Source organism: Pseudophryne corroboree, unplaced genomic scaffold, assembly GCF_028390025.1.
Source record: "Pseudophryne corroboree isolate aPseCor3 unplaced genomic scaffold, aPseCor3.hap2 scaffold_1667, whole genome shotgun sequence".
Lineage (NCBI taxonomy): Eukaryota > Metazoa > Chordata > Amphibia > Anura > Myobatrachidae > Pseudophryne > Pseudophryne corroboree.
The window spans coordinates 1-106,366 of NW_026968303.1; the positions used below are offsets into that span (position 1 = coordinate 1).

Consider the following 106,366-nt stretch of genomic DNA (forward strand, 5'->3'; position numbering starts at 1 on the left):
AAAATTCAGGACTATTACGTGTAGATGAAGCACTAAAAGGAGGCTTTAAAATTTTCATTCTAGTGTCTTTCGTTTGGGAGAAAAATGCAAAAGTACAATGCAGCTTTTCCTTGCCGATATCTCTCTTTTGCAAAGAGATAGGCATTGGAAAATTCAGGGCTATAACGTGTAGATGAAGCACTAACAGGAGGCTTTACAATGTTCATTCTAGTGTCTTTCGTTTGGGAGAAAAATGCAAAGGTACAATGCAGCTTTTCCTTGCCAATATCTCTCTTTTGCAAAGAGCTAGGCATTGGAAAATGCAGGGCTATAACGTGTAGATGAAGCACTAACAGGAGGCTTTACAATTTTCATTCTAGTGTCTTTCGTTTGGGAGAAAAATGCAAAGGTACAATGCAGCTTTTCCTTGCCGATATCTCTCTTTTGCAAAGAGATAGGCATTGGAAAATGCAGGGCTATAACGTGTAGATGAAGCACTAACAGGAGGCTTTAAAATTTTCATTCTAGTGTCTTTCGTTTGGGAGAAAAATGCAAAGGTACAATACAGCATTTCCTTGCCGATATCTCTCTTTTGCACAGAGATAGGCATTGGAAAATTCAGGGCTATAACGTGTAGATGAAGCACTAACAGGAGGCTTTAAAATTTTCATTCTAGTGTCTTTCGTTTGGGAGAAAAATGCAAAGGTACAATACAGCATTTCCTTGCCGATATCTCTCTTTTCAAAGAGATAGGCATTGGAAAATTCAGGACTATTACGTGTAGATGAAGCACTAAAAGGAGGCTTTAAAATTTTCATTCCAGTGTCTTTCGTTTGGGAGAAAAATGCAAAAGTACAATGCAGCTTTTCCTTGCCGATATCTCTCTTTTGCAAAGAGATAGGCATTGGAAAATTCAGGGCTATAACGTGTAGATGAAGCACTAATAGGAGGCTTTAAAATTTTCAATCTAGTGTCCTTCGTTTGGGAGAAAAATGCAAAGGTACAATACAGCTTTTCCTTGCCAATATCTCTCTTTTGCAAAGAGCTAGGCATTGGAAAATGCAGGGCTATAACGTGTAGATGAAGCACTAACAGGAGGCTTTACAATTTTCATTCTAGTGTCTTTCGTTTGGGAGAAAAATGCAAAGGTACAATGCAGCTTTTCCTTGCCGATATCTCTCTTTTGCAAAGAGATAGGCATTGGAAAATGCAGGGCTATAACGTGTAGATGAAGCACTAACAGGAGGCTTTAAAATTTTCATTCTAGTGTCTTTCGTTTGGGAGAAAAATGCAAAGGTACAATACAGCATTTCCTTGCCGATATCTCTCTTTTGCACAGAGATAGGCATTGGAAAATTCAGGGCTATAACGTGTAGATGAAGCACTAACAGGAGGCTTTAAAATTTTCATTCTAGTGTCTTTCGTTTGGGAGAAAAATGCAAAGGTACAATACAGTTTTTCCTTGCCGATATCTCTCTTTTGCAAAGAGATAGGCATTGGAAAATTCAGGGCTATAACGTGTAGATGAAGCACTAACAGGAGGCTTTACAATTTTTATTCTAGTGTCTTTCGTTTGGGAGAAAAATGCAAAGGTACAATACAGCTTTTCCTTGCCGATATCTCTCTTTTGCAAAGAGATAGGCATTGGAAAATGCAGGGCTATAACGTGTAGATGAAGCACTAACAGGAGGCTTTAAAATTTTCATTCTAGTGTCTTTCGTTTGGGAGAAAAATGCAAAGGTACAATACAGCATTTCCTTGCCGATATCTCTCTTTTCAAAGAGATAGGCATTGGAAAATTCAGGACTATTACGTGTAGATGAAGCACTAAAAGGAGGCTTTAAAATTTTCATTCTAGTGTCTTTCGTTTGGGAGAAAAATGCAAAAGTACAATGCAGCTTTTCCTTGCCGATATCTCTCTTTTGCAAAGAGATAGGCATTGGAAAATTCAGGGCTATAACGTGTAGATGAAGCACTAATAGGAGGCTTTAAAATTTTCAATCTAGTGTCCTTCGTTTGGGAGAAAAATGCAAAGGTACAATACAGCTTTTCCTTGCCAATATCTCTCTTTTGCAAAGAGCTAGGCATTGGAAAATGCAGGGCTATAACGTGTAGATGAAGCACTAACAGGAGGCTTTACAATTTTCATTCTAGTGTCTTTCGTTTGGGAGAAAAATGCAAAGGTACAATGCAGCTTTTCCTTGCCGATATCTCTCTTTTGCAAAGAGATAGGCATTGTAAAATGCAGGGCTATAACGTGTAGATGAAGCACTAACAGGAGGCTTTAAAATTTTCATTCTAGTGTCTTTCGTTTGGGAGAAAAATGCAAAGGTACAATACAGCATTTCCTTGCCGATATCTCTCTTTTGCACAGAGATAGGCATTGGAAAATTCAGGGCTATAACGTGTAGATGAAGCACTAACAGGAGGCTTTAAAATTTTCATTCTAGTGTCCTTCGTTTGGGAGAAAAATGCAAAGGTACAATACAGCTAATCCTTGCCGATATCTCTCTTTTGCAAAGAGATAGGCATTGGAAAATTCAGGGCTATAACGTGTAGATGAAGCACTAATAGGAGGCTTTAAAATTTTCAATCTAGTGTCCTTCGTTTGGGAGAAAAATGCAAAGGTACAATGCAGCTTTTCCTTGCCAATATCTCTCTTTTGCAAAGAGCTAGGCATTGGAAAATGCAGGGCTATAACGTGTAGATGAAGCACTAACAGGAGGCTTTACAATTTTCATTCTAGTGTCTTTCGTTTGGGAGAAAAATGCAAAGGTACAATACAGCTAATCCTTGCCGATATCTCTCTTTTACAAAGAGATAGGCATTGGAAAATTCAGGGCTATAACGTGTAGATGAAGCACTAATAGGAGGCTTTAAAATTTTCAATCTAGTGTCCTTCGTTTGGGAGAAAAATGCAAAGGTACAATGCAGCTTTTCCTTGCCAATATCTCTCTTTTGCAAAGAGCTAGGCATTTGGAAAATGCAGGGCTATAACGTGTAGATGAAGCACTAACAGGAGGCTTTACAATTTTCATTCTAGTGTCTTTCGTTTGGGAGAAAAATGCAAAGGTACAATACAGTTTTTCCTTGCCGATATCTCTCTTTTGCAAAGAGATAGGCATTGGAAAATTCAGGGCTATAACGTGTAGATGAAGCACTAATAGGAGGCTTTAAAATTTTCAATCTAGTGTCCTTCGTTTGGGAGAAAAATGCAAAGGTACAATACAGCTTTTCCTTGCCGATATCTCTCTTTTGCAAAGAGCTAGGCATTGGAAAATTCAGGCCTATAACGTGTAGATGAAGCACTAACAGGAGGCTTTAAAATTTTCATTCTAGTGTCTTTCGTTTGGGAGAAAAATGCAAAGGTACAATACAGTTTTTCCTTGCCGATATCTCTCTTTTGCAAAGAGATAGGCATTGGAAAATTCAGGGCTATAACGTGTAGATGAAGCACTAACAGGAGGCTTTACAATTTTCATTCTAGTGTCTTTCGTTTGGGAGAAAAATGCAAAGGTACAATACAGCTTTTCCTTGCCGATATCTCTCTTTTGCAAAGAGATAGGCATTGGAAAATGCAGGGCTATAACGTGTAGATGAAGCACTAACAGGAGGCTTTAAAATTTTCATTCTAGTGTCTTTCGTTTGGGAGAAAAATGCAAAGGTACAATACAGCTTTTCCTTGCCGATATCTCTCTTTTGCAAAGAGATAGGCATTGGAAAATTCAGGGCTATAACGTGTAGATGAAGCACTAATAGGAGGCTTTAAAATTTTCAATCTAGTGTCCTTCGTTTGGGAGAAAAATGCAAAGGTACAATACAGCTTTTCCTTGCCAATATCTCTCTTTTGCAAAGAGCTAGGCATTGGAAAATGCAGGGCTATAACGTGTAGATGAAGCACTAACAGGAGGCTTTAAAATTTTCATTCTAGTGTCTTTCGTTTGGGAGAAAAATGCAAAGGTACAATACAGCATTTCCTTGCCGATATCTCTCTTTTGCACAGAGATAGGCATTGGAAAATTCAGGGCTATAACGTGTAGATGAAGCACTAACAGGAGGCTTTAAAATTTTCATTCTAGTGTCTTTCGTTTGGGAGAAAAATGCAAAGGTACAATACAGCTTTTCCTTGCCGATATCTCTCTTTTGCAAAGAGATAGGCATTGGAAAATTCAGGGCTATAACGTGTAGATGAAGCACTAACAGGAGGCTTTAAAATTTTCATTCTAGTGTCCTTCGTTTGGGAGAAAAATGCAAAGGTACAATACAGCTTTTCCTTGCCAATATCTCTCTTTTGCAAAGAGCTAGGCATTGGAAAATTCAGGCCTATAACGTGTAGATGAAGCACTAACAGGAGGCTTTAAAATTTTCATTCTAGTGTCTTTCGTTTGGGAGAAAAATGCAAAGGTACAATACAGTTTTTCCTTGCCGATATCTCTCTTTTGCAAAGAGATAGGCATTGGAAAATTCAGGGCTATAACGTGTAGATGAAGCACTAACAGGAGGCTTTACAATTTTCATTCTAGTGTCTTTCGTTTGGGAGAAAAATGCAAAGGTACAATACAGCTTTTCCTTGCCGATATCTCTCTTTTGCAAAGAGATAGGCATTGGAAAATGCAGGGCTATAACGTGTAGATGAAGCACTAACAGGAGGCTTTAAAATTTTCATTCTAGTGTCTTTCGTTTGGGAGAAAAATGCAAAGGTACAATACAGCATTTCCTTGCCGATATCTCTCTTTTGCAAAGAGATAGGCATTGGAAAATTCAGGACTATTACGTGTAGATGAAGCACTAAAAGGAGGCTTTAAAATTTTCATTCTAGTGTCTTTCGTTTGGGAGAAAAATGCAAAAGTACAATGCAGCTTTTCCTTGCCGATATCTCTCTTTTGCAAAGAGATAGGCATTGGAAAATTCAGGGCTATAACGTGTAGATAAAGCACTAATAGGAGGCTTTAAAATTTTCAATCTAGTGTCCTTCGTTTGGGAGAAAAATGCAAAGGTACAATACAGCTTTTCCTTGCCAATATCTCTCTTTTGCAAAGAGCTAGGCATTGGAAAATTCAGGGCTATAACGTGTAGATGAAGCACTAATAGGAGGCTTTAAAATTTTCAATCTAGTGTCCTTCGTTTGGGAGAAAAATGCAAAGGTACAATACAGCTTTTCCTTGCCAATATCTCTCTTTTGCAAAGAGCTAGGCATTGGAAAATGCAGGGCTATAACGTGTAGATGAAGCACTAACAGGAGGCTTTACAATTTTCATTCTAGTGTCTTTCGTTTGGGAGAAAAATGCAAAGGTACAATGCAGCTTTTCCTTGCCGATATCTCTCTTTTGCAAAGAGATAGGCATTGGAAAATGCAGGGCTATAACGTGTAGATGAAGCACTAACAGGAGGCTTTAAAATTTTCATTCTAGTGTCTTTCGTTTGGGAGAAAAATGCAAAGGTACAATACAGCTTTTCCTTGCCGATATCTCTCTTTTGCAAAGAGATAGGCATTGGAAAATTCAGGGCTATAACGTGTAGATGAAGCACTAACAGGAGGCTTTAAAATTTTCATTCTAGTGTCCTTCGTTTGGGAGAAAAATGCAAAAGTACAATGCAGCTTTTCCTTGCCGATATCTCTCTTTTGCAAAGAGATAGGCATTGGAAAATTCAGGGCTATAACGTGTAGATGAAGCACTAATAGGAGGCTTTAAAATTTTCAATCTAGTGTCCTTCGTTTGGGAGAAAAATGCAAAGGTACAATACAGCTTTTCCTTGCCAATATCTCTCTTTTGCAAAGAGCTAGGCATTGGAAAATGCAGGGCTATAACGTGTAGATGAAGCACTAACAGGAGGCTTTACAATTTTCATTCTAGTGTCTTTCGTTTGGGAGAAAAATGCAAAGGTACAATGCAGCATTTCCTTGCCGATATCTCTCTTTTGCAAAGAGATAGGCATTGGAAAATGCAGGGCTATAACGTGGAGATGAAGCACTAACAGGAGGCTTTAAAATTTTCATTCTAGTGTCTTTCGTTTGGGAGAAAAATGCAAAGGTACAATACAGCATTTCCTTGCCGATATCTCTCTTTTGCACAGAGATAGGCATTGGAAAATTCAGGGCTATAACGTGTAGATGAAGCACTAACAGGAGGCTTTAAAATTTTCATTCTAGTGTCTTTCGTTTGGGAGAAAAATGCAAAGGTACAATACAGCTTTTCCTTGCCGATATCTCTCTTTTGCAAAGAGATAGGCATTGGAAAATTCAGGGCTATAACGTGTAGATGAAGCACTAACAGGAGGCTTTAAAATTTTCATTCTAGTGTCCTTCGTTTGGGAGAAAAATGCAAAGGTACAATACAGCTTTTCCTTGCCGATATCTCTCTTTTGCAAAGAGCTAGGCATTGGAAAATTCAGGGCTATAACGTGTAGATGAAGCACTAACAGGAGGCTTTAAAATTTTCATTCTAGTGTCTTTCGTTTGGGAGAAAAATGCAAAGGTACAATACAGTTTTTACTTGCCGATATCTCTCTTTTGCAAAGAGATAGGCATTGGAAAATTCAGGGCTATAACGTGTAGATGAAGCACTAACAGGAGGCTTTACAATTTTCATTCTAGTGTCTTTCGTTTGGGAGAAAAATGCAAAGGTACAATACAGCTTTTCCTTGCCGATATCTCTCTTTTGCAAAGAGATAGGCATTGGAAAATGCAGGGCTATAACGTGTAGATGAAGCACTAAAAGGAGGCTTTAAAATTTTCATTCTAGTGTCTTTCGTTTGGGAGAAAAATGCAAAAGTACAATGCAGCTTTTCCTTGCCGATATCTCTCTTTTGCAAAGAGATAGGCATTGGAAAATTCAGGGCTATAACGTGTAGATGAAGCACTAATAGGAGGCTTTAAAATTTTCAATCTAGTGTCCTTCGTTTGGGAGAAAAATGCAAAGGTACAATACAGCTTTTCCTTGCCAATATCTCTCTTTTGCAAAGAGCTAGGCATTGGAAAATGCAGGGCTATAACGTGTAGATGAGGGACTAACAGGAGGCTTTACAATTTTCATTCTAGTGTCTTTCGTTTGGGAGAAAAATGCAAAGGTACAATGCAGCTTTTCCTTGCCGATATCTCTCTTTTGCAAAGAGATAGGCATTGGAAAATGCAGGGCTATAACGTGTAGATGAAGCACTAACAGGAGGCTTTAAAATTTTCATTCTAGTGTCTTTCGTTTGGGAGAAAAATGCAAAGGTACAATACAGCTTTTCCTTGCCGATATCTCTCTTTTGCAAAGAGATAGGCATTGGAAAATTCAGGGCTATAACGTGTAGATGAAGCACTAACAGGAGGCTTTAAAATTTTCATTCTAGTGTCCTTCGTTTGGGAGAAAAATGCAAAGGTACAATACAGCTTTTCCTTGCCGATATCTCTCTTTTGCAAAGAGATAGGCATTGGAAAATTCAGGGCTATAACGTGTAGATGAAGCACTAATAGGAGGCTTTAAAATTTTCAATCTAGTGTCCTTCGTTTGGGAGAAAAATGCAAAGGTACAATACAGCTTTTCCTTGCCAATATCTCTCTTTTGCAAAGAGCTAGGCATTGGAAAATTCAGGGCTATAACGTGTAGATGAAGCACTAACAGGAGGCTTTACAATTTTCATTCTAGTGTCTTTCGTTTGGGAGAAAAATGCAAAGGTACAATGCAGCTTTTCCTTGCCGATATCTCTCTTTTGTAAAGAGATAGGCATTGGCAAATGCAGGGCTATAACGTGTAGATGAAGCACTAACAGGAGGCTTTAACATTTTCATTCTAGTGTCTTTCGTTTGGGAGAAAAATGCAAAGGTACAATACAGCTTTTCCTTGCCGATATCTCTCTTTTGCAAAGAGATAGGCATTGGAAAATTCAGGGCTATAACGTGTAGATGAAGCACTAACAGGAGGCTTTAAAATTTTCATTCTAGTGTCCTTCGTTTGGTAGAAAAATGCAAAGGTACAATACAGCTTTTCCTTGCCGATATCTCTCTTTTGCAAAGAGATAGGCATTGGAAAATTCAGGGCTATAACGTGTAGATGAAGCACTAATAGGAAGCTTTAAAATTTTCAATCTAGTGTCCTTCGTTTGGGAGAAAAATGCAAAGGTACAATACAGTTTTTCCTTGCCGATATCTCTCTTTTGCAAAGAGATAGGCATTGGAAAATTCAGGGCTATAACGTGTAGATGAAGCACTAACAGGAGGCTTTACAATTTTCATTCTAGTGTCTTTCGTTTGGGAGAAAAATGCAAAGGTACAATACAGCTTTTCCTTGCCGATATCTCTCTTTTGCAAAGAGATAGGCATTGGAAAATGCAGGGCTATAACGTGTAGATGAAGCACTAACAGGAGGCTTTAAAATTTTCATTCTAGTGTCTTTCGTTTGGGAGAAAAATGCAAAGGTACAATACAGCATTTCCTTGCCGATATCTCTCTTTTGCAAAGAGATAGGCATTGGAAAATTCAGGACTATTACGTGTAGATGAAGCACTAAAAGGAGGCTTTAAAATTTTCATTCTAGTGTCTTTCGTTTGGGAGAAAAATGCAAAAGTACATTGCAGCTTTTCCTTGCCGATATCTCTCTTTTGCAAAGAGATAGGCATTGGAAAATGCAGGGCTATAACGTGTAGATGAAGCACTAACAGGAGGCTTTACAATTTTCATTCTAGTGTCTTTCGTTTGGGAGAAAAATGCAAAGGTACAATACAGCTTTTCCTTGCCGATATCTCTCTTTTGCAAAGAGATAGGCATTGGAAAATGCAGGGCTATAACGTGTAGATGAAGCACTAACAGGAGGCTTTGAAATTTTCATTCTAGTGTCTTTCGTTTGGGAGAAAAATGCAAAGGTACAATACAGCATTTCCTTGCCGATATCTCTCTTTTGCAAAGAGATAGGCATTGGAAAATTCAGGACTATTACGTGTAGATGAAGCACTAAAAGGAGGCTTTAAAATTTTCATTCTAGTGTCTTTCGTTTGGGAGAAAAATGCAAAAGTACAATGCAGCTTTTCCTTGCCGATATCTCTCTTTTGCAAAGAGATAGGCATTGGAAAATTCAGGGCTATAACGTGTAGATGAAGCACTAATAGGAGGCTTTAAAATTTTCAATCTAGTGTCCTTCGTTTGGGAGAAAAATGCAAAGGTACAATACAGCTTTTCCTTGCCAATATCTCTCTTTTACAAAGAGCTAGGCATTGGAAAATGCAGGGCTATAACGTGTAGATGAAGCACTAACAGGAGGCTTTACAATTTTCATTCTAGTGTCTTTCGTTTGGGAGAAAAATGCAAAGGTACAATGCAGCATTTCCTTGCCGATATCTCTCTTTTGCAAAGAGATAGGCATTGGAAAATGCAGGGCTATAACGTGGAGATGAAGCACTAACAGGAGGCTTTAAAATTTTCATTCTAGTGTCTTTCGTTTGGGAGAAAAATGCAAAGGTACAATACAGCATTTCCTTGCCGATATCTCTCTTTTGCACAGAGATAGGCATTGGAAAATTCAGGGCTATAACGTGTAGATGAAGCACTAACAGGAGGCTTTAAAATTTTCATTCTAGTGTCTTTCGTTTGGGAGAAAAATGCAAAGGTACAATACAGCTTTTCCTTGCCGATATCTCTCTTTTGCAAAGAGATAGGCATTGGAAAATTCAGGGCTATAACGTGTAGATGAAGCACTAACAGGAGGCTTTAAAATTTTCATTCTAGTGTCCTTCGTTTGGGAGAAAAATGCAAAGGTACAATACAGCTTTTCCTTGCCGATATCTCTCTTTTGCAAAGAGCTAGGCATTGGAAAATTCAGGGCTATAACGTGTAGATGAAGCACTAACAGGAGGCTTTAAAATTTTCATTCTAGTGTCTTTCGTTTGGGAGAAAAATGCAAAGGTACAATACAGTTTTTACTTGCCGATATCTCTCTTTTGCAAAGAGATAGGCATTGGAAAATTCAGGGCTATAACGTGTAGATGAAGCACTAACAGGAGGCTTTACAATTTTCATTCTAGTGTCTTTCGTTTGGGAGAAAAATGCAAAGGTACAATACAGCTTTTCCTTGCCGATATCTCTCTTTTGCAAAGAGATAGGCATTGGAAAATGCAGGGCTATAACGTGTAGATGAAGCACTAAAAGGAGGCTTTAAAATTTTCATTCTAGTGTCTTTCGTTTGGGAGAAAAATGCAAAAGTACAATGCAGCTTTTCCTTGCCGATATCTCTCTTTTGCAAAGAGATAGGCATTGGAAAATTCAGGGCTATAACGTGTAGATGAAGCACTAATAGGAGGCTTTAAAATTTTCAATCTAGTGTCCTTCGTTTGGGAGAAAAATGCAAAGGTACAATACAGCTTTTCCTTGCCAATATCTCTCTTTTGCAAAGAGCTAGGCATTGGAAAATGCAGGGCTATAACGTGTAGATGAAGCACTAACAGGAGGCTTTACAATTTTCATTCTAGTGTCTTTCGTTTGGGAGAAAAATGCAAAGGTACAATGCAGCTTTTCCTTGCCGATATCTCTCTTTTGCAAAGAGATAGGCATTGGAAAATGCAGGGCTATAACGTGTAGATGAAGCACTAACAGGAGGCTTTAAAATTTTCATTCTAGTGTCTTTCGTTTGGGAGAAAAATGCAAAGGTACAATACAGCTTTTCCTTGCCGATATCTCTCTTTTGCAAAGAGATAGGCATTGGAAAATTCAGGGCTATAACGTGTAGATGAAGCACTAACAGGAGGCTTTAAAATTTTCATTCTAGTGTCCTTCGTTTGGGAGAAAAATGCAAAGGTACAATACAGCTTTTCCTTGCCGATATCTCTCTTTTGCAAAGAGATAGGCATTGGAAAATTCAGGGCTATAACGTGTAGATGAAGCACTAATAGGAGGCTTTAAAATTTTCAATCTAGTGTCCTTCGTTTGGGAGAAAAATGCAAAGGTACAATACAGCTTTTCCTTGCCAATATCTCTCTTTTGCAAAGAGCTAGGCATTGGAAAATTCAGGGCTATAACGTGTAGATGAAGCACTAACAGGAGGCTTTAAAATTTTCATTCTAGTGTCTTTCGTTTGGGAGAAAAATGCAAAGGTACAATACAGTTTTTCCTTGCCGATATCTCTCTTTTGCAAAGAGATAGGCATTGGAAAATTCAGGGCTATAACGTGTAGATGAAGCACTAACAGGAGGCTTTAAAATTTTCATTCTAGTGTCTTTCGTTTGGGAGAAAAATGCAAAGGTACAATACAGCATTTCCTTGCCGATATCTCTCTTTTGCAAAGAGCTAGGCATTGGAAAATGCAGGGCTATAACGTGTAGATGAAGCACTAACAGGAGGCTTTACAATTTTCATTCTAGTGTCTTTCGTTTGGGAGAAAAATGCAAAGGTACAATGCAGCTTTTCCTTGCCGATATCTCTCTTTTGCAAAGAGATAGGCATTGGAAAATGCAGGGCTATAACGTGTAGATGAAGCACTAACAGGAGGCTTTACAATTTTCATTCTAGTGTCTTTCGTTTGGGAGAAAAATGCAAAGGTACAATACAGCTTTTCCTTGCCGATATCTCTCTTTTGCAAAGAGATAGGCATTGGAAAATTCAGGGCTATAACGTGTAGATGAAGCACTAACAGGAGGCTTTAAAATTTTCATTCTAGTGTCTTTCGTTTGGGAGAAAAATGCAAAGGTACAATACAGCTTTTCCTTGCCGATATCTCTCTTTTGCAAAGAGATAGGCATTGGAAAATGCAGGGCTATAACGTGTAGATGAAGCACTAACAGGAGGCTTTAAAATTTTCATTCTAGTGTCTTTCGTTTGGGAGAAAAATGCAAAGGTACAATACAGCATTTCCTTGCCGATATCTCTCTTTTCCAAAGAGATAGGCATTGGAAAATTCAGGACTATTACGTGTAGATGAAGCACTAAAAGGAGGCTTTAAAATTTTCATTCTAGTGTCTTTCGTTTGGGAGAAAAATGCAAAAGTACAATGCAGCTTTTCCTTGCCGATATCTCTCTTTTGCAAAGAGATAGGCATTGGAAAATTCAGGGCTATAACGTGTAGATGAAGCACTAACAGGAGGCTTTACAATTTTCATTCTAGTGTCTTTCGTTTGGGAGAAAAATGCAAAGGTACAATACAGCTTTTCCTTGCCGATATCTCTCTTTTGCAAAGAGATAGGCATTGGAAAATGCAGGGCTATAACGTGTAGATGAAGCACTAAAAGGAGGCTTTAAAATTTTCATTCTAGTGTCTTTCGTTTGGGAGAAAAATGCAAAAGTACAATGCAGCTTTTCCTTGCCGATATCTCTCTTTTGCAAAGAGATAGGCATTGGAAAATTCAGGGCTATAACGTGTAGATGAAGCACTAATAGGAGGCTTTAAAATTTTCAATCTAGTGTCCTTCGTTTGGGAGAAAAATGCAAAGGTACAATACAGCTTTTCCTTGCCAATATCTCTCTTTTGCAAAGAGCTAGGCATTGGAAAATGCAGGGCTATAACGTGTAGATGAAGCACTAACAGGAGGCTTTACAATTTTCATTCTAGTGTCTTTCGTTTGGGAGAAAAATGCAAAGGTACAATGCAGCTTTTCCTTGCCGATATCTCTCTTTTGCAAAGAGATAGGCATTGGAAAATGCAGGGCTATAACGTGTAGATGAAGCACTAACAGGAGGCTTTAAAATTTTCATTCTAGTGTCTTTCGTTTGGGAGAAAAATGCAAAGGTACAATACAGCTTTTCCTTGCCGATATCTCTCTTTTGCAAAGAGATAGGCATTGGAAAATTCAGGGCTATAACGTGTAGATGAAGCACTAACAGGAGGCTTTAAAATTTTCATTCTAGTGTCCTTCGTTTGGGAGAAAAATGCAAAGGTACAATACAGCTTTTCCTTGCCGATATCTCTCTTTTGCAAAGAGATAGGCATTGGAAAATTCAGGGCTATAACGTGTAGATGAAGCACTAATAGGAGGCTTTAAAATTTTCAATCTAGTGTCCTTCGTTTGGGAGAAAAATGCAAAGGTACAATACAGCTTTTCCTTGCCAATATCTCTCTTTTGCAAAGAGCTAGGCATTGGAAAATTCAGGGCTATAACGTGTAGATGAAGCACTAACAGGAGGCTTTAAAATTTTCATTCTAGTGTCTTTCGTTTGGGAGAAAAATGCAAAGGTACAATACAGTTTTTCCTTGCCGATATCTCTCTTTTGCAAAGAGATAGGCATTGGAAAATTCAGGGCTATAACGTGTAGATGAAGCACTAACAGGAGGCTTTAAAATTTTCATTCTAGTGTCTTTCGTTTGGGAGAAAAATGCAAAGGTACAATACAGCATTTCCTTGCCGATATCTCTCTTTTGCAAAGAGCTAGGCATTGGAAAATGCAGGGCTATAACGTGTAGATGAAGCACTAACAGGAGGCTTTACAATTTTCATTCTAGTGTCTTTCGTTTGGGAGAAAAATGCAAAGGTACAATGCAGCTTTTCCTTGCCGATATCTCTCTTTTGCAAAGAGATAGGCATTGGAAAATGCAGGGCTATAACGTGTAGATGAAGCACTAACAGGAGGCTTTAAAATTTTCATTCTAGTGTCTTTCGTTTGGGAGAAAAATGCAAAGGTACAATACAGCTTTTCCTTGCCAATATCTCTCTTTTGCAAAGAGCTAGGCATTGGAAAATGCAGGGCTATAACGTGTAGATGAAGCACTAACAGGAGGCTTTACAATTTTCATTCTAGTGTCTTTCGTTTGGGAGAAAAATGCAAAGGTACAATGCAGCATTTCCTTGCCGATATCTCTCTTTTGCAAAGAGATAGGCATTGGAAAATGCAGGGCTATAACGTGTAGATGAAGCACTAACAGGAGGCTTTAAAATTTTCATTCTAGTGTCTTTCGTTTGGGAGAAAAATGCAAAGGTACAATACAGCATTTCCTTGCCGATATCTCTCTTTTGCACAGAGATAGGCATTGGAAAATTCAGGGCTATAACGTGTAGATGAAGCACTAACAGGAGGCTTTAAAATTTTCATTCTAGTGTCTTTCGTTTGGGAGAAAAATGCAAAGGTACAATACAGCTTTTCCTTGCCGATATCTCTCTTTTGCAAAGAGATAGGCATTGGAAAATGCAGGGCTATAACGTGTAGATGAAGCACTAACAGGAGGCTTTAAAATTTTCATTCTAGTGTCTTTCGTTTGGGAGAAAAATGCAAAGGTACAATACAGCATTTCCTTGCCGATATCTCTCTTTTGCAAAGAGATAGGCATTGGAAAATTCAGGACTATTACGTGTAGATGAAGCACTAAAAGGAGGCTTTAAAATTTTCATTCTAGTGTCTTTCGTTTGGGAGAAAAATGCAAAAGTACAATGCAGCTTTTCCTTGCCGATATCTCTCTTTTGCAAAGAGATAGGCATTGGAAAATTCAGGGCTATAACGTGTAGATGAAGCACTAATAGGAGGCTTTAAAATTTTCAATCTAGTGTCCTTCGTTTGGGAGAAAAATGCAAAGGTACAATACAGCTTTTCCTTGCCAATATCTCTCTTTTGCAAAGAGCTAGGCATTGGAAAATGCAGGGCTATAACGTGTAGATGAAGCACTAACAGGAGGCTTTACAATTGTCATTCTAGTGTCTTTCGTTTGGGAGAAAAATGCAAAGGTACAATGCAGCATTTCCTTGCCGATATCTCTCTTTTGCAAAGAGATAGGCATTGGAAAATGCAGGGCTATAACGTGTAGATGAAGCACTAACAGGAGGCTTTAAAATTTTCATTCTAGTGTCTTTCGTTTGGGAGAAAAATGCAAAGGTACAATACAGCATTTCCTTGCCGATATCTCTCTTTTGCACAGAGATAGGCATTGGAAAATTCAGGGCTATAACGTGTAGATGAAGCACTAACAGGAGGCTTTAAAATTTTCATTCTAGTGTCAATAATGTGGAGAGTTTTTGTAAGATGTTTCTTCCATCAACCAATGAAGAAACACATTGGTACTTTCCCATGATGAGTGAGTGCTTCAGGATCTCTTGCACTTACATGTGCAGCAGAGTACTGTAATGGAAGCATGCTGGGTCCATAACCCAAAGGTAGGCAGATTGAAACTATCCTCTGCTATATGCATTTTTTTTTGTTAATTAAAGTAATCCAAAACTGGGATTGATATTTTTGCTCTTTTATTTTTACTTAAAGTACAATAACTTTTACCATTTTAATTTGTTTTAATAGTATATTGACAGTATTGTTTTCTTTCAAAAATCCAATTAATTTTCTTTACCCGATTATTAAAATGGTAATTGACAAAAACAAACTACATTGTCACCAGAAGAGCAATACAAAATGTACAAGTGATATATTAAAATCATCTTTCCAGCTTGAATTTCAATTATGCATTGGGGCAACGATTTTGTGAGAAACATCTTCACCCTTAAATAAAGATTTTCTTAATTCCTTACCTGTGTGCTAATTAGATATCACCTTGTTTTCACATTAAACAGACTTCCACATGAGAAAACAGCAAAGATGCAGTGGCGTTAATGTTTCCTGGTGTCAACCTGTATTATTTCCGTAGATATTGAAATGAGGATGCATCTTGCTGCCTTTCCAATGAAGCAAGTTTAATTTAGTAATAGGTGAAAAAACATCCCTACAAAGATGTTAATCAGATACTTGGCTTTGTGGACACTTTTCAATAAAGCCAGAAAATGAAGAGCTGTTTAATCACTCAATTGGATTTTTCTGCCAGCATTTTTCTTTTTCTCTGCAACCCACTGCTAAATTGTGCTTCCTAGCTGTTTTTTTATAAAATCACTTAATCAAATCTAACTCTGATTACATCAGAGAAGGCCAGGTACCCTACACCATAAGAGGGGGTTTGCAATTTTGACTTGTCTACTTAAATATCACCAAAATCTGATTACAAGGTCAATTACGTCCCTGGGTGGGATTGAACCACCAACCTTTTGATTAATAGCTGAACACACTAACCGATTGCGCCACAGAGACACTTTGCAAAAAGTACATACTGACAAAGACTAATAAGCATTCATCTAGAACGTTTCCTAGAAAAACTTTAAAAAGTCAATAATCTGGAGAGTTTTTGTAAGATGTTTCTTCCAGCAACCAATGAAGAAACACATTGGTACTTTCGCATGATGAGTGAGTGCTTCAGGATCTCTTGCACTTACATGTGCAGCAGAGTACTGCAATGGAAGCATGCTGGGCCCATAACCCAGAGGTAGGCAGATTGAAACTATCCTTTGCTATATGCATTTTTTTTTGTTCATTAAAGTAATCCAAAACTGGGATTGATATTTTAGCTTTTATTTTTACTTAAAGTACAATAACTTTTACCATTTTAATTTGTTTTAATAGTATATTGACAGTAATGTTTTCTTTCAAAAATCCACTTAATTTTCTTTACCCTATTATTAAAATGGTAATTGACAAAAACAAACTACATTGTCACCAGAAGAGCAATACAAAATGTACAAGTGATATATTAAAATCATCTTTCCAGCTTGAATTTCAATGATGCATTGGGGCAACGATTTTGTGAGAAACATCTTCACCCTTAAATAAAGATTTTCTTAATTCCTTACCTGTGTGCTAATTAGATATCACCTTGTTTTCACATTAAACAGACTATTACATGCGAAAGCAGCAAGGATGCAGTGGCGTTAATGTTTCCTGGTGTCAACCTGTATTATTTCTGTAGACATTGAAATGAAGATGCATCTTGCTGCCATTCCAATGAAGCAAGTTTAATATAGTAATAGGTGAAAAACCATCCCTACAAAGGTGTTAATCAGAGACTTGGCTTAGTGGACACTTTTCAGAGAACAAATTTGTTAGCATAAAAATAAAGCCAGAAAATGAAGAGCTGTTTAATCACTCAATTGGATTTTTCTGCCAGCATATTTCTTTTTCTCTGCAACCCACTGCTAAATTGTGCTTCTTAGCTGTTTTTATAAAATCACTTAATCAAATCTAACTCTGATTACATCAGAGAAGGCCAGGTACCCTACACCATAACAGGGGGTTTGAAATTTTGACTTGTCTACTTAAAGATCACCAAAATCTGATAACAAGGTCCATTAAGTCCCTGGGTGGGATTGAACCACCAACCTTTTGGTTAATAGCCTTACACACTAACTTATTGCGCCACAGCGACACTTTGCAAAAGTACTTACTGACAAAGGCTAATAAGCATTCATCTAGAACGATTCCTAGAAACATTTTAAAAAGTCAATAATGTGGAGAGTTTTTGTAAGATGTTTCTTCCATCAACCAATGAAGAAACACATTGGTACTTTCCCATGATGAGTGAGTGCTTCAGGATCTCTTGCACTTACATGTGCAGCAGAGTACTGTAATGGAAGCATGCTGGGTCCATAACCCAGAGGTAGGCAGATTGAAACTATCCTCTGCTATATGCATTTTTTTTGTTAATTAAGGTAATCCAAAACTGGGATTGATATTTTTGCTCTTTTATTTTTACTTAAAGTACAATAACTTTTACCATTTTAATTTGTTTTAATAGTATATTGACAGTATTGTTTTCTTTCAAAAATCCAATTAATTTTCTTTACCCGATTATTAAAATGGTAATTGACAAAAACAAACTACATTGTCACCAGAAGAGCAATACAAAATGTACAAGTGATATATTAAAATCATCTTTCCAGCTTGAATTTCAATGATGCATTGGGGCAACGATTTTGTGAGAAACATCTTCACCCTTAAATAAAGATTTTCTTAATTCCTTACCTGTGTGCTAATTAGATATCACCTTGTTTTCACATTAAACAGACTATTACATGCGAAAGCAGCAAGGATGCAGTGGCGTTAATGTTTCCTGGTGTCAACCTGTATTATTACAGTAGACATTGAAATGAAGATGCATCTTGCTGCCTTTCCAATGAAGCAAGTTTAATATAGTAATAGGTGAAAAACCATCCCTACAAAGGTGTTAATCAGAGACTTGGCTTTGTGGACACTTTTCAGAGAACAAATTTGTTAGCATAAAAATAAAGCCAGAAAATGAAGAGCTGTTTAATCACTCAATTGGATTTTTTTGCCAGCATATTTCTTTTTCTCTGCAACCCACTGCTAAATTGTGCTTCCTAGCTGTTTTTATAAAATCACTGAATCAAATCTAACTCTGATTACATCAGAGAAGGCCAGGTACCCTACACCATAACAGGGGGTTTGAAATTTTGACTTGTCTACTTAAAGATCACCAAAATCTGATGACAAGGTCAATTAAGTCCCTGGGTGGGATTGAACCACCAACCTTTTGGTTAATAGCCTTACACACTAACTGATTGCGCCACAGCGACACTTTGCAAAAGTACATACTGAGAAAGGCTAATAAGCATTCATCTAGAACGATTCCTAGAAACATTTTAAAAAGTCAATAATGTGGAGAGTTTTTGTATGATGTTTCTTCCATCAACCAATGAAGAAACACATTGGTACTTTCCCATGATGAGTGAGTGCTTCAGGATCTCTTGCACTTACATGTGCAGCAGAGTACTGTAATGGAAGCATGCTGGGTCCATAACCCAGAGGTAGGCAGATTGAAACTATCCTCTGCTATATGCATTTTTTTTTGTTAAAGTAATCCAAAACTGGGATTGATATTTTTGCTCTTTTATTTTTACTTAAAGTACAATAACTTTTACCATTTTAATTTGTTTTAATAGTATATTGACAGTATTGTTTTCTTTCAAAAATCCAATTAATTTTCTTTACCCGATTATTAAAATGGTAATTGACAAAAGCAAACTACATTGTCACCAGAAGAGCAATACAAAATGTACAAGTGATATATTAAAATCATCTTTCCAGCTTGAATTTCAATGATGCATTGGGGCAACGATTTTGTGAGAAACATCTTCACCCTTAAATAAAGATTTTCTTAATTCCTTACCTGTGTGCTAATTAGATATCACCTTGTTTTCACATTAAACAGACTTCCACATGAGAAAGCAGCAAGGATGCAGTGGCATTAATGTTTCCTGGTGTCAACCTGTATTATTTCAGTAGATATTGAAATGAGGATGCATCTTGCTGCCTTTCCAATGAAGCAAGTTTAATTTAGTAATAGGTGAAAAACCATCCCTACAAATATGTTAATCAGATACTTGGCTTTGTGGACACTTTTCAGAGAACAAATTAGTTAGCATAAAAATAAAGCAAGAAAATGAAGAGCTGTTTAATCACTCAATTGGATTTTTCTGCCAGCATATTTCTTTTTCTCTGCAACCCACTGCTAAATTGTGCTTCCTAGCTGTTTTTATAAAATCACTGAATCAAATCTAACACTGATTACATCAGAGAAGGCCAGGTACCCTACACCATAACAGGGGGTTTGAAATTTTGACTTGTCTACTTAAAGATCACCAAAATCTGATAACAAAGTCAATTAAGTCCCTGGGTGGGATTGAACCACCAACCTTTTGGTTAATAGCCTTACACACTAACTGATTGCGCCACAGCGACACTTTGCAAAAGTACATACTGACAAAGGCTAATAAGCACTCATCTAGAACGATTCCTAGAAACATTTTAAAAAGTAAATAATGTGGAGAGTTTTTGTATGATGTTTCTTCCATCAACCAATGAAGAAACACATTGGTACTTTCCCATGATGAGTGAGTGCTTCAGGATCTCTTGCACTTACATGTGCAGCAGAGTACTGTAATGGAAGCATGCTGGGTCCATAACCCAGAGGTAGGCAGATTGAAACTATCCTCTGCTATATGCATTTTTTTTTGTTAATTAAAGTAATCCAAAACTGGGATTGATATTTTTGCTCTTTTATTTTTACTTAAAGTACAATAACTTTTACCATTTTAATTTGTTTTAATAGTATATTGACAGTATTGTTTTCTTTCAAAAATCCAATTAATTTTCTTTACCCGATTATTAAAATGGTAATTGACAAAAGCAAACTACATTGTCACCAGAAGAGCAATACAAAATGTACAAGTGATATATTAAAATCATCTTTCCAGCTTGAATTTCAATGATGCATTGGGGCAACGATTTTGTGAGAAACATCTTCACCCTTAAATAAAGATTTTCTTAATTCCTTACCTGTGTGCTAATTAGATATCACCTTGTTTTCACATTAAACAGACTTCCACATGAGAAAGCAGCAAGGATGCAGTGGCGTTAATGTTTCCTGGTGTCAACCTGTATTATTTCAGTAGACATTGAAATGAGGATGCATCTTGCTGCCTTTCCAATGAAGCAAGTTTAATTTAGTAATAGGTGAAAAACCATCCCTACAAAGATGTTAATCAGATACTTGGCTTTGTGGACACTTTTCAGAGAACAAATTAGTTAGCATAAAAATAAAGCCAGAAAATGAAGAGCTGTTTAATCACTCAATTGGATTTTTCTGCCAGCATATTTCTTTTTCTCTGCAACCCACTGCTAAATTGTGCTTCCTAGCTGTTTTTATAAAATCACTGAATCAAATCTAACTCTGATTACATCAGAGAAGGCCAGGAACCCTACACCATAACAGGGGGTTTGAAATTTTGACTTGTCTACTTAAAGATCACCAAAATCTGATAACAAGGTCAATTAAGTCTCTTGGTGGGATTGAACCACCAACCTTTTGGTTAATAGCCTTACACACTAACTGATTGCGCCACAGCGACACTTTGCAAAAGTACATACTGACAAAGGCTAATAAGCATTCATCTAGAACGATTCCTAGAAACATTTTAAAAAGTCAATAATGTGGAGAGTTTTTGTTAGATGTTTCTTCCATCAACCAATGAAGAAACACATTGGTACTTTCCCATGATGAGTGAGTGCTTCAGGATCTCTTGCACTTACATGTGCAGCAGAGTACTGTAATGGAAGCATGCTGGGTCCATAACCCAGAGGTAGGCAGATTGAAACTATCCTCTGCTATATGCATTTTTTTTGTTAATTAAAGTAATCCAAAACTGGGATTGATATTTTTGCTCTTTTATTTTTACTTAAAGTACAATAACTTTTACCATTTTAATTTGTTTTAATAGTATATTGACAGTATTGTTTTCTTTCAAAAATCCAATTAATTTTCTTTACCCGATTATTAAAATGGTAATTGACAAAAACAAACTACATTGTCACCAGAAGAGCAATACAAAATGTACAAGTGATATATTAAAATCATCTTTCCAGCTTGAATTTCAATGATGCATTGGGGCAACGATTTTGTGAGAAACATCTTCACCCTTAAATAAAGATTTTCTTAATTCCTTACCTGTGTGCTAATTAGATATCACCTTGTTTTCACATTAAACTGACTTCCACATGAGAAAACAGCAAAGATGCAGTGGCGTTAATGTTTCCTGGTGTCAACCTGTATTATTTCAGTAGATATTGAAATGAGGATGCATCTTGCTGCCTTTCCAATGAAGCAAGTTTAATTTAGTAATAGGTGAAAAAACATCCCTACAAAGATGTTAATCAGATACTTGGCTTTGTGGACACTTTTCAGAGAACAAATTTGTTATCATAAAAATAAAGCCAGAAAATGAAGAGCTGTTTAATCACTCAATTGGGTTTTTCTGCCAGCATTTTTCTTTTTCTCTGCAACCCACTGCTAAATTGTGCTTCCTAGCTGTTTTTTTATAAAATCACTTAATCAAATCTAACTCTGATTACATCAGAGAAGGCCAGGTACCCTACACCATAAGAGGGGGTTTGCAATTTTGACTTGTCTACTTAAATATCACCAAAATCTGATTACAAGGTCAATTACGTCCCTGGGTGGGATTGAACCACCAACCTTTTGATTAATAGCTGAACACACTAACCTATTGCGCCACAGAGACACTTTGCAAAAAGTACATACTGACAAAGACTAATAAGCATTCATCTAGAACGTTTCCTAGAAAAACTTTAAAAAGTCAATAATCTGGAGAGTTTTTGTAAGATGTTTCTTCCAGCAACCAATGAAGAAACACATTGGTACTTTCGCATGATGAGTGAGTGCTTCAGGATCTCTTGCACTTACATGTGCAGCAGAGTACTGCAATGGAAGCATGCTGGGCCCATAACCCAGAGGTAGGCAGATTGAAACTATCCTTTGCTATATGCATTTTTTTTTGTTCATTAAAGTAATCCAAAACTGGGATTGATATTTTAGCTTTTATTTTTACTTAAAGTACAATAACTTTTACCATTTTAATTTGTTTTAATAGTATATTGACAGTAATGTTTTCTTTCAAAAATCCACTTAATTTTCTTTACCCTATTATTAAAATGGTAATTGACAAAAACAAACTACATTGTCACCAGAAGAGCAATACAAAATGTACAAGTGATATATTAAAATCATCTTTCCAGCTTGAATTTCAATGATGCATTGGGGCAACGATTTTGTGAGAAACATCTTCACCCTTAAATAAAGATTTTCTTAATTCCTTACCTGTGTGCTAATTAGATATCACCTTGTTTTCACATTAAACAGACTTCCACATGAGAAAGCAGCAAGGATGCAGTGGCGTTAATGTTTCCTGGTGTCAACCTGTATTATTTCAGTAGATATTGAAATGAGGATGCATCTTGCTGCCTTTCCAATGAAGCAAGTTTAATTTAGTAATAGGTGAAAAACCATCCCTACAAAGGTGTTAATCAGAGACTTGGCTTTGTGGACACTTTTCAGAGAACAAATTTGTTAGCATAAAAATAAAGCCAGAAAATGAAGAGCTGTTTAATCACTCAATTGGATTTTTTTTCCAGCATATTTCTTTTTCTCTGCAACCCACTGCTAAATTGTGCTTCCTAGCTGTTTTTATAAAATCACTTAATCAAATCTAACTCTGATTACATCAGAGAAGGCCAGGTACCCTACACCATAACAGGGGGTTTGAAATTTTGACTTGTCTACTTAAAGATCACCAAAATCTGATAACAAGGTCCATTAAGTCCCTGGGTGGGATTGAACCACCAACCTTTTGGTTAATAGCCTTACACACTAACTGATTGCGCCACAGCGACACTTTGCAAAAGTACTTACTGACAAAGGCTAATAAGCATTCATCTAGAACGATTCCTAGAAACATTTTAAAAAGTCAATAATGTGGAGAGTTTTTGTAAGATGTTTCTTCCATCAACCAATGAAGAAACACATTGGTACTTTCCCATGATGAGTGAGTGCTTCAGGATCTCTTGCACTTACATGTGCAGCAGAGTACTGTAATGGAAGCATGCTGGGTCCATAACCCAGAGGTAGGCAGATTGAAACTATCCTCTGCTATATGCATTTTTTTTTGTTAATTAAAGTAATCCAAAACTGGGATTGATATTTTTGCTCTTTTATTTTTACTTAAAGTACAATAACTTTTACCATTTTAATTTGTTTTAATAGTATATTGACAGTATTGTTTTCTTTCAAAAATCCAATTAATTTTCTTTACCCGATTATTAAAATGGTAATTGACAAAAGCAAACTACATTGTCACCAGAAGAGCAATACAAAATGTACAAGTGATATATTAAAATCATCTTTCCAGCTTGAATTTCAATGATGCATTGGGGCAACAATTTTGTGAGAAACATCTTCACCCTTAAATAAAGATTTTCTTAATTCCTTACCTGTGTGCTAATTAGATATCACCTTGTTTTCACATTAAACAGACTTCCACATGAGAAAGCAGCAAGGATGCAGTGGTGTTAATGTTTCCTGGTGTCAACCTGTATTATTTCAGTAGACATTGAAATGAGGATGCATCTTGCTGCCTTTCCAATGAAGCAAGTTTAATTTAGTAATAGGTGAAAAACCATCCCTACAAAGATGTTAATCAGATACTTGGCTTTGTGGACACTTTTCAGAGAACAAATTAGTTAGCATAAAAATAAAGCCAGAAAATGAAGAGCTGTTTAATCACTCAATTGGATTTTTCTGCCAGCATATTTCTTTTTCTCTGCAACCCACTGCTAAATTGTGCTTCCTAGCTGTTTTTATAAAATCACTGAATCAAATCTAACTCTGATTACATCAGAGAAGGCCAGGAACCCTACACCATAACAGGGGGTTTGAAATTTTGACTTGTCTACTTAAAGATCACCAAAATTTGATAACAAGGTCAATTAAGTCTCTTGGTGGGATTGAACCACCAACCTTTTGGTTAATAGTCTTACACACTAACTGATTGCGCCACAGCGACACTTTGCAAAAGTACATACTGACAAAGGCTAATAAGCATTCATCTAGAACGATTCCTAGAAACATTTTAAAAAGTCAATAATGTGGAGAGTTTTTGTTAGATGTTTCTTCCATCAACCAATGAAGAAACACATTGGTACTTTCCCATGATGAGTGAGTGCTTCAGGATCTCTTGCACTTACATGTGCAGCAGAGTACTGTAATGGAAGCATGCTGGGTCCATAACCCAGAGGTAGGCAGATTGAAACTATCCTCTGCTATATGCATTTTTTTTTGTTAATTAAAGTAATCCAAAACTGGGATTGATATTTTTGCTCTTTTATTTTTACTTAAAGTACAATAACTTTTACCATTTTAATTTGTTTTAATAGTATATTGACAGTATTGTTTTCTTTCAAAAATCCAATTAATTTTCTTTACCCGATTATTAAAATGGTAATTGACAAAAACAAACTACATTGTCACCAGAAGAGCAATACAAAATGTACAAGTGATATATTAAAATCATCTTTCCAGCTTGAATTTCAATGATGCATTGGGGCAACGATTTTGTGAGAAACATCTTCACCCTTAAATAAAGATTTTCTTAATTCCTTACCTGTGTGCTAATTAGATATCACCTTGTTTTCACATTAAACTGACTTCCACATGAGAAAACAGCAAAGATGCAGTGGCGTTAATGTTTCCTGGTGTCAACCTGTATTATTTCAGTAGATATTGAAATGAGGATGCATCTTGCTGCCTTTCCAATGAAGCAAGTTTAATTTAGTAATAGGTGAAAAAACATCCCTACAAAGATGTTAATCAGATACTTGGCTTTGTGGACACTTTTCAGAGAACAAATTTGTTATCATAAAAATAAAGCCAGAAAATGAAGAGCTGTTTAATCACTCAATTGGGTTTTTCTGCCAGCATTTTTCTTTTTCTCTGCAACCCACTGCTAAATTGTGCTTCCTAGCTGTTTTTTTATAAAATCACTTAATCAAATCTAACTCTGATTACATCAGAGAAGGCCAGGTACCCTACACCATAAGAGGGGGTTTGCAATTTTGACTTGTCTACTTAAATATCACCAAAATCTGATTACAAGGTCAATTACGTCCCTGGGTGGGATTGAACCACCAACCTTTTGATTAATAGCTGAACACACTAACCTATTGCGCCACAGAGACACTTTGCAAAAAGTACATACTGACAAAGACTAATAAGCATTCATCTAGAACGTTTCCTAGAAAAACTTTAAAAAGTCAATAATCTGGAGAGTTTTTGTAAGATGTTTCTTCCAGCAACCAATGAAGAAACACATTGGTACTTTCGCATGATGAGTGAGTGCTTCAGGATCTCTTGCACTTACATGTGCAGCAGAGTACTGCAATGGAAGCATGCTGGGCCCATAACCCAGAGGTAGGCAGATTGAAACTATCCTTTGCTATATGCATTTTTTTTTGTTCATTAAAGTAATCCAAAACTGGGATTGATATTTTAGCTTTTATTTTTACTTAAAGTACAATAACTTTTACCATTTTAATTTGTTTTTTTAGTATATTGACAGTATTGTTTTCTTTCAAAAATCCACTTAATTTTCTTTACCCTATTATTAAAATGGTAATTGACAAAAACAAACTACATTGTCACCAGAAGAGCAATACAAAATGTACAAGTGATATATTAAAATCATCTTTCCAGCTTGAATTTCAATGATGCATTGGGGCAACGATTTTGTGAGAAACATCTTCACCCTTAAATAAAGATTTTCTTAATTCCTTACCTGTGTGCTAATTAGATATCACCTTGTTTTCACATTAAACAGACTTCCACATGAGAAAGCAGCAAGGATGCAGTGGCGTTAGTTTCCTGGTGTCAACCTGTATTATTTCAGTAGATATTGAAATGAGGATGCATCTTGCTGCCTTTCCAATGAAGCAAGTTTAATTTAGTAATAGGTGAAAAACCATCCCTACAAAGGTGTTAATCAGAGACTTGGCTTTGTGGACACTTTTCAGAGAACAAATTTGTTAGCATAAAAATAAAGCCAGAAAATGAAGAGCTGTTTAATCACTCAATTGGATTTTTTTTCCAGCATATTTCTTTTTCTCTGCAACCCACTGCTAAATTGTGCTTCCTAGCTGTTTTTATAAAATCACTTAATCAAATCTAACTCTGATTACATCAGAGAAGGCCAGGTACCCTACACCATAACAGGGGGTTTGAAATTTTGACTTGTCTACTTAAAGATCACCAAAATCTGATAACAAGGTCCATTAAGTCCCTGGGTGGGATTGAACCACCAACCTTTTGGTTAATAGCCTTACACACTAACTGATTGCGCCACAGCGACACTTTGCAAAAGTACTTACTGACAAAGGCTAATAAGCATTCATCTAGAACGATTCCTAGAAACATTTTAAAAAGTCAATAATGTGGAGAGTTTTTGTAAGATGTTTCTTCCATCAACCAATGAAGAAACACATTGGTACTTTCCCATGATGAGTGAGTGCTTCAGGATCTCTTGCACTTACATGTGCAGCAGAGTACTGTAATGGAAGCATGCTGGGTCCATAACCCAGAGGTAGGCAGATTGAAACTATCCTCTGCTATATGCATTTTTTTTTGTTAATTAAAGTAATCCAAAACTGGGATTGATATTTTTGCTCTTTTATTTTTACTTAAAGTACAATAACTTTTACCATTTTAATTTGTTTTAATAGTATATTGACAGTATTGTTTTCTTTCAAAAATCCAATTAATTTTCTTTACCCGATTATTAAAATGGTAATTGACAAAAACAAACTACATTGTCACCAGAAGAGCAATACAAAATGTACAAGTGATATATTAAAATCATCTTTCCAGCTTGAATTTCAATGATGCATTGGGGCAACGATTTTGTGAGAAACATCTTCACCCTTAAATAAAGATTTTCTTAATTCCTTACCTGTGTGCTAATTAGATATCACCTTGTTTTCACATTAAACAGACTATTACATGCGAAAGCAGCAAGGATGCAGTGGCGTTAATGTTTCCTGGTGTCAACCTGTATTATTTCAGTAGACATTGAAATGAAGATGCATCTTGCTGCCTTTCCAATGAAGCAAGTTTAATTTAGTAATAGGTGAAAAACCATCCCTACAAAGGTGTTAATCAGAGACTTGGCTTAGTGGACACTTTTCAGAGAACAAATTTGTTAGCATAAAAATAAAGCCAGAAAATGAAGAGCTGTTTAATCACTCAATTGGATTTTTTTACCAGCATATTTCTTTTTCTCTGCAACCCACTGCTAAATTGTGCTTCCTAGCTGTTTTTATAAAATCACTGAATCAAATCTAACTCTGATTACATCAGAGAAGGCCAGGTACCCTACACCATAACAGGGGGTTTGAAATTTTGACTTGTCTACTTAAAGATCACCAAAATCTGATAACAAGGTCAATTAAGTCCCTGGGTGGGATTGAACCACCAACCTTTTGGTTAATAGCCTTACACACTAACTGATTGCGCCACAGCGACACTTTGCAGAAGTACTTACTGACAAAGGCTAATAAGCATTCATCTAGAACGATTCCTAGAAACATTTTAAAAAGTCAATAATGTGGAGAGTTTTTGTAAGATGTTTCTTCCATCAACCAATGAAGAAACACATTGGTACTTTCCCATGATGAGTGAGTGCTTCAGGATCTCTTGCACTTACATGTGCAGCAGAGTACTGTAATGGAAGCATGCTGGGTCCATAACCCAAAGGTAGGCAGATTGAAACTATCCTCTGCTATATGCATTTTTTTTTGTTAATTAAAGTAATCCAAAACTGGGATTGATATTTTTGCTCTTTTATTTTTACTTAAAGTACAATAACTTTTACCATTTTAATTTGTTTTAATAGTATATTGACAGTATTGTTTTCTTTCAAAAATCCAATTAATTTTCTTTACCCGATTATTAAAATGGTAATTGACAAAAACAAACTACATTGTCACCAGAAGAGCAATACAAAATGTACAAGTGATATATTAAAATCATCTTTCCAGCTTGAATTTCAATGATGCATTGGGGCAACGATTTTGTGAGAAACATCTTCACCCTTAAATAAAGATTTTCTTAATTCCTTACCTGTGTGCTAATTAGATATCACCTTGTTTTCACATTAAACAGACTATTACATGCGAAAGCAGCAAGGATGCAGTGGCGTTAATGTTTCCTGGTGTCAACCTGTATTATTACAGTAGACATTGAAATGAAGATGCATCTTGCTGCCTTTCCAATGAAGCAAGTTTAATATAGTAATAGGTGAAAAACCATCCCTACAAAGGTGTTAATCAGAGACTTGGCTTTGTGGACACTTTTCAGAGAACAAATTTGTTAGCATAAAAATAAAGCCAGAAAATGAAGAGCTGTTTAATCACTCAATTTGATTTTTTTGCCAGCATATTTCTTTTTCTCTGCAACCCACTGCTAAATTGTGCTTCCTAGCTGTTTTTATAAAATCACTGAATCAAATCTAACTCTGATTACATCAGAGAAGGCCAGGTACCCTACACCATAACAGGGGGTTTGAAATTTTGACTTGTCTACTTAAAGATCACCAAAATCTGATAACAAGGTCAATTAAGTCCCTGGGTGGGATTGAACCACCAACCTTTTGGTTAATAGCCTTACACACTAACTGATTGCGCCACAGCGACACTTTGCAGAAGTACTTACTGACAAAGGCTAATAAGCATTCATCTAGAATGATTCCTAGAAACATTTTAAAAAGTCAATACTGTGGAGAGTTTTTGTAAGATGTTTCTTCCATCAACCAATGAAGAAACACATTGGTACTTTCCCATGATGAGTGAGTGCTTCAGGATCTCTTGCACTTACATGTGCAGCAGAGTACTGTAATGGAAGCATGCTGGGTCCATAACCCAAAGGTAGGCAGATTGAAACTATCCTCTGCTATATGCATTTTTTTTTGTTAATTAAAGTAATCCAAAACTGGGATTGATATTTTTGCTCTTTTATTTTTACTTAAAGTACAATAACTTTTACCATTTTAATTTGTTTTAATAGTATATTGACAGTATTGTTTTCTTTCAAAAATCCAATTAATTTTCTTTACCCGATTATTAAAATGGTAATTGACAAAAACAAACTACATTGTCACCAGAAGAGCAATACAAAATGTACAAGTGATATATTAAAATAATCTTTCCAGCTTGAATTTCAATGATGCATTGGGGCAACGATTTTGTGAGAAACATCTTCACCCTTAAATAAAGATTTTCTTAATTCCTTACCTGTGTGCTAATTAGATATCACCTTGTTTTCACATTAAACAGACTATTACATGCGAAAGCAGCAAGGATGCAGTGGCGTTAATGTTTCCTGGTGTCAACCTGTATTATTACAGTAGACATTGAAATGAAGATGCATCTTGCTGCCTTTCCAATGAAGCAAGTTTAATTTAGTAATAGGTGAAAAACCATCCCTACAAAGGTGTTAATCAGAGACTTGGCTTTGTGGACACTTTTCAGAGAACAAATTTGTTAGCATAAAAATAAAGCCAGAAAATGAAGAGCTGTTTAATCACTCAATTGGATTTTTTTGCCAGCATATTTCTTTTTCTCTGCAACCCACTGCTAAATTGTGCTTCCTAGCTGTTTTTATAAAATCACTTAATCAAATCTAACTCTGATTACATCAGAGAAGGCCAGGTACCCTACACCATAACAGGGGGTTTGAAATTTTGACTTGTCTACTTAAAGATCACCAAAATCTGATAACAAGGTCCATTAACTCCCTGGGTGGGATTGAACCACCAACCTTTTGGTTAATAGCCTTACACACTAACTGATTGCGCCACAGCGACACTTTGCAAAAGTACTTACTGACAAAGGCTAATAAGCATTCATCTAGAACGATTCCTAGAAACATTTTAAAAAGTCAATAATGTGGAGAGTTTTTGTAAGATGTTTCTTCCATCAACCAATGAAGAAACACATTGGTACTTTCCCATGATGAGTGAGTGCTTCAGGATCTCTTGCACTTACATGTGCAGCAGAGTACTGTAATGGAAGCATGCTGGGTCCATAACCCAGAGGTAGGCAGATTGAAACTATCCTCTGCTATATGCATTTTTTTTTGTTAATTAAAGTAATCCAAAACTGGGATTGATATTTTTGCTCTTTTATTTTTACTTAAAGTACAATAACTTTTACCATTTTAATTTGTTTTAATAGTATATTGACAGTATTGTTTTCTTTCAAAAATCCAATTAATTTTCTTTACCCGATTATTAAAATGGTAATTGACAAAAGCAAACTACATTGTCACCAGAAGAGCAATACAAAATGTACAAGTGATATATTAAAATCATCTTTCCAGCTTGAATTTCAATGATGCATTGGGGCAACGATTTTGTGAGAAACATCTTCACCCTTAAATAAAGATTTTCTTAATTCCTTACCTGTGTGCTAATTAGATATCACCTTGTTTTCACATTAAACAGACTTCTACATGAGAAAGCAGCAAGGATGCAGTGGCGTTAATGTTTCCTGGTGTCAACCTGTATTATTTCAGTAGATATTGAAATGAGGATGCATCTTGCTGCCTTTCCAATGAAGCAAGTTTAATTTAGTAATAGGTGAAAAACCATCCCTACAAAGATGTTAATCAGATACTTGGCTTTGTGGACACTTTTCAGAGAACAAATTTGTTAGCATAAAAATAAAGCCAGAAAATGAAGAGCTGTTTAATCACTCAATTGGATTTTTTTGCCAGCATATTTCTTTTTCTCTGCAACCCACTGCTAAATTGTGCTTCCTAGCTGTTTTTATAAAATCACTGAATCAAATCTAACTCTGATTACATCAGAGAAGGCCAGGTACCCTACACCATAACAGGGGTTTTCGAAATTTTGACTTGTCTACTTAAAGATCAACAAAATCTGATAACAAGGTCAATTACATCCCTGGGTGGGATTGAACCACCAACCTTTTGGTTAATAGCCGTACACACTAACTGATTGCGCCACAGTGACACTTTGCAAAAGTACATACTGACAAAGGCTAATAAGCATTCATCTAGAACGTTTCCTATAAAAACTTTAAATAGTCAATAATCTGGAGAGTTTTTGTAAGATGTTTCTTCCATCAACCAATGAAGAAACACATTGGTACTTTCCCATGATAAGTGAGTGCTTCAGGACCTCTTGCACTTACATGTGCAGCAGAGTACTGTAATGGAAGCATGCTGGGTCCATAACCCAGAGGTAGGCAGATTGAAACTATCCTCTGCTATATGCATTTTTTTTTGTTAATTAAAGTAATCCAAAACTGGGATTGATATTTTTGCTCTTTTATTTTTACTTAAAGTACAATAACTTTTACCATTTTAATTTGCTTTAATAGTATATTGACAGTATTGTTTTCTTTCAAAAATCCAATTAATTTTCTTTACCCGATTATTAAAATGGTAATTGACAAAAGCAAACTACATTGTCACCAGAAGAGCAATACAAAATGTACAAGTGATATATTAAAATCATCTTTCCAGCTTGAATTTCAATGATGCATTGGGGCAACGATTTTGTGAGAAACATCTTCACCCTTAAATAAAGATTTTCTTAATTCCTTACCTGTGTGCTAATTAGATATCACCTTGTTTTCACATTAAACAGACTTCCACATGAGAAAGCAGCAAGGATGCAGTGGCGTTAATGTTTCCTGGTGTCAACCTGTATTATTTCTGTAGATATTGAAATGAGGATGCATCTTGCTGCCTTTCCAATGAAGCAAGTTTAAGTTAGTAATAGGTGAAAAACCATCCCTACAAAGGTGTTAATCAGAGACTTGGCTTTGTGGACACTTTTCAGAGAACAAATTTGTTAGCATAAAAATAAAGCCAGAAAATGAAGAGCTGTTTAATCACTCAATTGGATTTTTTTGCCAGCATATTTCTTTTTCTCTGCAACCCACTGCTAAATTGTGCTTCCTAGCTGTTTTTATAAAATCACTGAATCAAATCTAACTCTGATTACATCAGAGAAGGCCAGGTACCCTACACCATAAGAGGGGGTTTGAAATTTTGACTTGTCTACATAAAGATCACCAAAATCTGATAACAAGGTCAATTACGTCCCTAGGTGGGATTGAACCACCAACCTTTTGGTTAATAGCCTTACACACTAACTGATTGCACCACAGCGACACTTTGCAAAAGCATGTACTGAAAAACGCTAATAAGCATTCATCTAGAACGTTTCCTAGAAACATTTTAAAAAGTCAATAAAGTGGAGAGTTTTTGTAAGATGTTTCTTCCATCAACCAATGAAGAAACACATTGGTACTTTCCCATGATGAGTGAGTGCTTCAGGATCTCTTGCACTTACATGTGCAGCAGAGTACTGTAATGGAAGCATGCTGGGTCCATAACCCAGAGGTAGGCAGATTGAAACTATCCTCTGCTATATGCATTTTTTTTTGTTAATTAAAGTAATCCAAAACTGGGATTGAAATTTTTGCTCTTTTATTTTTACTTAAAGTACAATAACTTTTACCATTTTAATTTGTTTTACTAGTATATTGACAGTATTGTTTTCTTTCAAAAATCCACTTAATTTTCTTTACCCGATTATTAAAATGGTAATTGACAAAAACAAACTACATTGTCACCAGAAGAGCAATACAAAATGTACAAGTGATATATTTAAATCATCTTTCCAGCTTGAATTTCAATGATGCATTGGGGCAACGATTTTGTGAGAAACATCTTCACCCTTAAATAAAGATTTTCTTAATTCCTTACCTGTGTGCTAATTAGATATCACCTTGTTTTCACATTAAACAGACTTCCACATGAGAAAGCAGCAAGGATGCAGTGGCGTTAATGTTTCCTGGTGTCAACCTGTATTATTTCTGTAGATATTGAAATGAGGATGCATCTTGCTGCCTTTCCAATGAAGCGAGTTTAATTTAGTAATAGGTGAAAAACCATCCAAGAGCTGTTTAATCACTCAATTGGATTTTTTTGCCAGCATATTTCTTTTTCTCTGCAACCCACTGCTAAATTGTGCTTCCTAGCTGTTTTTATAAAATCACTGAATCAAATCTAACTCTGATTACATCAGAGAAGGCCAGGTACCCTACACCATAACAGGGGTTTTCGAAATTTTGACTTGTCTACTTAAAGATCAACAAAATCTGATAACAAGGTCAATTACGTCCCTGGGTGGGATTGAACCACCAACCTTTTGGTTAATAGCCGTACACACTAACTGATTGCGCCACAGCGACACTTTGCAAAATTACATACTGACAAAGGCTAATAAGCATTCATCTAGAACGTTTCCTATAAAAGCTTTAAAAAGTCAATAATCTGGAGAGTTTTTGTAAGATGTTTCTTCCAGCAACCAATGAAGAAACACATTGGCACTTTCGCATGATGAGTGAGTGCTTCAGGATCTCTTGCACTTACATGTGCAGCAGAGTACTGCAATGGAAGCATGCTGGGCCCATAACCCAGAGGTAGGCAGATTGAAACTATCCTTTGCTATATGCATTTTTTTTTTGTTCATTAAAGTAATCCAAAACTGGGATTGATATTTTAGCTTTTATTTTTACTTAAAGTACAATAACTTTTACCATTTTAATTTGTTTTAATAGTATATTGACAGTATTGTTTTCTTTCAAAAATCCACTTAATTTTCTTTACCCTATTATTAAAATGGTAATTGACAAAAACAAACTACATTGTCACCAGAAGAGCAATACAAAATGTACAAGTGATATATTAAAATCATCTTTCCAGCTTGAATTTCAATGATGCATTGGGGCAACGATTTTGTGAGAAACATCTTCACCCTTAAATAAAGATTTTCTTAATTCCTTACCTGTGTGCTAATTAGATATCACCTTGTTTTCACATTAAACAGACTTCCACATGAGAAAGCAGCAAGGATGCAGTGGCGTTAATGTTTCCTGGTGTCAACCTGTATTATTTCAGTAGATATTGAAATGAGGATGCATCTTGCTGCCTTTCCAATGAAGCAAGTTTAATTTAGTAATAGGTGAAAAACCATCCCTACAAATATGTTAATCAGATACTTGGCTTTGTGGACACTTTTCAGAGAACAAATTAGTTAGCTTAAAAATAAAGCCAGAAAATGAAGAGCTGTTTAATCACTCAATTGGATTTTTCTGCCAGCATATTTCTTTTTCTCTGCAACCCATTGCTAAATTGTGCTTCCTAGCTGTTTTTTTATAAAATCACTGATTCAAATCTAACTCTGATTACATCAGAGTAGGCCAGGTACCCTACACCATAAGAAGGGGGTTTGAAATTTTGACTTGTCTACTTAAAGATCACCAAAATCTGATAACAAGGTCAATTACATCCCCGGGTGGGATTGAACCACCAACCCTTTGATTAATAACCAAACACACTAACCGATTGCGCCACAGAGACACTTTGCAAACACACATACTGACAAAGGCTAATAAGCATTCATCTAGAACGTTTCCTAGAAAAACTTTAAAAAGTCAATAATCTGGAGAGTTTTTGTAAGATGTTTCTTCCATCAACCAACGAAGAAACACATTGGTACTTTCCCATGATGAGTGAGTGCTTCAGGATCTCTTGCACTTACATGTGCAGCAGAGTACTGCAATGGAAACATGCTGGGCCCATAACCCAGAGGTAGGCAGATTGAAACTATCCTCTGCTATATGCATTTTTTTTGTTAATTAAAGTAATCCAAAACTGGGATTGATATTTTTGCTCTTTTATTTTTACTTAAAGTACAATAACTTTTACCATTTTAATTTGTTTTAATAGTATATTGACAGTATTGTTTTCTTTCAAAAATCCACTTAATTTTCTTTACCCTATTATTAAAATGGTAATTGACAAAAACAAACTACATTGTCACCAGAAGAGCAATACAAAATGTACAAGTGATATATTAAAATCATCTTTCCAGCTTGAATTTCAATGATGCATTGGGGCAACGATTTTGTGAGAAACACCTTCACCCTTAAATAAATATTTTTTTAATTCCTTACCTGTGTGCTAATTAGATATCACCTTGTTTTCACATTAAACAGACTTCCACATGCGAAAGCAGCAAGGATGCAGTGGCGTTAATGTTTCCTGGTGTCAACCTGTATTATTTCAGTAGACATTGAAATGAGGATGCATCTTGCTGCCTTTCCAATGAAGCAAGTTTAATTTAGTAATAGGTGAAAAACCATCCCTACAAAGGTGTTAATCAGAGACTTGGCTTTGTGGACACTTTTCAGAGAACAAATTTGTTAGCATAAAAATAAAGCCAGAAAATGAAGAGCTGTTTAATCACTCAATTGGATTTTTTTGCCAGCATATTTCTTTTTCTCTGCAACCCACTGCTAAATTGTGCTTCCTAGCTGTTTTTATAAAATCACTGAATCAAATCTAACTCTGATTACATCAGAGAAGGCCAGGTACCCTACACCATAACAGGGGGTTTGAAATTTTGACTTGTCTACTTAAAGATCACCGAAATCTGATAACAAGGTCAATTACGTCCCTGGGTGGGATTGAACAACCAACCTTTTGGTTAATAACCATACACACTAACTGATTGCGCCACAGCGACACTTTGCAAAAGTACATACTGACAAAGGCTAATAAGCATTCATCTAGAACGTTTCCTAGAAACATTTTAAAAAGTCAATAATGTGGAGAGTTTTTGTAAGATGTTTCTTCCATCAACCAATGAAGAAACACATTGGTACTTTCCCATGATAAGTGAGTGCTTCAGGACCTCTTGCACTTACATGTGCAGCAGAGTACTGTAATGGAAGCATGCTGGGTCCATAACCCAGAGGTAGGCAGATTGAAACTATCCTCTGCTATATGCATTTTTTTTTGTTAATTAAAGTAATCCAAAACTGGGATTGATATTTTTGCTCTTTTATTTTTACTTAAAGTACAATAACTTTTACCATTTTAATTTGTTTTAATAGTATATTGACAGTATTGTTTTCTTTCAAAAATCCAATTAATTTTCTTTACCCGATTATTAAAATGGTAATTGACAAAAGCAAACTACATTGTCACCAGAAGAGCAATACAAAATGTACAAGTGATATATTAAAATCATCTTTCCAGCTTGAATTTCAATGATGCATTGGGGCAACGATTTTGTGAGAAACATCTTCACCCTTAAATAAAGATTTTCTTAATTCCTTACCTGTGTGCTAATTAGATATCACCTTGTTTTCACATTAAACAGATTTCCACATGAGAAAGCAGCAAGGATGCAGTGGCGTTAATGTTTCCTGGTGTCAACCTGTATTATTTCAGTAGACATTGAAATGAAGATGCATCTTGCTGCCTTTCCAATGAAGCAAGTTTAATTTAGTAATAGGTGAAAAACCATCCCTACAAAGGTGTTAATCAGAGACTTGGCTTTGTGGACACTTTTCAGAGAACAAATTTGTTAGCATAAAAATAAAGCCAGAAAATGAAGAGCTGTTTAATCACTCAATTGGATTTTTTTACCAGCATATTTCTTTTTCTCTGCAACCCACTGCTAAATTGTGCTTCCTAGCTGTTTTTATAAAATCACTTAATCAAATCTAACTCTGATTACATCAGAGAAGGCCAGGTACCCTACACCATAACAGGGGGTTTGAAATTTTGACTTGTCTACTTAAAGATCACCAAAATCTGATAACAAGGTCAATTAAGTCCCTGGGTGGGATTGAACCACCAACCTTTTGGTTAACAGCCTTACACACTAACTGTTTGCGCCACAGCGACACTTTGCAGAAGTACTTACTGACAAAGGCTAATAAGCATTCATCTAGAACGATTCCTAGAAACATTTTAAAAAGTCAATAATGTGGAGAGTTTTTGTAAGATGTTTCTTCCATCAACCAATGAAGAAACACATTGGTACTTTCCCATGATGAGTGAGTGCTTCAGGACCTCTTGCACTTACATGTGCAGCAGAGTACTGTAATGGAAGCATGCTGGGTCCATAACCCAGAGGTAGGCAGATTGAAACTATCCTCTGCTATATGCATTTTTTTTTGTTAATTAAAGTAATCCAAAACTGGGATTGATATTTTTGCTCTTTTATTTTTACTTAAAGTACAATAACTTTTACCATTTTAATTTGTTTTAATAGTATATTGACAGTATTGTTTTCTTTCAAAAATCCAATTAATTTTCTTTACCCGATTATTAAAATGGTAATTGACAAAAACAAACTACATTGTCACCAGAAGAGCAATACAAAATGTACAAGTGATATATTAAAATCATCTTTCCAGCTTGAATTTCAATGATGCATTGGGGCAACGATTTTGTGAGAAACATCTTCACCCTTAAATAAAGATTTTCTTAATTCCTTACCTGTGTGCTAATTAGATATCACCTTTTTTTCACATTAAACAGACTATTACATGCGAAAGCAGCAAGGATGCAGTGGCATTAATGTTTCCTGGTGTCAACCTGTATTATTACAGTAGACATTGAAATGAAGATGCATCTTGCTGCCTTTCCAATGAAGCAAGTTTAATATAGTAATAGGTGAAAAACCATCCCTACAAAGGTGTTAATCAGAGACTTGGCTTTGTGGACACTTTTCAGAGAACAAATTTGTTAGCATAAAAATAAAACCAGAAAATGAAGAGCTGTTTAATCACTCAATTAGATTTTTTTGCCAGCATATTTCTTTTTCTCTGCAACCCACTGCTAAATTGTGCTTCCTAGCTGTTTTTATAAAATCACTTAATCAAATCTAACTCTGATTACATCAGAGAAGGCCAGGTACCCTACACCATAACAGGGGGTTTGAAATGTTGACTTGTCTACTTAAAGATCACCAAAATCTGATAACAAGGTCCATTAAGTCCCTGGGTGGGATTGAACCACCAACCTTTTGGTTAATAGCCTTACACACTAACTGATTGCGCCACAGCGACACTTTGCAAAAGTCCTTACTGACAAAGGCTAATAAGCATTCATCTAGAACGATTCCTAGAAACATTTTAAAAAGTCAATAATGTGGAGAGTTTTTGTAAGATGTTTCTTCCATCAACCAATGAAGAAACACACTGGTACTTTCCCATGATGAGTGAGTGCTTCGGGATCTCTGGCACTTACATGTGCAGCAGAGTACTGTAATGGAAGCATGCTGGGTCCATAACCCAGAGGTAGGCAGATTGAAACTATCCTCTGCTATATGCATTTTTTTTGTTCATTAAAGTAATCCAAAACTGGGATTGATATTTTTGCTCTTTTATTTTTACTTAAAGTACAATAACTTTTACCATTTTAATTTGTTTTAATAGTATATTGACAGTATTGTTTTCTTTCAAAAATCCAATTAATTTTCTTTACCCGATTATTAAAATGGTAATTGACAAAAGCAAACTACATTGTCACCAGAAGAGCAATACAAAATGTACAAGTGATATATTAAAATCATCTTTCCAGCTTGAATTTCAATGATGCATTGGGGCAACGATTTTGTGAGAAACATCTTCACCCTTAAATAAAGATTTTCTTAATTCCTTACCTGTGTGCTAATTAGATATCACCTTGTTTTCACATTAAACAGACTTCTACATGAGAAAGCAGCAAGGATGCAGTGGCGTTAATGTTTCCTGGTGTCAACCTGTATTATTTCAGTAGATATTGAAATGAGGATGCATCTTGCTGCCTTTCCAATGAAGCAAGTTTAATTTAGTAATAGGTGAAAAACCATCCCTACAAAGATGTTAATCAGATACTTGGCTTTGTGGACACTTTTCAGAGAACAAATTTGTTAGCATAAAAATAAAGCCAGAAAATGAAGAGCTGTTTAATCACTCAATTGGATTTTTTTGCCAGCATATTTCTTTTTCTCTGCAACCCACTGCTAAATTGTGCTTCCTAGCTGTTTTTATAAAATCACTGAATCAAATCTAACTCTGATTACATCAGAGAAGGCCAGGTACCCTACACCATAACAGGGGTTTTCAAAATTTGGACTTGTCTACTTAAAGATCAACAAAATCTGATAACAAGGTCAATTACGTCCCTGGGTGGGATTGAACCACCAACCTTTTGGTTAATAGCCGTACACACTAACTGATTGCGCCACAGCGACACTTTGCAAAAGAACATACTGACAAAGGCTAATAAGCATTCATCTAGAACGTTTCCTATAAAAACTTTAAATAGTCAATAATCTGGAGAGTTTTTGTGAGATGTTTCTTCCATCAACCAATGAAGAAACACATTGGTACTTTCCCATGATAAGTGAGTGCTTCAGGACCTCTTGCACTTACATGTGCAGCAGAGTACTGTAATGGAAGCATGCTGGGTCCATAACCCAGAGGTAGGCAGATTGAAACTATCCTCTGCTATATGCATTTTTTTTTGTTAATTAAAGTAATCCAAAACTGGGATTGATATTTTTGCTCTTTTATTTTTACTTAAAGTACAATAACTTTTACCATTTTAATTTGCTTTAATAGTATATTGACAGTATTGTTTTCTTTCAAAAATCCAATTAATTTTCTTTACCCGATTATTAAAATGGTAATTGACAAAAGCAAACTACATTGTCACCAGAAGAGCAATACAAAATGTACAAGTGATATATTAAAATCATCTTTCCAGCTTGAATTTCAATGATGCATTGGGGCAACGATTTTGTGAGAAACATCTTCACCCTTAAATAAAGATTTTCTTAATTCCTTACCTGTGTGCTAATTAGATATCACCTTGTTTTCACATTAAACAGATTTCCACATGAGAAAGCAGCAAGGATGCAGTGGCGTTAATGTTTCCTGGTGTCAACCTGTATTATTTCAGTAGACATTGAAATGAAGATGCATCTTGCTGCCTTTCCAATGAAGCAAGTTTAATTTAGTAATAGGTGAAAAACCATCCCTACAAAGGTGTTAATCAGAGACTTGGCTTTGTGGACACTTTTCAGAGAACAAATTTGTTAGCATAAAAATAAAGCCAGAAAATGAAGAGCTGTTTAATCACTCAATTGGATTTTTTTACCAGCATATTTCTTTTTCTCTGCAACCCACTGCTAAATTGTGCTTCCTAGCTGTTTTTATAAAATCACTGAATCAAATCTAACTCTGATTACATCAGAGAAGGCCAGGTACCCTACACCATAACAGGGGGTTTGAAATTTTGACTTGTCTACTTAAAGATCACCAAAATCTGATAACAAGGTCAATTAAGTCCCTGGGTGGGATTGAACCACCAACCTTTTGGTTAATAGCCTTACACACTAACTGATTGCGCCACAGCGACACTTTGCAGAAGTACTTACTGACAAAGGCTAATAAGCATTCATCTAGAACGATTCCTAGAAACATTTTAAAAAGTCAATAATGTGGAGAGTTTTTGTAAGATGTTTCTTCCATCAACCAATGAAGAAACACATTGGTACTTTCCCATGATGAGTGAGTGCTTCAGGATCTCTTGCACTTACATGTGCAGCAGAGTACTGTAATGGAAGCATGCTGGGTCCATAACCCAGAGGTAGGCAGATTGAAACTATCCTCTGCTATATGCATTTTTTTTTGTTAATTAAAGTAATCCAAAACTGGGATTGATATTTTTGCTCTTTTATTTTTACTTAAAGTACAATAACTTTTACCATTTTAATTTGTTTTAATAGTATATTGACAGTATTGTTTTCTTTCAAAAATCCAATTAATTTTCTTTACCCGATTATTAAAATGGTAATTGACAAAAACAAACTACATTGTCACCAGAAGAGCAATACAAAATGTACAAGTGATATATTAAAATCATCTTTCCAGCTTGAATTTCAATGATGCATTGGGGCAACGATTTTGTGAGAAACATCTTCACCCTTAAATAAAGATTTTCTTAATTCCTTACCTGTGTGCTAATTAGATATCACCTTGTTTTCACATTAAACAGACTATTACATGCGAAAGCAGCAAGGATGCAGTGGCGTTAATGTTTCCTGGTGTCAACCTGTATTATTACAGTAGACATTGAAATGAAGATGCATCTTGCTGCCTTTCCAATGAAGCAAGTTTAATATAGTAATAGGTGAAAAACCATCCCTACAAAGGTGTTAATCAGAGACTTGGCTTTGTGGACACTTTTCAGAGAACAAATTTGTTAGCATAAAAATAAAGCCAGAAAATGAAGAGCTGTTTAATCACTCAATTGGATTTTGTTGCCAGCATATTTCTTTTTCTCTGCAACCCACTGCTAAATTGTGCTTCCTAGCTGTTTTTATAAAATCACTTAATCAAATCTAACTCTGATTACATCAGAGAAGGCCAGGTACCCTACACCATAACAGGGGGTTTGAAATGTTGACTTGTCTACTTAAAGATCACCAAAATCTGATAACAAGGTCCATTAAGTCCCTGGGTGGGATTGAACCACCAACCTTTTGGTTAATAGCCTTACACACTAACTGATTGCGCCACAGCGACACTTTGCAAAAGTCCTTACTGACAAAGGCTAATAAGCATTCATCTAGAACGATTCCTAGAAACATTTTAAAAAGTCAATAATGTGGAGAGTTTTTGTAAGATGTTTCTTCCATCAACCAATGAAGAAACACACTGGTACTTTCCCATGATGAGTGAGTGCTTCGGGATCTCTGGCACTTACATGTGCAGCAGAGTACTGTAATGGAAGCATGCTGGGTCCATAACCCAGAGGTAGGCAGATTGAAACTATCCTCTGCTATATGCATTTTTTTTTGTTCATTAAAGTAATCCAAAACTGGGATTGATATTTTTGCTCTTTTATTTTTACTTAAAGTACAATAACTTTTACCATTTTAATTTGTTTTAATAGTATATTGACAGTATTGTTTTCTTTCAAAAATCCAATTAATTTTCTTTACCCGATTATTAAAATGGTAATTGACAAAAGCAAACTACATTGTCACCAGAAGAGCAATACAAAATGTACAAGTGATATATTAAAATCATCTTTCCAGCTTGAATTTCAATGATGCATTGGGGCAACGATTTTGTGAGAAACATCTTCACCCTTAAATAAAGATTTTCTTAATTCCTTACCTGTGTGCTAATTAGATATCACCTTGTTTTCACATTAAACAGACTTCTACATGAGAAAGCAGCAAGGATGCAGTGGCGTTAATGTTTCCTGGTGTCAACCTGTATTATTTCAGTAGATATTGAAATGAGGATGCATCTTGCTGCCTTTCCAATGAAGCAAGTTTAATTTAGTAATAGGTGAAAAACCATCCCTACAAAGATGTTAATCAGATACTTGGCTTTGTGGACACTTTTCAGAGAACAAATTTGTTAGCATAAAAATAAAGCCAGAAAATGAAGAGCTGTTTAATCACTCAATTGGATTTTTTTGCCAGCATATTTCTTTTTCTCTGCAACCCACTGCTAAATTGTGCTTCCTAGCTGTTTTTATAAAATCACTGAATCAAATCTAACTCTGATTACATCAGAGAAGGCCAGGTACCCTACACCATAACAGGGGTTTTCGAAATTTTGACTTGTCTACTTAAAGATCAACAAAATCTGATAACAAGGTCAATTACGTCCCTGGGTGGGATTGAACCACCAACCTTTTGGTTAATAGCCGTACACACTAACTGATTGCGCCACAGCGACACTTTGCAAAAGAACATACTGACAAAGGCTAATAAGCATTCATCTAGAACGTTTCCTATAAAAACTTTAAATAGTCAATAATCTGGAGAGTTTTTGTAAGATGTTTCTTCCATCAACCAATGAAGAAACACATTGGTACTTTCCCATGATAAGTGAGTGCTTCAGGACCTCTTGCACTTACATGTGCAGCAGAGTACTGTAATGGAAGCATGCTGGGTCCATAACCCAGAGGTAGGCAGATTGAAACTATCCTCTGCTATATGCATTTTTTTTTTGTTAATTAAAGTAATCCAAAACTGGGATTGATATTTTTGCTCTTTTATTTTTACTTAAAGTACAATAACTTTTACCATTTTAATTTGCTTTAATAGTATATTGACAGTATTGTTTTCTTTCAAAAATCCAATTAATTTTCTTTACCCGATTATTAAAATGGTAATTGACAAAAACAAACTACATTGTCACCAGAAGAGCAATACAAAATGTACAAGTGATATATTAAAATCACCTTTCCAGCTTGAATTTCAATGATGCATTGGGGCAACGATTTTGTGAGAAACATCTTCACCCTTAAATAAAGATTTTCTTAATTCCTTACCTGTGTGCTAATTAGATATCACCTTGTTTTCACATTAAACAAACTTCCACATGAGAAAGCAGCAAGGATGCAGTGGCGTTAATGTTTCCTGGTGTCAACCTGTATTATTTCTGTAGATATTGAAATGAGGATGCATCTTGCTGCCTTTCCAATGAAGCAAGTTTAATTTAGTAATAGGTGAAAAACCATCCCTACAAAGGTGTTAATCAGAGACTTGGCTTTGTGGACACTTTTCAGAGAACAAATTTGTTAGCGTAAAAATAAAGCCAGAAAATGAAGAGCTGTTTAATCACTCAATTGGATTTTTTTGCCAGCATATTTCTTTTTCTCTGCAACCCACTGCTAAATTGTGCTTCCTAGCTGTTTTTATAAAATCACTGAATCAAATCTAACTCTGATTACATCAGAGAAGGCCAGGTACCCTACACCATAAGAGGGGGTTTGAAATTTTGACTTGTCTACATAAAGATCACCAAAATCTGATAACAAGGTCAATTACGTCCCTCGGTGGGATTGAACCACCAACCTTTTGGTTAATAGCCTTACACACTAACTGATTGCGCCACAGCGACACTTTGCAAAAGCATATACTGAAAAACGCTAATAAGCATTCATCTAGAACGTTTCCTAGAAACATTTTAAAAAGTCAATAAAGTGGAGAGTTTTTGTAAGATGTTTCTTCCATCAACCAATGAAGAAACACATTGGTACTTTCCCATGATGAGTGAGTGCTTCAGGATCTCTTGCACTTACATGTGCAGCAGAGTACTGTAATGGAAGCATGCTGGGTCCATAACCCAGAGGTAGGCAGATTGAAACTATCCTCTGCTATATGCATTTTTTTTGTTAATTAAAGTAATCCAAAACTGGGATTGACATTTTTGCTCTTTTATTTTTACTTAAAGTACAATAACTTTTACCATTTTAATTTGTTTTACTAGTATATTGACAGTATTGTTTTCTTTCAAAAATCCACTTAATTTTCTTTACCCGATTATTAAAATGGTAATTGACAAAAACAAACTACATTGTCACCAGAAGAGCAATACAAAATGTACAAGTGATATATTAAAATCATCTTTCCAGCTTGAATTTCAATGATGCATTGGGGCAACGATTTTGTGAGAAACATCTTCACCCTTAAATAAAGATTTTCTTAATTCCTTACCTGTGTGCTAATTAGATATCACCTTGTTTTCACATTAAACAGACTTCCACATGACAAAGCAGCAAGGATGCAGTGGCGTTAATGTTTCCTGGTGTCAACCTGTATTATTTCAGTAGATATTGAAATGAGGATGCATCTTGCTACCTTTCCAATGAAGCGAGTTTAATTTAGTAATAGGTGAAAAACCATCCAAGAGCTGTTTAATCACTCAATTGGATTTTTTTGCCAGCATATTTCTTTTTCTCTGCAACCCACTGCTAAATTGTGCTTCCTAGCTGTTTTTTTATAAAATCACTGATTCAAATCTAACTCTGATTACATCAGAGTAGGCCAGGTACCCTACACCATAAGAAGGGGGTTTGAAATTTTGACTTGTCTACTTAAAGATCACCAAAATCTGATAACAAGGTCAATTACATCCCCTGGTGGGATTGAACCACCAACCCTTTGATTAATAACCAAACACACTAACCGATTGCGCCACAGAGACACTTTGCAAACGTACATACTGACAAAGGCTAATAAGCATTCATCTAGAACGTTTCCTAGAAAAACTTTAAAAAGTCAATAATCTGGAGAGTTTTTGTAAGATGTTTCTTCCATCAACCAACGAAGAAACACATTGGTACTTTCCCATGATGAGTGAGTGCTTCAGGATCTCTTGCACTTACATGTGCAGCAGAGTACTGCAATGGAAACATGCTGGGCCCATAACCCAGAGGTAGGCAGATTGAAACTATCCTCTGCTATATGCATTTTTTTTTGTTAATTAAAGTAATCCAAAACTGGGATTGATATTTTTGCTCTTTTATTTTTACTTAAAGTACAATAACTTTTACCATTTTAATTTGTTTTAATAGTATATTGACAGTATTGTTTTCTTTCAAAAATCCACTTAATTTTCTTTACCCTATTATTAAAATGGTAATTGACAAAAACAAACACATTGTCACCAGAAGAGCAATACAAAATGTACAAGTGATATATTAAAATCATCTTTCCAGCTTGAATTTCAATGATGCATTGGGGCAACGATTTTGTGAGAAACACCTTCACCCTTAAATAAAGATTTTTTTAATTCCTTACCTGTGTGCTAATTAGATATCACCTTGTTTTCACATTAAACAGACTTCCACATGCGAAAGCAGCAAGGATGCAGTGGCGTTAATGTTTCCTGGTGTCAACCTGTATTATTTCAGTAGACATTGAAATGAGGATGCATCTTGCTGCCTTTCCAATGAAGCAAGTTTAATTTAGTAATAGGTGAAAAACCATCCCTACAAAGGTGTCAATCAGAGACTTGGCTTTGTGGACACTTTTCAGAGAACAAATTTGTTAGCATAAAAATAAAGCCAGAAAATGAAGAGCTGTTTAATCACTCAATTGGATTTTTTTGCCAGCATATTTCTTTTTCTCTGCAACCCACTGCTAAATTGTGCTTCCTAGCTGTTTTTATAAAATCACTGAATCAAATCTAACTCTGATTACATCAGAGAAGGCCAGGTACCCTACACCATAACAGGGGGTTTGAAATTTTGACTTGTCTACTTAAAGATCACCGAAATCTGATAACAAGGTCAATTACGTCCCTGGGTGGGATTGAACAACCAACCTTTTGGTTAATAACCATACACACTAACTGATTGCGCCACAGCGACACTTTGCAGAAGTACATACTGACAAAGGCTAATAAGCATTCATCTAGAACGTCTCCTAGAAACATTTTAAAAAGTCAATAATGTGGAGAGTTTTTGTAAGATGTTTCTTCCATCAACCAATGAAGAAACACATTGGTACTTTCCCATGATAAGTGAGTGCTTCAGGACCTCTTGCACTTACATGTGCAGCAGAGTACTGTAATGGAAGCATGCTGGGTCCATAACCCAGAGGTAGGCAGATTGAAACTATCCTCTGCTATATGCATTTTTTTTTGTTAATTAAAGTAATCCAAAACTGGGATTGATATTTTTGCTCTTTTATTTTTACTTAAAGTACAATAACTTTTACCATTTTAATTTGTTTTAATAGTATATTGACAGTATTGTTTTCTTTCAAAAATCCAATTAATTTTCTTTACCCGATTATTAAAATGGTAATTGACAAAAACAAACTACATTGTCACCAGAAGAGCAATGCAAAATGTACAAGTGATATATTAAAATCATCTTTCCAGCTTGAATTTCAATGATGCATTGGGGCAACGATTTTGTGAGAAACATCTTCACCCTTAAATAAAGATTTTCTTAATTCCTTACCTGTGTGCTAATTAGATATCACCTTGTTTTCACATTAAACAGACTATTACATGCGAAAGCAGCAAGGATGCAGTGGCGTTAATGTTTCCTGGTGTCAACCTGTATTATTTCAGTAGACATTGAAATGAAGATGCATCTTGCTGCCTTTCCAATGAAGCAAGTTTAATTTAGTAATAGGTGAAAAACCATCCCTACAAAGGTGTTAATCAGAGACTTGGCTTTGTGGACACTTTTCAGAGAACAAATTTGTTAGCATAAAAATAAAGCCAGAAAATGAAGAGCTGTTTAATCACTCAATTGGATTTTTTGCCAGCATATTTCTTTTTCTCTGCAACCCACTGCTAAATTGTGCTTCCTAGCTGTTTTTATAAAATCACTGAATCAAATCTAACTCTGATTACATCAGAGAAGGCCTGGTACCCTACACCATAACAGGGGGTTTGAAATTTTGACTTGTCTACTTAAAGATCAACAAAATCTGATAACAAGGTCAATTACGTCCCTGGGTGGGATTGAACCACCAACCTTTTGGTTAATAGCCTTACACACTAACTGATTGCGCCACAGCGACACTTTGCAGAAGTGCTTACTGACAAAGGCTAATAAGCATTCATCTAGAACGATTCCTAGAAACATTTTAAAAAGTCAATAATGTGGAGAGTTTTTGTAAGATGTTTCTTCCATCAACCAATGAAGAAACACATTGGTACTTTCCCATGATGAGTGAGTGCTTCAGGATCTCTTGCACTTACATGTGCAGCAGAGTACTGTAATGGAAGCATGCTGGGTCCATAACCCAGAGGTAGGCAGATTGAAACTATCCTCTGCTATATGCATTTTTTTTTGTTAATTAAAGTAATCCAAAACTGGGATTGATATTTTTGCTCTTTTATTTTTACTTAAAGTACAATAACTTTTACCATTTTAATTTGTTTTAATAGTATATTGACAGTATTGTTTTCTTTCAAAAATCCAATTATTTTCTTTACCCGATTATTAAAATGGTAATTGACAAAAACAAACTACATTGTCACCAGAAGAGCAATACAAAATGTACAAGTGATATATTAAAATCATCTTTCCAGCTTGAATTTCAATGATGCATTGGGGCAACGATTTTGTGAGAAACATCTTCACCCTTAAATAAAGATTTTCTTAATTCCTTACCTGTGTGCTAATTAGATATCACCTTGTTTTCACATTAAACAGACTATTACATGCGAAAGCAGCAAGGATGCAGTGGCGTTAATGTTTCCTGGTGTCAACCTGTATTATTTCAGTAGACATTGAAATGAAGATGCATCTTGCTGCCTTTCCAATGAAGCAAGTTTAATTTAGTAATAGGTGAAAAACCATCCCTACAAAGGTGTTAATCAGAGACTTGGCTTTGTGGACACTTTTCAGAGAACAAATTTGTTAGCATAAAAATAAAGCCAGAAAATGAAGAGCTGTTTAATCACTCAATTGGATTTTTTTACCAGCATATTTCTTTTTCTCTGCAACCCACTGCTAAATTGTGCTTCCTAGCTGTTTTTCTAAAATCACTGAATCAAATCTAACTCTGATTACATCAGAGAAGGCCAGGTACCCTACACCATAACAGTGGGTTTGAAATTTTGACTTGTCTACTTAAAGATCACCAAAATCTGATAACAAGGTCAATTAAGTCCCTGTGTGGGATTGAACCACCAACCTTTTGGTTAATAGCCTTACACACTAACTGATTGCGCCACAGCGACACTTTGCAAAAGTACTTACTGACAAAGGCTAATAAGCATTCATCTAGAACGATTCCTAGAAACATTTTAAAAAGTCAATAATGTGGAGAGTTTTTGTAAGATGTTTCTTCCATCAACCAATGAAGAAACACACTGGTACTTTCCCATGATGAGTGAGTGCTTCGGGATCTCTGGCACTTACATGTGCAGCAGAGTACTGTAATGGAAGCATGCTGGGTCCATAACCCAGAGGTAGGCAGATTGAAACTATCCTCTGCTATATGCATTTCTAGTAGAATGGGTCTTCACCTATTTCAGTAACGGCAATCCTGCCGTGGAATGAGCATGCTGAATCTTACCACAGATCCAGCGCATAATGGTCTACATGGAAGCAGGACACCCAATCCTGTTGGGAGCATACAGGACAAACAGAGCCTCTGTTTTCCTAATCTGAACCGTTCTGGTGACATAAATTTTCAAAGTTCTGACCACAGCCAGAGACTTTGACTCAACGAAGGTGTCAGTGGCCAAAGGCACCATGTGGAAAGATGAACCACCTTCGGCAGAAATTGTTGACGTGTCCTCAATTCTGCTCTATCTTCATGAAAGATCAAATAAAGGCTCTTGTGATACTGCATGGTTTGTACTGTTTTCCATGTGCTCCCAGATCTTTCAAGCAAGTAGCATGGTCAAGAAAGTTCTGTTTGAAAAGTAACAACATTTACTGTCATTGTTATAGAATTTGGGAGAAAAAACAAGAAGAAATCTGCACTGTTGACGCACTGGACAGAATGAATGAATCATAAAATATAACCTTTATTAAGTATGTATTAAAATTGGATAAATATTAATATTATTATCCCAAACTGCAGTGAAACATAAAGGTTAAAATCACAGAACTAACATACATGTGCATAAGAAGAATAAAGAGATGTGAAAAAAAGGTTTAAAAAGCGTGTCCATGTGTGATTATTTTTGAAGGCACAACCCTGGCGGGGTTGTTTATATAGATATATATGTTGCTAATAATCACTTTCTAGCGTAATGTTATTAAATAGCTGTTAGTATCTATGTCGTCAGGTACCACTGGGTCGTATCCTATATACTCCCTTCACTCAATAGGGGTTACCTCCCGGGAAGCCATCCCCATTGGCGAATTTGTGGGGGTGATTGAGTATAACCGGTAAGCTAACCTCCAATTTGTGGGGTGCTTAGGTAGATGGGGATCACTTATTTCTCTGTGTCCCCTAAGACTATATTCCTAAATTCAATACCATAGGGGGATAGCTTTCTATATCGGATAAGGAATCACTTGATAGGGAAATCTCTATGCATCATGGAAAGATCATATTTATTAATATCCAAACTAAAAAAATGATGAATACCTTTAATTTAGCTGTTTAGATATAGTTAATTGGCGAGATATACCAACAGGTGCGGTTGCCTTAAGGAATATGGCAATTCCAATATAAATAGCAGCCCTCCTTCATATAATCAGCCAGATCTTATTAAATCTGGTCCAGATATAGCCGTTCAGATATACTTAATTGACAACATATATCAATCGGTGGGGTTGCCTTAAGGAATATAGCAATTCCAATTCTCATATAAATAGCAACCTTCCTTCATATATTCAGCCAGATCTTATTTAATCTGATCTAGGCGTAGGCAATAATGCTTTCCTTAGAGGTATAGCCACCTCAATTCTTATTAGGAAGCAAAGTGTCTGTCATAATGGTTTATCCAATTCATCTAAGAAATAATATATTCCATGTGTCAGAGATTCATTACTCTCTATTTACACTGTTAAAGAGTTAATTCTTATTATGTTACAGTGTAATGAAATTATCATATAGGGAGATGTGGCAATTCCATGTGCTATATATATAATAACCCTTAGTGGTCCAGATTCCACAATGAGGAATTTTCTTATAAACCGCTGAAACACACAGCTGTTTGACTGACTTCCAAATATATCTATCTCACTTTGTAACAGTCTTATGATAGAGAAACTGTTACATATTCGGTCACTTAGTTATCTAAAGGTAAACAGACTCAGTGTGAGGGTAATATAATATATCAAATGCGCTGTCAATAATCGTGGTAACTGGTGTAATAATGTGGTATATTGAGTATGCTAGTAAGGCATATAACTGCTCTCCAGCCTTTAAGTGTTACCAATCAATTTGTTACACTGTAAAGGATTTATGGTGTCCTGTTAGGACATGCAGCTGCTAGGCTGACTCAAAGATTTATCCATTTGTAACAATTATGTAACAGTTATATACATGTTACTGGTATTACATAGAAATAGTATGACACAGGCCAGCAGTCCCATGTGTCTAGATTCCACAATAGGAGATTTTCTTTGTCTTATAAACTGCTGGAACACACAGCTGCTAGACTGACTTCAAATATATATATTACTTTGTAACAGTCTTATAGTAAAGAGACTGTTACACACTGTCATTTAGTTATCTCAAGGTTAGCAGATTCTGTGTGAGGATAGTGTTCTGTTAGAACATGCAGCTGCTAGGCTGACTCATAGAAAATGTATCCATTTGTAACAAATGACACATACAGCATTAAATTAATATCTATAGCAGCCCATGTGACATCTCTACTCTTATCATAATTGTCTGGTTATTGCCAATCTGGACAGCAGGAGTGATATATATTCACTAGTCCCAATATCCCATCATATAAATATACCCACACTGATATACTTTCTTATCAAGAGTTATTAGTAGCTATCTGTATGCACTTTAGACATTGTAATTGCTAAGTGACATCATATCTAGTGTATTCCTTTCTTATAGCTCAGCTTCTATTCCCTATTAGTGGAGACTAACAGCTAACATCATAATCATATATTTTTGTTTTATAACATTTCACATGAGTCAAATACACGAGGACACGCCGTGCCCTACACGCGTGTTTCACTGCATCTATGGCAACTTACATTAAAGCTAACAAGAAAGCACACTCGTTCTGTCTTTAAACAGATAAAAGAAACCCCAATAATATGGGGCATGCAAAAATTTAGATAAAACTCAGTTTTGCTCCTCTCCACGGAAATCTTTAGTAAAAGGCGAAAGATTTGTTCGTTCTGAAGAGAAACCAGAGCATGACCAAGATTCCACCTGTCGCCTGAGTGCCATGCCAGCAGTCCTCATTCAGCTCAAAGTGAGCACCCAATATGAAAGAAAGAAAGCAGATTTCTCACCAGGCTTCCCCTTGCTATAAGCATGGTTTGTACTCTTTTCCATGTGCTCCCAGATCTTTCAAGCAATTAGTATGGTCAAGAAAGTTCTGCTTGAAAAGAAACAGACATTTACTGTCATTGTTATACAAATAAACTTACATTAAAGCCAACAAGAAAGCTCACTCGTTCTGTCTTTAAACTGATAAAAGAAACCCCAATAATATGGGGCATGCAAAAATTGAGATAAAACTCAGTTTTGCTCCTCTCCACGGATAATCTTTAATAAAAGGCGAAAGATTTGTTCATTCTGAAGAGAAACCAGAGCATGACCAAGATTCCACCTGTCGCGTAATAGAGCGCTTGCTACAACAGGGTATTCTGGTAAGAACGTCCAGCACTGCCAATAGTCCCATCTTCCCTGTGAAAAAGAGTGGGGGGAGGGGTTACCGGCTAGTGCAGGATCTAAGGGGGATCAACAAAATAGTTGAGAGTCAGTTCCCCGTAGTGCCAAATCCAGCTGTCATCCTTATGCAAATCCCTCCCACTGCGAAATTTTTCACTGTTATTGACCTCTGCTCCGCTTTCTTTTCGGTACCTCTGCACCCTGACAGCCAATATTTGTTTGCATTCACATACAGAGGAGTCCAATACACATGGACTCGATTACCACAAGGTTTCATAGACAGTCCAAGTATATTTTCCCAGGCTTTGCATGATTGTTTTTACAGTCTTTCCAACCAGAGAGTGGATCAGTATTAATACAGTACGTGGATGATCTACTACTGTGTTCTGATTCATTGGAAGCATCCCTGAAGGATACGAAACAGCTCCTGTTTCATCTTTCAGACACAGGACACAAGGTTTCCAAAGACAAGTTGCAATTATGCCAAACTAAGGTAAAATATTTGGGACACTGTCTAACACAAGGACTGAGACACCTGACCACTGATAGAATTCAAGCAATTAGAGACATGACTCTGCCAAAAACCCAGCAACAGATCAGAACATTTTTAGGAATGTGTGGGTATTGCCGTAACTGGATCCCAGGGTTTTCCATTCTAGCGTTACCTCTGCAGGAGATGGTCTCCTCAAACAAACCTGATCGGATTTCGCATACAGACGAGTCCGAGATGGCATTTGAGAGACTTAAACAGTGCCTAACGCAGGCACCAGCATTAGGTATGCCAGACTATGGGAAACCCTTTGAGCTGTACGGAACAGAAAGTGCTGGTTGCGCGGCAGGCGTCTTAACCCAAAAGCACGGTGATGCCAGCAGGCCAGTAGCATACTACAGCGCTCAGCTAGACACGGTAGCGCGATCCCTCCCCACATGCTTGCGAAGCGTCGCTGCGATAGCATTGCTAGTAACGAAAAGCGAAGATGTAGTGCTAGGTCACAACCTCACAATTCATACACCACATGCAGTGTCAGCCTTGCTAAATTCTGCCCAAACCAGGCACGTCTCATCAGCGCGGTTTACAAGATGGGAATTGGCACTAATGGCCCCCGTAAACATCACCATAAGGAGATGCAGTGCATTAAATCCTGCAACATATCTCCCAGGTGTGCCTGGACAGGCACAAAGGGTGGAGGATGAGAGTGGTGGGGAAGGAGAATTTAACACACAGGAGGACACACATGATTGTATGGAATATTTGACCCAAAATTTTACCGCAAGGCCTGACATCAGTGACAACCCGCTGGAAAATGTAGATCTAACTTTCTACACGGACGGTAGTTGTCACAGACAGTCAGACTCGGGAGACTTGTGTACTGGATACGCAGTCGTAGATGACCAAGGCACCATAGAAGCGGAACCGCTAGGCCCACCTCACTCAGCCCAGGTTGCTGAACTGGTCGCCCTAACCAGAGCATGTGAATTGGCTAAGGGCAAATCAGCCAATATCTACACCGACTCTAGATACGCATTCGGGGTAGTCCATGATTTCGGAGCCCTATGGCGCCTCAGAAATTTCATGACGGCAGCTGGTACACCGGTAGCGCATGCAGCTCACATCAAAAGGCTTCTAACAGCGATACAGGAACCCGACAGAGTGGCTGTTATCAAGTGTAAAGCACACACATATAGCTAGGACCCAGTATCACTTGGTAACAGCCGAGCAGACGAAGCAGCTAAGTTAGCAGCTGGTACCCCCAGACAGACAGACACCACACAACTGATGGTATTTAATACCATCAACACACAGAAGTTGTGTGAAATGCAAAATTTGTGTTCCACACAGGAAAAGGCAGTCTGGAAGGCGAAGGGATATGGCCAGGAGTCCTCAGGACTCTGGACGGATGGACAAGGTAAACCGGTGGCCCCCAGAGCATATCTTCCATGTTTAGCTGAGGCAGCTCACGGGCTGACTCATCTGGGCAAGGAAGGAATGTGCAAGTTGGTAAGAGCATATTGGTGCGCCCCAGGATTTTCATCTCATGCAAGTAAGAGAGCAATGTCATGCCTTACCTGTTTGAGAAAGAATATCGGAAAGGCAATACCAACAGAACCATCTCATATCCCACCTGCAGGCGGTCCTTTCCAGGCAATACAGATTGACTTCATTCAATTACCCCCTTGTCGAAATTTGAAATATGTACTTGTTTGTATAGATGTGTTCTCAAATTGGGTTGAAGCATTCCCGGCGGCCACAAATACCGCTATGTTTACTGCTAAGAAAATTGTGCAGGAATTTGTATGTAGATATGGTATCCCTAGAATTATCAAAAGTGATAGGGGTACCCATTTTACAGGTGATGTCTTTCAAAGAATGTGTAAGTTGATGGGAATTGATAGCAAGCTGCACACTCCATACCGTCCACAGGCGAGTGCGAAGGTGGAAAGAGTGAATAGCACTATTAAAAATAATTTGAGCAAAGTTATGGCAGAAACAGGATTGACATGGCCAGAAGCTTTACCCATTGTACTGTACAGCATCAGAACCACTCCCAGGTCCCCTCTTAATCTGTCCCCTTTTGAAATCTTGTTTGGTCGACAACCGCATGTTATGATTAACCCTCAGGATGATTTGAAGTGTAACAATGAAGTGACTGTAAAGTACCTGGTTAATATGAGTAAACAGCTAAGGAATCAAAATAATAATTTGAAGTTGGTGATTCCTGATTTACCAGAAAGTAATTGTCATGACATTGAACCTGGGGAGTATGTAATGATACAAAATTTTCTACGCTCAGGTTGCCTTATTGACAGATGGGAAGGACCATACCAAGTCTTATTGACTAGCACTACAGCATTGAAAGTTGCCGAGAGAGAGACTTGGGTTCATTCGTCCCACTGTAAGAAGGTTGCTGATCCAGAGAGGTCCCGTGATAAGGAACAGACGGTAGAGGACGTTGTATCACTGGAGTGTCTGTTCCAGGAGGACTGAGGCGGCACCTGAGCATTGAAAATCACAAGATCAAAAGCAGTTGTCGATTCCCTGTTCCCTTTTATTGTTTTTCTCCAACTTCCCATCCCCTCTCCCTCAAATTATTTTCCCCCCCTTCTCATTCTTCTTCGTTTCCTCCTATAAGATGGACTTGCCCCAAGAGACTGTGATCCGGATTTTCCTGTTGACCATGATGTTGACCAGAGCAGTCTGTTCCGGCGAGAGTACCATGGAGGTCGAGAGAGGTTCTGGAATGGGTTCTGATGACAGAGATGGAGGCGTAGTTTTCCGAGAACAACATAATCAACAAGCAAAGGCGAGTATCAGAAAACGATCCGATAGCATTGACAATAGAAGGAATTGTGAAGGATTGTTAGCTGAAGAAAACTGTATCTGTAGGCTCTGTGACAACGTAGTCGAGGATGGGTGCATTAAGAAATGCCAATCCAGTTTTAATATCCACATGGACCGGCATCCCTTGAGTGACTATCACTCCTTAGTGGGTAGCGTGTTAAATCAAACAGATTGTTGGGTATGCTCTCAAGTACCTCAAGGTCATAGCAAATCAGGACTAGTACCATTTCCTTTAACGATAGGGGAGGTACTTGAGCTAAGTGGTGGGAGACCGGTGGACAGGAGGTTTAATATCTCCAGTCCTCCTAGTTTGAAGCTCCACCAATATCATGTGGATAGATCCCTCATATGTTTTAACATTTCCAATCCCCGAAAGCCGGGAAATTGGGAAGTGTCATGGAGTAACCAAACCATGACCTTTTCATATAGAGCAGATAGAATGCCGACAGATACAGAGCTTATACGCCACATAGCCAGTAGAGGAAAATCTTTCCGGTATAGGTATACCCTAGGAAGTAGGATTACGAGAGTTGGAGAGGTATCACCAGGATACTGTGCACATATCGTACAAGCTGATACGTGTACTAGACAGATGGGAGAATTAGGGTTAGGAGATTTCACATGGAAAATGTGTAATATGGTTATGTCCTACTCCGTCCCATATGTTCTCCCCGATGATGCATATTTCATATGCGGGAGGAAGGCGTATAAGTGGCTTGCCCCAAACTCTGAAGGATTGTGTTATATTGGAAAAGTATTGCCTGAGGTAATGACTGTATCACATGCCAAAATGAAAGACATACACCGTGTTGCCCAAACTCCTTATACTCACACCCATTACGAGCACGTAGTTAAACGGCACCTGATAGAAAGAACAGAGCACCCGGCCTCTGACATGATCCATGAATCCACCGGGATTCAGTTTCTACTTGCGTTAGACCTCACTCGCACCGCCAGAGGAGTGTTGAATTATAAATACATATCTGCGCTCGCAAATTTGTTAGACAATATCACAGAAATGTATGATGACACGTTTAGGTATACTGGAAGAGAACTTCAAGCTTATAAAACAGAACTAGTTCAGCATAGAATGATTCTCAATTATCTCACAGCAGTAACAGGTGGATATTGTGTCACACTGGCAACGCAGTACGGCGTGAAATGCTGCACATATATAACGAATAGTACCGAGGACCCGGTCGAGGTCATAGACCAAAAGATGGACGATATTCTCCAATTGAAGTGGGAATTTCGCAGGAGACACAATCTCACCCTTGCTGCTGTGAGTAATGAGCTGACTAGTTGGGTGTCATGGTTGAACCCGCGAAATTGGTTCTCCGGTTTAGGAGAATGGGCTCAAGGAGTTATAATGGATGTAGGGAAGTTTCTCCTATGTATCTTAGGTGTTATCATAACGATTGGCTTGATATTTAGATGCGGTCAGGCTTTAACGAAGTGCAAACGAAGTACCAGGGTGATGAGTTTAAGGAGTGAGGAAATTGTAATGCGATTTCTACGGTCCGTTTCTTTCACCTGTTTTTCCGTTTTCCTCTGAGGTAAAAAGACCCACTTGGACGAGGAATTTGATGAGCCGATATACAGACAACAGATGGATTAAAGAAGAAGTTTTGACAACCTTATACACAGATTTTTGATGAACTATGCCATAGATCCCCAGTTTCCCTAGAAATTTTAAAATTACTCTAGCCCAACACTTTTGTAAATCTATGGACATTGACAAAGCTTTTTGCTCGCACCTTATGGGCAAAAGCACAAAGAAGACTGCATTCAACAGACACCAAACAAGACCTCAATCGACGAATGTTCATTAACCTGACATAGAATACCACTGCATTTACCGTAACTATGTATTTTCTTCATCTCTACAACCTTCAGGTAATTACACACATAGTATAGGGAATACAGGCACAGATATCAGCAATCACATATTCCCCCATTCATGTATCATCAACTAAAATGTGCTCCCCATTTTTGTTACAACCAAAATCCGAAAAAAGCTCGGTAAAGTTTGACAGCCCATCCACAGACCCGTACCACGGGATAAGAAGGAATTCAAATGTATACTTCGCAATACCTCAAAGCTTGATTTAAAACACGTACGGCACGATGATACATGACCCCCCAAACATGGATTCATACACACATGCTTCTGCTATCTCACTAGGTCATACCCTTTTCCTACCTTCTCCTCTCCTCCCCTACCCAACCATGTAAATGTATTAACCCCTGACATATATTTTTCTCTTTTTGAAATGTTTTAGGAAGTGGCAGTTATTGTTGACTGCCAAAGGGTGGACTGTCAAAGTCAGAAAAATATCACGATGCACACTGCCATATTTGCACCTCATATGTGTCCCTGCTGCGCATGCGTGCGCTCTACCGTGCGTGCGCATACTCGCTGTTGCGGGCACCCGCAGGCGCACGGTATGCACATTTACGGTAGAGATTGTGTGCGTCTAGCGGGCGACTCTTTCGTTACATATTTTCACCATATAATGCATTTTGTAGATTATGGTCCCTTTGATAGATTCTGAAAGTTTAGTTAATGTAGTATGTTCCTGGACAGAGAGATCCCTCATTGTTTGATACGAAGGGTCAGACAGGAGTAATACAGTGGTGTTTAGTATCCATCGGAAGAGTATTTAATTAGCAATATTCCGGTGTTGGTTTGAAGCGGATCAATCGCTCGTGCGAATAGTTATGGACATAAGAAGTTTATGAACATTTACTGTATTTGCACTTACTTATCCATGCGGCGGGAAACCCAGTTTCCCTCCCACCTGAGCTGTTGGAAATAGTCACAGCCCACCTGTATGAATCAACCTATGACCTTTTGTTATAATGCGAAGACGAATTCCTGTGTCCAATGAACAATGAGATTGTAGGGACCATTGAATTGTATTGTGTGTGGGGCATAAATAGACAGGCCGATCACATCCAGCACTCACTCTTCATCGGTTATCATTGCTGAAAATCGGGAGCTGGATGTCCAGAGGCGCATGCGATCGTTTCCTTTGTGCGTAAGTTTTCTCCGTAATCATATTGTCTTTTCTTGTTATTATGGGCCATATCTTTCTCTCTCTCTCTTCTCTTTCTCTCATTTTCTCTTAAACGTACTTGTATTGTATTTACTGTGTAGTTACCTGGTTAGTTAGTCTATGTTATATTGTAGTGTATGACTTGTATTGTATTAATTCTTTTGCAAGTATAACATTCATAATATATATATTAGGCGTTGGACCCTAAGCACGGTATTTGTGTATTTCTTATAGTGTTAAGTATTCTCAGAGCGTCGGTGACGCTCGAACAGCTTTTGAGTTAATAAGGTTATACAGTGTTGCATTTACACCCTATCTCTACACTAAGGTTTTACAGCAAATTACATTGTTTGTGGTTTAGACATAAAGGTTTAACATTGTGAGCGTCGGCGCCGCTCGTGATCTCCTCGTGGTCTCGAGCGTTCGCTACGCTGATAGCGTAGCATTACGGTAGTCGCTCACCTATAAGTGTGCCCGATACCAACAGCGTATTCTCGTGAGCGTCTGTATCGCTCGAGCAGCCCGCTCCCGATACAGCGTCCGTTATGCTATAGCGAACCATTACGTTAGTCAGCAGCCAATAGCGTGCCTGCCTGTGATCTCTTGGCCGTGAGCGAACGTGACGCTTGAGCGTCTCGACCACGGCTAAGCGATTGTTACGCAACGAGCGTACCCTTACAGTACTCCATACGCAAATAGCGTACAGTGTTCTTAGACCTCACAAAGGGTTTTAAATAAGATAAATATTTAGCTTTATCAAAGCGCACTGTCAGCAGTGTTCATTCCGGGAGTGGACAACTGGGATGCAGACTTCCTCAGCAGACACGACCTACATCCAGGAGAGTGGGGACTCCATCAGGAAGTCTTCGCACAGATTGCAAGTCGGTGGGGACTGTTCCAGATAGACATGATGGCGTCCCGCCTCAACAAAAAGCTACAGAGGTATTGCAACAGGTCAAGAGACCCTCGGGCAGTAGCTGTAGACGCCCTAGTGACACCGTGGGTGTTCCGGTCGGTCTATGTATTTCCTCCTCTACCTCTCATACCCAAGGTGTTGATAATAGTAAGAAAAAGAGGAGTAAGAACAATTCTCATTGTTCCAGATTGGCTGCGAAGGACCTGGTATCCAGATCTGCAGGAAATGCTCACAGAAGATCCGTGGCCACTTCCTCTAAGACAGGACCTGTTGCAACAGGGGCCCTGTCTGTTCCAAGACTTACCGCGGCTGCGTTTGACGGCATGGCGGTTGAACGCCGGATCCTAGCGGAAAAGGGTATTCCAGATGAGGTCATTCCTACGCTAATAAAGGCTAGGAAGGACGTGACATCTAAACATTATCACTGTATATGGCGAAAATATGTTTCTTTGTGTGAGGCCAGGAATGCTCATACGTAAGAATTCCACCTGGGCCACTTCCTTCACTTCCTACAAACTGGAGTGAATTTGGGCCTAAAATTAGGCTCTATTAAGGTTCAGATTTTGGCCTTATCCATTTTCTTTCAAAAGGAATTGGCCTCTCTTCCTGAAGTAAGTACAAACTTTTGTGAAGGGAGTACTGCATATTCAGCCTCCTTTTGTACCTCCGGTGGTCCCTTGGGACCTTAACGTGGTGTTAAGGTTATGGTTTGAACCACTTAAAATGGTGGAGTTTAAATATCTCACTTGGAAGGTGGTCATGTTATTAGCCTTGGCTTCCGCTAGGCGAGTGTCGGAATTAGCAGCTTTATCACATAAAATCCCCTATCTGGTTTTCCATATGGATAGAGCGGAATTGCAGACCCGTCCTCAATTCCTGCTAAAAGTGGACTCATCCTTTCATATGAACCAACCTATTGTGGTGCCTGTGGCTACGCGTGACTTGGAGGATTCCGAGTCCCTTGATGTGGTCAGGGCTTTGAAAATTTACGTGGCCAGAACGGCTAGAGTCAGAAAAACAGAAGCACTGTTTGTCCTGTATGCAGCCAACAAGATTGGCACCCCTGCTTCAAATCAGACTATTGCTCTCTGGATCTCTAACACGATTCAGCAGGCGCATTCTATGGCGGGATTGCCGTTGCCTAATTCAGTCAAGGCCCATTCCACTAGGAAGGTGGGCTCTTCTTGGGCAGCTGCCCGGGGGTCTCGGCACTACAGCTGTGCCGAGCTGCTACTTGGTCGGGTTCAAACACCTTTGCAAAGTTCTATAAGTTTGATACCCTGGCTGAGGAGGACCTCCTGTTTGCTCAATCGGTGCTGCAGAGTCATCCGCAGGAGCCCGTTTGGGAGCTTTGGTATAATCCCCATGGTCCTTACGGAGTCCCCAGCATCTTTTAGGACGTAAGAGAAAATAAGATTTTAAACCTACCGGTAAATCTTTTTCTCGTAGTCCGTAGAGGATGCTGGGTGCCCGTCCCAAGTGCGGACTACTTCTGCAAGACTTGTATATAGTTATTGCTTACATAAGGGTTATATGTTAGTTTTCATCGGTCTTGGACTGATGCTATGTTGTTTTCATACTGTTAACTGGGTAGTATATCACAAGTTATACGGTGTGATTGGTGTGGCTGGTATGAATCTTGACCTTGGATTAACAAAAATCTTTTCCTCGTACTGTCCGTCTCCTCTGGGCACAGTTTCTCTAACTGAGGTATGGAGGAGGGGCATAGAGGGAGGAGCCAGTGCACACCCAGATCTAAAGTCTTTCTTAAAGTGCCCATGTCTGCTGCGGAGCCCGTCTATCCCCCATGGTCCTTACGGAGTCCCCATCATCCTCTACGGACTACGAGAAAAAAAATTTACCGGTAGGTTTAAAATGTTATTTTTTTCTCTGCAACCCACTGCAAAATTGTGCTTCCTAGCTGTTTTTTATAAAATAACTTAATTAAATCTAACTCTGATTACGTCAGAGAAGGCCAGGTACCCTACACCATAAGAGGGGGTTTGACATTTTGACTTGTCTACTTAAAGATCACCAAAATCTGATCACAAGGTCAATTACATCCCTGGGTGGGATTGAACCACCAACCTTTTGGTTAATAGCCCATGTAAGTGAAAGAGATCCTGAAGCACTCACTCATCATGGGAAAGTACCAATGTGTTTCTTACAAAAATTCTCCAGATTATTGACTTTTTAAAGTTTTTCTAGGAAACGTTCTAGATAAATGCTTATTAGCCTTTGTCAGTATCTACTTTTGCAAGGTGTCTATGTGGCGCAATCGGTTAGCATGTTTGGCTATTAACCAAAAGGTTGGTGGTTCAATCCCACCCAGGGATGTAAATAACCTTGTAATCAGATTTTGGTGATCTTTAAATAGACAAGTCAAAATTTCAAACCCCCTCTTATGGTGTAGGGTACCTGGCCTTCTCTGATGTAATCAGAGTTAGATTTGATTAAGTGATTTTATAAAAAAACAGCTAGGAAGCACAATTTAGCAGTGGGTTGCAGAGAAAAAAAATTATGCTGGCAGAAAAGTCCAATTTAGTGACGAAACAGCTCTTCATTTTCTGATTTTATGTTTATGCTAACAAATTTGCTCTCTGAAAAGTGTCCACAAAGCCAAGTCTCTGATTAACACCTTTGTAGGGATGGTTTTTCACCTATTACTGAATTAAACTTGCTTCATTGGAAAGGCAGCAAGATGCATCCTCATTTCAATGTCTACTGAAATAATACAGGTTGACACCAGGAAACATAAACGTCACTGCATCCTTGCTGCTTCCTCATGGGGAAGTCTGTTTAATGTGAAAACAAGGTGATATCTAATCAGCACACAGGTAAGGAATTAAGAAAATCTTTCTTTATGGGTGAAGATGTTTCTCACAAAATTGTTGCACCAAAGCATCATTGAAATTCAAGCTGGAAAGATGATTTTAATATATCACTTGTACATTTTGTACTGCTCTTCTGGTGACAATGTAGTTTGTTTTTGTCAATTACCATTTTAATAATAGGGTAAAGAAAATTAAGTGGATTTTTGAAAGAAAACAATACTGTCAATATACTATTAAAACAAATTAAAATGGTAAAAGTTATTGTACTTTAAGTAAAAATAAAAGAGCCAAAATATCAATCCCAGTTTTGGATTACTTTAATTAACAAAAAACAATGCATATAGCAGAGGATAGTTTCAATCTGCCTACCTCTGGGTTATGGGCCCAGCATGCTTCCGTTGCAGTACTCTGCTGCTCATGTAAGTGCAAGAGATCCTGAAGCACTCACTCATCATGGGAAAGTAGCAATGTGTTTCTTACAAAAACTCTCCAGATTATTGACTTTTTAAAGTTTTTCTAGGAAACGTTCTAGATGAATGCTTATTAGCCTTTGTCAGAATGGACTTTTACGAGGTGTCTCTGTGGTGCAATCGGTTAGCATGTTTGGCTATTAACCAAAAGGTTGGTGGTTCAATCCCACCCAGGGATGTAATTGACCTTGTGATCAGATTTTGGTGATCTTTAAGTAGACAAGTCAAAATTTCAAACCCCCTCTTATGGTGTAGGGTACCTGGCCTTCTCTGATGTAATCAGAGTTAGATTTGATTAAGTGATTTTATAAAAAACAGCTAGGAAGCACAATTTAGCAGTGGGTTGCAGAGAAAAAAAAATTATGCTGGCAGAAAAGTCCAATTGAGTGATTAAACAGCTCTTCATTTTCTGACTTTATTTTTATGCTAACAAATTTGCTCTCTGAAAAGTGTCCACAAAGCCAAGTCTCTGATTAACACCTTTGTAGGAATGTTTTTTCACCTATTACTGAATTAAACTTGCTACATTGGAAAGGCAGCAAGATGCATCCTCATTTCAATGTCTACTGAAATAATACAGGTTGACACCAGGAAACATAAACGTTACTGCATCCTTGCTGCTTTCTCATGTGGAAGTCTGTTTAATGTGAAAACAAGGTAATATCTAATCAGCACACAGATAAGGAATTAAGAAAATCTTTCTTTATGGGTGAAGATGTTTCTCACAAAATTGTTGTCCCAATGCATCATTGAAATTCAAGATGGAAGATGATTTTAATATATCACTTGTACATTTTGCATTGCTCTTCTGGTGACAATGTAGTTTGTTTTTGTCAATTACCATTTCAGTAATAGGGTAAAGAAAATTAAGTGGATTTTTTAAAGAAAACAATGCTGTCAATATACTATTAAAACAAATTAAAATGATAAAAGTTATTGTACTTTAAGTAAAAATAAAAGAGCCAAAATATCAATCCCAGTTTTTGATTACTTTAATTATAAAAAAAAATGCACATAGCAGAGGATAGTTTCGATTAATCGACCTCTGGGTTATGCGCCCAGCATCCTTCCATTGCACTACTCTGCTGCTCATGGAAGTCCGAGAGATCCTGAAGACTAAATTGATTAAAGGCCTAAAAGTACTGGACTATAAGGAAAGACTTACTAGGCTGAATATGTATACACTAGAAAAGAGGTGCCTAAGAGGAGATATTATTAATATCTTCAAATATGTAAAGATACATAACAAAGAGTTATCAGAGGAATTATTTATTAAAAGAACACGTGGTCACTCGCTGCGACTGGAGGAAAGTTCAGAACGCAATGGAGGAAAGGTTTCTTCACTGTTAGGGCAATCAGGATGTGGAATTCCCTGCCAGGGAAGGTGGTAATGGCGGACTCTGTAATTGGATTTAAAAAAGGAATGGATACATTTCTGAATGAAAAAGCTATCCAAGGTTATAATACTTAAAATATCAACATGGTTAATCCGGGGGTAACATGAGTTATAGTAGCTAACTAGTCATAAAACATTATTCAGCAAGTATGTAGAATCATCACAACTTAAAACAGGTTGAACACGATGGGCAATTTGCCTCTATTCAACCTCAAAAACTATGTTACTATATGTTACTATATTACTGTAGTATACAGAACACCACAATGCAATGAGCAGTGATAGTGAGCACTGATGAGGATACTAGAACTGACACTGAGCAGCAAGATGCAGCACTGGACTATTAGTAATGTACTGTAGTATGCTGAGCACCACAATGCAGCACAAGACAATGAGCAGTGATACTGAGCACTGATGAGGATACTACTGAGAACTGACACTGAGCAGGAGAGACACACTACTAGTATTACTGAGCAGCAATAAGTAACCACTGATACTGAGCACTGATATTGAGATTTCCACTGAGAGAACATAGCCACGTCCTCTCCGCTCTCTCTTCAATGCACGAGTAAAAATGGCGGCAACGCGCTGCTCTATATATAATATCCGAATCTCGCGAAATCCGACAGCGGGATGATGACATTTTCCCTTGTTCAGGTTTTCCGAGTCAGGCGGGAACAACCGAGCCTGCCTCAGACCAGTGTAAACCACGTGGAGTTCGTGGGGAATTCGGTTCTCGGAGAACCGAACCCGCTCCTCTCTACCTTATACCCATCAATTTTTTTTATTTTCAATCTAAGCCCCTGCAGTTTTCTGTAAGCATCTGCTTCGCTATGATGATCAACAAGTCACAAGGGCAAACACTCAGGGCTTGAGGCATAGATCTTTGGACTAGCTGCTACAAGCATGGCAGAGGTGTCACTATCACTGGTGACACCCAGAGAGGTGTCGAGGGAGATTGTAATGCAGTGCGTGCAAATAAGCAGCGCAATGGTAAAAAGGAGGCATGATTTCATAGGTAGGGGCGTGGCCTGGTGGCCTGAATCTACATTTTGTTGCTCCGGGTGTCCCGGGGGTTGGGTGCTGCACCCGGGGACTAGTGTGTAAGCGGTGCTGGCTCCTGCACAGTGACAGGGCATGGCCACCCAGTATGACACCTCCCTTCTTGACCATGCTGTAATTGCAGTCGCACTGCAGTTCAGCGTGATCATAAACAATGGTGTAGCCTCCTGCTGGTGCAGACTGTATGTGCGCGCAGGAAGCCGCCACCATTTTTGTGATCACAGCGGCTGAATGTGATGTCATACAGCCGCTGTGACCACGCCCCCTGTGTCTCCTCCATTGCAGACCCCATTTTGAAGCCTTGCCCCCGCACTGCTCCATCCCTGACTTGGAAATGGAGTGTTGCTGACCCCACTCTCCCCCCCTGCCCCGATTGACAGGCAGAGGCGATCGCATGCAGGCACATGCGTATGCTCTTAGCAATTTTTGCAGTTGGATCGCTTATTGTGATTGCAATCCAACCTGAATCAGGCCCTATTACCTATCACAATGCGCTGCGGGCAGTACAAAATTGGGTTAATATAGGAGAAAAACCCCCAGACCTGTGCTCCTTAACTGTACCTGGTGGCTAGTGGAGCGGCTGCCCAGTAATCAGTGTCCACCCCAGTGCGCACACGGCCCACCCCCTACGGCCACGCTCCCCTTAATCAGCGGCCTCGTGATCCGGAAGGGCGGTGTGTGTGTGTGACTGACCTTAGGAAGAAACCGGAGCATCCGCTGCAGTGACCCAGCAACCAGGGCACGGGAGTATACAGCGCCGCTGGGAGTGATGAAGCTGCAGTAAAGATGTCTATTAGACCTAGCCTGCTGCAGCCCTTGTAGATTCTCATAAAACAAGTTCTTCTTTTCTTGTCAAAATTAATAGCTAAGAATAGGCTGCCTGAGGCAGGCCCCTGTTAAGTGGCCTGCTACTGAAGGCACCAACTACAAACTGAGCTCCCTGTTCATGGAAGCGGGGTTATAGAGGAGGATGCGCTGAGCATCTTGGGAACAGTCAAAAGCTTTGAGCCGGTTGGTGCCTCAGATCAAGATCCTACTCTACACCCCAATGTGAATCCTTGTGGAGTCCAGTGTACCCCACAGAAGAAATTAATGTGTCACACCCATTGGCAGCAACCTTAGAATAGCTGCTGACGGGCACAATTGAGAAAGGAAGGGGGGGGGCATTTGAATCCAGCACATAGATGCAATTCAAATATGTAATTTGTACCTTCCTATTTTAAAATATAATGGATGAACCTCACCCTGTGAGAACAATCTTCATGATCAAGAGATCTAATATGTAAAATAAGTATGAGTTGGGATAGGGCTGGGGAGGGTGGCAGCTCGGGCAGCCCCTCCCCCGTCAAGTTAAGGAGATTCAACTGAGGAAGCACAAGGGAACTCTCGTCTGGGGACAACAACTGCAGGGAGACCACATCTTTTCAGATGAACATGGGAGGGCGGAAGGCTGCCTAATACTGAAGCACCATCAAATATCAAACCATATCCAACAACTAGTACAAGCATTCCTGGGGGAAGGTCTGCAGCAGACGGATTTGCATACGGTGATGTCATCCAAGCAGTGGGCCAAAGTTGGCTGGAACCCTCATCTGCATATAAAAAGAGAAAAGGGGCATGCAGGGCATGGCGGCCTTTTGCAGTGCTTGGATGACCCCTAGTTTGCATTAAACACCCCCACCCTCCTTTGGTGTGGGGCTCATGTTGGCCATGCCCCATCCCCTGAAGCATTCATGCTGATTTCTTGCAGCAGCTGGGCACTGTAACAGCTCCAGAGCTGCTCTGTAAGGCAAGTAAAAGGGTGTGGGCCCTGCAGCACCACCTGTAGTTCGCATTGTGCGTTGGAAGGCACAAAGTAAGCAGACGGGAGGAGAAGTCAGGATAGTACACAAGGGCATCCTTTTCTCTTAGTCCGTAAAGGATGCTGGGGTCACATTAAGAACCATGGGGTATAGACGGGATCCGCAAGAGACATGGGCACTTTAAGACTTTCAAAGGGTGTGAACTGGCTCCTCCCTCTATGCCCCTCCTCCAGACTCCAGTTATAGGAACTGTGCCCAGGGAGACGGACATTTCGAGGAAAGGATTTATTGTTAAACTAAGGTGAGCATCTTACCAGCTCACACCTTAAGCATGCCGCAGAACGTGGCATTCAACAGAACACAAGCCAACGGCATGAACAATTGCAGCAAAAAGCTGACCAGAACCATAACACAACATGTGTATAACCACAAGTAATAACTGCAGACACAGTATGGACTGGGACGGGTGCCCAGCATCCTCTACGTACTAAGAGAAAAGGATTTACCAGTAGGTATTAAAATCCTATTTTCTCATACGACCTAGAGGATGCTGGGGTCACATTAAGAACCATGGGGTTATACCAAAGCTCTTGAACGGGTGGGAGAGTGCGTACGACTCTGCAGCACCGAATGACCCAACTTGAGGTTATCATCAGCCAAGGTATCAAACTTGTAAAACTTAGCAAAAGTGTTTACTAAATAGCTGCTCGGCAAAGTTGCAATGCTGAGACTCCCCGACCAGCTGCCCAGGATGAACCCACCTTTCTAGTAGAATGGGTCTTCACCTAATTCAGTAACGGCAATCCTGCCGTGGAATGAGCATGCTGAATCTTACCACAGATTCAGCGCATAATGGTCTGCATGGAAGCAGGACACCCAATCCTGTTGGGAGCATACAGGACAAACAGAGCCTCTGTTTTCCTAATCTGAACCGTTCTGGTGACATAAATTTTCAAAGTTCTGACCACAGCCAGAGACTTTGACTCAACGAAGGTGTCAGTGGCCAAAGGCACCATGTGGAAAGATGAACCACCTTTGGCAGAAATTGTTGATGTGTCCTCAATTCTGCTCTATCTTCATGAAAGATCAAATAAAGGCTCTTGTGATACTGCATGGTTTGTACTGTTTTCCATGTGCTCCCAGATCTTTCAAGCAAGTAGCATGGTCAAGAAAGTTCTGTTTGAAAAGAAACAAACATTTACTGTCATTGTTATGCAAATAAACTTACATTAAAGCTAACAAGAAAGCACACTCGTTCTGTCTTTAAACTGATAAAAGAAACCCCAATAATATGGGGCATGCAAAAATTTAGATAAAACTCAGTTTTGCTCCTCTCCACGGAAATCTTTAATAAAAGGCGAAATATTTGTTAGTTCTGAAGAGAAACCAGAGCATGACCAAGATTCCACCTGTCGCCTGAGTGCCATGCCAGCAGTTCTCATTCAGCTCAAAGTGAGCACCCAATTTGAATGAAAGAAAGCAGATTTCTCACCAGGCTTCCCCTTGCTATAAACATGGTTTGTACTCTTTTCCATGTGCTCCCAGATCTTTCAAACAATTAGTGTGGTCAAGAAAGTTCTGTTTGAAAAGAAACAAACATTGACTGTCATTTCTATGCAAATGAGCTTACATTAAAGCACACTCGTTCTATCTTTAAACCGATAAAATAAAACCCCAATAAGATGGGGCATGCAAAAATTGAGATAAAACTCAGTTTTGCTCCTCTTCACGGAAATCTTTAGTAAAAGGCGAAAGATTTGTTCGTTCTGAAGAGAAACCACAGCATGACCAAGATTCTACCTGTCGCCTGAGTGCCATGCCAGCAGTCCTCATTCAGCTCAAAGTGAGCACCCAATTTGAAAGAAAGAAAGAAAGCAGATTTCTCACCAAGCTTCCCCTTGCTATAAACATGGTTTGTACTCTTTTCCATGTGCTCCCACATCTTTCAAGCAATTAGTATAGTCAAGAAAGTTCTGTTTGAAAAGAAACAAACATTTACTGTCATTTCTATGCAAATGTGCTTACATTAAAGCACACTCGTTCTATCTTTAAACTGATAAAAGAAACCCCAATAAGACGGGGCATGCAAAAATTGAGATAAAACTCAGTTTTGCTCCTCTCCACGGAAATCTTTAGTAAAAGGCGAAAGATTTGTTCGTTCTGAAGAGAAACCAGAGCATGACCAAGATTCCACCTGTCGCCTGAGTGCCATGCCAGCAGTCCTCATTCAGCTCAAAGTGAGCACCCAATTTGAAAGAAAGAAAGCAGATTTCTCACCAGGCTTCCCCTTGCTATAAGCATGGTTTGTACTCTTTTCCATGTGCTCCCAGATCTTTCAAGCAATTAGTATGGTCAAGAAAGTTCTGCTTGAAAAGAAACAGACATTTATTGTCATTGTTCTGCAAATAAACTTACATTAAAGCTAACAAGAAAGCACACTCGTTCTGTCTTTAATCCGATAAAAGAAACCCCAATAATATGGGGCATGCAAAAATTGAGATAAAACTCAGTTTTGCTCCTCTCCACGGAAATCTTTAGTAAAAGGCGAAAGATTTGTTCGTTCTGAAGAGAAACCAGAGCATGACCAAGATTCCACCTGTCGCCTGAGTGCCGTGCCAGCAGTCCTCATTCAGATCAAAGTGAGCGCCCAATTTGAAAGAAAGCAGATTTCTCACCTGTCTTCTCCTTGCTATAAGCATGGTTTGTACTGTATTCCATGTGCTCCCAGATCTTTCAAGCAAGTAGCATGGTCAAGAAAGTTCTGTTTGAAAAGAAACAAACATTTACTGTCATTTCTATGCAAATGAGCTTACATTAAAGCACACTCATTCTATCTTTAAACCGATAAAAGAAACCCCAAAAAGATGGGGCATGCAAAAATTGAGATAAAACTCGGTTTTGCTCCTCTCCACGGAAATCTTTAGTAAAAGGCGAAAGATTTGTTCGTTCTGAAGAGAAACCAGAGCATGACCAAGATTTTTATCTGAAAATATGTGTTCTCCCTGCAGTTGTTGTCCCCAGATGAGAGTTCCCTTGTGCTGCCTCAGTTGAATCTCCTTTACTTGACAGGGGGATGCTCGAGCAGCGACCCTCCCCAGCTCTAGCCCAACTCCTACTTACCTGCCAGGTGAGATACTATGATCATGAAGGTGCTTCTCCCAGGGCAAGGCTCACCCATTGCACTCTGGGTGTGCTGCTTCTGCGTTTTCCCCAAATGTGGGAAACTTGACTGCATAATTTGTGTTTCCCCTGGTCGGCTCTCGTATAATTCAGATCTCTTTGTCTCAGGTCTCTCTCCAGCCTAGTTTGCTGTCTGTTTCCACTTCTCTTTTCTTGAGCCGCTCCCTTCTATGCCCTTGCGCACTATCCTGACTTCTACCGTCTGCTTACTTCGTGCCTTCCAACGCACAATGCAAACTACAGGTAGTGCTGCAGGGCCCACACCCTTTTACTTGCCTTACAGAGCGTCTCTGGAGCAGTTACAGTGCCCAGCTGCTGCAAGAAATCAGCTTGAATGCTTCAGGGGCTGGGGCATAGCCAACATGAGCCCCACACCGAAGGAGGGTGGAGGTGTGTAATGCGAACTAGGGGTCATCCAAGCGCCGCAAAAGGCCGCCATGCCCTGCACGCCCCTTGTCTCTTTTCATATGCAGACGAGGGTTGAAGCCAACTTTGACCCACTGTTTGGATGACATCACCATATGCAAATCCATCTGCTGCAGGCCTTCCCCCAGGAATGCTTGCACTAGTTGTTGCATTTGGTTTGTTGTTTGGGGGTGCTTCAGTATTAGGCAGCCTTCTGCCCTCCCATGTTCATCTGAAAATATGTGTTCTCCCTGCAGTTGTTGTCCCCAGATGAGAGTTCCCTTGTGCTGCCTCAGTTGAATCTCCTTTACTTGACAGAGATGTGCCTGAGCAGCGGCCCTCCCCAGCCCTATCCCAAATCATACTTATTTTGCATAGGCGATACCATGGTCATGAAGATTGTTCTCCCAGGGTGAGGTTCATTCATTGCATTCTGGGTATGCTGACCCCTGTGATTTCCCCAAATGTGGGAAACTCGACTGCATTATTTGTGGTAGTGGGGGACTGTGTTTGTGCTTTCCTCTGGTCAGCTCTGGTAAAAATCAGATTTCTTTATATCAGATCTTCCTCTAGCCTTGTTCTTCTTTCGAGAGTTCCCTTGTGCTGCCTCAGTTGGATCTCTTTCACTTGAGAGGGGGGTGCCCGAGCAGCGACCCTCCCCAGCTCTAGCCCAACTCCTACTTACCTGCCAGGTGAGATACTATGATCATGAAGGTGCTTCTCCCAGGGCAAGGCTCACCCATTGCACTCTGGTTGTGCTGCCCCTGCGATTTCCCCAAATGTGGGAAACTTGACTGCATAATTTGTGTTTCCCTTGGTCATCTCTCGTATAATTCAGATCTCTTTGTCTCAGGTCTCTCTCCAGCCTAGTTTGCTGTCTGTTTCCACTTCTCTTTTCTTGAGCCGCTCCCTTCTATGCCCTTGTGCACTATCCTGACTTCTCCCGTCTGCTTACTTCGTGCCTTCCAACGCACAATGCAAACTACAGGTAGTGCTGCAGGGCCCACACCCTTTTACTTGCCTTACAGAGCAGCTCTGGAGCAGTTACAGTGCCCAGCTGCTGCAAGAAATCAGCTTGAATGCTTCAGGGGCTGGGGCATAGCCAACATGAGCCCCACACCGAAGGAGGGTGGAGGTGTGTAATGCGAACTAGGGGTCATCCAAGCGCCGCAAAAGGCCGCCATGCCCTGCACGCCCCTTTTCTCTTTTCATATGCAGACGAGGGTTGAAGCCAACTTTGACCCACTGCTTGGATGGCATCACCATATGCAAATCCATCTGCTGCAGGCCTTCCCCCAGGAATGCTTGCACTGGTTGTTGCATTTGGTTTGTTGTTTGGGGGTGCTTCAGTATTAGGCAGCCTTCTGCCCTCCCATGTTCATCTGAAAATATGTGTTCTCCCTGCAGTTGTTGTCCCCAGATGAGAGTTCCCTTGTGCTGCCTCAGTTGAATCTCCTTTACTTGAAAGAGATGTGCCTGAGCAGCGGCCCTCCCCAGCCCTATCCCAAATCATACTTATTTTGCATAGGAGAGACCATGGTCTTGAAGATTGTTCTCCCAGGGTGAGGTTCATTCATTGCATTCTGGGTATGCTGACCCCTGTGATTTCCCCAAATGTGGGAAACTCAACTGCATTATTTGTGGTAGTGGGGGACTGTGTTCGTGCTTTCCTCTGGTCAGCTCTGGTAAAAGTCAGATTTCTTTGTTTCAGATCTTCCTCTAGCCTTGTTCTTCTTTCGAGAGTTCCCTTGTGCTGCCTCAGTTGGATCTCCTTCACTTGACAGGGGGGTGCCCGTGCAGCGACTCTCCCCAGCTCTAGCCCAACTTCTACTTACCTGCCAGGTGAGATACTATAATCATGAAGGTGCTTCTCCCAGGGCAAGGCTCACCCATTGCACTCTGGATGTGCTGCCCCTGCGATTTCCCCAAATGTGGGAAACTTGACTGCATAATTTGTGTTTCCCCTGGTCGGCTCTCGTATAATTCAGATCTCTTTGTCTCAGGTCTCTCTCCAGCCTAGTTTGCTGTCTGTTTCCACTTCTCTTTTCTTAAGCCGCTCCATTCTATGGCCTTGCGCACTATCCTTACTTCTCCCGTCTGCTTACTTTGTGCCTTCCAATGCACAATGCAAACTACAGGTAGTGCTGCAGGGCCCACACCCTTTTACTTGCCGTACAGAGCAGCTCTGGAGCAGTTACAGTGCCCAGCTACTGCAAGAAATCAGCTTGAATGCTTCAGGGGCTGGGGCATAGCCAACATGAGCCCCACACCGAAGGAGGGTGGAGGTGTTTAATGCGAACTAGGGGTCATCCAAGCGCCGCAAAAGGCCGCCATGCCCTGCACGCCCCTTTTCTCTTTTCATATGCAGACGAGGGTTGAAGCCAACTTTGACCCACTGCTTTGGATGACATCACCATATGCAAATCCATCTGCTGCAGGCCTTCCCCCAGGAATGCTTGCACTAGTTGTTGCATTTGGTTTGTTGTTTGGGGGTGCTTCAGTATTAGGCAGCCTTCTGCCCTCCCATGTTCATCTGAAAATATGTGTTCTCCCTGCAGTTGTTGTCCCCAGATGAGAGTTCCCTTATGCTGCCTCAGTTGAATCTCCTTTACTTGAAAGAGATGTGCCTGAGCAGCGGCCCTCCCCAGCCCTATCCCAAATCATACTTATTTTGCATAGGAGATACCATGGTCATGAAGATTATTCTCCCAGTGTGAGGTTCATTCATTGCATTCTGGGTATGCTGACCCCTGTGATTTCCCCAAATGTGGGAAACTCGACAGCATTATTTGTGGTAGTGGGGGACTGTGTTTGTGTTTTCCTCTGGTCAGCTCTGGTAAAAGTCAGATTTCTTTGTCTCAGATCTTCCTCTAGCCTTGTTCTTCTTTCGAGAATTCCCTTGTGCTGCCTCAGTTGGATCTCCTTCACTTGACAGGGGGTTACCCGAGCAGCGACCCTCCCCAGCTCTAGCCCAACTCCTACTTACCTGCCAGGTGAGATACTATGATCACGTAGGTGCTTCTCCCAGGGCAAGGCTCACCCATTGCACTCTGGGTGTGCTGCTCCTGCGATTTCCCCAAATGTGGGAAACTTGACTGCATAATTTGTGTTTCCCCTGGTCGGCTCTCGTATAATTCAGATCTCTTTGTCTCAGGTCTCTCTCCAGCCTAGTTTGCTGTCTGTTTCCACTTCTCTTTTCTTAAGTGCCTTCCAATGCACAATGCAAACTACAGGTAGTGCTGCAGGGCCCACACCCTTTTACTTGCCGTACAGAGCAGCTCTGGAGCTGTTACAGTGCCCAGCTGCTGCAAGAAATCAGCTTGAATGCTTCAGGGGCTGGGGCATAGCAAACATGAGCCCCACACCGAAGGAGGGTGGGGGTGTTTAATGTGAACTAAGGGTCATCCAAGCGCCGCAAAAGGCCGCCATGCCCTGCATACCCCTTTTCTCTTTTCATATGCAGATGAGGGTTCCAGCCAACTTTGGCCCACTGCTTGGATGACATCACCGTATGCAAATCCGTCTTCTGCAGAACTTCCCCCAGGAATGCTTGTACTAGTTGTTGCATTTGGTTTGTTGTTTGGGGGTGCTTCAGTATTAGGCAGCCTTCTGCCCTCCCATGTTCATCTGAAAATATGTGTTCTCCCTGCAGTTGTTGTCCCCAGATGGGAGTTCCCTTGTGCTGCCTCAGTTGAATCTCCTTTACTTGACAGAGATGTGCCTGAGCAGCGGCCCTCCCCAGCCCTATCCCAAATCATACTTATTTTGCATAGGAGATACCATTTTCATGAAGATTGTTCTCCGAGGGTGAGGTTCATTCATTGCATTTTGGGTATGCTGACCCCTGTGATTTCCCCAAATGTGGGAAACTCGACTGCATTATTTGTGGTAGTGGGGGACTGTGTTTGTGCTTTCCTCTGGTCAGCTCTGGTAAAAATCAGATTTCTTTATATCAGATCTTCCTCTAGCCTTGTTCTTCTTTCGAGAGTTCCCTTGTGCTGCCTCAGTTGGATCTCTTTCACTTGAGAGGGGGGTGCCCGAGCAGTGACCCTCCCCAGCTCTAGCCCAACTCCTACTTACCTGCCAGGTGAGATACTATGATCATGAAGGTGCTTCTCCCAGGGCAAGGCTCACCCATTGCACTCTGGTTGTGCTGCCCCTGCGATTTCCCCAAATGTGGGAAACTTGACTGCATAATTTGTGTTTCCCTTGGTCATCTCTCGTATAATTCAGATCTCTTTGTCTCAGGTCTCTCTCCAGCCTAGTTTGCTGTCTGTTTCCACTTCTCTTTTCTTGAGCCGCTCCCTTCTATGCCCTTGCGCACTATCCTGACTTCTCCCGTCTGCTTACTTCGTGCCTTCCAACGCACAATGCAAACTACAGGTAGTGCTGCAGGGCCCACACCCTTTTACTTGCCTTACAGAGCAGCTCTGGAGCAGTTACAGTGCCCAGCTGCTGCAAGAAATCAGCTTGAATGCTTCAGGGGCTGGGGCATAGCCAACATGAGCCCCACACCGAAGGAGGGTGGAGGTGTGTAATGCGAACTAGGGGTCATCCAAGCGCCGCAAAAGGCCGCCATGCCCTGCACGCCCCTTTTCTCTTTTCATATGCAGACGAGGGTTGAAGCCAACTTTGACCCACTGCTTGGATGGCATCACCATATGCAAATCCATCTGCTGCAGGCCTTCCCCCAGGAATGCTTGCACTAGTTGTTGCATTTGGTTTGTTGTTTGGGGGTGCTTCAGTATTAGGCAGCCTTCTGCCCTCCCATGTTCATCTGAAAATATGTGTTCTCCCTGCAGTTGTTGTCCCCAGATGAGAGTTCCCCTGTGCTGCCTCAGTTGAATCTCCTTTACTTGACAGAGATGTGCCTGAGCAGCGGCCCTCCCCAGCCCTATCCCAAATCATACTTATTTTGCATAGGAGAGACCATGGTCTTGAAGATTGTTCTCCCAGGGTGAGGTTCATTCATTGCATTCTGGGTATGCTGACCCCTGTGATTTCCCCAAATGTGGGAAACTCAACTGCATTATTTGTGGTAGTGGGGGACTGTGTTTGTGCTTTCCTCTGGTCAGCTCTGGTAAAAGTCAGATTTCTTTGTTTCAGATCTTCCTCTAGCCTTGTTCTTCTTTCGAGAGTTCCCTTGTGCTGCCTCAGTTGGATCTCCTTCACTTGACAGGGGGGTGCCCGTGCAGCGACTCTCCCCAGCTCTAGCCCAACTTCTACTTACCTGCCAGGTGAGATGCTATAATCATGAAGGTGCTTCTCCCAGGGCAAGGCTCACCCATTGCACTCTGGATGTGCTGCCCCTGCGATTTCCCCAAATGTGGGAAACTTGACTGCATAATTTGTGTTTCCCCTGGTCGGCTCTGGTATAATTCAGATCTCTTTGTCTCAGGTCTCTCTCCAGCCTAGTTTGCTGTCTGTTTCCACTTCTCTTTTCTTAAGCCGCTCCATTCTATGGCCTTGCGCACTATCCTTACTTCTCCCGTCTGCTTACTTTGTGCCTTCCAATGCACAATGCAAACTACAGGTAGTGCTGCAGGGCCCACACCCTTTTACTTGCTGTACAGAGCAGCTCTGGAGCAGTTACAGTGCCCAGCTAATGCAAGAAATCAGCTTGAATGCTTCAGGGGCTGGGGCATAGCCAACATGAGCCCCACACCGAAGGAGGGTGGAGGTGTTTAATGCGAACTAGGGGTCATCCAAGCGCCGCAAAAGGCCGCCATGCCCTGCACGCCCCTTTTCTCTTTTCATATAAAGACGAGGGTTGAAGCCAACTTTGACCCACTGCTTTGGATGACATCACCATATGCAAATCCATCTGCTGCAGGCCTTCCCCCAGGAATGCTTGCACTAGTTGTTGCATTTGGTTTGTTGTTTGGGGGTGCTTCTGTATTAGGCAGCCTTCTGCCCTCCCATGTTCATCTGAAAATATGTGTTCTCCCTGCAGTTGTTGTCCCCAGATGAGAGTTCCTTTATGCTGCCTCAGTTGAATCTCCTTTACTTGACAGAGATGTGCCTGAGCAGCGGCCCTCCCCAGCCCTATCCCAAATCATACTTATTTTGCATAGGAGAGACCATGGTCATGAAGATTATTCTCCCAGTATGAGGTTCATTCATTGCATTCTGGGTATGCTGACCCCTGTGATTTCCCCAAATGTGGGAAACTCGACAGCATTATTTGTGGTAGTGGGAGACTGTGTTTGTGTTTTCCTCTGGTCAGCTCTGGTAAAAGTCAGATTTCTTTGTCTCAGATCTTCCTCTAGCCTTGTTCTTCTTTCGAGAATTCCCTTGTGCTGCCTCAGTTGGATCTCCTTCACTTGACAGGGGGGGTACCCGAGCAGCGACCCTCCCCAGCTCTAGCCCAACTCCTACTTACCTGCCAGGTGAGATACTATGATCACGTAGGTGCTTCTCCCAGGGCAAGGCTCACCCATTGCACTCTGGGTGTGCTGCTCCTGCGATTTCCCCAAATGTGGGAAACTTGACTGCATAATTTGTGTTTCCCCTGGTCGGCTCTCGTATAATTCAGATCTCTTTGTCTCAGGTCTCTCTCCAGCCTAGTTTGCTGTCTGTTTCCACTTCTCTTTTCTTAAGTGCCTTCCAATGCACAATGCAAACTACAGGTAGTGCTGCAGGGCCCACACCCTTTTACTTGCCTTACAGAGCAGCTCTGGAGCTGTTACAGTGCCAAGCTGCTGCAAGAAATCAGCTTGAATGCTTCAGGGGCTGGGGCATGGCCAACATGAGCCCCACACCGAAGGAGGGTGGGGGTGTTTAATGCGAACTAAGGGTCATCCAAGCGCCGCAAAAGGCCGCCATGCCCTGCATACCCCTTTTCTCTTTTCATATGCAGATGAGGGTTCCAGCCAACTTTGGCCCACTGCTTGGATGACATCACCGTATGCAAATCCGTCTTCTGCAGACCTTCCCCCAGGAATGCTTGTACTAGTTGTTGCATTTGGTTTGTTGTTTGGGCGTGCTTCAGTATTAGGCAGCCTTCTGCCCTCCCATGTTCATCTGAAAATATGTGTTCTCCCTGCAGTTGTTGTCCCCAGATGAGAGTTCCCTTGTGCTGCCTCAGTTGAATCTCCTTTACTTGACAGAGATGTGCCTGAGCAGCGGCCCTCCCCAGCCCTATCCCAAATCATACTTATTTTGCATAGTAGATACCATGGTCATAAAGACTGTTCTCCCAGGATGAGGTTCATTCATTGCATTCTGGGTATGCTGACCCCTGTGATTTCCCCAAATGTGGGAAACTCAACTGCATTATTTGTGGTAGTGGGGGACTGTTTTTGTGTTTTCCTCTGGTCAGCTCTGGTAAAAGTCAGATTTCTTTGTCTCAGATCTTCCTCTAGCCTTGTTCTTCTTTCGAGAGTTCCATTGTGCTGCCTCAGTTTGATCTCCTTCACTTGACAGGGGGGTACCCGAGTAGCGACCCTCCCCAGCTCTAGCCCAACTCCTACATACCTGCCAGGTGAGATACTATGATCATGAAGGTGCTTCTCCCAGGGCAAGGCTCACCCATTGCACTCTGGGTGTGCTGCTCCTGCGATTTCCCCAAATGTGGGAAACTTGACTGCATAATTTGTGTTTCCCCTGGTCGGCGCTTGTATAATTCAGATCTCTTTGTCTCAGGTCTCTCTCCAGCCTAGTTTGCTGTCTGTTTCCACTTCTCTTTTCTTGAGCCCCTGCCGTCTATGCCCTTGTGCACTCTCCTGACTTCTCCTGTCTGCTTACTTTGTGCCTTCCAACGCACAATGCGACTACAGGTAGTGCTGCAGGGCCCACACCCTTTTACTTGCCTTACAGAGCAGCTCTGGAGCTGTTACAGTGCCCAGCTGCTGCAAGAAATCAGCTTGAATACTTCAGGGGCTGGGGCATAGCCAACATGAGCCCCACACCGAAGGAGAATGGAGGTGTTTAATGCGAACTAGGGGTCATCCAAGCACCGCAAAAGGCCGCCATGCCCTGCATAACCCTTTTTTCTTTGCATATGCAGATGAGGGTTCCAGCCAACTTTGGCCCACTGCTTGGATGACATCACCGTATGCAAATCCGTCTTCTGCAGACCTTCTCCCAGGAATGCTTTTACTAGTTGTTGCATTTGGTTTGTTGTTTGGGGGTGCTTCAGTATTAGGCAGCCTTCTGCCCTCCCATGTTCATCTGAAAATATGTGTTCTCCCTGCAGTTGTTGTCCCCAGATGAGAGTTCCCTTGTGCTGCCTCAGTTGAATCTCCTTTACTTGACAGAGATGTGCCTGAGCAGCGGCCCTCCCCAGCCCTATCCCAAATCATACTTATTTTGCATAGGAGATACCATGGTCATGAAGATTGTTCTCCCAGAGTTAGGTTCATTCATTGCATTCTGGGTATGCTGACCCCTGTGATTTCCCCAAATGTGGGAAACTCAACTGCATTATTTGTGGTAGTGGGGGACTGTGTTTGTGCTTTCCTCTGGTCAGCTCTGGTAAAAGTCAGATTTCTTTGTCTCAGATCTTCCTCTAGCCTTGTTCTTCTTTCGAGAGTTCCCTTGTGTTGCCTCAGTTGGATCTCCTTCACTTGACAGGGGGGTGCCCGAGCAGCGACCCTCCCCAGCTCTAGCCCAACTCCTACTTACCTGCCAGGTGAGATACTATGATCATGTAGGTGCTTCTCCCAGGGCAAGGCTCACCCATTGCACTCTGGGTGTGCTGCCCCTGCGATTTCCCCAAATGTGGGAAACTTGACTGCATAATTTGTGTTTCCCCTGGTCGGCTCTCATATAATTCAGATCTCTTTGTCTCAGGTCTCTCTCCAGCCTAGTTTGCTGTCTGTTTCCACTTCTTTTTTCTTGAGCCCCTCCCTTCTATACCCTTGTGGACTCTCTTGACTTCTCCTCCTGTCTGCTTACTTTGTGCCTTCCAACGCACAATGCAAACTACAGGTAGTGCTGCAGGGCCCACACCCTTTTACTTGCCTTTCAGAGCAGCTCTGGAGCTGTTACAGTGCCCAGCTGCTGCAAGAAATCAGCTTGAATGCTTCAGGGGCTGGGGCATAGCCAACATGAGCCCCACACCGACGGAGGGTGGAGGTGTTTAATGCGAACTAAGGGTCATCCAAGCGCCGCAAAAGGCCGCCATGCCCTGCATACCCCTTTTCTCTTTTCATATGCAGATGAGGGTTCCAGCCAACTTTGGCCCACTGCTTGGATGACATCACCGTATGCAAATCCGTCTTCTGCAGACCTTCCCCCAGGAATGCTTGTACTATTTGTTGCATTTGGTTTGTTGTTTGGGGTGCTTCAGTATTAGGCAGCCTTCTGCTCTCCCATGTTCATCTGAAAATATGTGTTCTCCCTGCAGTTGTTGTCCCCAGATGAGAGTTCCCTTGTGCTGCCTCAGTTGAATCTCCTTTACTTGACAGAGATGTGCCTGAGCAGCGGCCCTCCCCAGCCCTATCCCAAATCATACTTATTTTGCATAGGAGATACCATGGTCATGAAGATTGTTCTCCCAGGGTGAGGTTCATTCATTGCATTCTGGGTATGCTGACCCCTGTGATTTCCCCAAATGTGGGAAACTCGACTGCATTATTTGTGGTAGTGGGGGACTGTGTTTGTGCTTTCCTCTGGTCAGCTCTGGTAAAAGTCAGATTTCTTTGTCTCAGATCTTCCTCTAGCCTTGTTCTCTTTTTGAGAGTTTCCTTGTGCTGCCTCAGTTGGATCTCCTTCACTTGACAGGGGGGTGCCCGAGCAGCGACCCTCCCCAGCTCAAGCCCAACTCTTACTTACCTGCCAGGTGAGATACTATGATCAGGAAGGTGCTTCTCCCAGGGCAAGGCTCACCCATTGCACTCTGGGTGTGCTGCTCCTACGATTTCCCCAAATGTGGGACACTTGATTGCATAATTTGTGTTTCCTCTGGTCGGCTACTCGTATAATTCAGATCTCTTTGTCTCAGGTCTCTCTTTAGCCTAGTTTGCTGTCTGTTTCCACTTCTCTTTTCTTGAGCCCCTGCCTTCTATGCCCTTGTGCACTCTCCTGACTTCTCCTGTCTGCTTACTTTGTGCCTTCCAACGCACAATGCGAACTACAGGTAGTGCTGCAGGGCCCACACCCTTTTACTTGCCTTACAGAGCAGCTCTGGAGCTGTTACAGTGCCCAGCTGCTGCAAGAAATCAGCTTGAATACTTCAGGGGCTGGGGCATAGCCAACATGAGCCCCACACCGAAGGAGAATGGAGGTGTTTAATGCGAACTAGGGGTCATCCAAGCGCCGCAAAAGGCCGCCATGCCCTGCATAACCCTTTTTTCTTTGCATATGCAGATGAGGGTTCCAGCCAACTTTGGCCCACTGCTTGGATGACATCACCGTATGCAAATCCGTCTTCTGCAGACCTTCTCCCAGGAATGCTTTTACTAGTTGTTGCATTTGGTTTGTTGTTTGGGGGTGCTTCAGTATTAGGCAGCCTTCTGCCCTCCCATGTTCATCTGAAAATATGTGTTCTCCCTGCAGTTGTTGTCCCCAGATGAGAGTTCCCTTGTGCTGCCTCAGTTGAATCTCCTTTACTTGACAGAGATGTGCCTGAGCAGCGGCCCTCCCCAGCCCTATCCCAAATCATACTTATTTTGCATAGGAGATACCATGGTCATGAAGATTGTTCTCCCAGGGTTAGGTTAATTCATTGCATTCTGGGTATGCTGACCCCTGTGATTTCCCCAAATGTGGGAAACTCAACTGCATTATTTGTGGTAGTGGGGGACTGTGTTTGTGCTTTCCTCTGGTCAGCTCTGGTAAAAGTCAGATTTCTTTGTCTCAGATCTTCCTCTAGCCTTGTTCTTCTTTCGAGAGTTCCCTTGTGTTGCCTCAGTTGGATCTCCTTCACTTGACATGGGGGTGCCCGAGCAGCGACCCTCCCCAGCTCTAGCCCAACTCCTACTTACCTGCCAGGTGAGATACTATGATCATGTAGGTGCTTCTCCCAGGGCAAGGCTCACCCATTGCACTCTGGGTGTGCTGCCCCTGCGATTTCCCCAAATGTGGGAAACTTGACTGCATAATTTGTGTTTCCCCTGGTCGGCTCTCATATAATTCAGATCTCTTTGTCTCAGGTCTCTCTCCAGCCTAGTTTGCTGTCTGTTTCCACTTCTTTTTTCTTGAGCCCCTCCCTTCTATACCCTTGTGGACTCTCTTGACTTCTCCTCCTGTCTGCTTACTTTGTGCCTTCCAACGCACAATGCAAACTACAGGTAGTGCTGCAGGGCCCACACCCTTTTACTTGCCTTTCAGAGCAGCTCTGGAGCTGTTACAGTGCCCAGCTGCTGCAAGAAATCAGCTTGAATGCTTCAGGGGCTGGGGCATAGCCAACATGACTGACCCCTAGTTTGCATTAAACACCTCCACCCTCCTTCGGTGTGGGGCTCATGTTGGCTATGCCCCAGCCCCTGAAGCATTCAAGCTGATTTCTTGCAGCAGCTGGGCACTGTAACAGCTCCAGAGCTGCTCTGTAAGGCAAGTAAAAGGGTGTGGGCCCTGCAGCACTACCTGTAGTTTGCATTGTGCATTGGAAGGCACAAAGTAAGCAGACGGGAGGAGAAGTCAGGATAGTGCACAAGGGTATAGAAGGAAGCGGCTGAAGAAAAGAGAAGTGGAAACAGACAGCAAACTAGGCTGGAGAGAGACCTGAGACAAAGAGATCTGAATTATACGAGAGCCGACCAGGGGAAACACAAATTATGCAGTCAAGTTTCCCACATTTGGGGAAATCGCAGGAGCAGCACACCCAGAGTACAATGGGTGAGCCTTGCCCTGGGAGAAGCACCTTCATGATCATAGTATCTCACCTGGCAGGTAAGTAGGAGTTGGTCTAGAGCTGGGGAGGGTTGCTGCTCGGGTACCCCCCTGTAAAGTGAAGGAGATCCAACTGAGGCAGCACAAGGGAACTCTCGAAAGAAGAACAAGGCTAAAGGAAAATCTGAGACAAAGAAATCTGACTTTTACCAGAGCTGACCAGAAGAAATCACAAACACAGCCTCCCACTACCACAAATAATGCAGTCAAGTTTCCCACATTTGGGGAAATCACAGGGGTCAGCATACCCAAAATGCAATGAATGAACCTCACCCTGGGAGAAAAATCTTCATGACCATGGTATCTCCTATGCAAAATAAGTATGATTTGGAATAGGGCTGGGGAGGGCCGCTGCTCATGCACATCTCTATCAAGTAAAGGAGATTCAACTGAGGCAGCACAAGGGAACTCTCATCTGGGGACAACAACTGCAGGGAGAACATATATTTTCAGATGAACATGGGAGGGCAGAAGGCTGCCTAATACTGAAGCACCCCCAAACAACAAACCAAATGCAACAACTAGTGCAAGCATTCCTGGGGGAAGGCCTGCCGCAGATGGATTTGCATATGGTGATGTCATCCAAGCAGTGGGTCAAAGTTGGCTTCAACCCTCGTCTGCATATGAAAAGAGAAAAGGGGCGTGCAGGGCATGGTGGCCTTTTGCGGCGCTTGGCTGACCCCTAGTTTGCATTAAACACCTCCAACCTCCTTTGGTGTGGGGCTCATGTTCAAAGTTCAAAACAGGGTACAACTTGCACGGGTTAATGCTTGCATTGGTTAACTTATTAACATTATCCTTAACATTTATACAGTTGCTAAGTGCCTATTAGTCAAAAGGTTGGTGGTTCAATCCCACCCAGGGACGTAATTGACCTTGTGATCAGATTTTGGTGATATTTAAGTAGACAAGTCAAAATTGCAAACCCCCTCTTATGGTGTAGGGTACCTGGCCTTCTCTGATGTAATCAGAGTTAGATTTGATTAAGTGATTTTATAAAAAATCAGCTAGGAAGCACAATTTAGCAGTGGGTTGCAGAGAAAAAGAAAAATGCTGGCAGAAAAATCCAATTGAGTGATTAAACAGCTCTTCATTTTCTGGCTTTATTTTTATGATAACAAATTTGTTCTCTGAAAAGTGTCCACAAAGCCAAGTATCTGATTAACATCTTTGTAGGGATGGTTTTTCACCTATTACTAAATTAAACTTGCTTCATTGGAAAGGCAGCAAGATGCATCCTCATTTCAATATCTATGGAAATAATACAGGTTGACACCAGGAAACATTAACGCCACTGCATCTTTGCTGTTTTCTCATGTGGAAGTCTGTTTAATGTGAAAACAAGGTGATATCTAATTAGCACACAGGTAAGGAATTAAGAAAATCTTTATTTAAGGGTGAAGATGTTTCTCACAAAATCGTTGCCCCAATGCATCATTGAAATTCAAGCTGGAAAGATGATTTTAATATATCACTTGTACATTTTGTATTGCTCTTCTGGTGACAATGTAGTTTGTTTTTGTCAATTACCATTTTAATAATCGGGTAAAGAAAATTAATTGGATTTTTGAAAGAAAACAATACTGTCAATATACTATTAAAACAAATTAAAATGGTAAAAGTTATTGTACTTTAAGTAAAAATAAAAGAGCAAAAATATCAATCCCAGTTTTGGATTACTTTAATTAACAAAAAAAATGCATATAGCAGAGGATAGTTTCAATCTGCCTACCTCTGGGTTATGGACCCAGCATGCTTCCATTACAGTACTCTGCTGCACATGTAAGTGCAAGAGATCCTGAAGCACTCACTCATCATGGGAAAGTACCAATGTGTTTCTTCATTGGTTGATGGAAGAAACATCTTACAAAAACTCTCCACATTATTGACTTTTTAAAATGTTTCTAGGAATCGTTCTAGATGAATGCTTATTAGCCTTTGTCAGTATATAGTTTTGCAAAGTGTCGCTGTGGCGCAATCAGTTAGTGTGTAAGGCTATTAACCAAAAGGTTGGTGGTTCAATCCCACCCAGGGACTTAATTGACCTTGTTATCAGATTTTGGTGATCTTTAAGTAGACAAGTCAAAATTTCAAACCCCCTGTTATGGTGTAGGGTACCTGGCCTTCTCTGATGTAATCAGAGTTAGATTTGATTCAGTGATTTTATAAAAACAGCTAGGAAGCACAATTTAGCAGTGGGTTGCAGAGAAAAAGAAATATGCTGGCAGAAAAATCCAATTGAGTGATTAAACAGCTCTTCATTTTCTGGCTTTATTTTTATGCTAACTAATTTGTTCTCTGAAAAGTGTCCACAAAGCCAAGTATCTGATTAACATATTTGTAGTGATGGTTTTTCACCTATTACTAAATTAAACTTGCTTCATTGGAAAGGCAGCAAGATGCATCCTCATTTCAATATCTACTGAAATAATACAGGTTGACACCAGGAAACATTAACGCCACTGCATCCTTGCTGCTTTCTCATGTGGAAGTCTGTTTAATGTGAAAACAAGGTGATATCTAATTAGCACACAGGTAAGGAATTAAGAAAATCTTTATTTAAGGGTGAAGATGTTTCTCACAAAATCGTTGCCCCAATGCATCATTGAAATTCAAGCTGGAAAGATGATTTTAATATATCACTTGTACATTTTGTATTGCTCTTCTGGTGACAATGTAGTTTGTTTTTGTCAATTACCATTTTAATAATCGGGTAAAGAAAATTAATTGGATTTTTGAAAGAAAACAATACTGTCAATATACTATTAAAACAAATTAAAATGGTAAAAGTTATTGTACTTTAAGTAAAAATAAAAGCTAAAATATCAATCCCAGTTTTGGATTACTTTAATGAACAAAAAAAAAATGCATATAGCAAAGGATAGTTTCAATCTGCCTACCTCTGGGTTATGGGCCCAGCATGCTTCCAGTGCAGTACTCTGCTGCACATGTAAGTGCAAGAGATCCTGAAGCACTCACTCATCATGCGAAAGTACCAATGTGTTTCTTCATTGGTTGCTGGAAGAAACATCTTACAAAAACTCTCCAGATTATTGACTTTTTAAAGTTTTTCTAGGAAACCTGCGACCCTCCAGCTGCTGTGGAACTACATATCCCAGCATGCCCTGCCTCAGTTTTAGCATACCTTAATAGCAAAACTGTGGCAGGGCATGCTGGGATGTGTAGTTTCACAGCAGCTGGAGGGCCACAGGATGAAGACCCATGTGCTAGAACCAAACCGCAGGTACATTGAATGCTAGCAAGCTGAATGTTTAAATCCTTTTTGTTCCGCAGCATTCCAATGCGGAAGATTCCATGGAACCAGAGATTATTCCATTGAGAAGGACATGCTGCCTGGATGACTGCACTGTGCAAATTAAATCACGGAGCCAGTTGGCTTGTGGGTGGCTCTGGTGACTGGGTGGTTGGGTGGGCGGTGTGTCGGAGGTGGAGCACATGCAAATGAATGTGTATCATCCAGCTAGTGAGAGAGAAAACTCATGCAGGAGTGTGCCTGCTTGTCAGTGAGTTATGCACCTTGCCAGACGTCAAATCTACATGGAGCAACTGGAGGGGACAAGAGCAGGTTTGGAAAATATACACAGAAGAGCATATATGCTGGCGCATTCTCCATGATTGTGTCAGCTTATGTTTTGGTGCACTGCACTTTCCTCCACTAAGTTTTAGCCATTTTGTTTAAACGCAAGTGTAGTTGCTTCTCGCTCTTTTGGCTGTGATATTGTATTGTGGTTGAAGAGTCTGCTGGAGGGATTGTTTTCTTCATTGGCGAGAGACTGAAGATATTCCAGGATGGAAGGCTTGGGAACACTATCCGTTTTTCAGTTGTGGAAGAGTTGAAAGACCGGATTGGACTACATTCTATAGTAAAGGGTATCTTTGTATTTATTAATCCTCCCTTTATATGTGTCTGTCTTTTAATAAAGCTTTGGGCTTGTGATTCCGTCACCCTCTTACACTCCACACCCATAGCCTTATTAACTATTGTATTGTTTAAATGTATAGTGCAGTTCATGATTTATAGTGTAGGCTGACCTGTACTGTAGTTCTTGAACTGTACTATACCGACAGCATTTGTATTGTGTTTTGGCTGTGCTGCAACACAGTACTTATGTGTGTAATGTTTATGTATGTTTTTTTGCTTCTTTATGTCAATAAAGACTGCTTTTTCAATCCAATATCTGAAAACAATCAATGTTTATCTTTGATGGCAATAGAAGTGGTATGATATTTGCTGCTTTTGAAAGGCAATATCTGATATGTCCCCTATCTGGGAACCATATATTAAATGGCTTTTCAGAAAAGGGAGATGGGAGAAGAGCTTTCAGTACTTGTAGGACCGATGCACATTTCCTATTCTAGCCTCCAAAAACAGATTCAGTTGCATTTTCCAGCGTGTTTTGGATGCGCCTTTGCAAATGTCTTACATCGACAAACTTATTTAGTACTATTTTGCAAATAGGGTTACATTGTTGCAACATTGTGTTCCCTAATTGCTTGATTTTTTAAATGCAACAATTGATAAAAACACCTGATAACTGCTCTGCGGAGTCTTATTTTGTGTCTACTTCTTATCTACATTTAATTCCGTACCTCTAATCAAGGCATTTTTAAATGCTGGCGGCTGCCAGGACGTGAGGCCTACCTAGACTTTAGATCTGAATTTGAATGTACTTGTGAACTAACTTAATTTCCTACTTCTAAATTCATTCCTAAATTCACTACTTACATGAATCCTGTAGTTGGGCATTTTGGGACTTCGATTGTGGGCATTGTTTTGTGTCCAGACCAGCAGCAGGTGGTGTGCATTTGCTGGAAAGGCATCGAAGACCTCCGATATGCTGCATCTCCTGATGTGTGTCTCCCTCAAGCGGCTGTCAGCAAATGCCTGCTAGACACCCCATTCCAAGCTGATTGTGACATCACGGAACATGCATCATAGAACAGGCATGCTAAAACATGGGTCTTCAACCTGCGACCCTCCAGCTGCTATGGAACTACACATCCCAGCATGCCCTGCCTCAGTTTTAGCATACCTTATAGCAAAACTGTGGCAGGGCGTGCTGGGATGTGTAGTTTCACAGCAGCTGGAGGGCCACAGGATGAAGACCCATGTGCTAGAGCCAAGCCGCAGGTACATTGAATGCTAGCAAGCTGAATATTTAAATCCTTTTTGTTCCGCAGCATTCCAATGCGGAAGATTCCATGGAACCAGAGATCCTTCCATTGAGAAGGACATGCTGCCTGGATGACTACACTGTGCAAATTAAATCACGGAGCCAGTTGGTTTGTGGGTGGCTCTGGTGACTGGGTGGTTGGGTGGGTGGTGTGTCGGAGGTGGAGCACATGCAAATGATTGTGTATCATCCAGCTAGTGAGAGTGAAAACTCATGCAGGAGTGTGCCTGCTTGTCAGTGGGTTATGCACCTTGCCAGACGTTAAATCTACATAGAGCAGCTGGAGGGGACAAGAGCATGTTTGCAAAATATAGATAGAAGAGCATATATGCTGGCGCATTCTCCATGATTGTGTCAGCTTATGTTTTGGTGCACTGCACTTTCCTCCACTAAGTTTTAGCCATTTTTGTTAAGCTCAAGTGTAGTTGCTTCTCGGCCTTTTGGCTGTGATCTTGTATTGTGGTTGAAGGGTCTGCTGGAGGGAGGGGTTGCTTTCTTCATTGGCGAAAGACCAAAGATATTCCAGGATGGAAGGCTTGGGAACACTATCTGTTTTTCAGTTGTGGAAGAGCACAGAGGTCGGATTGGACTACATTCTATAGTAAAGGATGTCTTTCTATTTATTAAACCTCCCCTTATATGTGTCAGTCTTTCAATAAAGCTTCGGGCTTGTGATTCCCTCACCCTCTTACACTCCACACCCATAGCCTTATTAACTGTTGTATTATTGTACAGTTTAAATGTATAGTGCAGTTCATGATTTATAGTGTAGGCTGGCCTGTGCTGTAGTTCTTGAACTGTACTATACCATCAGCATTTCTATTGTGTTTTGGCTGTGCCGCAACGCGGTACTTATGTGTGTAATGTTTATGTATGTTTTTTTGCTTCTTTATGTGCATCGGTCCTACAAGTAATGAAAGCTCTTCTCCCATCTCCCTTTTCTGAAAAGCCATTTAATATATGGTTCCCAGATAGGGGACATATCAGATATTGGATTTCAAAAGCATCAAATATCATACCACTTTTATTGCCATCAAAGATAAACATTGATTGTTTTCAGATATTGGCTTGAAAAAGCAGTCTTTATTGACATAAAAAAAAACATACATAAACATTGCACACATAAATACAGTGTTGCAGCACAGCCAAAACACAATACAAATGCTGACGGTATAGTACAGTTCAAGAACTACAGCACAGGCCAGTCTACACTATAAATCATGAACTGCACTATACATTTAAAGTATACAATAATACAACAGTTAATAAGGCTATGGGTGTGGAGTGTAAGAGGGTGAGGGATTCACAAAACCGAAGCTTTATTGTAACACAGACACATATAAGGGGAGGGTCAATAAATAGAAAGATATCCTTTACTATAGAATGTAGTCCAATCCGACCTCTGTGCTCTTCCACAACTGAAAAACAGATAGTGTTCCCAAGCCTTCCATCCTGGAATATCTTTGATCTTTCGCCAATGAAGAAAACAATCCCTCCCTCCAGCAGACCCTTCAACCACGATACAAGATCACAGCCAAAAGGCCGAGAAGCAACTACACTTGAGCTTAACAAAAATGGCTAAAACTTAGTGGAGGAAAGTGCAGTGCACCAAAACATAAGCTGACACAATCATGGAGAATGCGCCAGCATATATGCTCTTCTATCTATATTTTGCAAACCTGCTCTTGTCCCCTCCAGCTGCTCTATGTAGATTTAACGTCTGGCAAGGTGCATAACCCACTGACAAGCAGGAACACTCCTGCATGAGTTTTCTCTCTCACTAGCTGGATGATACACAATCATTTGCATGCGCTCCACTTCCGACACACCACCCACCCAACCACCCAGTCACCAGAGCCACCCACAAGCCAACTGGCTCCGTGATTTAATTTGCACAGTGTAGTCATCCAGGCAGCATGTCCTTCTCAATGGAAGGATCTCTGGTTCCATGGAATCTTCCGCATTGGAATGCTGCGGAACAAAAAGGATTTAAATATTCAGCTTGCTAGCATTCAATGTACCTGCGGCTTGGCTCTAGCACATGGGTCTTCATCTTGTTGCATTTGGTTTGTTGTTTGGGGGTGCTTCAGTATTAGGCAGCCTTCTGCCCTCCCATGTTCATCTGAAAATATGTGTTCTCCCTGCAGTTGTTGTCCCCAGATGAGAGTTCCCTTGTGCTGCCTCAGTTGAATCTCCTTTACTTGACAGAGATGTGCCTGAGCAGCGGCCCTCCCCAGCCCTATCCCAAATCATACTTATTTTGCATAGGAGATAACATGGTCATGAAGATTGTTCTCCCAGGGTTAGGTTCATTCATTGCATTCTGGGTATGCTGACCTCTGTGATTTCCCCAAATGTGGGAAACTCAACTGCATTATTTGTGGTAGTGGGGGACTGTGTTTGTGCTTTCCTCTGGTCAGCTCTGGTAAAAGTCAGATTTCTTTGTCTCAGATCTTCCTCTAGCCTTGTTCTTCTTTCAAGAGTTCCCTTGTGCTGCCTCAGTTGGATCTCCTTCACTTGACAGGGGGGTGCCCGAGCAGCGACCCTCCCCAGCTCTAGCCCAACTCCTACTTACCTGCCAGGTTAGATACTATGATCATGAAGTTGCTTCTCCCAGGGCAAGGCTCACCCATTGCACTCTGGGTGTGCTGCCCCTGCGATTTCCCCAAATGTGGGAAACTTGACTGCATAATTTGTGTTTCCCCTAGTCGGCTCTCATATAATTCAGATCTCTTTGTCTCAGGTCTCTCTCCAGCCTAGTTTGCTGTCTGTTTCCACTTCTTTTTTCTTGAGCCCCTCTCTTCTACACCCTTGTGCACTATCCTGACTTCTCCTCCTGTCTGCTTACTTTGTGCCTTCCGATGCACAATGCAAACTACAGGTAGTGCTGCAGGGCCCACACCCTTTTACTTGCCTTACAGAGCAGCTCTGGAGCTGTTACAGTGCCAAGCTGCTGAAAGAAATCAGCTTGAATGCTTCAGGGGCTGGGGCATGGCCAACATGAGCCCCACACCGAAGGAGGGTGGGGGTGTTTAATGCGAACTAAGGGTCATCCAAGCGCCGCAAAAGGCCGCCATGCCCTGCATACCCCTTTTCTCTTTTCATATGCAGATGAGGGTTCCAGCCAACTTTGGCCCACTGCTTGGATGACATCACTGTATGCAAATCCGTCTTCTGCAGACCTTCCCCCAGGAATGCTTGAACTAGTTGTTGCATTTGGTTTGTTGTTTGGGGGTGCTTCAGTATTAGGCAGCCTTCTGCCCTCCCATGTTCATCTGAAAATATGTGTTCTCCCGGCAGTTGTTGTCCCCAGATGAGAGTTCCTTTGTGCTGCCTCAGTTGAATCTCCTTTACTTGACAGAGATGTGCCTGAGCAGCGGCCCTCCCCAGCCCTTTCCCAAATCATACTTATTTTGCATAGGAGATACCATGGTCATAAAGATTGTTCTCCCAGGGTGAGGTTCATTCATTGCATTCTGGGTATGCTGACCCCTGTGATTTCCCCAAATGTGGGAAACTCAACTGCATTATTTGTGGTAGTGGGGGACTGTGTTTGTGTTTTCCTCTGGTCAGCTCTGGTAAAAGTCAGATTTCTTTGTCTCAGATCTTCCTCTAGCCTTGTTCTTCTTTCGAGAGTTCCATTGTGCTGCCTCAGTTTGATCTCCTTCACTTGACAGGGGGGTACCCAAGCAGCGACCCTCCCCAGCTCTAGCCCAACTCCTACATACCTGCCAGGTGAGATACTATGATCATGAAGGTGCTTCTCCCAGGGCAAGGCTCACCCATTGCACTCTGGGTGTGCTGCTCCTGCGATTTCCCCAAATGTGGGAAACTTGACTGCATAATTTGTGTTTCCCCTGGTCGGCTCTCGTATAATTCAGATCTCTTTGTCTCAGGTCTCTCTCCAGCCTAGTTTGCTGTCTGTTTCCACTTCTCTTTTCTTGAGCCGCTGCCTTCTATGCCCTTGTGCACTCTCCTGACTTCTCCTGTCTGCTTACTTTGTGCCTTCCAACGCACAATGCAAACTACAGGTAGTGCTGCAGGGCCCACACCCTTTTACTTGCCTTTCAGAGCAGCTCTGGAGCTGTTACAGTGCCCAGCTGCTGCAAGAAATCAGCTTGAATGCTTCAGGGGCTGGGGCATAGCCAACATGAGCCCCACACCGACGGAGGGTGGAGGTGTTTAATGCGAACTAAGGGTCATCCAAGCGCCGCAAAAGGCCGCCATGCCCTGCATACCCCTTTTCTCTTTTCATATGCAGATGAGGGTTCCAGCCAACTTTGGCCCACTGCTTGGATGACATCACCGTATGCAAATCCGTCTTCTGCAGACCTTTTCCCAGGAATGCTTGTACTAGTTGTTGCATTTGGTTTGTTGTTTGGGGGTGCTTCAGTATTAGGCAGCCTTCTGCTCTCCCATGTTCATCTGAAAATATGTGTTCTCCCTGCAGTTGTTGTCCCCAGATGAGAGTTCCCTTGTGCTGCCTCAGTTGAATCTCCTTTACTTGACAGAGATGTGCCTGAGCAGCGGCCCTCCCCAGCCCTATCCCAAATCATACTTATTTTGCATAGGAGATACCATTGTCATGAAGATTGTTCTCCCAGGGTGAGGTTCATTCATTGCATTCTGGGTATGCTGACCCCTGTGATTTCCCCAAATGTGGGAAACTCGACTGCATTATTTGTGGTAGTGGGGGACTGTGTTTGTGCTTTCCTCTGGTCAGCTCTGGTAAAAGTCAGATTTCTTTGTCTCAGATCTTCCTCTAGCCTTGTTCTTTTTTCGAGAGTTTCCTTGTGCTGCCTCAGTAGGAGCTCCTTCACTTGACAGGGGGGTGCCCGAACAGCGACCCTCCCCAGCTCTAGCCCAACTCCTACTTACCTGCCAGGTGAGATACTATGATCAGGAAGGTGCTTCTCCCAGGGCAAGGCTCACCCAATGCACTCTGGGTGTGCTGCTCCTACGATTTCCCCAAATGTGGGACACTTGATTACATAATTTGTGTTTCCTCTGGTCGGCTCTCGTATAATTCAGATCTCTTTGTCTCAGGTCTCTCTCCAGCCTAGTTTGCTGTCTGTTTCCACTTCTCTTTTCTTGAGCCGCTCCCTTCTATGCCCTTGTGCACTATCCTGACTTCTCCCGTCTGCTTACTTTGTGCCTTCCAAAGCACAATGCAAACTACAGGTAGTGCTGCAGGGCCCACACCCTTTTACTTGCTTTACAGAGCAGCTCTGGAGCTGTTACAGTGCCCAGCTGCTGCAAGAAATCAGCTTGAATGCTTCAGGGGCTGGGGCATAGCCAACATGAGCCCCACACCGAAGGAAGGTGGAGGTGTTTAATGCGAACTAGGGGTCATCCAAGCGCCGCAAAAGGCCGCCATGCCCTGCACACCCCATTTTTATTTTCATATGCAGACGAGGGTTGAAGCCAACTTTGACCCACTGCTTGGATGACATCACCATATGCAAATCCATCTGCTGCAGGCCTTCCCCCAGGAATGCTTGCACTAGTAGTTGCATTTGGTTTGTTGTTTGGGGGTGCTTCAGTATTAGGCAGCCTTCTGCCCTCCCATGTTCATCTGAAAATATGTGTTCTCCCTGCAGTTGTTGTCCCCAGATGAGAGTTCCCTTGTGTTGCCTCAGTTGAATCTCCTTTACTTGACAGAGATGTGCCTGAGCAGCGGCCCTCCCCAGCCCTATCCCAAATCATACTTATTTTGCATAGGAGATACCATGGTCATGAAGATTGTTCTCCCAGGGTGAGGTTCATTCATTGCACTCTGGGTATGCTGACCCCTGTGATTTCCCCAAATGTGGGAAACTCGACTGCATTATTTGTGGTAGTGGGGGACTGTGTTTGTGCTTTCCTCTGGTCAGCTCTGGTAAAAGTCAGATTTCTTTGTCTCAGATCTTCCTCTAGCCTTGTTCTTCTTTCGAGAGTTCCCTTGTGCTGCCTCAGTTGGATCTCCTTCACTTGACAGGGGGTGCCCGAGCAGCAATCCTCCACAGCTCTAGCCCAACTCCTACTTACCTGCCAGGTGAGATACTGTGATCTTCACTGTTAGGGCAATCAGGATGTGGAATTCCCTGCCAGGGAAGGTGGTAATGGCGGACTCTGTAATTGGATTTAAAAAAGGAATGTATACATTTCTGAATGAAAAAGCTATCCAAGGTTATAATACTTAAAATATCAACATGGTTAATCCGGGGGTAACATGAGTTATAGTAGTTAACTAGTCATAAAACATTATTCAGCAAGTATGTAGAATCATCACAACTTAAAACAGGTTGAACACGATGGGCAATTTGGCAATACTTTGGGATCAAAATGACTCCCAAATTCTATGATTTAAGCTGTTTTTTTAGGGTTTTTTGAAAAAAACACCCGAATCCAAAACACACCAGGATGAGGAGGATATGGGTGTTGCTGGCGCTGGGGAGGAAATTGACAAGGAGGATTCTGATGGTGAGGTGGTTTGTTTAAGTCAGGCACCCGGCGAGACACCTGTTGTCCGTGGGAGGAATATGGCCATTGACATGCCTGGTGAAAATACCAAAAAAATCAGCTCTTCGGTGTGGAAGTATTTCAACAGAAATGCGGACAACAGGTGTCAAGCCGTGTGTTGCCTTTGTCAAGCTGTAATAAGTAGGGGTAAGGACGTTAACCACCTCGGAACATCCTCCCTTATACGTCACCTGCAGCGCATTCATCATAAGTCAGTGACAAGTTCAAAAACTTTGGGCGACAGCGGAAGCAGTCCACTGACCAGTAAATCCCTTCCTCTTGTAACCAAGCTCACGCAAACCACCCCACCAACTCCCTCAGTGTCAATTTCCTCCTTCCCCAGGAATGCCAATAGTCCTGCAGGCCATGTCACTGACAATTCTGACGAGTTCTCTCCTGCCTGGGATTCCTCCGATGCATCCTTGAGTGTAACGCCTACTGCTGCTGGCGCTGCTGTTGTTGCTGCTGGGAGTCGATGGTCATCCCAGAGGGGAAGTCGTAAGACCACTTTTACTACTTCCACCAAGCAATTGACTGTCCAACAGTCTTTTGCAAGGAAGATGAAATATCACAGCAGTCATCCTGCTGCAAAGCGGATAACTGAGGCCTTGGCATCCTGGGCAGTGAGAAACGTGGTTCCGGTATCCATCATTACTTCAGAGCCAACTATAGACTTGATTGAGGTACTGTGTCCCCGGTACCAAATACCATCTAGGTTCCATTTCTCTAGGCAGGCGATACCGAAAATGTACACAGACCTCAGAAAAAGACTCACCAGTGTCCTAAAAAATGCAGTTGTACCCAATGTCCACTTAACCACGGACATGTGGACAAGTGGAGCAGGGCAGACTCAGGACTATATGACTGTGACAGCCCACTGGGTAGATGTATTGACTCCCGCCGCAAGAACAGCAGCGGCGGCACCAGTAGCAGCATCTCGCAAACGCCAACTCTTTCCTAGGCAGGCTACGCTTTGTATCACCGCTTTCCAGAATACGCACACAGCTGAAAACCTCTTACGGCAACTAAGGAAGATCATCACAGAATGGCTTACCCCAATTGGACTCTCCTGTGGATTTGTGGCATCGGACAACGCCAGCAATATTGTGCGTGCATTATATCTGGGCAAATTCCAGCACGTCCCATGTTTTGCACATACCTTGAATTTGGTGGTGCAGAATTATTTAAAAAACGACAGGGGCGTGCAAGAGATGCTGTCGGTGGCCACAAGAATTGCGGGACACTTTCGGCGTACAGGCACCACGTACAGAAGACTGGAGCAACACCAAAAACGCCTGAACCTGCCCTGCCATCATCTGAAGCAAGAAGTGGTAACGAGGTGGAATTCAACCCTCTATATGCTTCAGAGGATGGAGGAGCAGCAAAAGGCCATTCAAGCCTATACATCTGACCACGATATAGGAGGTGGAATGCACCTGTCTCAAGCGCAGTGGAGAATGATTTCAACGTTGTGCAAGGTTCTGCAACCTTTTGAACTTGCCACACGTGAAGTCAGTTCAGACACTGCCAGCCTGAGTCAGGTCATTCCCGTCATCAGGCTTTTGCAGAAGAAGCTGGAGACATTGAAGGAGGAGCTAAGACAGAGCGATTCCGCTAGGCATGTGGGACTTGTGGATGGAGCCCTTCATTCGCTTAACCAGGATTCACGGGTGGTCAATCTGTTGAAATCAGAGCACTACATTTTGGCCACCGTGCTCGATCCTAGATTTAAAACCTACGTTGTATCTCTCTTTCCGGCAGACACAAGTCTGCAGGGGTTCAAAGACCTGCTGGTGAGAAAATTATCAAGTCAAGCGGAACTTGATCGGTCAACAGCTCCTCCTTCACATTCTCCCGCAATTGGGGGTGCGAGGAAAAGGCTCAGAATTCCGAGCCCACCCGCTGGCGGTGATGCAGGGCAGTCTGGAGCGACTGCTGATGCTGACATCTGGTCCGGACTGAAGGACCTGCCAACGATTACGGACATGTCGTCTACTGTCACTGCATATGATTCTCTCACCATTGAAAGAATGGTGGAGGATTATATGAGTGACCGCATCCAAGTAGGCACGTCAGACAGTCCGTACGTATACTGGCAGGAAAAAGAGGCAATTTGGAGGCCCTTGCACAAACTGGCTTTATTCTACCTAAGTTGCCCTCCCACAAGTGTGTACTCCGAAAGAGTGTTTAGTGCCGCCGCTCACCTTGTCAGCAATCGGCGTACGAGGTTACTTCCAGAAAATGTGGAGAAGATGATGTTCATTAAAATGAATTATAATCAATTTCTCCGTGGAGACATTGACCAGCAGCAATTGCCTCCACAAAGTATACAGGGAGCTGAGATGGTGGATTCCAGTGGGGACGAATTGATAATCTGTGAGGAGGGGGATGTACACGGTGATGAATCGGAGGATGATGAGGTGGACATCTTGCCTCTATAGAGCCAGTTTGTGCAAGGAGAGATTAATTGCTTCTTTTTTGGTGGGGGTCCAAACCAACCCGTCATTTCAGTCACAGTCGTGTGGCAGACCCTGTCACTGAAATGATGGGTTGGTTAAAGTGTGCATGTCCTGTTTATACAACATAAGGGTGGGTGGGAGGGCCCAAGGCAATTCCACCTTGCACCTCTTTTTTCTTTTATTTTTCTTTGCGTCATGTGCTGTTTGGGGAGTGTTTTTTGGAAGGGCCATCCTGCGTGACACTGCAGTGCCACTCCTAGATGGGCCAGGTGTTTGTGTCGGCCACTTGGGTCGCTGAGCTTAGTCACACAGCTACCTCATTGCGCCTCTTTTTTTCTTTGCGTCATGTGCTGTTTGGGGAGTGTTTTTTGGAAGGGCCATCCTGCGTGACACTGCAGTGACACTCCTAGATGGGCCAGGTGTTTGTGTCGTCCACTTGGGTCGCTGAGCTTAGTCACACAGCTACCTCATTGCGCCTCTTTTTTTCTTTGCGTCATGTGCTGTTTGGGGAGTGTTTTTTGGAAGGGCCATCCTGCGTGACACTGCAGTGCCACTCCTAGATGGGCCAGGTGTTTGTGTCGGCCACTTGGGTCGCTGAGCTTAGTCACACAGCTACCTCATTGCGCCTCTTTTTTTCTTTGCGTCATGTGCTGTTTGGGGAGTGTTTTTTGGAAGGGCCATCATGCGTGACACTGCAGTGCCACTCCTAGATGGGCCAGGTGTTTGTGTCGGCCACTTGGGTCACTGAGCTTAGTCATCCAGCGACCTCGGTGCAAATTTTAGGACTAAAAATAATATTGTGAGGTGTGAGGTGTTAAGAATAGACTGAAAATGAGTGGAAATTATGGTTATTGAGGTTAATAATACTTTGGGATCAAAATGACTCCCAAATTCTATGATTTAAGCTGTTTTTTAGGGTTTTTTGAAAAAAACACCCGAATCCAAAACACACCCGAATCCGACAACAAAAAATTCGGTGAGGTTTAGCCAAAACGCGTTCGAACCCAAAACACGGCCGCGGAACCGAACCCAAAACCAAAACACAAAACCCGAAAAATTTCCGGTGCACATCTCTAGTGGCCATGCCATGTCACTGTGCAGGAGCCAGCACCGCTCACACACTAGTCCCCGGTGCAGCCCCCAACCCCCGGGACACCCGGAGCAACAAAATGTAGATTCAGGCCACCAGGCCACGCCCCTACCTATGAAACCATGCCTCCTTTTTACCATTGCGCTGCTTATCTGCGCGCACTGCATTACAATCTCCCTCGCCACCTCTCTGGGTGTCACCAGTGATAGTGACACCTCTGCCATGCTTGTAGCAGCTGGTCCTAAGATCTACGCCTCAAGCCCTGAGTGTTTGCCCTTGTGACTTGTTGATCATCATAGCAAAGCAGATGCTTACAGAAAACTGCAGGGGCTTAGATTGAAAATAAAAAAAATTGATGGGTATAAGGTAGAGAGGAGCGGGTTCGGTTCTCCGAGAACCGAATTCCCCACGAACTCCACGTGGTTTACACTGGTACGAGGCAGGCTCGGTTGTTCCCGCCTGACTCGGAAAACCTGAACAAGGGAAAATGTCATCATCCCGCTGTCGGATTCTCGCGAGATTCGGATTCCATATAAAGAGCTGCGCGTTGCCGCCATTTTTACTCGTGCATTGAAGAGAGAGCGGAGAGGACGTGGCTATGTTCTCTCAGTGGAAATCTCAATATCAGTGCTCAGTATCAGTGGATACTTATTGCTGCTCAGTAATACTAGTAGTGTGTCTCTCCTGCTCAGTGTCAGTTCTCAGTAGTATCCTCATCAGTGCTCAGTATCACTGCTCATTGTCTTGTGCTGCATTGTTGTGCTCAGCATACTACAGTACATTACTAATAGTCCAGTGCTGCATCTTGCTGCTCAGTGTCAGTTCTAGTATCCTCATCAGTGCTCACTATCACTGCTCATTGCATTGTGGTGTTCTGTATACTACAGTAACATAGTAATATAGTAACATATAGTAACATAGTTTTTGAGGTTGAATAGAGGCAAATTGCCCATCGTGTTCAACCTGTTTTAAGTTGTGATGATTCTACATACTTGCTGAATAATGTTTTATGACTAGTTAGCTACTACAACTCATGTTACCCCCGGATTAACCATGTTGATATTTTAAGTATTATAACCTTGGATAGCTTTTTCATTCAGAAATGTATCCATTCCTTTTTTAAATCCAATTACAGAGTCCGCCATTACCACCTTCCCTGGCAGGGAATTCCACATCCTGATTGCCCTAACAGTGAAGATCATAGTATCTCTCCTAGCAGGTAAGTAGGAGTTGGGCCAGAGCTGTGGAGGATTGCTGCTCGGGCACCCCCTGTCAAGTGAAGGAGATCCAACTGAGGCAGCACAAGGGAACTCTCGAAAGAAGAACAAGGCTAGAGGAAGATCTGAGACAAAGAAATCTGACTTTTACCAGAGCTGACCAGAGGAAAGCACAAACACAGTCCCCCACTACCACAAATAATGCAGTCGAGTTTCCCACATTTGGGGAAATCACAGGGGTCAGCATACCCAGAATGCAATGAATGAACCTCACCCTGGGAGAACAATCTTCATGACCATGGTATCGCCTATGCAAAATAAGTATGATTTGGGATAGGGCTGGGGAGGGCCGCTGCTCAGGCACATCTCTGTCAAGTAAAGGAGATTCAACTGAGGCAGCACAAGGGAACTCTCATCTGGAGACAACAACTGCAGGGAGAACACATATTTTCAGATGAACATGGGAGGGCAGAAGGCTGCCTAATACTGAAGCACCCCCAAACAACAAACCAAATGCAACAACTAGTACAAGCATTCCTGGGGGAAGTTCTGCAGAAGATGGATTTGCATACGGTGATGTCATCCAAGCAGTGGGCCAAAGTTGGCTGGAACCCTCATCTGCATATGAAAAGAGAAAAGGGGTATGCAGGGCATGGCGGCCTTTTGCGGCGCTTGGATGACCCTTAGTTCGCATTAAACACCCCCACCCTCCTTCGGTGTGGGGCTCATGTTGACAATGCCCCAGCCCCTGAAGCATTCAAGCTGATTTCTTACAGCAGCTTGGCACTGTAACAGCTCCAGAGCTGCTCTGTAAGGCAAGTAAAAGGGTGTGTAGTTTGCATTGTGCATTGGAAGGCACAAAGTAAGCAGACAGGAGGAGAAGTCAGGATAGTGCACAAGGGTATAAAAGGGAGGGGCTCAAGAAAAAAGAAGTGGAAACAGACAGCAAACTAGGCTGGAGAGAGACCTGAGACAAAGAGATCTGAATTATACGAGAGCCGACCAGGGGAAACACAAATTATGCAGTCAAGTTTCCCACATTTGGGGAAATCGCAGGGGCAGCACACCCAGAGTGCAATGGGTGAGCCTTGCCCTGGGAGAAGCACCTTCATGATCATAGTATCTCACCTGGCAGGTAAGTAGGAGTTGGGCTTGAGCTGGGGAGGGTCGCTGCTCGGGCACCCCCCTGTCAAGTGAAGGAGATCCAACTGAGGCAGCACAAGGGAACTCTCGAAAGAAGAACAAGGCTAGAGGAAGATCTGAAACAAAGAAATCTGACTTTTACCAGAGCTGACCAGAGGAAAACACAAACACAGTCCCCCACTACCACAAATAATGCAGTCGAGTTACCCACATTTGGGGAAATCACAGGGGTCAGCATACCCAGAATGCAATGAATGAACCTCACCCTGGGAGAATAATCTTCATGACCATGGTATCTCCTATGCAAAATAAGTATGATTTGGGATAGGGCTGGGGAGGGCCGCTGCTCAGGCACATCTCTGTCAAGTAAAGGAGATTCAACTGAGGCAGCACAAGGGAACTCCAGCATCCTCTACAGACTAAGAGAAAAGGATTTACCGGTAGGTATTAAAATCCTATTTTCTCATACGACCTAGAGGATGCTGGGGTCACATTAAGAACCATGGGGTTATACCAAAGCTCTTGAACGGGTGGAAGAGTGCGTACGACTCTGCAGCACCGAATGACCCAACTTGAGGTTATCATCGGCAAGGATGCAGTGGCGTTAATGTTTCCTGGTGTCAACCTGTATTATTTCAGTAGATATTGAAATGAGGATGCATCTTGCTGCCTTTCCAATGAAGCAAGTTTAATTTAGTAATAGGTGAAAAACCATCCCTACAAAGATGTTAATCAGATACTTGGCTTTGTGGACACTTTTCAGAGAACAAATTTGTTATCATAAAAATAAAGCCAGAAAATGAAGAGCTGTTTAATCACTCAATTGGATTTTTTTGCCAGCATATTTCTTTTTCTCTGCAAACCACTGCTAAATTGTGCTTCCTAGCTGTTTTTATAAAATCACTGAATCAAATCTAACTCTGATTACATCAGAGAAGGCCAGGCACCCTATACCATAACAGGGGTTTTTGAAATTTTGACTTGTCTACTTAAAGATCACCAAAATCTGATAACAAGGTCAATTACATCCCTGGGTGGGATTGAACCACCAACCCTTTGGTTAATAACCAATCACACTAACCAATTGCGCCACAGAGACACTTTGCAAAAGTCCATACTGACAAAGGCTAATAAGCATTCATCTAGAACGTTTCCTAGAAAAACTTTAAAAAGTCAATAATCTGGAGAGTTTTTGTAAGATGTTTCTTCCATCAACCAACGAAGAAACACATTGTTACTTTCCCATGATGAGTGAGTGCTTCAAGATCTCTTGCACTTACATGTGCAGCAGAGTACTGTAATGAAAGCATGCTGGGTTCATAACCCAGAGGTAGGCAGATTGAAACTATCCTCTGCTATATGCATTTTTTTTTTGTTAATTAAAGTAATCCAAAACTGGGATTGATATTTTTTCTCTTTTATTTTTACTTAAAGTACAATAACTTTTACCATTTTAATATGTTTTAATAGTATATTGACAGTATTGTTTTCTTTCAAAAATCCACTTAATTTTCTTTACCCGATTATTAAAATGGTAATTGACAAAAACAAACTACATTGTCACCAGAAGAGCAATACAAAATGTACAAGTGATATATTAAAATCATCTTTCCAGCTTGAATTTCAATGATGCATTGGGGCAACGATTTTGTGAGAAACATCTTCACCCTTAAATAAAGATTTTCTTAATTCCTTACCTGTGTGCTAATTAGATATCACCTTGTTTTCACATTAAACAGACTTCCACATGAGAAAGCAGCAAGGATGCAGTGGCGTTAATGTTTCCTGGTGTCAACCTGTATTATTTCAGTAGATATTGAAATGAGGATGCATCTTGCTGCCTTTCCAATGAAGCAAGTTTAATTTAGTAATAGGTGAAAAACCATCCCTACAAAGATGTTAATCCGATACTTGGCTTTGTGGACACTTTTCAGAGAACAAATTTGTTAGCATAAAAATAAAGCCAGAAAATGAAGAGCTGTTTAATCACTCAATTGGATTTTTCTGCCAGCATATTTCATTTTCTCTGCAACCCACTGCTAAATTGTGCTTCCTAGCTGTTTTTTGATAAAATCACTTAATCAAATCTAACTCTGATTACATCAGAGTAGGCCAGGTACCCTACACCATAACAGGGGGTTTGAAATTTTGACTTGTCTACTTAAAGATCACCAAAATCTGATGACAAGGTCAATAACATCCCTGGGTGGGATTGAACCACCAACCCTTTGGTTAATAACCAAACACACTAACCGATTGCACCACACAGACACTTTGCAAAAGTACATACTGACAAAGGCTAATAAGCATTCATCTAGAACGTTTCCTAGAAAACTTTAAAAAGTCAATAATCTGGAGAGATTTTGTAAGATGTTTCTTCCATCAACCAATGAAGAAACGCATTGGTACTTTCCCATGATGAGTGAGTGCTTCAGGATCTCTTGCACTTACATGTGCAGCAGAGTACTGCAATGGAAGCATGCTGGGCCCATAACCCAGAGGTAGGCAGATTGAAACTATCCTCTGCTATATGCATTTTTTTTTGTTAATTAAAGTAATCCAAAACTGGGATTGATATTTTTGCTCTTTTATTTTTACTTAAAGTACAATAACTTTTACCATTTTAATTTGTTTTAATAGTATATTGACAGTATTGTTTTCTTTCAAAAATCCACTTAATTTTCTTTACCCTATTATTAAAATGGTAATTGACAAAAACAAACTACATTGTCACCAGAAGAGCAATACAAAATGTACAAGTGATATATTAAAATCATCTTTCCAGCTTGAATTTCAATGATGCATTGGGGCAACGATTTTGTGAGAAACATCTTCACCCTTAAATAAAGATTTTCTTAATTCCTTACCTGTGTGCTAATTAGATATCACCTTGTTTTCACATTAAACAGACTTACACATGAGAAAGCAGCAAGGATGCAGTGGCGTTAATGTTTCCTGGTGTCAACCTGTATTATTTCAGTAGATATTGAAATGAGGATGCATCTTGCTGCCTTTCCAATGAAGCAAGTTTAATTTAGTAATAGGTGAAAAACCATCCCTACAAAGATGTTAATCAGATACTTGGCTTTGTGGACACTTTTCAGAGAACAAATTTGATAGCATAAAAATAAAGCCAGAAAATGAAGAGCTGTTTAATCACTCAATTGGATTTTTTTGCCAGCATATTTCTTTTTCTCTGCAAACCACTGCTAAATTGTGCTTCCTAGCTGTTTTTATAAAATCACTGAATCAAATCTAACTCTGATTACATCAGAGAAGGCCAGGTACCCTACACCATAACAGGGGTTTTTGAAATTTTGACTTGTCTACTTAAAGATCACCAAAATCTGATAACAAGGTCAATTACGTCCCTGGGTGGGATTGAACCACCAACCTTTTGGTTAATAGCCGTACACACTAACTGATTGCGCCACAGCGACACTTTGCAAAAGTACATACTGACAAAGGCTAATAAGCATTCATCTAGAACGTTTCCTAGAAAAACTTTAAATAGTCAATAATCTGGAGAGTTTTTGTAAGATGTTTCTTCCATCAACCAATGAAGAAACACATTGGTACTTTCCCATGATGAGTGAGTGCTTCAGGATCTCTTGCAATTACATGTGCAGCAGAGTACTGTAATGGAAGCTCGCTGGGTCCATAACCCAGAGGTAGGCAGATTGAAACTATCCTCTGCTATATGCATTTTTTTTTGTTAATTAAAGTAAACCAAAACTGGGATTGATATTTTTGCTCTTTTATTTTTACTTAAAGTAACAATAAGTTTTACCATTTTAATTTGTTTTAATAGTATATTGACAGTATTGTTTTCTTTCAAAAATCCACTTAATTTTCTTTACCCGATTATTAAAATGGTAATTGACAAAAACAAACTACATTGTCACCAGAAGAGCAATACAAAATGTACAAGTGATATATTAAAATCATCTTTCCAGCTTGGATTTCAATGATGCATTGGGGCAACGATTTTGTGAGAAACATCTTCACCCTTAAATAAAGATTTTCTTAATTCCTTACCTGTGTGCTAATTAGATATCACCTTGTTTTCACATTAAACAGACTTCCACATGAGAAAACAGCAAAGATGCAGTGGCGTTAATGTTTCATGGTGTCAACCTGTATTATTTCCGTAGATATTGAAATGAGGATGCATCTTGCTGCCTTTCCAATGAAGCAAGTTTAATTTAGTAATAGGTGAAAAACCATCCCTACAAAGATGTTAATCAGATACTTGGCTTTGTGGACACTTTTCAGAGAACAAATTTGTTATCATAAAAATAAAGCCAGAAAATGAAGAGCTGTTTAATCACTCAATTGTATTTTTCTGCCAGCTTTTTTCTTTTTCTCTGCAACCCACTGCTAAATTGTGCTTCCTAGCTGTTTTTTTATAAAATCACTTAATCAAATCTAACTCTGATTACATCAGAGAAGGCCAGGTACCCTACACCATAAGAGGGGGTTTGCAATTTTGACTTGTCTACTTAAATATCACCAAAATCTGATCACAAGGTCAATTACGTCCCTGGGTGGGATTGAACCACCAACCTTTTGATTAATAGCTGAACACACTAACCGATTGCGCCACAGAGACACTTTGCAAAAAGAATATACTGACAAAGACTAATAAGCATTCATCTAGAACGTTTCCTAGAAAAACTTTAAAAAGTCAATAATCTGGAGAGTTTTTGTAAGATGTTTCTTCCAGCAACCAATGAAGAAACACATTGGTACTTTCGCATGATGAGTGAGTGCTTCAGGATCTCTTGCACTTACATGTGCAGCAGAGTACTGCAATGGAAGCATGCTGGGCCCATAACCCAGAGGTAGGCAGATTGAAACTATCCTTTGCTATATGCATTTTTTTTTTGTTCATTAAAGTAATCCAAAACTGGGATTGATATTTTAGCTTTTATTTTTACTTAAAGTACAATAACTTTTACCATTTTAATTTGTTTTAATAGTATATTGACAGTATTGTTTTCTTTCAAAAATCCACTTAATTTTCTTTACCCTATTATTAAAATGGTAATTGACAAAAACAAACTACATTGTCACCAGAAGAGCAATACAAAATGTACAAGTGATATATTAAAATCATCTTTCCAGCTTGAATTTCAATGATGCATTGGGGCAATGATTTTGTGAGAAACATCTTTACCCTTAAATAAAGATTTTCTTAATTCCTTACCTGTGTGCTAATTAGATATCACCTTGTTTTCACATTAAACAGACTTCCACATGAGAAAGCAGCAAGGATGCAGTGGCGTTAATGTTTCCTGGTGTCAACCTGTATTATTTCAGTAGATATTGAAATGAGGATGCATCTTGCTGCCTTTCCAATGAAGCAAGTTTAATTTAGTAATAGGTGAAAAACCATCCCTACAAATATGTTAATCAGATACTTGGCTTTGTGGACACTTTTCAGAGAACAAATTAGTTAGCATAAAAATAAAGCCAGAAAATGAAGAGCTGTTTAATCACTCAATTGGATTTTTCTGCCAGCATATTTCTTTTTCTCTGCAACCCACTGCTAAATTGTGCTTCCTAGCTGTTTTTATAAAATCACTGAATCAAATCTAACTCTGATTACATCAGAGAAGGCCAGGTACCCTACACCATAACAGGGGTTTTCGAAATTTTGACTTGTCTACTTAAAGATCAACAAAATCTGATAACAAGGTCAATTATGTCCCTGGGTGGGATTGAACCACCAACCTTTTGGTTAATAGCTGTACACACTAACTGATTGCGCCACAGCGACACTTTGCAAAAGTACATACTGACAAAGGCTAATAAGCATTCATCTAGAACGTTTCCTATAAAAACTTTAAATAGTCAATAATCTGGAGAGTTTTTGTAAGATGTTTCTTCCATCAACCAATGAAGAAACACATTGGTACTTTCCCATGATGAGTGAGTGCTTCAGGATCTCTTGCACTTACATGTGCAGCAGAGTACTGTTATGAAAGCATGCTGGGTCCATAACCCAGAGGTAGGCAGATTGAAACTATCCTCTGCTATATGCATTTTTTTTTTGTTAATTAAAGTAATCCAAAACTGGGATTGATATTTTTGCTCTTTTATTTTTACTTAAAGTACAATAACTTTTACCATTTTAATTTGTTTTAATAGTATATTGACAGTATTGTTTTCTTTCAAAAATCCAATTAATTTTCTTTACCCGATTATTAAAATGGTAATTGACAAAAACAAACTACATTGTCACCAGAAGAGCAATACAAAATGTACAAGTGATATATTAAAATCATCTTTCCAGCTTGGATTTCAATGATGCATTGGGGCAACGATTTTGTGAGAAACATCTTCACCCTTAAATAAAGATTTTCTTAATTCCTTA

At 40.4% G+C, this 106,366-nt stretch overlaps 37 non-coding genes and 4 pseudogenes across 37 annotated transcripts; 29 read left to right on the forward strand and 12 right to left on the reverse strand.

Moving 5' to 3' along the window:
• Positions 1-51,488: 51,488 nt before the first annotated feature.
• LOC135001705 (U5 spliceosomal RNA) lies at positions 51,489-51,604 on the reverse strand. The gene has a single exon (XR_010203077.1). It is a non-coding gene; the product is annotated as a U5 spliceosomal RNA (small nuclear RNA).
• A 286-nt stretch (positions 51,605-51,890) lies between these two features.
• LOC135001711 (U5 spliceosomal RNA) lies at positions 51,891-52,007 on the reverse strand. Its single transcript, XR_010203083.1, has one exon. It is a non-coding gene; the product is annotated as a U5 spliceosomal RNA (small nuclear RNA).
• Positions 52,008-62,807: 10,800 nt separating this feature from the next.
• TRNAN-AUU (transfer RNA asparagine (anticodon AUU)) lies at positions 62,808-62,881 on the forward strand. The gene has a single exon. It is a non-coding gene; the product is annotated as a tRNA-Asn (tRNA).
• Positions 62,882-68,241: 5,360 nt separating this feature from the next.
• Positions 68,242-68,357, reverse strand: LOC135001710 (U5 spliceosomal RNA). Its single transcript, XR_010203082.1, has one exon. It is a non-coding gene; the product is annotated as a U5 spliceosomal RNA (small nuclear RNA).
• Positions 68,358-68,632: 275 nt separating this feature from the next.
• Positions 68,633-68,748, reverse strand: LOC135001709 (U5 spliceosomal RNA). The gene has a single exon (XR_010203081.1). It is a non-coding gene; the product is annotated as a U5 spliceosomal RNA (small nuclear RNA).
• Positions 68,749-69,026: 278 nt separating this feature from the next.
• On the reverse strand, positions 69,027-69,142 carry LOC135001708 (U5 spliceosomal RNA). The gene has a single exon (XR_010203080.1). It is a non-coding gene; the product is annotated as a U5 spliceosomal RNA (small nuclear RNA).
• Positions 69,143-69,428: 286 nt separating this feature from the next.
• LOC135001704 (U5 spliceosomal RNA) lies at positions 69,429-69,544 on the reverse strand. Its single transcript, XR_010203076.1, has one exon. It is a non-coding gene; the product is annotated as a U5 spliceosomal RNA (small nuclear RNA).
• Positions 69,545-69,814: 270 nt separating this feature from the next.
• LOC135001707 (U5 spliceosomal RNA) lies at positions 69,815-69,930 on the reverse strand. The gene has a single exon (XR_010203079.1). It is a non-coding gene; the product is annotated as a U5 spliceosomal RNA (small nuclear RNA).
• Positions 69,931-70,074: 144 nt separating this feature from the next.
• Positions 70,075-70,237, forward strand: LOC135001700 (U1 spliceosomal RNA). Its single transcript, XR_010203074.1, has one exon. It is a non-coding gene; the product is annotated as a U1 spliceosomal RNA (small nuclear RNA).
• A 671-nt stretch (positions 70,238-70,908) lies between these two features.
• LOC135001675 (U1 spliceosomal RNA) lies at positions 70,909-71,072 on the forward strand. Its single transcript, XR_010203052.1, has one exon. It is a non-coding gene; the product is annotated as a U1 spliceosomal RNA (small nuclear RNA).
• Positions 71,073-71,224: 152 nt separating this feature from the next.
• Positions 71,225-71,387, forward strand: LOC135001694 (U1 spliceosomal RNA). Its single transcript, XR_010203070.1, has one exon. It is a non-coding gene; the product is annotated as a U1 spliceosomal RNA (small nuclear RNA).
• Positions 71,388-72,058: 671 nt separating this feature from the next.
• LOC135001695 (U1 spliceosomal RNA) lies at positions 72,059-72,222 on the forward strand. The gene has a single exon (XR_010203071.1). It is a non-coding gene; the product is annotated as a U1 spliceosomal RNA (small nuclear RNA).
• A 152-nt stretch (positions 72,223-72,374) lies between these two features.
• LOC135001699 (U1 spliceosomal RNA) lies at positions 72,375-72,537 on the forward strand. The gene has a single exon (XR_010203073.1). It is a non-coding gene; the product is annotated as a U1 spliceosomal RNA (small nuclear RNA).
• A 672-nt stretch (positions 72,538-73,209) lies between these two features.
• On the forward strand, positions 73,210-73,373 carry LOC135001682 (U1 spliceosomal RNA). The gene has a single exon (XR_010203059.1). It is a non-coding gene; the product is annotated as a U1 spliceosomal RNA (small nuclear RNA).
• Positions 73,374-73,525: 152 nt separating this feature from the next.
• LOC135001691 (U1 spliceosomal RNA) lies at positions 73,526-73,688 on the forward strand. The gene has a single exon (XR_010203068.1). It is a non-coding gene; the product is annotated as a U1 spliceosomal RNA (small nuclear RNA).
• Positions 73,689-74,303: 615 nt separating this feature from the next.
• LOC135001677 (U1 spliceosomal RNA) lies at positions 74,304-74,467 on the forward strand. The gene has a single exon (XR_010203054.1). It is a non-coding gene; the product is annotated as a U1 spliceosomal RNA (small nuclear RNA).
• Positions 74,468-74,619: 152 nt separating this feature from the next.
• On the forward strand, positions 74,620-74,782 carry LOC135001696 (U1 spliceosomal RNA). The gene has a single exon (XR_010203072.1). It is a non-coding gene; the product is annotated as a U1 spliceosomal RNA (small nuclear RNA).
• Positions 74,783-75,453: 671 nt separating this feature from the next.
• Positions 75,454-75,617, forward strand: LOC135001712 (U1 spliceosomal RNA). The gene has a single exon (XR_010203084.1). It is a non-coding gene; the product is annotated as a U1 spliceosomal RNA (small nuclear RNA).
• Positions 75,618-75,769: 152 nt separating this feature from the next.
• Positions 75,770-75,921, forward strand: LOC135001701 (U1 spliceosomal RNA; annotated as a pseudogene).
• A 683-nt stretch (positions 75,922-76,604) lies between these two features.
• On the forward strand, positions 76,605-76,768 carry LOC135001689 (U1 spliceosomal RNA). The gene has a single exon (XR_010203066.1). It is a non-coding gene; the product is annotated as a U1 spliceosomal RNA (small nuclear RNA).
• Positions 76,769-76,921: 153 nt separating this feature from the next.
• Positions 76,922-77,084, forward strand: LOC135001692 (U1 spliceosomal RNA). The gene has a single exon (XR_010203069.1). It is a non-coding gene; the product is annotated as a U1 spliceosomal RNA (small nuclear RNA).
• A 615-nt stretch (positions 77,085-77,699) lies between these two features.
• On the forward strand, positions 77,700-77,863 carry LOC135001684 (U1 spliceosomal RNA). Its single transcript, XR_010203061.1, has one exon. It is a non-coding gene; the product is annotated as a U1 spliceosomal RNA (small nuclear RNA).
• A 152-nt stretch (positions 77,864-78,015) lies between these two features.
• On the forward strand, positions 78,016-78,178 carry LOC135001687 (U1 spliceosomal RNA). The gene has a single exon (XR_010203064.1). It is a non-coding gene; the product is annotated as a U1 spliceosomal RNA (small nuclear RNA).
• A 670-nt stretch (positions 78,179-78,848) lies between these two features.
• LOC135001678 (U1 spliceosomal RNA) lies at positions 78,849-79,012 on the forward strand. Its single transcript, XR_010203055.1, has one exon. It is a non-coding gene; the product is annotated as a U1 spliceosomal RNA (small nuclear RNA).
• Positions 79,013-79,164: 152 nt separating this feature from the next.
• Positions 79,165-79,306, forward strand: LOC135001697 (U1 spliceosomal RNA; annotated as a pseudogene).
• Positions 79,307-80,000: 694 nt separating this feature from the next.
• LOC135001683 (U1 spliceosomal RNA) lies at positions 80,001-80,164 on the forward strand. Its single transcript, XR_010203060.1, has one exon. It is a non-coding gene; the product is annotated as a U1 spliceosomal RNA (small nuclear RNA).
• A 152-nt stretch (positions 80,165-80,316) lies between these two features.
• LOC135001686 (U1 spliceosomal RNA) lies at positions 80,317-80,480 on the forward strand. Its single transcript, XR_010203063.1, has one exon. It is a non-coding gene; the product is annotated as a U1 spliceosomal RNA (small nuclear RNA).
• A 671-nt stretch (positions 80,481-81,151) lies between these two features.
• Positions 81,152-81,315, forward strand: LOC135001706 (U1 spliceosomal RNA). Its single transcript, XR_010203078.1, has one exon. It is a non-coding gene; the product is annotated as a U1 spliceosomal RNA (small nuclear RNA).
• Positions 81,316-81,467: 152 nt separating this feature from the next.
• On the forward strand, positions 81,468-81,609 carry LOC135001698 (U1 spliceosomal RNA; annotated as a pseudogene).
• Positions 81,610-82,227: 618 nt separating this feature from the next.
• On the reverse strand, positions 82,228-82,390 carry LOC135001688 (U1 spliceosomal RNA). Its single transcript, XR_010203065.1, has one exon. It is a non-coding gene; the product is annotated as a U1 spliceosomal RNA (small nuclear RNA).
• A 152-nt stretch (positions 82,391-82,542) lies between these two features.
• Positions 82,543-82,706, reverse strand: LOC135001681 (U1 spliceosomal RNA). Its single transcript, XR_010203058.1, has one exon. It is a non-coding gene; the product is annotated as a U1 spliceosomal RNA (small nuclear RNA).
• A 7,122-nt stretch (positions 82,707-89,828) lies between these two features.
• On the forward strand, positions 89,829-89,992 carry LOC135001679 (U1 spliceosomal RNA). The gene has a single exon (XR_010203056.1). It is a non-coding gene; the product is annotated as a U1 spliceosomal RNA (small nuclear RNA).
• Positions 89,993-90,144: 152 nt separating this feature from the next.
• Positions 90,145-90,279, forward strand: LOC135001702 (U1 spliceosomal RNA; annotated as a pseudogene).
• A 702-nt stretch (positions 90,280-90,981) lies between these two features.
• On the forward strand, positions 90,982-91,145 carry LOC135001673 (U1 spliceosomal RNA). Its single transcript, XR_010203050.1, has one exon. It is a non-coding gene; the product is annotated as a U1 spliceosomal RNA (small nuclear RNA).
• A 152-nt stretch (positions 91,146-91,297) lies between these two features.
• Positions 91,298-91,460, forward strand: LOC135001690 (U1 spliceosomal RNA). Its single transcript, XR_010203067.1, has one exon. It is a non-coding gene; the product is annotated as a U1 spliceosomal RNA (small nuclear RNA).
• A 671-nt stretch (positions 91,461-92,131) lies between these two features.
• LOC135001674 (U1 spliceosomal RNA) lies at positions 92,132-92,295 on the forward strand. Its single transcript, XR_010203051.1, has one exon. It is a non-coding gene; the product is annotated as a U1 spliceosomal RNA (small nuclear RNA).
• A 152-nt stretch (positions 92,296-92,447) lies between these two features.
• LOC135001703 (U1 spliceosomal RNA) lies at positions 92,448-92,610 on the forward strand. Its single transcript, XR_010203075.1, has one exon. It is a non-coding gene; the product is annotated as a U1 spliceosomal RNA (small nuclear RNA).
• Positions 92,611-93,281: 671 nt separating this feature from the next.
• Positions 93,282-93,445, forward strand: LOC135001672 (U1 spliceosomal RNA). Its single transcript, XR_010203049.1, has one exon. It is a non-coding gene; the product is annotated as a U1 spliceosomal RNA (small nuclear RNA).
• Positions 93,446-99,005: 5,560 nt separating this feature from the next.
• LOC135001676 (U1 spliceosomal RNA) lies at positions 99,006-99,169 on the reverse strand. The gene has a single exon (XR_010203053.1). It is a non-coding gene; the product is annotated as a U1 spliceosomal RNA (small nuclear RNA).
• Positions 99,170-99,824: 655 nt separating this feature from the next.
• On the reverse strand, positions 99,825-99,987 carry LOC135001685 (U1 spliceosomal RNA). The gene has a single exon (XR_010203062.1). It is a non-coding gene; the product is annotated as a U1 spliceosomal RNA (small nuclear RNA).
• A 152-nt stretch (positions 99,988-100,139) lies between these two features.
• LOC135001680 (U1 spliceosomal RNA) lies at positions 100,140-100,303 on the reverse strand. Its single transcript, XR_010203057.1, has one exon. It is a non-coding gene; the product is annotated as a U1 spliceosomal RNA (small nuclear RNA).
• Positions 100,304-106,366: the final 6,063 nt, after the last annotated feature.